The sequence below is a fragment of the Nicotiana sylvestris genome, chromosome 3 (assembly GCF_000393655.2).
Source record: "Nicotiana sylvestris chromosome 3, ASM39365v2, whole genome shotgun sequence".
Taxonomy (NCBI): Eukaryota; Viridiplantae; Streptophyta; class Magnoliopsida; order Solanales; family Solanaceae; genus Nicotiana; species Nicotiana sylvestris.
Window position 1 is genome coordinate 39998779 of NC_091059.1, and position 144179 is coordinate 40142957.

The following is a 144179-nucleotide window of genomic DNA, read 5'->3' on the forward strand; positions in this document are numbered from 1 at the left end:
CTAGTAAACCGGGACTATCCCATGGTAATCCAGTGAATCCTCCTATTTCCTCCAAAAGAGGAGTCATTTCTATATTGCCAAAACAGAATACAACCCTTTCTCCGTCCCAGAACATAGTAGCAGCCTTGATCAGCATGTTGTTTGGCTGGATGTCCAATAAGGAAAGTAAATTTTCAAGAACCCTTTTTACGTGATTTTTGTCGCTTGGCGAAAGGTGTTTCCACCAATCCAATAATAACGGTGGTATACTTCGGACCATGCCGAACCTGGGGACTTCATGCATCATTTTCTGCAAAAAAATACACAGAGTTAGACCCTTGCCCCCTCCGAATTCGACTACTTACACATTAACGATTAGCATGTCGACATTTATCTCTCCAAACAATGCATATATCGTGGTTGCGACCGTTGGGATTATGGAAATCCCAGTGGAATTTGGACAAGGTTTTCCTTAGAGGGTTGCTAAGCGGACAACATATTAACCCAGGCTAGGTTTGATCATGATGCATGTACAATTATTATCAGAGTAAGGTTTTTATAGAAGTCTAGACTGGTACCCTCAAGCGGTCAACTTGAGAGTGAAAGGCACGGAACCGTCGACTACACCGCTGATCGACTAGTTTTACCACAAATAAACCTTTCCAAATTTTAAAGGGTGTTTTTAGGAAGAGCGCGTACACTCATCAAGTGTCTCTATGGTATTAATTTTGCACGAGTGGAATATGATATTTAGCATGTACTTATACAAAAGAAAATAACATGTTGTCAAGTATTTGCACGATGAATAACGATAAAATGTGATATTTAATAATTGTAAAGACATTTAAGAAAGAAGAACAAGGAGACAAGTTGGTTTCCATAGTAAAAAGTGATAAAACAGGTAAGTAAAATCGTAAATGAATGAAGATAAGGAAATAAATTCACATAGAGTAGGAGGGGGAAGGGGTGTGCAAGTATTAACGGAATAATAAAGACATGCTTAAAGACCGATTCACAAACAAGTTCGTTATGGTAAGAGTCTAAAGATTTCCCCAGCAGAGTCGCCATGCTATCGTGCCCCTTTTTTCTCGCGAAATAGGGTTTCGACATTTCTGGGGCAACTCTTTTTTGAGAGGGTAGGGAATTGGAGTTGAAAGAGTCGCCACCTAACGGATTAAGGTGCAATAGGGAACCTAGAGCAGATAACTCATGTTACCAGTTTACATCACTAGAGATCGAGTAAGGGCTTGAAATTACCTTGAGGGGAAGGTGTTAGGCACCCCTCGAGATCCACAATGGTGGGTCCTGACTGAACTTAAATTATGAATTAGTCTGATAAAGAAGTGAGAGGAATATTTAATAGGGATAGGGGGTCGTAAATGTTTTAGTCTAAATTTTTTAATAGGACTTGTAAGTATAAAAAAAATATGGGCTCATGTTAACCTCCGCACATAAAATAGCAAATGCACGCAACTAATTAGCTGGTTTTATTAATCTGCAGAATCCTATAGACAGGATATCTACGTGAGAAAATAGGCGAGCAATGTTATATAGAAGCAACTTCATTAAGGCGGGTATTAGGACCTATTATTTGCCTACTGAATATCGTCTGGATACTTCAGACAGTAGTGCATCATGCTTACAGAATCCAAAATTGTTATTAAGTCCTATGGGCATATTGTCTAAGTAATGAAAGTGGCGATTATATATTCATAACCCATTAGTAGAATTCTATAGGCATGATTTCTAATATCGAACTGACTTAGATCCTATAGGCATGAACTCTAGGATTGAAACTGATTTCAATCCTATAGACATGGTATCTATTTCTGAATTGATTTAAATCCTATAGGCATGATTGTCACACCTTCTTTTTACACTACCCGAAGGTAGTACAAGGGAGTTTTTCCACTTTAAGTGACATTATTTGAAATGGAATTAATTATTCATTTTTATTTAGAGTCGCCACTTGGGATGATTTGTTTTTGGTGTCTCAAGTCACCGGTTTATTTTGAATCACAAATCGAGGAAAATTTCGACTTTCCTTTTGAAGTCTGCGAACCAGAAATTCTGAATAAGGAATTCTATTAACCCGAGGGAAGGTGTTAGGCACCCCCGGATTCCGTGGTTCTAGCACGGTCACTTAAACTCTCATAATTGGGCTATTATCTGATTTTAATATATGTTTTAGCCTATGATGTAATTTTAAACTATTAACCGCTTTTAATTAATTTTAAGAAGATTTCAACGTCATCTAAAATGCGTCTTTGGACCACGCCACATGAAATGCACCCACAGTCCGAGACACATTTTATTTAACGTTGTTGAGATTTGGATTTGGGTCACAAGAAATTCACACCCGAGTTTAGGAAGGATATTTTTAAAATAGCGCGCCTAAAGCAGCTACGCACTTTTAAGTTTGCGAGGGCCATAAAAATTCAACTAAATGGCACGCCTCGATTTCTAAGGATAAAAATAGTAATTAAGTGAGGGCCCTGCATTTTTGAGATTTTATTTGGCGCGACGCACCTCAATTCCAATTTTTAAAGGAAATTCAAACTAAGCTTTAAAGGGCCATAAGCTGTTTGTGTTATCTAATATGGCGCTCCCCAAATACACTTTAAGAGTCTAATTAATCAAGGAATCTTAAAAGAATTATCACTACTTTTCAAATTAAATATTTGAACCATTTTTAAGCCCATGTACCAATATTAGAAGGGATAAGTGAATGGCAGAATGGTCTTGGATTAACAGAATTAAGTAAAACACTGAGCTCAGATAACTGACCCTACATATCAAGGAACACGACTTGTCTTAAATCCAGGCCCAATGTGAGCCCAAATTTTTGGAGAGTTGAGCATCAACAGGTGTAGGGCTCGAGATCGAGTCTTCAGGCACGCAAAACATTAGAATATTGAAATGCAGATATGAGCCCAACATGGCTTTTAATAACACAACCATTTGACAATCATGAGTACTTGAATCTTCTGCAAACTCAAGGAGGAATTATGCGAAATTTTAGACTTAATAGAGCCTGTTTTCTATACATGCAAGAATAGATAGCATTTCATGAGATGGTCGAGTAAGTGAATCTGGATTCAAATCATTGACTCATATTCCACATGTTTGCAAATAATCAAGGTAGCTCTATGTATGGCTCAAATCTTAAGGTGATAAACTAAAACATTTTCTTGTCCAAAAGTACTGTAACACTAACTACCACCTTAAAATTGGAATCACATAGTAGAAGAGATAAAACCCACACCATTTGACACAACCTACTACACAACTTAATCATCAAAAGTTTCCTTAATCATTCAAAATCAGATTCAAAAGATAAGAGTTCAATAATTAAAACTAACATCTAGCCATACCATCCTTGACAACACATTGAATCCCATATTAATACAGACTGAACTACATCTTTTTGAGGGAATACTGTCAGCAGTAGAACAAATGATATGCATCAAAATAAATCAGAATAACAGGGATTCAGGGAAAAGAAAAAGAAATGAGACTAAATTATGATCAAATAAGTTAGTGCTAGGCTTCAAACTTCTATTTTCCATTTCATTCTTCAACTTGATCATCACATTAGATAGGATTCAGGAACATGTTCCTGATTACAACAAAACAAAAACCAAAAATCAAGCTTTGGGTCAGGAGGAAACAACAGCAACAGAACAGAGCCCCAGATTCGAGCAATAAAACATAAAAACCAAACATCAACACTTAACCCAAGCTTTTAAAGATCCAGAACTCAATCCATTTCAACTCAAATGCAAGACTTTGTTCATTTTTAGTAATGTTTACTAAGCAATGATGATCAGAAGCTGAAAGCAAGTGAGATTTGAGCGATTTTTAAATAAAGAAAAATGCAGAACCTTCAGTGTTATATCAGAATTTTTACTCAAATACTCAGTCGTTTCCGCCCAGTGTTTTTAATCTCTTCCCCCCCTTGCTAAAGAATAAACTATGCCTTTATAGGAAAACCTTAGGGCAGCAGAATAGAGACTCAGTATTGCACATTAGTCCTTTCAAAATTTTCATTTTTGCTGCTGTACCCTTAGTTTAAAAATCAGTTTTTCACATAAGCCCCAATCCCCAGCTTCTAGGAAGCTTCCTATTCAGTTAAAAGAGATTCTCCTACCTAGAATTCCTAAACTACCTCTTAGGATCCCTATTTTTACCTTAGGAAACCAAATGGGTCAAATTGACCCAATAGCTCAACCAGACCTGGGCTCAGATCCGACCCAAGAAACCAAACAAACCCCTTGAGGTGAAGTCTAAACTAGCCTCAAAGCCTAAGCAGCAAAGATAAACTAAATCGAATCAGTAACAAACAGAAGGAAAATACTTAAAGGATTTCGAAAACTAAAACCTACACTAATTGACTGATTAATACGGAATTGACTAAGCTAACCAATTGAAATAAACATAATTAAACTAAACTACGATACTAAAATAACAAGGCAAAGTTAGAAGTTTAAACCTAAAACTAAACAAGTGAACAAACAAAATCAAGCACAACTTTTAAAGATTGAAAAGAAAAACTAACAAATGAACGGAAATAAATACGACCAAACAAATTAACCTAAAGGAAAGACCTAGGCTCAAAACTAATCACAATTTCAGTCCGAAGACAGACCAACCAGAATACACGGAGAAGAAAAGAAGCAGAATAAGAGGTGAAACAACAAGAACGGACAAAAAGGATGAAGAAAAACTCACCGATCAAGCTTGAAATCGAGACTGATATTCTGATTTATCCCCCAAATAATGTCAATCGCTTGTTCTTTGTCAAGAACAAGCGAACAACATTATTTTGTGATAAAAACAACCTTGAATACTCAGGAAAACTGGAGAAATAGCCTTGCATGTATAGATTTGGTTTTGGGCCTTTAGGGCTCCAACTCCGATTCACGATTCGAAAGGGAGTAGGGCGATTCGAAGGAAACAGAGTAGAGATTGGGGAAGAAGAGTTAATGGGGGTCCTATGGTGTTAATTTGGGCTGGTTTGGGGGTGGCGCCGCCGGGCATATACGGTGGAAAAACGGGGCGGCGCTTTAGGATTTTTTGTGGTCTTTGAAGAAAGGCGAAGTGAGAAAGATGATTAGAGGGGGTGGGGGCAATATATTCGGACAGTTATATAATAACCAAGACCCCAGTTCCAGACTGTTAGATCAAAAGAGATCAACGGTCCTGATCAAAGGTTATTAAAATGGGGTCGTTTGGTCCCGGTGGGGTTTGGACCGGGTTGGGGTGGATCTGGGCTTGGGTTGACGGGTATTTGGCCGGGTTTCAGGGAATTCAATTTGGGCTTGGGGAGTTCTAAATGATTTGGCCCAAAAGATCTCTTTACTCCTTTTTCCTTTTATTTCAAAAATCTTTTTCTCTTTTTTTTTTTCAAAATTAAAAATAAAACCTAAATTAATTCTTAATACAAATTATCCTACTAAATTAAATTAGTTAACTCTTAATAACAATTACCACAAATAATTAAATACCAAATTAAAAGAAAAACTACCAAAATTCGAAACTCAAAATTAAAAATGCAAAAATTAGTTATTTTTCGTGATTTTTTCCATTTTTGTAAAACACTAATTTACTAATTAATCTAAAAATATAAAATTAAATTCTAAATGCATTGCGTGATATTTTTTGGTATTTTTCATGATTCAAATAAAACTTAAACGTGCACAAAATGCAAACAATTAAATAAAATTTTACAAAAATGGCAAATAATTAACAAAAAATCTATTTTCTTGGGACTTTATAGGAGTATTTCATATAGGAAAAAAATCACGTGATCACAGCTGCCCCTCTTTGCTCGGAGACACGAAGAGTTTTCGGACAAAGATAAAATGAGCAATTATGAGGGATTTTTGCCCGTTTGACACTCCATAAGAAGCATTTTTGAAAAGAGTTTGATCAAACTTTGCTTCAAAGGTTGCCTACATATCCTTGTCTATAAAGGAATCAGGTCAGTGTAGTTCTTGAAGTTTTGATAGCTGGGAATACCGAGACACTGCGATTTCACTATTGATGCTGCTGCTACTGCTTGCTGACCTCCTTATTACTCCAAAAGGAAAATCAAAAGTTAAGCTAGCTAAACCTATCAACTACGAGTTACAAGATTCCTATATATAAATCTCTTGAAGCTTGATCTTGAATCTTGGCTGGTTCTTGCTGTGAACTCCGATCTGAATCTTGATGCTCGTCAGCTGTAGGTACTGGTTCTTTCTTCAACTTTGGATCAAGGCGGGACATGCGAAGCTTGTGATTTCCATCATATCTTGAGCAGTCCGCACCCTTCTCCGTTTCAACCTTTGAGTTCACTTCTTTATTTTTTGTTCTTTTTCTTCTTTTCTTTGTTCTGGATTGAGACTCATTCTTTTGGTCATCTCGAACCCTGTGCCTCGAGGTAAAACCTGTCAGACACCAAAACAAACAAACGAACGAAATTTTTCTGCCCCAGTTTTACTAGGAAAATTTCGTGAGTTATTTGTAACTAAAATTTAAACTATATATATATATATATATATATATATATATTTTGAAAGCGATAAAATAAGGATTGTGTGTCTTTAGGAGGAAAGATTAGGGAATGGAGCCCTATATCTAAAATTCTCAACTAGGGGATGGAGGCCCTATGTTGGCAAAGAAAGGCGACTAGGAACTGGAGGCCCTATGTCTAAAAATTCTCAACTCAGGGATTGAAGCCCTAATGTTGGCAAAAAGGCGACTAGGGAATGGAGACCCTATGTCTAAAATCTCAACTCAGGGATTGGATCCCTAATGTTGGCAAAAGGCGACTAGAGAATGGAGGCCCTTTGTCTAAAAATCTCAACTTAGGGATTGGAGCCCTAATGTTGGCAAAAAGGCGACTACGGAATGGAGGCCCTATGTCTAAAATCTAAACTCAGGGATTGGAGCCCTAATGTTGGCAAAAAGGCGACTAGGGAATGGAGGCCATATGTCTAAAATCTCAACTCAGGGATTGGAGCCCTAATGTTGGCAAAGAAAAGGCGACTAGGGAATGGATGCCCTATGTCTAAAATCTCAACTCAGGGATTAGAGCCCTAATGTTGGAAAAAAGGCGACTAGGGAATGGAAGCCCTATGTCTAAAATCTCAACTCAGGGATTAGAGCCCTAATGTTGGCAAAAGGCGACTAGGGAATGGAGGCCCTATGTCTAAAATCTCAACTTAGGGATTGGAGCCCTAATGTTGCCAAAAGACGACTAGGGAATGGAGGACCTATGTCTAAATGTCAACTCAGGGATTGGAGCCCTAACGTTGGCAAAAACGACTAGGGAATGGAGGCCCTTTGTCTAAAATCTCAACTCAAGGATTGAAGCCCTAATGTTAGCAAAAAGGCGACTAGGGAATGGAGGCCCTATGTCTAAAAATCTCAACTCAGGGATTGGAGCCCTAATGTTAGCAACAAGGCGACTAGGGCATGGAGGCCCTATGTCTAATATCTCAACTCAGGGATTGGAGCCCTAATGTTGGCAAAGAAAAGGCGACTAGGGAATGAAGGCCCTATGTCTGAAATCTCAACTCAGGGATTGGAGCCCTAATGTTGGCAAACAAGGCGACTAGGGAATGGATGCCCTATGTCTAAAATCTCAACTAAGGGATTGGAGCCCTAATGTTGGTAAAGAAAGCCGACTAGGGAATGGAGGCCCTATGTCTAAAAGTCTCAACTTAGGGAGTGGATCCCTAATGTTGGTAAAGTAAGGCGACTAGGGAATGGAAGCCCTATGTCAAAAAATCTCAACTTAGGGATTGGAGCCCTAATGTTGGCAAAGAAAAGGCGGCTAGGGAATGGAGGCCCTATGTCTAAAAATCTCAACTCAGGGATTGGAGCCCTGATGTTGGCAAAAAGGCGACTAGGTAATGGAGGCACTATGTCTAAAAATCTCAACTCAGGGATTGAAGCCCTAATGTTGGCAAAAAGGAGACTAGGGAATGGAGGCCATATGTCTAAAATCTCAACTCATGGATTGGAGCCCCAATGTTGGCAAAGAAAAAGCGACTAGGGAATGAAGGCCCTATGTCTAAAATCTCAACTCAAGGATTGGAGCCCTAATGTTGGCAAACAAGGCGACTAGGGAATGGAGGTCCTATGTCTAAAATCTCAACTAAGGGATTGGAGCCCTAATGTTGGTAAAGAAAGGCGACTAGGGAATGGAGGCCCTATGTCTAAAAGTCTCATCTTAGGGATTGGAGCCCTAATGTTGGTAAAGAAAGGCGACTAGGGAATGGAAACCCTATGTCATAAAATCTCAACTTAGGGATTAGAGCCCTAATGTTGGCAAAGAAAAGGCGACTAGGGAATGGATGCCCTATGTCTCAAAATCTCAACTCAGGGATTGGAGCCCTGATGTTGGCAAAAAGGCGACTAGGGAATGGAGGGCCTATATCTAAAAATCTCAACTTAGGGATTGGAGCCCTAATGTTGGCAAAAAGGCGACTAGGGAATGGAGGCCCTATGTCTAAAATCTCAACTCAGGGATTGGAGCCCTAATGTTGGCAAAGAAAAGGTGACTAGGGAATGGAGGCCCTATGTCTAAAATCTCAACTCAGGGATTTGAGCCCTAATGTTGGCAAAAAGGCGACTAGGGAATGAAGGCCCTATGTCTAAAAATCTCAACTCAGGGTTTCGATCCCTAATGTTGGCAAAAAGGAGACTAGGGATGGAGGCCATATGTCTAAAATCTCAACTTAGGGATTGGAGCCCTGATATTGGCAAAAAGGCGATTAGGGAATGGAGGCCCTATGTCTAAAAATCTCAACTCAGGAATTAGAGCCCTAATGTTGGCAAAGAAAAGGCGACTAGGGAATAGAGGCCCTATGTCTAAAATCTCAACTCAGGGATTGGAGCCCTAATGGAGCTCTAATGTTGGCAAAAAAAGCAACTAGGGAATGGAGGCCCTATGTCTAAAATCTGAATTCAGGGATTGGAGTCCTAATGTTGGCGAAAGCGTAAAAGATTGAGGTTGGGAATCCTAAGCTATCATTTTTTTGAATTTTCTTCTTTTTTCTCTTTTCCATTTCATTTTTAATAAAAAATGCAGGAAAAATTTTGGAGGAGACTTCCCTCTTGGGTTGATTATTGCTGCAAAGCTGTTTCTAGCTCTTGCGCATCTCTTTTTCTTTCTTTTTTTTGGCTGCACCTGCTTCTTGCACGTTTGCTTTGGATTGCGCCTGTTTTAATTTTTCAATCAAAGAACAATTGTTAGTTTGAAATAGTGGTTGATTTTGTGGCCTTGATTGTCTCGATCACTCGATCTCGACCTGAACCTTTGTTGAGAACCTCTGTTGCTTGGTGGTTTTCTGAAGATTGATCTATCTTTCAAATCGAGGGACTCAACTTTTAAGATTTCATGACGGCTTACCCACGTGGGGCTTTGACCCTTTCACTTTATTCTGCCTTTAGGCTTTTGCCTTTGGCTTTCTTTTCCTTTTCAATAACTTTGATTTTAGAGCATCAGCCATCATGGCCAGCCGGGATCGACTTGATGCACCCGCTGAGGCTGGGTACTTTTCTTTAGCTTTAGGCAAAACCCTGTAAATCCAATCTTGCCACCTTTTCTTTGTATTAGTTTTGAAAACAGATTTAGACCGAAATGGATTCATGGAAAAGTAAACAAAGGACAAGAAAATGAGTTTAAGGAGAAGTGTCCCTTTCGGGGAGGAAGGACGGACTTATCTGGGGTGTATGTAGACTTCAATAGACATGACATGTTTCTTGGACTGGATGCCCGATACGCATAACTATCCCAACTTCTCATAAACCCATTGCGACCCATGTTTCAAAACCGAGGAACCTTGCCAGGACTCTTTCAATATCAATGGTGGTGAGGGCTTTCTTCTTTTCGATCAACGGCGCCCTTTACGGGTTTTTGCCAATCAACCTCTCTCATTTCTCTTATTACCATCGCCTTCTAGTGCTCTTTTACGAGTTTTCACAAACAAGACTCTCTCATTTTCAATTTCTCTACTCACCATCGCCTTACGGTGCCTATAGGTTTTCACCAATAAGACTCTCTCATTTTATTTCTCTCATCTTGATTGCATCGAATCCAAACAACTGCGTTCTTTGTTTTTGAAAACCTTTCACCGATTGATCGGAAGGACTTTGAACAAGGTTTGGGTAAAAAGAATCTGGACGGAATTACAACTTTGAAACCGTTCCGGTGGACTCATTGCCGAACCATTATAACATCTACCCTAGTTTCACTTGTGGGGGAAATTGGATTTTTATTTTGGTGTGACTGAACCCCAGAGAGAGGCTGCCTATGTATCCTTTTGGAATCAAATCGAACATAGTTCAGGAAGCTTTGTTTTTTGTTTTCGAGTTCCAAAGAGGGTAATGAAAGAAAAGTAACCGGCTCAAAGGGTTGGCAAAAGGATTGGAGTGTTTGGGGTAGTGAGAATGAAAGGCTTCGTCATCCTAATCGGATAGTGCTATTGCTACAGAAGGACTAGACATAGTACCTTTTGACCGCGTCCACGTTCACAGCTGCCTCGGGGTCGTTTCCTTCGATATCTCCCAGATATAACGCTCCTCTTGGTAATATATTTTGGATAATGTATGGGACTTTCCAGTTAGGAGCAAATTTCCCTTTTGCTTCCTGATGATGAGGAAGAATACGCCTTAAAACAAGTTGTCCCACTTCAAAATTTCTGGGCCGTACTTTTTTGTTGTAGGCACGGGCCATTCTTTGTTGGTACAACTGCTCGTGGCAGACTGCGGCTATTCGCTTTTCATCAATCAGGGTTAACTGTTTCAAACGGGCTTTGACCCACTCACTATCTTCAATTTCAGCTTTAACAATGACCCGAAGAGAAGGGATTTCAACTTTTGCGGGTATTACGGCTTCAGTGCTGTAAACCAAAAGATACGGGATTGCTCCGACCGATGTGCGCACAGTAGTGCGATACCCTAATAATGCAAATGGAAACTTTTCATGCCACTTCCTGGAACTTTGAATCATCTTTATCAAAATCATTTTGATGTTCTTATTTGCTGCTTCAACGACACCGTTGGCTTTGGGACGATAAGGGGTAGAGTTCTGATGTGTTATCTTGAACTGTTCGCATATCTCCCTCATCAAATGACTATTCAAATTTGCAGTATTATCCGTAATGATAGTTGCAGGAATACCAAAACGACATATGAGGTTAGAGTGCACGAAGTCTACCACAGCTTTCTTGGTGACAGATTTGAGAGTAATTGCTTCAACACACTTCGTGAAATAGTCGATGGTGACCAATATAAATTTATGCCCATTTGAGGCTTTTGGCTCGATTGGCCTAATGACATTCATGCCCCAGGCAACGAATGGCCAAGGTGCTAACATGGGATGCAGTTCTATGGGCGATGCATAAATCAAATCCCCGTGTACCTGACACTGATGACACTTTCGAACAAAGCTAAAACAGTCTTTTTCCATGGTCACCCAATAATAGCCCGCTCGGAGGATTTTCTTTGCCAAAACATACCCGTTCATGTGGGGTCCGCACACTCTTGCGTGTACTTCGTACATGATTCTTCCGGATTCTTCGGCGTCAACACATCTTAACAAGTTGAGGTCCGGGGTCCTTTTGTACAAAACATCACCACTCAAAAAGAAACCACTTGCATGCCGTCTAATGGTTCTCTTTTGGTCTCCACTGGCTTGCTCGGGGTATTCTTTGGTTTTCAAAAATCTTTTGATGTCATGATACCATGGCTGAATATTTGGTTCTGCCTCAACCGTATTATAGTAGCCATGGCTTTTCCTGATTTGGATTTCCAAGGGATCAAGGTGGGCATTGCCTGGGTATGGCAGCATCGAGGCCAAAATAGCAAGCGCATCGGCCTGTTCGTTATGGCAATGAGGGATGTACCTGAACTCTATTGACTTGAATTGCTTGCCAAGATCTTCCACATGTTGCCTATAAGGAATAAGCTTGACATCTTGGGTTTGCCATTCTCCTTAAGCTTGTCGGATAATCAGATTCGTGTCTCCCATGATTAACAACTCTTCGACATCTTGGTCGATTGCCATGTTCATACCCATAATACAGGCTTCATACTCAGCGGTGTTGTTTGTGCAGAAAAATCGAAGCCGGGCTATGGCTGGATAATGCTGGCCGGTAGGTGAGATCAAGATTGCCTTAATTCCAACACCTTTTGCGTTTACCGCCCCATCAAAGAACATTTTCCAAGCATTAGTGTCTTCGAATATTGCCTCAACTGAATTTACCTCTTCATCCGGGAAGTAAGTGTTCAAAGGTTGGTATTCATCATTGACCGGATTTTCAGCCAAATGATCTGCTAACGCCAGGGCTTTCACTGCAGTGCGAGTGACATAGACTATGTTAAATACCGTTAGCAGGATCTGCCATTTCACTAACCTCCCAGTGGGCATTGGCTTCTGGAATATGTATTTTAAAGGATCCAACCTAGTTACGAGGTAAGTGGTGTAGGCTTGCAAATAATGCCTCAGCTTTTGAGCGACCCAAGTTAAAGCGCAACAAGTTCTTTCCAGTAAAGTGTACTTGGCTTCATAACTGGTAAACTTCTTGCTCAAATAGTAAATGACCTGCTCTCTCTTTCCGGTCACATCATGTTTCCCAAGGACACAGTCGAAAGAATTTTCCAAGACTGTCAGATACAGGAATAGAGGCCTTCCTGGCTCAGGTGGGACCAACACTGGCAGATTCGACAGATATTCCTTTATTTTATCGAAAGCTTCTTGGCACTCATTTGTCCATTTGATCGCCGCATCTTTCTTTAACAACTTGAATATGGGTTCACACGTGGAGTTCAACTGGGCAATGAACCGACTGATGTAATTCAATCTACCCAACAAACTCATAACATCCTTCTTGGTTTTCGGAGGAGGATAATCCCGAATGGACTTTATCTTTGTTGGTTCTAACTGAATGCCCCTTTGGCTGAAACCCAAGAGTTTGCCAGATGGGACTCCAAATGCGCACTTGGAAGGGTTTAGCTTCAAATCATATTTGCGTAGCCGCTCAAGGAATTTTCTCAAGTCCCGAACATGGTTATCCTGAGTTTTGGACTTGATGATCACATCATCCACATACATTCTTGGTGCATCATATCATGAAAAATGGCAGTCATGGCCCTCATGTAAGTTGCCTCAGCGTTCTTCAGACCAAATGGCATGACGCTGTAATAGTATGTTCCCCAGGGTGTGGTAAAAGCTATCTTTCCTGCATCTTCTTCATCCATCAACACCTGGTGATATCCTGCGTAACAATCCAAGAAGGATTGTATCTCATGTTTGGCGTAGTTATCAACAAGGATGTGGATGTTCGGCAAAGGGAAATTATCTTTGGGGCTTGCTTTGTTTAAATATCTATAATCCACACACACTCGGGTTTTTCCGTCTTTCTTTGGCACTAGGACTATATTGGCCAACCATGTAGTGTACCGAACCACCCGGATCACCCATGCTTTCAACTGCTTTGTGACCTCTTCTTTGATCTTGTCACTGATATTAGTTTTAAACTTTCTTTGCTTTTGCTGGACAGGGGAACAATCGGGGTATGTTGGCAATTTATGAACTACCAAATCAACACTTAGTCCTGACATGTCGTCATATGACCAAGCAAACACATCTTTGAACTCAAACAGGAGTTAGATTAATGCGTCCTGGGTTTTTCTATATGTGTGAATGCTTATCTTGGTTTCCTTGATTTCTTCAGAACTACCCAAATTAACCGGCTCGGTATCATTTAAGTTTGTCTTAGGTTTATTCTCAAATTGTTCCAATTCTCGACTTATTTCCTTAAAAGCCTCTTTTTCATCGTATTCCGGTTCTTGGTTCATTTTTTCACAGTTAGACAGCGTGTTTGGATCTAGGCATGAAGTCCGCAAGCATGTCATGTTATTTAAAGCCGCATTATTAGAACTGAAAGAAGAAATAAAAGAGAAATATAACCAAATCAGAAAGGATAAAGAAAGATGGACGATGAAATATTGATTTCATTTCATTGAATTTGAAGATAACAGGGTTTACCTGGGAAATTAAAAGATAGGAAACTAAAGAAAACATCCGAGTTACACCCTGGAATAACTCGTGATGCACAAAAAGTGGCAAGATAGGTCTACCGGGACTCCCGCCTGATTGGGAGTGGCGTAGCCTTCCAGTGCTGTAATTTGGCAGTAGGTCCCATATACAGCACCTCAGCGGTGCTTGAGCCTTCCCCTGGTTGAACCATGTGGGCTTCATACAATATCTTCCTCATGGCCCCACAGATTTCTTCAATTTCTCCGACCTTAAAGGCCTTATCTTCCTCTTCCTCATTGTATTTTGGCTTGACATATGTTCTGTACAGATGCGACACCGGCTGAGGCAAGACCCAACAATTATTCTTTCTATCATCTGCCCATCTTACATCAGCTGGAGTAGGTCGGAAGCCTACCCCAAAGAACTTTTCACTGGCAGTCAGGGTGATAAGTTCAGCTATTCCTTGCAACGATTTTCCAAGCCCTTTCCCAGGTTTGTAGCCGTGCCTGATCATTTCTTTGGCCACCATGATTGATGCGTTAGAAAGGAAGGGTTGAGGGCAAGGTTTTCCTTCTTTGCACTGATCAGCGACCACGATTTCAAAGGCCTGATAAACTATGTGCTCACTCCTTTCTCTTGCTTCAAGACACGGGACTGATGGGTCCCGATAAATTGATTGCTCATCTTCCCCGTGGACCATAATCTCTTGATCCTCGTGCTCGAACTTCACCATCTGGTGAAGAGTAGAGGGTACAACCCCCGCTGCATGGATCCACGACCTCCCCAAAAGAATGTTGTAGGATGTGTCCATGTCCAGAACTTGGAAGGTTACTTCAAAGTCTACTGGGCCGATGGTCAGAATCAGATCAATCTCTCCAATTGTGTCCCTTTTGATACCATCGAAGGCACGTACACAGACGTTGATGGGTCGAATTCTTTCGGTGCTGATCTCTATACGCTACAGAGTTGAGAGTGGGCAAATGTCTACCTCGGAGCCTCCGTCCAACATAACCCTTTTCACGTAGTACCCTTCGCTTTTGACTGTCAGGTGCAGAGCATTGTTATGTGCGGCCCCTTCTGGGGGCAAGTCATTTTTGTTGAAGGAGATCTGGTTGATTGTGAAAAATCTTTCGGCCATTCTCTCCAACTGCTCTACAGAAGTCCTAACAAGCATATATGCTTCGTTAAGGGTCTTGATCAGTACCTTTTGATGTTCGGTGGAGTTCATTAATAGAGATAACAAGAAGACTTGGGTGGGAGATTTTCAAAGCTGGTCGATCACCTCATAATCCGCCATTTTCATATTTTAAAAGAAGGCCTCCGCTTCTTCAGCACTCACGGGCTTCTTAAATGGGAAGCGCTTTCTAGTGGCATTGTTCACCTCTTCCAAATTGAAATACTTTTCAGCCGGGTTATTTTCTTGAACTTCCCCCGAGATTTCTTTGCCTTTGTAAGTTACCACTGATTTGTTGTAGTTCTAGGGCACAACGAAGGATCCGTCATGGGCTTTTGTGGTGCGCAGCCAATAACCACGGGCTCACTCACCCTTGGTGGATTAATTGGCCCCCGCATCACATAAGCTCCCTTGGGCAGATACATTTGGGTTGTCTTATTCAACTCGAATCTCTTGGGAGGACTCAAAGTCATCTGCTTTTCTTTGCGGCCTCTAGGGACATAGAGGACAACATCTTTGGGAGGCGTTGCCCCAGTTTCAATTTCAACTTTCTTCTCTGACTTTGGAGGGGTGGTTTTGTTCTTTTTCTCCCCTTTGTCTTGCTTCGGGGCAGCCTTTGGTTTCTTTTCTACATCAGCGATGACAATGATGGCCTTCAATGCTGGGTCAAATTCCTTGTCCTCACAAATCATTCTGATTACCGGCCCGTTGTTGTGGGCCGGCAGTGGGTTGTTAGTCACATTGGGAATATCTTCATCCCTTAGCACTATCTTCCTTTGTTATATCAAGTTCTTCATGACTCTCTTCAGAGTCCAGCAATCATCCATGTTGTGCCCTTCTGCCCCTGAGTGATAGGCACATTGGGTACCAACTCTATAAGCGAGTAATGCTGGGTTTTGCCTGGTTTGGGGAACAGGCTGTAGCAGACCAATTTGAACAAGCTTTGGTAACAGGCTGGAGTAAGGTTCCCAATTAGTGTAAAATTTGGCCTCTTGGGCGGTTCACGAGGGTGGAAATTGTTTTGTGGAGGCTGGGGGTTGTAGTGGTTTTGGTAAGGAGGCTTGTTTCTAAAAATGGAGCTTGGTTCCTGTTGGCTTGTTGTTGTGGCCGGACATAAGGTTGAGCATTCAAGACCATATATGGCTGAGGAGCATAGGCTACGTCTTGGTGGGGGTAATAGTGCTGCGGGGTCCTTTCTGAGAAAAGAGATCTGGGAGTATGGTGTTTTCTTGCACCCGACGCTGCCATGGATGTTTCTTCCTTTTTCTTGCCCTTCGCTATTCCTCCAGACCCACCCTGAATGGCTTGGGAGGTAGCTCTGATGGCGGATTGGCTCAAGATTCGCCCCGTTTTCTACCCGTTTTCAACTATTTCGCCAATTTTGATGGCTTCGGCGAACGGCTTACCCATTGAGGAAATCATATTTTGAAAATAATCAGCATCTTGGGCTTGTAGGAAGACCGTGACCATTTGAATTTCATCCATTGAAGGCTTTACCCCGGAGGCTTGCTCACGCCATTTGACAGCGTACTCTCGCAAGCTTTCCGAAGACTTCTTCTTTAGATTTTTCAATGAGTCCCTATCAGGGGCAATATCAATGTTGTACTGAAACTACCTGACGAAGTCCCAAGCAAGGTCATCCTAGATATGCCAACAGGAAATATCTTGATCCATATACCATTCAGACGCGATTCTGGCCAAACTCTCTCCAAAGTAGGCCATGAGGAGCTCCTCTTTTGCACCCGCTCCCCGCAACTGGTTGCAATATCTTTTGAGGTGGGCAATGGGATCTCCGTTCCAGTCATATTTCTCAAACTTCGGGGTTTTAAACCCCAATGGTAGATGCACGTGAGGGAACATACATAAGTCGGCATAGGATACATTTTTTTGTCCACTCAAACCCTGTATGTTGCCTACATCCGGTAAGAATTAAACTGGCGTAGTTCGGACAAATTTGTCGAAAAATAAAACCAACTTTTTTTTGAAAACAAGATTTTCTTTTCCTCTTTTTTTTCTTCAAAATTTCGGCAGTGTTTCAGTACCTTTTGGACATTGTTTTTTTTTTGAAAACAAGTAATTATCTCTCTTAGCCCTTACATACTTTTTTTCCCCAACTTTTCTCCTATTATTCATAAGCCGGTCAACATGCAAATTCGAAGCAAATAAATGCACAAATAGCAAGTAGGATGCATCAGGATGGTCTTTTCATTTCGGGTACACCTGTCCTAGACAGACCCAAACCCTGTGTTGAGTCTCCAAAGTCAAATGCACGTGATGCAAACAAACGTTCCTACTAGGGATCCGATATGAGGTTTTGTTATACTAGGTTTAAAAGGCTGGGTGTATTATTCTAGACCTCGCTTACCCGAGCGGACAACTCGAGCCGAGGGGGTTGCAGCGTACCGGGAATACAGAAGCTTCACCGGCTTTACAACTTGTCCGAACCTCATTCTAAAATGGGATAAGAATCTAGACAAAAGAGAAGTCACACGAAGTGCACCCTTCTCCATGATTTAGAAGACTTAGAGAGAGGAAGGATTTTGTAGCAGTTTATATACAATTCACAAAATATCAAAGCGGTAAAAGCATTTAGCACATTAGGCTCAAACATGTACAAAAATCAGATAATAGATAAAGCCGACTACAACAGCTATTCTAAGCTTGAATTCTTAAACCCTGAACTGAAGTTCTGGGTTTCGATCCCCAGCGGAGTCGCCAGAGCTGTCACACCTCTTTTTTAGACTACCCGAAGGTAGTACAAAGGAGTTTTTCCACTTTAAGTGACATTATTCGAAATGGGATTAATTATTTATTTTTATTCAAAGTCGCCACTTGGGATGATTTGTTTTTTGTGTCCCAAGTTACCGGTTTATTTTGAATCCCAAATCGAGGAAAATTTCAACTTTCTTTTTGAAGTCTGCGAATCAGAAATTCTAAATAAGGAATTCTGTTAACCCGAGGGAAAATGTTAGGCACCTCCGGATTCCGTGGTTCTAGCACGGTCGCTTAAACTATCATAATTGGCCTATTATCTGATTTTAATACATGTTTTAGCCTATGGTGTAATTTTAAACTATTAACCGCTTTAAATTAATTTTAAGAAGATTTCAACATCATCTAAAATGCGTCTTTGGACCACGCCACATGAAATGCACCCACAGTCCGAGACACATTTTATTTAACGTTGTTGAGATTTGGATTTGGGTCACAAGAAATTCACACCCGAGTTTAGGAAGGATATTTTTAAAATAGCGCGCCTAAAGCAGCTACGCACTTTTAAGTTTGCGAGGGCCATAAAAATTCAACTAAATGGCATGCCTCGATTTCTAAGGATAAAAATAGTAATTAAGCGAGTGCCCTGCATTTTTGAGATTTTATTTGGTGTGGCGCACCTCAATTCTAATTTTTAAAGGAAATTCAAACTAAACTTTAAAGGGCCACAAGCTGTTTGTGTTATCTAATATGGCGTGCCCCAAATCCACTTTAAGAGTCTAATTAATCAAGGAATCTTAAAAGAATTATCACTACTTTTCAGACTAAATGTTTGAACCATTTTTAAGCCCATGTACCAACATTAGAAGGGATAAGTGAATGGCAGAATGGTCTTGGATTAATAGCAATTAAATAAAACATTAGGCTAAGATAACTGGCCCTATATATCAAGGAACACGACTTGTCTTAAATCCAGGCCCAATGTGAGCCCAAATCTTTGGAGAGTTGAGCATCAGCAGGTGCAGGGCTCGAGATAGAGTCTCCAGGCACGCAAAACATTAGAATATTGAAATGCAGATATGAGCCCAACATGGTTTTTAATAACACAATCATTTAACAATCATGATTACTTGAATCTTCAGCAAACTCAAGGAGGAATTATGCGAAATTTTAGACTTAATAGAGCCTGTTTTCTATACATGCAAGAACAGATCACATTTCATGAGATGGTCGAGTAAGTGAATCTGGATTCAAACCATAGACTCATATTCCACATGTTTGCAAATAATCAAGGTGGCTCTATGTATGGCTCAAACCTTAAGATGATAAACTAAAATATTTTCTTGTCCAAAAGTACTGTAACACTAACTACCACCTTAAAACCTGGAATCACATAGCAGAAGAGATAAAACCCACACCATTTGACACAACCTACTATACAACTTAATCATCAAATGTTTCCTTAATCATTCAAAATCAGATTCAAAAGATAAGAGTTCAATAATTAAAACTAACATCTAGCCATACCATCCTTGACAACACATTGAATCCCATATTTTTACAGACCGAACTACATCTTTTTGAGGGAATACTGTCAGCAGTAGAATAAATGATATACATCAAAATAAATCAAAATAATAGGGATTCAGGGAAAAGAAAAAGAAATGAGACTAAATTATGACCAAATAAGTTAGTGCTAGGCTTCAAACATCTATTTTTCATTTCATTCTTCAACTTGATCATCACATTAGATAAGATTCAGGAACATGTACCTGATTACAACAAAACAAAAACCAAAAATCAAGCTTTGGGTCAGGAGGAAACAGTACCAGCAGAACAGAGCCCCGAATTCGAGCAATAAAATAACAACACTTAACCCAAGCTTTTAAAGATCCAGAACTCAATCCATTTCAACCCAAATGCAAGACTTTCTTCATTTTTAGTAATGTTAATAAGCAATGAAGATCAGAAGCTGAAACCAAGTGAGATTTGAGCAATTTTTAAACAACGAAAAATGCAGAACCTTCAGTGTTATATCAGAATTTTTACTCAAATACTCAGCCGTTTTCTTTTTCAGTGTTTTTAATCTCTTCCCCCCCCCCTTGCTAAAGAAGAAACTATGCCTTTATAGGCAAACCTTAGGGCAGCAGAATAGAGACTCAATATTGCACATTAGTCCTTTCAAAATTTTCATTTTTGCTGCTGTACCCTTAGTTTAAAAATCAGTTTTTCACATAAGCCCCAATCCCCAGCTTCTAGGAAGCTTCCTATTTAGTTAAAAGAGATTCTCCTACCTAGAATTCCTAAACTACCTCTTAGGATCCCTGTTTTTACCTTAGGAAACTAAATGGGTCAAATTGACCCAATAGCTCAACCAGACCTGGGCTCAGATTCGACCAAAGAAACCAAACAAACCCCTTGAGGTGAAGTCTAAACTGGCCTCAAAGCCAAGCAACAAAGATAAACTAAATCGAATCAGTAACAAATAGATGGAAAATACTTAAAGGATTTCGAAAACTAAAATATACACTAATTGACTGATTAATACGGAATTGACTAAGCTAACCAATTGAAATAAACATAATTAAAATAAACTACGATACTAAAATATCAAGGCAAAGTCAGAAGTTTAAACCTAAAACTAAACGAGTGAACAAACAAAATCAAGCGCAACTTTTAAAGATTGAAAAGAAAAACTAACAAATGAACGGAAATAAATACGACCAAACAAATTAACCTAAAGGAAAGACCTAGGCTTGAAGCTAATCACAATTTTAGTCAGAAGACAAGCCAACCAGAATACACGGAGAAGAAAAGAAGCAGAATAAGAGGTGAAACAACAAGAATGGACAAAAAAGATGAAGAAAAACTCACCGATCAAGCTTGAAATCGAGACTAATATTCTGATTTAACCCCCAAATATTGTCAATCGCTTGTTGTTTGTCAAGAACAAGCGAACAACATTATTTTGTGATAAAACCAACCTTGAATACTCAGGAAAACTGGAGAAATAGCCTTGCATGTATAGATTTGGTTTTGGGCCTTTAGGGCTCCAACTTCGATTCACGATTCGAAAGGGAGTAGGGTGATTCAAAGGAAACAGAGTAGAGATTGGGGAAGAAGAGTTAATAGGGGTCTTATGGTGTTAATTTGGGCTGGTTTGGGGGTGGCGCCGCCGGGCAGATACGGTGGAAAAACGGGGCGGCGCTTTAGGATTTTTGTGGTCTCTAAAGAAAGGCGAAGTGAGAGAGACGATTAGATGGGGAGGGGATATATTCAGATAGTTATATAATAACCAAGACCCCAGTTCTGGACCGTTAGATCAAAAGAGATCAACGGTCTTGATAAAAAAGGTTATTAAAACGAGGTCGCTTGGTCCCGGTAGGGTTTGGATCGGGTTGAGGCGGATCTGGGCTTGGGTTGACGGGTATTTGACCGGGTTTCAGGGAATTCAATTTGGGCTTGGGGAGTTCTAAATGATTTGGCCCAAAATCTGATCTCTTTACTCCTTTTTCTTTTTATTTCAAAAATCTTTTTCTCTTTTTTTTTTCAAAATTAAAAATAAAACCTAGATTAATTGCTAATACAAATTATCCTACTAAATTAAATTAGTTAACTCTAAATAAAAATTACCACAAATACTTAAATACTAAATTAAAAGGAAAACTACCAAAAGTCGAAACTTAAAATTAAAAATATAAAAATTAGTTATTTGTCGTGATTTTTTCCATTTTTGTAAAACACTAATTTATTATTTAATCTAAAAATATAAAATTAAATCCTAAATGCAATGCGTGATATTTTTTTGGTATTTTTCATGATTCAAATAAAACTTAAACGTGCACAAAATGCAAACAATTAAATAAAATTTTACAAAAATTCCTAAAATGGCAAATAATTAACAAAATCTATTTTTTTGGGACTTTATAGGAGTATTTCGTATAGGGCTAAAAAATCACGTGCTCATAATGATTTCTAGATTTGAAACCAGTTTTAGTCCTGCAGACATGGTATCTATTGAGCAGTAATACTGGCAGAAATGGCACATTGCCAGAAAGGAAAAATAGTTAGATCAACATTGAGATCCTATAGGCATGATTGCTAACATATGTATGTTGGACAAGTTAATACAACATATAGGCAGGATTTCTAATGCAATTTAATTTCCTATAGGCATGATTTCTAATATGCAAGCATAATACTCACCCCAGGTGGGAACCTCCACTTCTGATGGTAATCCACTTCCAACCAAGAGGTTTTGAGTTCGAGTCTACCCAAGAGCAAGGTGGGAAGTTCTTGGAGGGAAGGATGCCGAGGGTCTATTTGGAAACAGCCTCTCTACCCCAGGGTAGGGGTAAGGTCTGCGTACATACTACTCTCCCCAGACCCCACTAAATGGGATTATACTGGGTTGTTGTTGTTGTTGTTGTTGTTGTTGTTGTTGTTGTTGTTGTTGTAAGCATAATACTCACCCAATTTCAACAGAGATGAGATAAAACTGGATTAACAGAGCAAATGAAACCCTATAGGCAGGATTTCTACCCGGTTGCCCAAAGAGAATAAAGACCCTTCCCAATTTTACTATATACCCCAGAATCTGTTTGTTACAAACTTATTACAGGCCCTACATAATAGTAGTAAGATAAACTAAAAGGATCCTTCATTAAGCCCAATTGAACCTGGGAACCAGGCATTTATACCAATCAACTTTGAGGCTCATTTCATAGGTACAACATAGCCAAAACGGTTTGATTTCAGAAGAAACAAGGTTTAGAATCCAGAATTACATTCAGAAAATAGCAAAGTTTGCAAAGTACATAGTTTCAAACAGGTTAATTCAGAAGGGAGACCTGATTACACTAAGGGAGCATGCTGACATCCAAGACAACCATTGTTTAATTACAGAAGTAACTTAGGCAAAGCAATCAGATCATCACATGAAAAATTTGGACATTAAGCTAACTTATAAGAGGATTCATATTATTCAAAATAGCTAATCTTAAACTAATAGTATTAACCACATTAGAAGAGAGTCATAGGAGCATAAAAAGTAGAATCATGCTAAAAGTAAGGTTCAAGACTTGTTCAAGTAACACTGATTATGAAAAACATAAAGAATAAAATGACAAGGGATTAGCTACAACAAGTAGATATGCTACAACAGTTAAGTTCCAAAATCACTTGGCCTTAGCTTTCAGCCGGCCAAGACCAGAAACAATGAGCACAAAATCAGAGTATAAGAACTAAGTTTTAGTGAGAGTATGAGAGTTCGAGTCTGTCCTCTAAGGGAAGAAGGGAGGGGTTTAAATAGCATTAGACTAAGGTCCATATATATGTATCAATCAAACAAAGAAGGCTACCAATTAATAAAGAATTAAAACTCCGAATATTATTTAAGATAAGCCAACAATAATAGTACATAGATGCATGAAATATGCAATCACGGTAATTTAGGAAATCAAACAAGTCTGAAAATCAAAGACTCTTAGGTAACAATTAAAGGTAAGAGCCATAGAGAGATAGACAAAATCATCAAGGAAGTGAGGAATCGGAACCCTAATTTTAGGGTAAGTAAAATAGTCAGAAATAACCAAAGGAATAATACAGATACACATAGATACATGAGAGCATTGAAGATAAAATACTCAGAACTAAGGAATCATAACAGATTAGAAAAGATCTGAGCCCTAATTCTGGGCGAGTAGAATCATAATAGCATGCACATAGACATGTATACAGAACATTTGAGAATATATTCAACCAAAAATAGAACCAGAACGGATCTTAAAAGATATGAGCCCTAATTTTAGGGCCAATGAGATTAGTCAAAAAACTTTAACGAAAATCACTAAAAAATACACATAGACGGATATCAAAGAAGGTACTTAACAGAAAATAGAACCATAATAGATCTTTGAAAATATTTGGGCCCTAATTTTAGGGCGAGTAAATTAGGCAGAAAACTTTGGACGAAAAATCGCAAAAACATTCATAGATAGACATGCGGAAATATAAAAAAGATTTTTAACAAAAAATAAGAACAAAATCTCAACAGATCTTAAAAGATCTAAACCCTAGCTTTAGGGTAAATAAAAAATAAAGAGAAATCTCAAAGATTCATGCCATAAAGAGATGGAGAATGAACATAGATGGAAAGGAGCAAAGATCTAAACCGAATTTAGTTCACAATAGGAGAGATCTACTTGCCATGTTAGGCAAGCAATTATGTAACACCATAAATAAGTATCTAGTAGCAAGAAGGCTCAACAAGGTTAGGGAATTATTGATTGATTCCATTTTGGGTCGGAATCGGAGAGAGTAACAGGTGACGACGCTAGGGTTTGACAGGAGGAAGGATGAGAGATGAGAGCATATGAGGGCTTTGGGTTTGGGATTATGAGGGTTAGGCTTTGGGATATGTAAATTAAGAGGGGATGAGGTGATATGAGCCGTTGATCTTCAGAGATCAACAATTGTGATTTAAAAAGGGATTGGGTCGGGGTTCTATACGGGTATGGGTATGGGTATTTGATGTGGGATGGTGTATTAGGTAGTATAGGTAATTGGGCTAGGTCCGAAATTGGGGTTTTAGGGGACTATATTTGAAATACCCAAATTTAAAAATAAATAATTTATTAAAAATAATTAATAAATAACAAAAATATCACTTGTGCATGAAAATGATTTAAAATTATTACTTAACATTATAAAAATATAAAAAGTCATTTTTGTGTAAATAATGTAATTATGCATATATATACGCTATTCTTGAAAAATATGCAATTTTAGCCTAAGGATGCAAAATAAGCATATATAAAAATATTTAAAGCTTAATATGGATATAAATGATGAAAAAATTAAATAATAAATTATTATAAAATTATTTGTGATGCAATAAATAATTATTTATATAAAAATACATGAATAACTTGATTAAAATCCTTTAAAAATTATGAAAAAAATACTTGGTGATTCTCATGCACTATTTTGAAGGTATATATGTGTATTTGAGAGATATGAAGGAAAAATTGGATATCAACAAGTGCCAATCTGTGTACCTCGAAAAAATGTGAGTAATAATTAAATGTGATTTGTGGTTTTAAAGATGTGTGATTTATTTCAATACTAGTAAATATACAAGTAATATTAGGTTTAAGTAAGAAGAATTGATAAACTAAACCAGTGCTGTTAGAGTAATGGGGACCTCAAGCTCGATTATCTTGGGGGCCTCAAGGTGAGTTAAGAGCAATAAAGTATGAACAGTAAAGTAAAAACAATAAAGCTGAAGAACAATTGTAGAGCGCAGTAAACGAGAAAAGCAGAGTAGAATGTTCTATTGCAGTAAATGAGATTCCCTTTACAAATGATTGGGGTCCCTTTTATATAGGAGGGGAAACCCTAATATGGTACATTTCCAATTATGGTAAAAAGTTCTATTGGTATAGCTATATAACAACCTAGTACAGACTCATACTATTTCGTACAAATCTTATCGCTTAATTTATGCCCTGATCCACGTGTCCCTGAGAAATTTTCGCTCTTTCTTGAGTGTCATCGAAATTATACTGTCCTCAAGGCAGATCACGATGGGTGTCCGATTTGCTTCTCGAGGTGCGCATATCCTGGCTAGGCTCGATTCTTACTTCGAGCTTCCGAAGTCGAGCTCGGGGTGTGATCAAGTCTTCTAAATCGAGCTCTCTGATTTAGACCGTATATAGTAAGTACAAATATCCACACGTATCATTAGCAAAAATAAATAAAAATTGGTTTAACTCTAAAATAAAAAGTGGATATACAACATTAGGTACTAGTCAGGTCTACTATCATTCAAAAAATAAAAAATACTCCCCTTGTTTTACAAACTTTTCTTATTACTCTGTTTCAAAAAGAATGATATATTTTTATATTTGAAAATAATTTAACTCAAAACTTTTTATTGTACCCTTTTTACCTTTATTCAAAAACTTTTTTGGCCACACAAATATCATGACCTCACAAAGCCTTTACCCTTAAGTTTTTTTGGGTCAAGAGGATACTATATTATAATACTGATTTAAACTTGTTCTTACATTGGGCTGTTGAAGAGTTGCGCCCATTGTACCAAACAGTGAGTAGTCTAAAGCTACATTTACAATATTACAAATGTTATTGTTTCTTTCAAAAATAGTTCCTAGGGTATCTGCCATAATGCTTCATTGACAAATACCGGAGGAACTACTAAAAAGTTGATTCCTTTACCCAACTGCTTCCCTTCTTCTGTTGCCAACTTGCCCGCCACTCTATTTGCGTATTTGAATGTGTGATTTACTGGTGGATGACTCAGCGCTGCTAGAAGAGAACTACATTCACAAATCAAGGGATCATATATCAAATAACATTTATTTATGCATTGTATTACTTCTATCGAGTCTATAGTGACCTCCAAGGGCACTAGATTGTTTGATGATGCCATTTTCAAACCCTGCAAAAAAGTTGTTAGCTCATAATGGAGGGTATTTGAACACTTGACTTTCTCTATGTATCCTGTTACCCTATCTCCATTGTTGTTTTTAATTACTCCTCCTATTCCCCCTTTTTCCTTTTGATTTTAAGCACCATCAGTATTTATCTTGTAACAACCCCTATCTGGGGGTGCCATTTAATAGAGATAATAGTACTATGCGTGGGGGTTTTTCCTCCTATTGCTATGTGCAAGAATTATGTAGCCTTGTTAATGGCCACCTTAAAAGGGACATGATCCTTCCTATGGTTGAAACTAATGGTGTTCCTGGTCAACCAAATTTTCCATAGGCAGAAAGGGATTAGGTGGCTCCACTTAAGAAAGTCATTGAAGGGCTGGTGTTTAACCATGTTAAAGCTGTACACCCAGTTAGCTTGGCTAGTGACAATGTTTGGGATTTTGAGATTGGAGAGGCTTTGTTCAACTAGCTTCTGCCAACATTGGGTAGCATTGTCACATTTGAAGAGCATGTGGTCTATAGTTTCGTCCTCCTTGTTATAGAAGAAGCACATAGGATTTAGGTTCATACCCCGTGAGTGGAGGTATTGAGTTGTGGGAAGCCTGGCATGGGTTACTCGCCAAAGGAAAAATTTAATTTTGTTGGAGAGTTTTTGGCCCCATGTGCAGTTGAAGTCTTTAATCGGGTTTTGGACCTGATGATGGGTCAGCCTTCCAATGAGAGTACATGCTATTTTGGTTGAGAAGAGGCCACTATCAGTCAGGTTCTAGACCATCTTATCCAGATTAGCAGAGTTGGGATTAACAAAGATAGACTTTATAATAGACACAACATCCTTAGGTAGGTAAAAGGAGATATTATTGATGTCCTAATGGCCCTCATTGTAGTAAGTGCCTACCTTCAAAGTCTCCTCCCCTTGGTTGAGGGGAGAGCTAATAAATCTTCTAAAGGGCTCCATTCCAGGGATCCATCTGTCACCATAAAAGTTGATTCTAAACCCCTTATGAACTACCCATCTAGTGGCCTTACTACATATTTGCCAGCCATTTTTAACTTTTGCCAAGTCCTAGAGGCAATATGATTAGAAGGGTTCCTGCTAGTACAGTGCTTCTGGAATAGTACTCTGGCCCACATGTTATTTGTATTGTTTTACATCCTCCATACTAGGCCAGTGTGGGGGGCAATGTTTCTATTTTTAGATGTTTGCACACCCAACCCCCTCTTCCTTAGGCTTTGTAATAGTTTTCACCCAACTATGTGCATTTTTTTTAGCTACAGTGGTACCTCATATCAAGTTCCTCCGAATTCTATCAATTTGGTTGCACCTAAGATGAGAGCTTTATGTATTGCATAACATGGACGGAAATGCACCCAAGGAAGGATTTAGCTAGTATGGTTCTTCCAGCCATATTTAGGAACTGGGTTTTCCAGCCTGCCAGCTTAGTTTCTATACTATCGATTATAAACTGGTAGTCTCTATTTGGTGGGTCTTTTGTGGAAGATGGAAAAACCCAGGTGCTTAAAAAAGATAGGCTGGGCTTAATTGTCAAAATCCTGGCAAGCCTATCTACTTCATCCTTGTTACAGTTTGTAGAGAAAATAACTTTAGATTTGTGGTTATTAAACTTTGGCTAGATTTACAACTAAACTTCTGGAGAGTTTCTATGATGGTATTGCAATTCTTGGTGTTTTCTCTAGCAAAAAGAGAAAGGTCATCAGCAAAGCAAAGATGGGAGAACTTTGGCCCAGTTTTGTTGATTTTAATATGGAACCATTTCCCATTTTACAGTTTAGCATCAATGTTTCTGGAGAGTCTATCCATACAGATTATGAAGATGTAGAGAGATATAAAATCTCTCCATCTAATGCCTATACTAGGTTTGAAATACTCAGTCCTACTCCTATTGATAAACACTTAGATAGAAGAAGTGAAAATACAGGACATAATTGGCTTAGTGGTACTACTAGGAAACTAAAGGAAAGTAATGTGTCTCTGATGAAGGACCATTCTAACCTATCAAAGGCCTTTTCTAGGTCAATTTTTAGGATCGTGTTGGCATTTCTGCCTTTCATTTTCTTAAAGTGTCTAATGTATTCTTTCACAATAATGGCATTGTCACAGACCCTCCTGTTTGATAGGAAACTAGCTTGGCTAGGTCCTATGATAGAGGGCAACATAGGTTTCGTTATGTTAATAATGATTTTAGTAATCAGTTTGTACATTGTATTGAAAACACAATTGGCCTAAAGTTTTTCAACACAATAACATTTGGCCATTTGGGGATTAGGCACAAGTGGGTGGTGTTGACCTCAGGTTTCATTTCAAGTTTGTAGAATACCTGCTTACAGTAGTACTTTATTTTTCCCTCAAGAACTGACCAATACTTTTGGTAGAACATTGGGTGGAGGCCATCAGGACCAGGAACATTGGAGGGTTCGAATGAGAATAGAGTAGTCTTTATCTCCCTATTCCTCAGAGGGGCACTGAGAATGTTTTGATCTATATGGGAAAAGGTGTCAGAGACATGGGGGTAGTAACTCTACCCTTGATGGAGGATTGGTGATCAGTGGTGAACATGGATGAGTAGAATTGGAAAATGGTATCTTCAATTCCTTTAGGGTCATCTACCCATTCCCCTGCCTCATTTTGTAGGGCTAGAATCATATTCCTTCTTCGCTTATTGAGAGTGTAGGTGTGAAGGAATTTAGTGTTGGCATCCCCCCCCCCATAAGCCAGATTATCCTAGACTTAGTTTTCCAGAATTCCTCTTCACTTCTCTGTATGGATGAATAGTCTTCCTGGAGATGGCCTCCTAATTGCTGGAGATAAGGGCTGAAGGGGTAGGCAATGGAATTTTGGATACCTCCTAGTCTAACTAGCAGATGCTTCTTCTTGTGGAAGATGCTACCAAAGACAATCTTTTTTCCAGAGATAACTTGGTGTTGGAACTTGGTAGTTCCCTCTAGGAGGCTACAGTTTCCCTTATAGTCGTGCTGTACCACATTAGCGAGGGAGGGGTGGCCGCACCACATGAGTTCAAATCTAAAAGGTTTAATGGGGTTGGTATGCCTAATGTAATGACCCGATTGGTTGTTTTGCCTTCTAGAACCCCGTTCCCCTAAATAATACTTCTAGTACTTGCTTTTACTGATTTATGACTTGCGGGGATGGTTGGTTCGGGATTTGAAAGAGTTTGGGTTGAAACTGAAACACTTGGTTCCTTAAGGTTGGCTTAAAAGTCCAGGTTTCACTTCGTCAATATTTTGAGTAGACCTCAGAATCAGGATTTGACATTTTCAATAGGTTTATATGATAATTTTGAACTTGGGCGTATGCCCGGATTGGATTTTGGATGAATCGGGAGTGTTTTGGCACCTAATATTGAAAGTTGGTTCTTGAATGTTTTAGAAGTTCTTTAAATTTGGTTTAGAACGGGGTTTATTAACATCGAGGTCCAAATGGAATTCCAAAATTGGGAATAGTTTCATAATGTCATTTGAGGCTTGCACGTAAAATTTGGTGTCATTCCGAGTAGTACAAGTACGTTTCGATGCATTAGAAGTAAATTGAAGAACTAGAAGTTCATAAGTTTGATTCAATTGGTTTTAGGGTGTAATTCTTAGTTTTAATATTGTTTTGGGCATTCCGAGGGTTTGATCGAGTCCGTTTTATGATTCTAAACTTGTCGGTATGTTGGGGCGGGGCCCCGAGGGCCCCGAGCATCAATCGGACGAGGCTTGAACTAAGTTGAAAATTTGAGAAAGAGCTGAAGCCTAGTTGCTGTCATAACCGCATCTGCAGTTGGCCTACCGTAGGTGCGAGCTCGCATGTGCGGTTAGAGCATCGTAGATGCAGCCTAAGGAGAGGAGCCCAGGTTCTGCCGATGCAGCTCCTCTTCCGTAGAAGCGAAACCGAAGGAGCGGTCACCTGTCCGCAGGTGCGGACTCAGCTGGCCCAGCCCATTTCCGCAGAAGCGGACAATTGTCCGCAGAAGAGGGACCGCAGATGCGGTCAATGCACCGCAGGTGAAGAAATCGTTGAAGGCAGTGGCCTTCATTTAATACGGGAGTTAGTCATTTTTGGCTCATTTCACTCCATTGTTGGGCAATTTTAGAGCTTCTTGAGAGGGGTTTTTCACCAAGCTTTCGGAGGTAAGTAAATCCTACTATATGTGAGTTAAGTACTTAGATTTTGGATAGATTAACACGTAAAGATTAGTGAAAATTATGGGATTAGAGGAGAACGTAAGGTTTGGCAAGAATGAGATTTTTACCATGAAATTGACCATGAAACTTAGTGATAATCGTATATTTATGTTCCTTAAGTCATGGGTAACAATTTCCTTCGAAAGTTTCTGGTATCCGGGCACGTCAGTCCGGGAATGAAGTTTAGGAATCTTGCATTTAGGGTAGAGAAGTAACTTTAATAGTTATAATATGAACTCTTGAGCATATATTGATTAGTTTTTACCCCATGTGAATAGTTTTAGATCGTTCGCCTCCGATTTGAGGGTTTGAGCGCATTCTTGAGTTTGGAAGTAAACTTTGGGACAAGTTAAGTCTCTTTTCTAACCATGTAAGAGGAAAATTTCCCCATAGGTGAATCTAACTAAAATGTGGGTATTTGTGGGGGCTTCTTATGCACGAAGTGACGAGAGTCTGTACGTAGCTACTATTCCTATTATGTTCGGGTAGTTTAGGTTTACACCATGCTTTGCGAATACCGTTATTTGATGATACTTGCTATTTGTATTAAATGATACTGAGTTGAGAATTTCTAAGGATTTTAAAGCTTCAAATTGAATTGCCTTCTTCTTTAAAGAAGAATCTAAGAAAAGAATTTGATTTAAATGATTGAATTATATTTGACCGCGTCGCATGGATGATTCGCGAGCGGGGTGAATAGATGCATCTATGGTTCGCGCTGTTCGACTCTCTGACAATGCACATTTTATTATGATGTTGGATCGGGCCGTACGACCTCGACATTACTTGCGCATGCTACTTGTTTGGAATTTTCTATGATTTGGACTGCTTTAATGCCTTGAAATTTAAATTGTTAATTGATATGACAAAAAATGAAATTATATTATGAAAGAACTTGTCACTTCCTGTTATTAACTGTCGATATTATTTATGACATCCATGCTTAGCATAACTCTTAAATTATATTATTGTTGGCCCTAGTAAATGTCAAGTCGACCCCTCGTCACTACTTTTTCGAGGTTAGACTGGATACTTACTGGGTACATTTTGTTTATGTACTCATACTACGCATCTGTACTTAATTGTACAGGATCTGAGGCAGGTGCATCTAGCTACCCATCGAGTGCGCATTCCTGATACTTGACCGAGATTTCACGGTGAGCTACCCCTTTTGAGCCGTTCTACAGCATGCCAGAGTCTCTCTTTTGTTTATTACTCTCTATTCTATTTCCAGCAGTAGGATAGTTATATTTTTTGTACATTCTACTAGTTGCCCTCGTACTTGTGACACTAGATCCTGTCATACACATTAGTAGACTATTATTTTTGGGTTGTAAAAATTATATTCATGATTTCCTCTAGTGGTTTTTGCATTGGTTTCCTTGTAATTTCATTAAGCACTAAATGCTTAAATTTTAAGTAAAATTTGTGATTGGAAATTCTTAAATAAAAATGGAAATCACTAGGTTATTCACAGTTGACTTGTCTGGCGGTGGATGCTGGACGCTATCACGACTTGACATGGAATTAGGTCGTAACAACATGGTATCAGAGCACTAGGTTCACGTAAGTCTCACAAGTTATGGGCAAACCTGGTAAAGTCTTGTGGATCGGTACTAAGACGTATATACTTATCTTCAAGAGGCTATAGGGTGTTAGGAAACTACTCTTTATTCATCTTCTATCGTGTAGTTGATAGAATACTAAATTTCCTTCTTCTATTCTCTCAAGATTGTGAGGACGCGCACGGTGGACATTGCAGACCTAGGGGGACCTGCTCCTCCCATTGCTAAAGGTCGAGGCAGAGGCCGGGGGAGGGCACCGGCCTATGGTAGGGGACGAGGGCATCCCAGAACTGCCCTAATAGCACCACCGATGGATCCAGCAGGGGATCCCATTATTGAGGAGCAGGGCGAGGTGCCCACACTTGAGTCTGCCCCAACAGATTTCATGATAGCGCTAGAATTTCAGGAGGTCATGGGCTGTATGTGTGGTTCATGGATTCTATGACCCAGGCTAGTTTATTTCCAGTAGACCCAACCACATCTCAGGCGGCATGGGGGACACAGACCCCTACTACATAGGCTTCTGGGCATGCAACCGTTGTTTATTAGTCTCCAGGCACACTACCCGTGGATGGGGCCCAACCAGTTACAGCAGTGGCACCTGAGCCCAAACCAGCTGCGGACGACGATCCACAAAAGTTGTTAGACAGATGGACTAGGCTGCAACCTCCTATATTTGGAGGTGAGCATCATGAGGATGCTCCGGATTTCATTGATAGGTGCAGGGACAGACTGCACAACATGAGGATATTGGAGTCCCATGGGGTTGACTTCACTACTTTTTAGCTAGAGGGCAGGGCCTGTAGATTGTGGTAGTCTTATGTTCTTTGCAGGCCAGCGGGTTCCCCTCCCATTACTTGGGGCTAGTTCACACAACGTTTCTTAAATAGGTACATTCCACCCTCCAAGAGGGAAGAGTTGCGGTATCATTTTGAGCAGCTTGAGTAGGGTCAGATGTTAGTGACCGCATATGAGGCGAGGTTTTCTGAGTTGTCTCACCATTCACTCATGATACTTCCTACTGACACAGAGAGAGTGCAGAGATTTGTTGCGGGGTTACACTCCGGTATTAGGGCCAATATGGCCCAATAGGTTGAGATGAGGACTTTTTATCAGCTGGTAGTAGAGATTGCTCGGAGGATTGAGGGCTCCCGTCAGAGGGGTAGAGAGCAGATACAGCAGAACAAGAGGACCCGTTTCTTTGGAGAGTTTAGAGGTGCCCCTGCTAGGGGTAGAGGTCAGTTTGGGAGGGGCTAGCCTAGCAGGCCCCCATATTCAGCAGCACCGCCACCTCCTCAAGGTGCTCCAGTGAGGCCTTATTTTAGTGCGATGCCGAAGAGTTCTTATCGCCCACCAACTATTCAGGGTTCCTCTGGCGGGTATTTTGGTCATCAGGGTTCTTCTAGTGCTTATTTCAGCGCCATGCCAGAGCGTTCATACCGCCCACCAACTGTTCAGGGTCCTTCTAGTATGTATTTAGGCCATCAGGGTTAGACTTAGAGGCAACCGTCTATGGTACCGAGAGGTTGTTACGAGTGTGGAGATCCGAGTCACATGAAGAGGACATGCCCCAGACTTCGGGGCAAGGCAGTACAACAGGGTCAACAATCCTTGATTTTAGCTCCACCAGCCCCGCCAGCTATCCGGCCGCCTAGAGGCGGAGGGCAGGCATGTAGAGTTCATCCTAGAGGTGGAAGACAGACAGATGGAGGCCAGCCAACTGGTGCTTCAACTAGATTATATGCTTTTCTGGCCAGACCAGATGCAGTGGCCTCAGATGCCGTGATCATAAGTATTATTTCTGTTTGCGGTAGGGATGCTTCAATATTATTTGATCCAGGGTCTACCTATTCATATGTGTCATCTCTGTTTGCTCATTTCCTGGATATCCCTCGTGAGTCTTTGGGTACTCCTGTTTATTTGTTCACTCATGTGGAAACTCTATGATTGTGGATTGTTTCTACCAGGCTTGTGTGGTTACATTCTATGGTTACGAGACCAGAGTGGACCTTCTATTACTTGACATGATCGACTTTGAAGTCATCCTAGGCATGGATTAGTTATCTCCATATCACGCCATCCTTGATTGTCATGCCAAGACTGTTACTTTAGTGATGCTAGAGTTGCCGAGGTTGGAGTGGAAGGGTTCCTCCGTTAGTACATCTAGTCGGGTTATCTCTTTTCTGAAGGCTCGACATATGGTCGAGAAGGGTTGTTTGGCTTATCTAGCTTATGTTTGGGACACCACCGTAGAGTCTACGACGATTGATTCAGTACCAGTATTCTGGGAGTTTGCCGATGTGTCCCCTTTCTGACCTTCCAGGCATGCTGCCAAATCGTAATATTGATTTCTGTATTGATTTGGCTCCAGGTACCCAGCCTATATCTATCCCACCGTATCGTATGGCTCCAAAAGAGTTGTAGGAGCAGAAGGAACAACTTGAAGAGTTACTAGCAAAGGGGTTTGTCAGACCAAGCATATGACCTTGGGGTGCACCAGTATTATTTATGAAGAAAAAAGATAGGACTATGCGGATGTGCATTGATTACCGCCAGTTGAACCAAGTTACCATCAAGAAAAAGTACTTGTTTCTGCATATCGATGATTTGCTTGACCAGTTGCATGGTGCTAGGGTGTTTTCTAAGATTACTTAAGATCGGGGTACCATCACTTGAAGATTCAGGATTTAGATGTTCTGAGGATTGCCTTCCGTACTAGATATGGCCATTATGAGTTTCTGGTGATGTCTTTCGGCTTGACTCGTGCCCCAGTGACATTTATGGATTTGATGAACTGGATGTTCAAACCTTATATTGATTCTTTTATTATTGTCTTCATTGATGACATCTTGATTTACTCACGCAGCCTGGGGGAGCACGAGCAACATTTGAGAGTGGTGCTTCCGACATTGAGGAAATAAAAACTATATGCTAAGTTATCCAAGTGTGAGTTTTGGCTAGAGTCTGTGGCATTCTTGGGGTATGTTGTATCAGGAGAGGGTATTAAGGTGGATCCCAAGAAAATTGAGGAAGTTCAAAGTTGGTCATGTCCCACTTTGGTGACTGAGATCAGGAGTTTCCTGGGGCTAGCAGGTTATTACCGCCGATTTGTGTAGGGATTTTCATCCATTGCAGCACCTTTGACTAAATTGACCCAGAAGTGTGCTCCTGTTTGTTGGTCCGATGATTGTGAGGCGAGTTTCAGAAGTTCAAGACAGCTTTGACTACAACACCGATTCTAGTGTTGTCTTCTGGTTCGGGGATGTATACTGTGTATTGCGATGATTCACGCATTGGTTTGGGTTATATATTGATACAGGAGGTGCGAGTTATTGCATATACTTCACGTCAGTTGAAGATTTATGAGAAGAATTACCCTGTGCATGATCTAGAGTTAGCAACGATTGTTCATCCTCTTAGTATATAGAGGCATTATCTGTATGGGGTGTCATGTTAGGTTTATACTGATCATCGCAGCTTACAACATTTGTTCAAGCAGAGGGATCTCAATTTGAGGCAATGTAGATGGCTTGAGTTACTGAAGGATTATGACATCACCATTCTTTATCATCCGGGCAAGGCAAATATGGTCGCAGATGCCTTAAGCAGGAAGACAGAGAGTATGGGTAGCTTGGCATTCATTTCAGCAGAGAAGAGGCCACTAGCTTTGGACATTCAGTCCTTGGCTAACAGACTCATGAGGTTGGACATTTTAGAGCCCAGCTGAGTTATTGCATGTGTTGTTGCCTAGCCTTCATTATTGGGGCAGATTAAGGCTCGGTAGTTTGATGATCCGCATTTGGTAGTCCTCAGATAGACGGTTCTACAGGGTGGTACCAAGGAGGTTTCTATTGGCGAGGATGGTGTTCTGTGTCTCCAGGGTCGCCTATGTGTTCCAAATGTCGATGGATTGAGGGAGAGGATTTTTAGAGGTCGCACACAGTTGTAGGTATTCTATTCATCTAGGTGCTACAAAGATGTATCGTGACCTGAGACAACATTATTGGCGGCGACGAATGAAGAAAGACATAGTGGAGTATGTAGCGAGGTGCCTAAATTGCCAATAGGTCAAATGTGAGCACTAGAGGCCAGGCGGCCTACTTCAGCAGATGACTATACCTGAGTGAAAATGGGAGCACATTACTATGGACTCTGTAGTTGGGTTATCGCGTACTTTGCAGAAGTTTGATGCAGTTTAGGTTATTGTCAATAGGTTGACCAAGTTGAGACACTTCATTCCAGTTGTGACTACCTTTGCCTTAGAGAGGTTGGCCCAGGTTTATATTCGGGAGATAGTCCGGTTACACAGTGTGCCTATTTCCATCATATCAGATAGGGCCCTCAGTTCACTTCACATTTCTAGAGAGCTATATAGAGTGAGTTAGGGACCCGTGTAGAGATCAGCACATTGTTTCATCCTCAGACCGACGGACAGTCGAAACAGACATTTTAGATATTGGAGGACATGCTGAAAGCATGTGTGATTGACTTTGGAGGACAGTGGGATCAGTTCTTGCCTTTGGCCGAGCTTACATACAATAACATTTATCAGTCCAGCATCGAGATGACTCCATTTGAGGCTTTATATGGTCGGCGATGTCGTTCTCCTATTGGGTGGTTTGAGCCTAGTGAGCCTAAGTTGTACGGTACCGATTTGGTGAAAGATGCATTGGAAAAGGTAAAGTTGATTAAGGAGAGACTTCGCACAACATAGTTCAGACAAAAGAGTTACACGGATCAGAAGGCGCGTGATGTATCATTTATGGTTGGAGAGAAGGTTCTCTTGTAGGTGTCGCCGATGAAGGGTATTTTGAGATTCGAGAAGAAGGGCAAGTTAAGGCTCAGGTTTATAGGCCCATGTGAGGTGTTGGGACGAGTTGGGGAGGTTGCGTATGAGCTTGCATTACCCCCAGCCTATCAGGAGTTCATCCAGTTTTTCACGTGTCTATGCTGCGGAGGTGTCACGCTGACTTGTCTCATGTGTTAGACTTTAGTACTATTCAGCTAGATGAGAGTTTGGGTTATGAGGAGCAGCCAATTGCTATTGTTGATAGACATGATCGCCAGTTTAGATCCAAGAGGATTTCTATAATAAAGATTCAGTGGAGGGGCCAACCAGACTGGAGGCGACCTGGGAGTCCGAGAAGGACATGCAGAGCAGATATCCACACTTGTTTAGCACTTCAGGTATGAATCTAAACCCATTCTAGGATGAACGTTTATTTAAGAGGTGGAGAATGTAATGACCCAACTGGTCTTTTGCCTTCTAGAACCCCGTTCCTTTGAATAAGACTTCCCGTACATGCTTTTACTAATTTATGACCTGCGGGAATGGTTGGTTCGGGATTTGGAAGAGTTTGGGTTGAAATTAGAACACTTGGTTCCTTAAGGTTGTCTTAAAAGGTCAAGTTTGACTTCGCTCAACATTTTGAGTAAATGACCTCAGAATCAGGATTTGACGGTTCTAATAGATTTGTATGATGATTTTGGACTTGGGCGTATGACCGGATTGGGTTTTGGATGATCCGGGAGCATTTCAATGCCTAATAGTGAAAGATGGTTCTTGAATGTTTTAGAAGTTCTTTAAATTTGGTTTAGAACGGGTTTTGGTTACATCAAGGTCCAAACGGAATTCCGAGACCGAGAATAGTTCCATAATGTCATTTAAGACTTGCACGCAAAATTTGGTGTCATTCTGAGTAGTACACGTACGTTTCGGTGCAATGGAAGTAAATTGAAGAAGTTGAAGTTCATAAGTTTGATTCAATTGGTTTTAGGGTATGATTCTTAGTTTTAATGTTCTTTCGGGCGTTCTGAGGGTTCAAACGAGTCTGTTTTTTGATTCCAAACTTGTCGGTATGTTAGGTCGGGGCCCCGGGGGCCTCCAAAGTCAATCAGACGACGCTTGAACTAAGTTTAAAATTTGAGAAAGAGATGAAGCTCCAGTTGCTGTCATAACCGCACCTGCGGTTGGACAGCCGCAGGTGTGAGCTCGCAAGTGCAGTTACAACATCGCAGATGCGGCCTAAGGAAAGGAGCCCAGGTTCCGCAGAGGCGGCTCCTCTTCCGCAGAAGCGAAATCACAAAAGCGGTCACCTATCCGCAGGTGCGGCCCCAACTGGCCCAACCCATTTCCACAGAAGCAGAAAATTGTTTACAGGAGAGGGATTGCAGATGCAGTCAATGCACCGCAAGTGCGGAAATCGCTAAAGGCAGTGCCTTCATTTAATACGGGAATTAGTCATTTTTGGCTCATTTCACTCCATTGTTGGGCGATTTTAGAGCTTCTTGAGAGGAGATTTTCACTAAGCTTTTGGAGGTAAGTAATTCCTACTACATGTGAGTTAAATACTTAAATTTTGGGTAGATTAACATGTAAAGATTAGTGAAAATCATGGGATTAGAAGAAAACCTAGGGTTTGCCAAGAATGAGATTTTTACCACGAAATTGATCATGAAACTTAGTGATAATTGTATATTTATGTTCCTTAAGTCATGGGTAACAACTTCCTTCAAATATTTTCAGAATCCGAGCGCGTGGGCAATGAATTTGAGGAATCTTGCATTTAGGATTGAAAAGCTACTTTAATAGTTAGAATATGAACTCTTGAGCATATATTGATTAGTTTTTAACCCATTTGAATAGTTTTGGATGGTTCGGCTCCGATTTGAGGGTTTTAGTGCATTCTTGATTTTGGAAGTAAGCTTTGGGACAAGGTAAGTCTCTTTCTAACCTTGTAAGTGGGAAATTTACTTATAGGTGAATCTAATTAAAATGTGGGTATTTGTGGGGGCTACGTACACACGAAGTGACGAGAGTCTGTACGTAGCTACTATTCCTGTTATGTTCGGGTAGTTTAGGTTTATACCATGCTTTGTAAATACCGTTATTTGATGATACTTGCTCTTTGTATTAAATGATATTGTGTTGAGAATTTCTAAGGATTTTAAAGCTTCAAATTGAATTGCCTTCTTCTTTAAAGAAAAGAATTTAAGAAAAGAATTTGATTTAAATGATTGAATTATATTTGACCGCATCGCATGTATGATTCGCGAGCGGGGTGGATAGATGCATCTATGGTTCATGTCGTTCGACCCTGCGTTAGTGCATATTTTATTATTATGTTGGATCGGGCCGTACGACCTCGGCATTACTTGCGCATGCTACTTGCTTGGAACGTTCTGTGATTTGGACTGCTTTAATGCCTTGAAATGTAAATTGTTAATTGATATGACGAAAATTGAAATTATATTATGAAAGAACTTGTCACTTCCTGTTATTAACTGTCAGTTTATTCATGACACCCATGCTTAGCACAACACTTAAATTATATTATTGTTGGCCCTAGTAAGTGCAAAGTCGACCCCTCGTCACTACTTCATCGAGTTTAGACTAGATACTTACTGGGTACATATTGTTTATGTACTGATACTACGCTTCTGTACTTAATTGTACAAGATCTGAGGCAGGTGCATCTAGCTACCCATCCGGCGAGTATTCCTGATACTTGACCGAGATTTCACGGTGAGCTGCCCCCTTCTGAGCCGTTAAGTAGCATGCCGAGGTCTCCTTTTTGTTTATTACTGTCTACTTTATTTTAGACAGTAGGATAGTTATATTTTTTGTACATTCTAGTAGTTGCCCTCGTACTTGTGACATTAGATCCTGGCACACACATTAGTGGACTATTATTTTTGGGTTGTAAAAATTATATTCATGATTTCATCTAGTGGTTGTTGCATTGATTGCGTTGTAATTTCCTTAAGTACTAAATGCTTAAATTTAAGTAAAATTAGTGGTTGTAAATTCTTAAGTAAAAATGGAAATCACTAGGTTGTTCATAGTTGGCTTGTCTAGCGGCGGATACTGGACGCCATTACGACCTGACATAGAATTGGGTCATGACACCTAAATTAAATACTAATGAGTATAGGGCAGTGATCAGATTGGGTCCTAGGGAGGTGACTAATTGTGCTTGAGGGGAATTCTTGGATCCATTCCTCATTAGCAAAACACATGTATAGTCTTTCTAAGATTAACCTACTCCTATTCCTATATCTCATATTACTCCAGGTGTATTTGCTACCTTTGAAGACAAGGTCAATCACCTTATACTGATTGATACAATGCCAAAAAAGCTTTGCCCTTGGAGCAGAGATACATTTCCCCCCATATTTGTCTCTAGCTCTCAGGACTTTATTGAAGCCCCCTACCAGCCAGCTTCCCTGATAGTTGTCAGGTATAGTTCTGAGTTGCTGCTAGAGGTTTCTTCTAAGAGCATAAGTGTTACTAGCATAAACATCAGTAAAAATCTAGGAATTGGACGAGGGGATTACCTTAACCATGACATTAATGCCCTGGGATGTGATGGAGACTTCATATATTTTGAGTAGATCATCCTTCCACATGATGACAATGTCCCCAGACATGCCAATAGCCGGACGTTGGATCTGCCCAGAGAAACCCAACTCCTGAATCAGGTGCTTATGCTCGGTCATCCTAGTTTCTAGGAGGACTAGCATAGCTGGCTTGTGCATCTTGACCACCTCAACACAGTGCCTCCTAAGCTAACTATTATTGGCACCCCTAGCATTCCACATGATGAAATTCATTAACAACTTGGGGTTTGGCAGGAACTTCCTTTTCAGGCATTTGGCCTTCCCTTTTGCAGGGTTGGCCTTAAGGTTCTCTTGTACAGGGCTAGTCTGTTTGATCTCTTGGATCAAAACTGGGTTTAGCTTTACCGTTGAGTCTCCTGAGTTTGGGTTTTAAGCTAACTTAGGCTTACCCCGCACACTCTCATGTGCTTTGGGCATAGTGAGATAAACGTTTCTCCCCTGGACCTCTGAACTCTATTAACTTTTCTTGTAGGAGCATTGCCTTTATTTTTGGTACTCCCAGCTTTGCAATCAGTGCCTCCAGCTCTGTGTTGGGGGCTTGTAGGTGTTTGTGGACCTATTCTAATCTTTCCATCTAGTTCCTTAGATGGTGGTGTCTTGGTCCATGCTGGAATCCATTCGGAGAAAGGGGGCTTGCAATCTCCTCCCCTAGTGCCACTAGGGGGAAGAAAGGCAAGGAGTGGTTGATCTGGTCCATCAAAGCACTCAGTTGTTTGTTATCATTATTTATTGGTTGAGTGATACCTGTTCTTGTACAAAGGTGGTCAACCACAGTTGATGCTTATAGTTCAACATTGCATGGTTGAAGCATGGAGTGGATACTATGGCTAGGAAGTGTGGGTTCTAGATTACTATAGTGATTGGTAGTGACCCTATTGAGAGGGTCAATTGAAAAGCTGCTCCCTGCAATGCCATTTCCATCTAAGAGGTGGGGAGATGGTTTGGTGGCAGTGGGGCTACGGTCATCATTAGAGGCATTGATTCCTCCTCTGGTTTCATATCTGGGGGGGGTAGTAGTTTGCATGTTGTTCTGGTTCTAGCTGTTTTCCATCGGAGTGGAGTGGTGTGGAAGAGTAATGTATAATAAAAAGCATTTCTGTATTAGTTCATAAGCCTTCAACTGCCTTAGTTGGGTTTTGTTCACAAGATTTCCCCACCACTACAAATATTTTGGAGGCGCTGGGGACTGCCAGGTCAATAGGAGAGTCAAGGTGGGAGGGGAGAGATAAGTGAGGGCTCTTAGCGGGTAGCTCTCTCAGAGAGAGGAGCAATCTTTCCCCTTCCTCAACTCTAAGGCTATCGCCTATGGATTTGACCCCCTTCGTGGACCCTATGAAATGATCCTTAGAGAAGGTGGTAGGTATCATTTTTGGGGTTAGTAGCAGGTAAGTCTAACTTACCTTTAAGATTTTAAGATCACAAGCTTCAAAAGTTTTTTTACCCTTTAAAAGGAGATTTCACATTGGATAAAATTGTAATTAAAATTTCTTTCCTAATATTTAGGACTTTTAAATCACTAAAAATTTTGCATATTAAATTTTTTACTTATTTAACAACTATTGTGTAAGAAGTCCTAATATTAAGGACTTCAAAATCAATTACAATTTTACCTTTTTTACTTAAATTTTCAAATCAAAATTAAAATAAAATCCAAATGCTCCTTAACACGTATTTCCTGATACGAAATTTTTAGACCAAGCTATAAACATATAAAACGGTTGGTCAAAATAAAAATAAAAGGAGGAAAAGGGAATCCTGTCTTTCTTAATTATTGAATAAGTTTACTCTTCTTTTTTTGCCTCAATGTAGTGAAGTTACACAAATGTAAAATTTTATAGAAAAAAGGTAGCAAAAGATAGGTGTGTCAATGGTTCGGTTTGGCAGGTTATTTTCTAAAATTGATACCATACCAATTTTTTGGTTATTCCGTTTCTTATAACCAAAAATAGACTTTTTAAAACCGTCTCAATCATCTCGGTTTCTCTTAGGTATTGGTGCAGTTCGGTTAATTTTTCGTTGGTTTTTTAAAAAACATAATGCAAGAGTCGCTAGTCAAAGTTGAAATGCAATTAATGTATACTTGCATAGGATTTTGGCTAAACTCTCTAGACATTTTTGCTATTTTAAAAGTGAAAATCAAAAGAATATGAAAGATGTCCAGAATAGAGATTCATCACTGTATAAGGTAAAATCGGTATATATTAAATGTTCATATGATAGCATGACACGTGGAACTGGAGGCAGATGGAAGATAAAGAGAGTAAAAACCAGGTTCGAGGACAACAACTTCAGTTGGCACCAGGAAGGCCCCGAATGGAACACAGTCAACGGAAGCAAATGAATGTTTGCACTAGATGACATTTAATGAAGAATATTCCTCAGTGTTAAATAATACAACCATTGCAGAGAATTTTGGAGTCATGGCATGCCGCTACATATTCATCAATGATTCCCATTATTGTCATTTAAGAGGGGATTGATCCTACTACCTTCTTCCCTAGGTATAACTATTAATAGTGGATTCAACAACTATTGTAAGAGACGAAAATTATGACAACCTTATGCTATACACTATTCCCAAGCTGAATAATACTTTATTTTCTGTCTAACGTTACTATTATTGCTGACTTCGGAAGCCTTGCTCTCGAAACCAAGTTGTCTGCTATTTTATCTCGATTTCAACGCTAAGTCTTGTATTTAATTTAATTTATTTATTATTTTGGGATCAAATCGATTCGCTTGTCTATAAATCACACTATAAATTTAACTGTACCATTTTACAAGTAAAGAGTTTGGCACTTACCGTGGGGCTTAAACAATTGCATAATTGAGTTTATCCCTTCATATATTACTAACCTATTTGATTCTTTGTTTCATAGCAAAAATCGGGGAAAAATGGAAATTAATGATGTCAACATCACATATAACGTTGGGGCGCAAGAGAATCTGGCTTAACATGAGGATTCGATCAGTGACACCAGCAACGAGGAGGACGTAGCAACTCCAGTCTATGGCGGGCGATATCGCCGACACGTATGGGAGGCAACTCCTGATGATGCTGAAGATGAGCACATTGCGGAAACGGTGAGGATCTTGAGAGAACAACAAAAGGCCATCATAGGCCATCTCTCACGACTAGACTAGGCCATGACAGAACTAACGTAAGCATTGTCGGGTGCTTCCAAAAATGTTAATGGAAGAGGCCCAGTTCCTTCTGGTGCTCCCGCAAATCAAACAACACAAAGGGTTGATAACAACATCCCGAGGGATGAGGTCATCTTCGATGGGGCCAAGGGAATCGACAGTAGATTTGGTAACAACTACAGTAATGATCCCTTCAAAACCGAGCTCCTGTGAATTATGAGGGAAATAAATGCTCGTATGGACCAAATTTTTGGCGTACCACAAGTGCTGAAGGGACCGAAATCAAAGAAATACACTTAGTTGCCGCTCAAACCGAGCATAGTACCAGAATTAATTTCGAAGCGGTTCAAAATGCCAGATGTATCAAAATATGATGGGACTTCGGACCCTCAAGAGCGCATCACCACCTATATAGCGGCGATGAAAGGAAATGACTTGGTTGAACATGAGATTGAGTCGGTCCTGTTGAAGAAGTTCGGAGAAATCCTCACGATGGGGGCCATGACATGATACGCACTCTTAGCCGAACACTTAATAGATTCCTTTGGGATGCTTGTAGACTCTTTCATCAAGGCCCATGCCGGGGCCATGAAGGTCAAGGCCCGGAGGGCGGATATATTCAGAATTTCACAAGGAGAGTCCGAGTTGTTGCGTGAGTTTGTGACTAAGTTTCAAAAAGAAAGGATGCTGCTACCGGCCGTGCCCAATGAATGGGCAGTTGAGGCATTTACTAATGGGTTGAACCCGAGGAGCCCCGATGCTTCCTAAAAATTGAAAGAAAGCCTGCTATAGTTCCAGGCAAATACGTGATCGGATGTCCACAATAGTTACGAACCAAAGATAAGAATAAAAGATGATTAGCTTGGGTTCTCGGCATCAACTAAGGGTAGGGATTGAGAAAAGAACATGGATAAATTGAAGGATGATTTTGATGCAGATCAGTGATCTTCTAAGGGCCATTTTTGCCGTACAAAAGGGCTGAAGGACGTGGCAAAAGATTCCAGTGGGCGGATAGGTTTGCTCCCAATAGAAGAACTGACTGCGACTGGAATAACATGTCATTGAAAGTGTTTACCGTGAAAATGGTAACAACAATTAAATTTATAAATGGGATTCTAAAAATACGTGATCTATTCTCGAGCTAGATGTTAGAGCAATTGATGCTAGGAATGTGAAGTTTAATGATGAAATGCAAGCTAAAACGAGGCAGTAATCAAACCAAGGGTCCTGTTGCCCGAATGTAGGATTGGTCGATGGGGACCTCGGGGTCGGTGTTCTGGTCGAGCTCGAGCTATCGGGACGATCGAAAATGGGATAACAGTTAAGATATGATTAAATAAATCTCTTTACGGCCAATATCAAGTGATAAAGTGAAGAACAAGTAAGAAAGTGATAAATATTAAAGCGGCCTTGGGCTAGTGAGAACGAGCAAGTTAGAAAGAAGAGAGAGAGAGATATTATTTCACTTGTGGAGAAATGGAGCAACATCATCCCTCTACAAGGTAATGCGAGTTCCCTTTTTATAGGGGGAACTCGGCTATAGTACAACATGCATTAATTGTTAAGTATGGAGATGGGGCGGCTAGATGCGACATTTTGGCGTAGGCCCTGGATAGGTCGGCTTTGATAGACCTATCTGCATGCCTTGGGAGCTTCCCCCTTTTGTTCTGACTTTGATTTCCATCTTCTCAGAATCGGGCCTCGATGAGCCCCGAGGTAGGGAACTCGGTCGTGGCTTCCCGTCCTTAGTGTCTCGAGGCGTTCTTCCGAAATGACTTGATAGTGAGAAATCAAGTCCTCTGATTTCGCCACGTACAGCAAGACAAAGAGGTATCACGTTCCCGAGATTCCACCTATCCCAGGTTGTCGGAGTATAAGTTCAATGTCAGCATAGTGGAGCTGGCATCGACAATGAGAAACATCAAGGAAGCATGGTTCCCGAGGCCAATAAGGCCCGATTCCAGCCAAAGGGATTCTAATTTATAGTGTGAATATTATGGGACTATTGGCCACTGCACTAGGGACTGCCAACATATGCACGAGGATGTAGCAACAATGTTGAAAAATGGCCATCTAAGAGAATTATTAAGCGACCGAGCAAAGAACAATTATGGTCGCAGCCTAGATAACGCAGACCCCTCTAAGGCAGGAGAAGACCCTCGCTAACTAACCATCAACATGATTTTTGGGAAGAACAAGATCATTGGTGTGACCTTTTTGGAAGCAAAAGAGACAAATGTATCAGTCATTCATAGCAAGAGACTCTGGGAAGTCACCGAGGATGACATCACCTAAATAGAAGAGGATGACGATGGACTTCTACTGCCGCACAATGATGCCCTGGTAATTTCCATTAATATTTTATATTTTAATATTAAATATGTGTTTTGGTTTCCCTAGGAAGTTCAGCCAACATCATTCAATCGAGAGTGCTGGAACAAGCCAAGCTAACTTGAAGCATCATTCCAACAACAAAACTCCTCGTCGAGTTCAACTTAGCAAGTGTGACAAGACGAGGAGAGATCTTGCTGCCCACGAACACCGAAGGGGTCATGAAGACTACCTTATTTGAAGTAGTAGATGGAAACATGGTCTACAACATAATTCTTAGCAGACCATGGCTATACGAGATAAAAGTCGTACCATCAACATACTACCAACTTCTAAAATTCGCAACTCCAAAGGGAATCAAACAAATAAGAGAAGATCAACCGGCGTCAAGGGAGAAGAACGCGGTCTTAATTTCAAGCAGTAAAGGAAAGAAACATGAGACGTAGCAAATTATAGGAACCAACGTCTGCTCCCGAACCAAATGAAGATGAAAAAGGGGATGAGCCGTTGGAATCCCACCAGTACCAAGATATTTCCAGGTACTAGAAGAAATGGAGACCAAGTCAATGACGGAAGAACTCGAATAAGTGGCATTGTTCGAGAAGTTCCTAGAGAAAGTTTAACTTGGGGACAAGATTAAACCACACACTCAATTTATGATTTATTGAATTTCTTAAGACTATCGTTGATTGTTTTGCATTGTCGCACGCGGATATGATTGGTATCTCGCTAGAGGTGGCTGTGCACAATCTAAGCCTGGACCCAAGCATTCTGCCGGTAAGAAAAAAGAAGCGTTTAATTTTCGACGTTAGAAACATGTTTGTTAAAGAAGAAATAACTCGATTACTCGACATCGGTTCAATCCGGGAGGTAAAGTATCCCGATTGGCTAGCTAACATAGTAGTAGTTTTGAAAAAGAATAATAAGTTTCATATGTGCATAGATTATAAGGATTTGAATAAGGTGTTCCCAAAAGTCTTGTTCCCACTGCCAAAAATTAATCAAATAATTGATGCAAAGGCCGGACATGAGTGTATGAGTTTCCTCGATTATTATTCCACGTACAACCAAATTAAGATGAACCTAGAGGATCAGGAAAAAAACTTCGTTCATAATGAACTTTGGCACATATTACTACAATGTGATGCCCTTCGGGCTTAAAAATGCTTGAGCCACTTATTAGAGGCTCGTGAATAAAATGTTTGAAAAGAAAATAAGGAAAACAATGGAAGTGTGCATAGATGATATGCTGGTTAAGTCTTCGAATGCAGGTGACCATTTGAAACACCTCCATGAAACCTTTGTTATCCTAATAAAGCACACCATGAAGCTTCACCCCAAAAAGTATGCATTCGGAGTTAGCTTCGGTAAATGTTTGGGATTTCTGGTGTCACAAAGGGGGATCGAAGTCAATCTTGAAAAGATTAAAGCCATGGAGTACATTCCAGACCAGTTGACAAATATGAATGAATTCCAAGACTAATCGGAAGACTGGCCGCTCTAAGCAAGTTCCTTTCCCGGTCTTCGAAAAAATGCCATCACTTATTCTCACTTCTGAAGAAGAAGAGAAGAAGAAGAACTTCAAACGAACTCCAAAATTCCAATAGGATATAAAAGACCTAAAACGATATATATCAAACCCTCCATTACTATTAAAACAGGAGGAAGAAGAATAATTGCTAGTATACCTAGCAGTCTAGAAGGTAGTTGTAAGTGTCGTTCTAGTCCGAGAGGACTAAGATATGCAATCTGCTATCTATTATGTTAGAAAATTTTTATCGGGAGTGAAAACTCATTATCCGCACCCCGAAAAACTAGCCTTAGTTATTGTAGTCGTCGCTGCAAAGATTAGGCTTTATTTTTAGTGTCATCTAATAGTAGCGGTGACAACTTTTCCCCTGTGGAAATTCCTTCACAAACCTAAGTTGTAAGGCTGACTGGCCAAATGGCAGTTGAGATTAGTGAATTTGATATTGAATATAAGCCCAGGATTGCTATCAAATCATAAGTTTTTGCCGACTTCGTAGCTGATTTTAGTCATGGGCTACTGCCTTTGTCCACAAAAGAAGTGGTGATGGTGTCAGAAATGATATTAGGAGTTTGGACCTTGTCCGCGGATGGAGTTTCCAATATGAAAGGGACCAGGCTCGGGGTGGTCTTAATCAAGCCCTCGGGAGAAGTCCTGAGGCAGGCCATAAATACTATTCCCTTGACTAATAATGAAGCCGAGTATGAGGTTTTGATTGTAGGACTTGAACTGGTGCGGGGACTATACTCCAAGGTCATTGAAATTAAATATGATTCCTAACTAGTTGTAAATCAAGTATATAGGATCTTCGACACCAAAGAGGAGCATATGCTGCAATATGTGGTTAAGTTCAATCTTTGCTCGCACGGTTTAGGGAATGGTCGATTGACCATATCCCATGAGGAAAATGCAGAAGCGGATGCATTGGCCAATTTGGGATCGTCCACAAAAATGAAGGGTTTAGATTCCGGTACCGTCGTTCAGCTCATGTATTCGGTACTGGATGTGGACGGTTATTATAAAGTAAATACAATCAGCCTAGTCTGGGACTGGAGGAATGAGATCATCAACTACCTTGAGCACGGCAAGCTGCCCAAAAACCCGAAGGCATCCCCAGCACTCCACACTGTCACACCTCCCTTTTTACCTACACTCCCGGAAGGGTGTAAAGGAGTTTTTCCAATTAAAGGACAATCGAAATAGGATCATATTATTAAAAGATTTAGAGTCACCACTTGGGAGATTTATGGTGTCCCAAGTCACCGGTTTAAAATCCCGAATCGATGAAAGGTTGACTCTGTAATACAGTCCGCGAACCAAAAATCCGGGTAAGGAATTCTGTTAATTCGGGAGAAGGTGTTAGGCATTCCCAAGTTCCGTGGTTCTAGCACGGTCGCTCAACTATCATATTTGTATTAACTATCTAATTTTAAACAATTATGAACCTATGTGCAAATTTTAACTTTTAACCGCTTTTAATTAATTTTAAAGAAGATTGAACTTCGTTTAAAACGTGCCTTTGGATCGCGCCATATGAAATGCACCCGCAATCCTAAACACATTTTAGTCAACGTTTTAAGATTTGGATTTGGGTCACATAAATGCGCACCGGAGTTTAGGAAAGTAATTATTAGAATAACATGCCTAAAGCGACTACACGTTTGCAACTTTGCGAGGGCCATGAAAAGTTTGCTAAATGGCATGCCTCGATTTATAGAGGATTAAAGTTAATTAAGCGAGGGCCACGCATTTTGAGATTTTGTTTGGCATGGCACACCCCGATTTATTCTAGCCCCAAAAGGTTTCTAAACTAACTCATGAGGGCCATAAACTATTTACATTATCTAATATGGCGCACCTCAAATCAAGGAGAGCTTAATTAACTTCAACAAAATATAATTCGGAACCTTTGTTTGCGCAAATGCCACTACGAAGAAAATCGAGCTCACAGATCGAATCCCGCCCTAGAGAATAGACGGGCGAAAATGGCAGTCTAAGTTACTTGGAACATTTCATTCAATTGGGCTAATGTTAGGCCAAGTCATGGGGATCAAACAATTTGGTACAAAAGTTAATTAATCCCAAATCAATCGAAACTATCTGAAACAAAGGTTGAAGTAACATTTTTTCTTACTCTTGGATTTTTACTATATGGACATAAACTGATTAGACAGAATTCTGGATGCTAATTTCTCACAATTCAGGCCAAATCTGTTGTGGAAAAGTGAATCCAGCAACAACAATTAAACACGTTGCTGAGTTCAAAACATAAGCCCAGATAACATTGACACACTGTTCTTCTTTGCACATAGCCCAGAATCCAAGGCTTAGTGAACTCAAACCTTGTAAAATCAAGGCTGAAGATCAAGACTCAATATCGAGTCTAATCCAATCAACAAGCTACCATTTGCAACAACAATAAACCTGTTAACCCTCATCCCTACACAGTAATTGGGACACAAAGCAGTTTCAAAGGCTACTAAAAACACATGCTCGACTTCAGCTACCCAAATATTCATGTTTGAATTCAATTCTAAGATAAATTCGCAAACAAACTTGAACTTAAACTCACTTAACTCTTGTGAGCACAAGATTTTTTCCGTATATGAATTACTCCCATAAATTCAAAAAAAAAAAATTCTTTCAGTGTTCGCAATATTGTGGATTTTCGGGACATGTTCTGTTATTTGCATTTTTGTGTCTGCATTTTAGTTAATGAAAAATACAAAAAAATATGTTGCATTTGCATTTAGAGTTTAACTTTGCATTTTCTTAAAAATTAATTAGTCATTTAATTGTTTTATAAAAATGGAAAAATCAAAAGAAAAAAAGTAACTTATTTTGCATTTTTAAGTGATTAGCTTCAAATTTGGGTAATCTTTCTTTTAATTTGGTATCTAATTATTTGTGGTAATATTTATTTAAAGTTAATTTATTTATTTTACTTTGTAGGATAATTTTATCAAGAATTAATTTAGATTTTGAAGTTTTAATTTTGAAAACAAAAGAAAAGAGAAAAGGAAAAGAATTTTGGACAATTTGTGAAAGAGACTAGAAATTTGGCCAATTTTGGTCTAAAAAGACTCAGCCCAAACAAATTCCTCACCCCTTACCCGGCCCAAAACCACCCTGACCCGGTCCAGTCTTCCCCTTTATCAAAACGACCCTGTTTCACTTGGGGTGGATCTGAGCCGTCGAGTTTAATTAATCTAACGGCTCAGAAGCTAGGGTGGTTTGATATATAAATGTCCGAATAACCCTACCCCCCCTCTGAACTCCTTTCTGCTCATCACCTTCATCAGAAAACACCCCCGAAACCCTAGCTAGCCTCCCCCAAATCCTCCACTGCCGGTGGCGGCGTCACCGCAAACCGCCACCAAACTTACACTCCAAGACCTCCTTCATCTCCTCTTCTCAAATCCCTAACCTGTGTTCTTCGAATCCCACTGGTTCATCTCGAATCTTAAATCGAAGACTAGACCAAAAACATAACTTTTCCCAAATGACCCCAGATTAACACCACATAGCCACTACGACCCCCTCATGCCGAATCCTCATTCCGTTTCCCTCGAATCTTGCCGGAGCTTCTCGAATCTTAGATCTGAGTTCGAGCCTTGAAAGTTCAAAAGCCATTTTTCTATCGGACCTGGTGCATGCATGGTCATAAGGGTTGTTCTTCGAGTTTTGAAGTCTGGATTCAAACGATCGGCGTTAATTTTGTTAGGCCCTGTGTCTCCGATAGATTTCGAGTCTGAATCGGTAGGTTCCCTTCTCCTCTTTTGTCTGTTCTTTCTTTTGCTATTTTATTTTCCTCTCCTTCCCTTTTCTTTGGTTTAATTTTCTTCTACTAGTCTGGTTGAAACTCGACCAATCCTCCGGGTTTAAACTATCTTCTGTTAGTTGTTTTTCTTTTTCGTCTTTCTTTGTGAAAGTTGTTCTCTGCTTCCTTAGTTGTGTTATCAGCCCGTTTAAAGTTCTGACTTCATATCTCATTTAGTCACCTAGTTAATTTAATTAGGTTTATTTTGATGACTTGGTTAATTTCTTGTTTATTTATGTAATAATCAGTTGATTAGTGTAGGTTTTAATTCTCGAAATCATTCAAATGTTTGCCCTTTGTTTGTTGACTGATTTGATTTAGTTCGTCTTGTTGTTTGGGCTTTGAAGCCAGTGCAGATCTCACCCCAATAGGGGTTGATTTAGGTCATTGGGTCGGAATTGAGCCCAAATGTTGGTTTAAATATCGGGTCAATCTGACCGATATGGGTTCCTAGAGTAAATAATCAGGGTTCGAAAGGTAGTCTAGGGAATTGGCCTAAGGAATCTTGAGTGTAACTGAATGGGAAGCTTCCAGGAAGCTGGGGGTAGGGATTAAAGTGAATTTCTCGAATTTAAGCTAGGGACACCTAAGCAAAAAATAAAATTCAAAAGGGGGCAAAGTGCAAGCTAAGTATGCCCTAGTAGCTTGCTTATAAAGGCATCCTAGCTTGCCTTTCAAGGCAGACAAAAAGAGAGATTTTTGAAGAGCTGGAAATCTGAAAATACCAAAACTGCAAAATTTTTACTACTTTCATAAACTTCAAGGAAAAATACTGTTTCATTGAAGTTTCTCCTGAGGTTTTCCTTTCTAAAACAATTCCTGATTACTCAAGGATTAAAAATGAGTTGAAGTTTGTTTGGTATTCAAGTTTTTGGTTAAATTGTTGCTGAAATCAATGTTCTATTGAATTTACACTGATTCTATGGGTTCAATTTCTCGGATCTGGGGTCTGTGTTACTGCTGGTGCTGACTGTTGGTGTTTACCTTGTTGGCTTCTCATTTTCTTCTTTGTTTCATTCTCCAGGTATCCTCCTTAGCTTATGAGTGAAGAATAACTGTTGAACATGTAAATCAAGTGAAGTTCTGTTTAAATGAAGGTTGCATTTGAGTCTGCTTTCCCTGTTCCTCTTATTGTTTGAATATCCCGCAATTAGTTTTAAATTACAGATGTTAGTTAGTTTTATTTGCTGAATTCGTGTATGTAAGAGTAGTCTGCAATAGTGTCACACCTCCTTTTTGCGCGCCCTGCCCTGAAGGGTATAAATGCGCGAGGGAGTTTTTCCAATTTAAGTGACAATATTCGAAATGGGATTATTCATTAAATTCAGAGTCGCCACTTGGGAAAGGTTTGGCTTTTGGTGTCCCAAGTCACCGGTTTATCTTGAATCCCAAACCAAGGAAAATTTTCGACTTTTCCAAATGAAGTCTGCGAACCAGAAATTCTAAGTAAGGAATTCTGTTGACCCGAGGGAAGGTGTTAGGCACCCTCGGATCCCGTGGTTCTAGCACGGTCGCTTAAATTGTTAGAATGACTAAATATCTAATTTAAATACATGTTGTAACTTAGTGCTTTTATCAAGTTTAAACCGCTTTTATTATTATCATTTATTTTTATAGAGTTGCAACGTTGTGAAAATGCATCTCAAACCACGTCGCAATCAATGCACCCGTGATCGTCGACATATTTTGACTCCGTTGAGATTTGGATTCGGGTCACATCAATGTGCACCCGAGTTTAAGAATGTAATTTAATTAAGCCGCGCCTAAAGAGCCTAACGCGTTATTATCTTTGGGGAAGGAGTGAACTTTTCTAGACAGTCCATCCCAAAACTTATGTGTTTATAATGATCAATTGTTGAGGGCCTCGCGATGTGTATCTTTATTTGACGAGGCTCGTCTCATTACCTTTAAAAAGGATATCCTAAAGTGATTACATTTCTATTACATTTGTCTCTAAAAAATAAAAGAGAAAGATACCAAACTTACTTGTTTAAGCAACTACATACTAAATCTTTACTACGTTTGACGAATTCGAATTTTGTTTGATTACCTGATTGGTTGTTTATGAGGTGAGAATTACCTCATGCCTTGTATTCAAGGAGTGAATACGCTTGTTAATTTGCTAAGGGAGATTGCAAGCAAACTAATAACATATACTAAATTTACATTAAACGACCTTCAAGTTTGAATTTTAAAACTAGCTTATTTGGGCTTGATAAATAAAATCGGCTGTTTATTAGGGAAACTACTACTAATTGAACTCAAAAATACCTATTAGTTTTCCTCAAAAGTCATCGCATTATTTTGAAACAGTGAATCTATATCGAAACCCATATCGAACCTATATAGGAACAAGTAATCTAATAAGAGGGTTGGCATACATGGCCACCCTGTTAACGTAACATCACATGAGAATTAGCTTGGGGTACATTTATCTTGAAATCAAATGGGACCAAATATAACAGATTTGACAGTTCAGAGGTCTAGACAAAAATACATACAGATGCTTGCCTTGATTCTATGTTATACTGTCATAACTAAATCGAAACCTAATGGTTATACACATTGAAAATACGTCTGATCTAACAAACAATACTATCTAATATGTCAATCAGGATGTGTTTAATTCATACAGAGCAATTGCAGTTGGAACTAACTTAAACAAATACAGGCCAACTACCATTCAACCTATTTTGAACACAAGTATTGTGAAGTAAACAAACGTTCATTTCTTTATTTTTGCTTCAAACTTCAAACTTTCAACAAACATGGTTTCGAAAGTGTGTACCTGGAAGTTCTTACAGAAGAAGAAGAGAAGTCAGTAGAGTAACAATGGCAATAGAAATAGTAGTAGTAACAACTGGTAATAGCAGAACAAGCTTGAATGCAAGAATGACAACTACAGCCGATAGGAAAGGTAGCCAAATGACAGCAGCACACAATGGAGTAGAATCAGAACTCCAGGCAGACCAAAACCAATAATAAACCAATGAAAACACTCAACCAATAGACTCAATTGGAACTTCAAAGAATCAGAATTGATTGAAAAGGCTGAAAACAAATGAAGCCCAAACAACAATAGGAAAAAACAGTTTATGATTTTTCTGTCTGTTTTTCTCTCTTGTGTGTGTCTATATATATCTAACAATCAAATCTCCAAAAATCTGAGTTCAGTCTAAAAATCTGTCTGCCTTTTTCTTTTTCAAAATTCAGTCCTCAAAATCAATCTCAGTCCCCAACTAATGGAAGTTCTTCTCCCTTTTATAGCTTAACATCAGGCTATTCACAGCCTGTTAAAACACATCAGAACCCCTTATCTTTTTTGCTGTTTTTCCATTCAACATTTTAAAATATGAAACATTCCCATGAGATTCCTGACAGCCCTTTTAATTGGCTTATTAAACTAAAAGCAGACATGGGCAGCAGGAATATAACCTGACAGCACATGCTGTCAAGTTATTCTTCATCTTAACAAAGGCCTTTATGCACATGTTGTGCACAAGTGCACATGCCCCCCAATTCAGACTGCAGTTATAGACCAAGACCCTTAAATTTCTGATTCAAGTATAACAACTATAAGTAGTTAAACTCAATTCCTAATTTGATTTAAGTAGGATTTCAACAGAAAACCCAATCAAATTATTATCATTCAAAGCTTTGAACTCATTGACGATGTGTATCGACTCGACTATACTAATTACAACATATACAATCGAAAGCCATGATCAGAACTCTAACAGTATCAACCTACAATTCAAATTGTACTGACTAAGCAAAAGTTGTACTGGTGAAATCAATTAATCAGTCAATTTCAAAGTTCAATTGATTGCACAGCTCATACACATATACACATTATCAGTGAATAGAAGACAGACTCGATCAAACACAGAGGTGGACAACAACAGTTGATAAAATTTAAAAGACACAAATTAAACAAAACATTTGGCCATACGAACAGACCTTTAACAACACATGTACTGAATCGAGGAAAGAAAAACACACCTACCTTAAAGTCCTTGAAAAAAATCAGAAAACCAGCTCGTGTTTGAAATGAACCTTCTTGGGGTTGAACGGACTTTAATCGAAGTGTTCTCAACTGAGAACACTTCGATTAAGGTCCATTAGACCCTAATCACTTTAGCTCAAACGGACACAGACCAGGCTTGGGGTTTCTGGGGTTCATAGATGGTAGATTTGGGATTTGGGTTTCCATGGTTAGATTCGGACCAAACCAAGCATGGTTTGGTCACGAGGGAGGTTCGGGGACTGTCTGGTGTGAAGCTGGGGTACATCGGTGTAAGTCGAGGTTCTGCTCGAATCTTCAAATGAAGATTCGAGACGATGGGGGAAGGGTCGAGATCAATGGTTTGCAGATCTATGTTCAGGGTGTCAAGGTGGTCCTAGGGTGTTAAGGTGGGGGTCACCGGCGTCCATTCCGCTGGGTTTTTTAGTAGAAGATAAAAGGGAATCTCGTGGAAACTTACCTTTCGAGTGGATTCCTTATTGCCAAACTGTTTCTTGTACTCATGTACCTTCTTCGTTGGGTGACACCTGCTTCTTGCACGGTTTTCTTGGATTATACCTGTTTCAACTTCTTAAACAAAGAACAATTGTTAGTTCGGAAATGGCGGTTGGTTCGGTGAACTTGATTGTTCCCATTGCTTTGTTGCGTCCTTATTTCTGTTGAGAAATCCTGCCATTGATTGGATTCAAATGGCAAAACCCTTTTGGACTGCTCAGGCTTGTATTTCAAAATTCCGTGATGATTTGCCTTGTAATGCTCCCCTTTTTGTGTCCCGTTTTGCTTGGGGATTCTCAACGGGGATTTTATTGGGGATACTCTGTGGGAATTTGTACAAAGGGAAGCTCTGTGGGGGAATATTTACAAAGTGGATTCTTTGTGTGGATTTTTGTACAACGGGAACATGCTGGGGATTTGTTTCAAAGCGGACTTTCCAGGATTTGTTGGGGTAAGCTCGCTGGGGAATTTTTACAAAGGGACTCGCTGGGGATTTGCTGGGGAAATCCTCTTTTTATTATTATTATTATTATTAACAAAGGGAAGACCTTGTGGGGATCTGTACAAGAGAGAAAATCTGTGTGGATTTCGTTGGGGCAGACTCTTTGGGGAATATTTACGCAGTAGATTCTTTGTGCGGATTTGTACAAAGGGAAACCCTGTGGGGATTTGTACGAGGCGGACTTGCTGGGGAAATTTCTCTCTTTCCTCTTTACTTCGAACGCAGTCAAACATCATGATTCATCAGGTTTGGACAAACGTGCCAACGAAACGAGGTGTTTTCCTTCATGAAACGGAATTCCGTGAAACCAAACCTGCCACCTGTCCTTTCCGGTATATCTGGAACTTGGGGTTAAACATGAAAGGGATTCGAAGAAAAACAAAGAAAGGAGAAAGCAAATTTCAGAAAAGGAGTGTCCCTTTCGGGACGAGAAAGACTTATCTGAGGAAGACAATGCTGGCTTTAAATGGACATGACATGCTCTTTGGACTGGACGCCTGACCTTCAATGAACTTGCATTTCCCCGAACCAAAACAGATCTGTGATCCCAAACCGGTGGAACTTTGCCGAGACCTCCTTAGGTGGAGTCATTCTTTCGGCCAACAGCGCCCTTTGCGGGTTTTCGCTGGCTGACCTCTCTCATTTCTCTTCCTGTCATCGCTTGATAGCACTCTTTGCGAGTTTTTACTAAACAAGCTCTCTCATTTTGGTTTCTCTACTCCCGTCGCCTCGCGGTGCCCGAAGGTTTTCACCGACGAGACTCTCTCATTTTATCTCTCTCAATTTAGAGTGTGCCGGCCTCCATTCGTGACGCTTCTTAGCTTCCCGCTATCTTTGGTAATTGATCTGAAGGCTTGTGCTTGGTAAAGAGAGGTAGATGATACTAACTTCTAAACCGCTTGACGTGCCCCGGTTTCAATTTCAGGGTAAATGGGATTTTATTGGTGGTGTGACTGAACCTTAGGGAGAGGCTGCCTACGTATCCTTTCGGAATCAAGTCAAACGTAGTTCAGGCCTCGATCAATGTTTTGTTTTGTTTGTTTTTGTTTAATTCTTTTTCCTTTTTTTTTTCTTTTTTTTTATTTTTTTATTTTTGTAACCGGCTCAAAGTCGTGTAGAGAGAGTTGATAGTGGGAACAAAACCTTCAGCATTTCAAATGTGTCAGGACCGCTGGGACGTCACTCAGACATAGTATCTTTTGATCGCGTCTGCATTTACTGCTGTTTCGGGATCATTTCCTTCAATGTCACCTAGGTACAATGCTCCTCTCGGCAATATTTTCCTGATGATGTATGGGCCTTTCCAATTTGGAGCAAATTTCCCTTTTGCTTCCTGGTAATGTGGCAGAATACGCCTCAGTACCAGCTGACCTACTTCGAAATTCCTGGGTCGGACTTTCTTGTTGTAACCGCGGGCCATTCTTCGTTGGTACAACTGTCCGTGACAAACCGCGGCCATTCGTTTTTCATCAATCAAAGTCAACTGCTCCAATCGAGTCTTAACCCATTCGCTGTCCTCGATTTCTGCTTCAACAATGGTTCGAAGCGAAGGGATTTCTACTTCTGCTGGTATCACAGCCTCGGTCCCATAAACCAAAAGATAAGGAGTTGCTCCTACTGACGTGCGTACCGTAGTGCGATATCCCAACAATGCAAATGGTAACTGCTCATGCCACTGTCGGGAACTTTGGATCGTTTTCCTCAAAATCTTCTTGATGTTTTTGTTTGCCGCTTCTACAGCGCCATTGGCCTTTGGCCGATAAGGAGTAGAATTCCTATGCGTTATTTTGAATTGCTCGCATACATCTCCCATCAAGTGACTGTTCAAGTTTGCTGCGTTATCTGTAATGATAGTCGCAGGAATACCGAAACGACAGATAAGATTTGAGTGTACAAAATCCACTACAGCTTTTTTAGTGACCGACTTGAGAGTGACAGCCTCTACCCATTTTGTGAAGTAGTCGATGGCAACCAGTATAAATCTGTGTCCATTTGAAGCCTTTGGCTCGATTGGTCCAATGACGTCCATGCCCCAGGCGACAAATGGCCAAGGTGCAGACATGGGATGCAGTTCCGTGGGAGGTGCATGAATCAAATCACCGTGCACCTGACACTGATGACACTTCCGAACGAAGCTAAAACAGTCCTTTTCCATGGTCATCTAGTAATAACCTGCTCGAAGGATTTTCTTCGCTAAGACATACCCGTTCATGTGAGGTCCGCACACACCTGCGTGTACTTCGTGCATGATCTTTCTCGCCTCCTCGGCGTTGACACATCTTAGTAGGTTGAGGTCCGTGGTCCTCTTATACAACAATTCACCGCTCAGAAAGAAACCACTTGCATGCCGCCTAATGGTTCTCTTTTGATCTCCAGTAGCATGCTCGGGGTATTCTTGCGTCTTCAGGAACCTCTTGATGTCATGGTACCAAGGCTGCGTATTTGATCCCGCCTCGATTACATTGCAGTAACCGTGTCTTTCCCTGATTTGGATTTCCAAAGGATCGATGTGGGCGTTGCCCGGGTAGGGTAGCATTGAAGCCAGAGTAGCAAGTGCAACCGCCAGTTCATTGTGATACCTTGGGATATACCTGAACTCTATTGATTTAAAACGCTTGCCGAGGTCCTCCACGTGTTGTCGGTAAGGGATAAGTTTGACATCCCGAGTTTCCCATTCACCTTGGGCTTGCCGGATAATCAGGTCAGAATCTCCCATAATCAGTAAGTCTTCGACATCCTGATCGATCGCCATATGCATGCCCATAATGCAGGCTTCATACTCAGCCGTATTGTTTGTGCAAAAGAAACGCAGTCTAGCTGTGGCGGGATAATGCTGACCAGAAGGCGAAATCAAAATTGCCCCGATCCCTACACCTTTGGCATTCACGGCTCCATCAAAGAACATCTTCCAAACATGAGCGTCCTCCGAGACCACTTCTACGGTGTTTACTTCTTCATCTGGAAAGTAGGTACTCAATGGCTGGTATTCCTCATCGACTGGATTTTCGGCCAAGTGATCTGCTAGCGCCTGGGCTTTCATTGCCGTGCAAGTAACATAGACTATGTCAAATTCAGTAAGCAAGATTTGCCACTTAGCCAGTCTTCCAGTAGGCATTGGTTTCTGAAATATATACTTCAAAGGATCCAACCTGCTTATGAGGAAGGTAGTGTGAGCTTGAAGATAATGTCTCAGTTTTTGAGCAACCCATGTTAAAGCGCAACACGTTCTTTCCAATAGAGTATACTTGGCCTCGTAGCCGGTGAATTTCTTGCTCAAGTAGTAGATCGCTTGTTCTTTCTTTCCGGTTATGTCATGTTGCCCGAGGACGCAACCGAAAGAGTTTTCCAAGACTATCAGATACAAGAACAGAGGTCTCCCTGGCTCTGGAGGGACCAAAACTGGGGGATTCGAAAGATATTCTTTGACTTTATCAAAGGCTTCTTGACACTCAGCCGTCCATTTTATCGCCGTATCTTTCCTTAACAGCTTGAATATGGGCTCACACGTGCTTGTCAGCTGGGCAATAAATCGACTGATATAGTTTAATCTGCCCAACAGACTCATCACGTCTTTCTTCGTTCTTGGGGGAGGTAGATCCCTGATAGATTTTATCTTTGTTGGATCTAATTCGATACCTCTCCTGCTCACTATTTAGCCCAAAAGCTTGCCCGATGAAACTCCGAAAGCACATTTGGCTGGGTTCAGCTTCAAGTCATACTTCCTCAGTCTCTCGAAGAACTTCCTCAAGTCTTGGATGTGATTATCCTGCGTCCTGGACTTGACTATCACGTCTTCCACGTACACCTCTATTTCCTGATGCATTATGTCATGAAAAATGACAGTCATGGCCCTCATGTAAGTAGCCCCAGCATTCTTCAAACCAAATGGCATGACCCGATAACAGTAGGTGCCCCAAGGCGTGGTGAAGGCAGTTTTCTCGGCGTCCTCTTCATCCATCAATACCTGATGATACCCAGCGTAACAATCTACGAAAGACTGTATCTCGTGTTTGGCGCAATTATCAACGAGGATGTGGATGTTGGGCAGTGGGAAATTATCTTTGGGACTTGCTCTATTCAAATCTCGGTAATCTACACATACCCGAGTTTTCCCGTCCTTTTTCGGTACTGGAACCACATTTGCCAACCATGTTGTATACTGGACTACCCGAATCACTCCCGTTTTCAGTTGTTTGGTGATCTCCTCTTTAATCTTGTCACTGACCTCAGTTTTGAACTTTCGTTGCTTTTGTTGAACTGGAGGACAATCAGGATGAATTGGCAATTTATGAACCACTAGATCAACACCTAATCCCGGCATGTCATCGTATGACCAAGCAAATACGTCTTTAAATTCAAAAAGAAGTTGAATTATCGCATCTCGCGTTTTCTTGTCCGTGTGAATGCTTATTTTGGTCTCCCGGATTTCTTCAGGAGTTCCTAAATTAACCGGTTCGGTGTCATTCAGATTTGGCTTAGGTTTATTCTCAAAATGTTCCAACTCTCGGTTTATTTCCCTAAAAGCTTCTTCTTCATCATATTCTGGTTCTGGGTTCATTAATTCACAGTTAAATAGCTCGTTGTGATCTGGGCGTGAAGTCCGCAAGCATGTCATATTTAAAGCCGCATTATTATAACTGAAAGGAAAGATAAAAGGAAAAATAACAAAAATCAGAACAAAAGAAAAAATGGGAAAGCAATGATGATTTTTTTTTATTTTCTTTGGGAAGTTGGAAGACAACAATGTTTACAACTTAGGAATTCAAAACAATAATTGAAAGGAAGAAAACGTTCAAGTTATGTCCTGGAGATAACTTGTGACACAGGAAAGGTGGCAGGACAGGTCTACCCGGACTTCCATCTAGTCGGGAATGGCGTGGCCTCCCAGTTTCGAAGTTTTGCGTTCGGCCCCACGTACAGTATCTCAGCAGTGCTTGTGCCTTCACCTGGTTGAACCATGTGAGTCTCGTAGAGCATTTCTCTCATTGCCCCACATATCTCCTCGATTTCCTCAGCCGTGAAGATCTCATCGTCTTCTTCTTCGGTGTACCTTGGCCTGATGAAAGTTTCATATAAATCCGGCAATGGTTGAGGTAATTTCCAACCCTCATTTTTCCTTTTCTTTGCCCACTCTTCATCTCCTGGAGTGGGTTTGAAACCTAGTCCAAAAGGTTTCTTGGTGGTCGGCAAGCTGATGGGTTCTGTTATTCCCTGCAGTGTTCGTCCAAGCCCTTTCCCTGGCCTAAATCCGTGCCGGATCATCTCTTTGGCCACCATAACCGAGGCGTTAGACAAGAAAGGCTGGGGGCAAGGTATTCCCTCTTCATGCTGCTCTGCTAGTACAATCTCGAAAGCTTGATAGACCGTGTGTTCACTCCCTTCTCTTGGCTCAAGATATGGGATGGATGGGTCCCGATAAATAACATGTTCGTCTTCTCCATGGACCACGATCTCTCAGTTTTCGTACTCAAACTTCACCATCTGGTGAAGAGTGGAAGGCACAGCTCCTGCCGCATGGATCCAAGGTCTGCCGAGGAGAAAATTGTAGGATGTATCTATGTCGAGCACCTGGAAGGTTACTTCAAACTCGACTGGTCCTATGACCAACAACAGGTCTATCTCCCCCATGGTATCTCTCTTGATGTCGTCGAAAGCCCTTACGCAGACATTATTTGGTCAGATTCTTCCGGTCCCAATTTCCATTCTTTGTAGTATGGAGAGCGGGCAAATGTAAACACCTGAACCTCCATCCAACATCACCCTCTTGACATAGTAGTCCTTGCATTTAACTGTTAGATGCAGGGTTTGTTGTGAGCTTCTCCTTCTGGAGGTAAGTCATTCTTGCTGAAAGAGATTTGGTTAACGACGAAGAACCTTTCTGTCATCCGTTCCAGTTGTTCAACTGAGGTTTCAACTGGCACGTATGCTTCATTCAGGGTTTTCAGTAAGATCTTTTGATGCTCGGCCGACCTCATCAACAATGATAGCATGGACACTTGCTCGGGGCACTTGCGCAATTGATCTATCACTTCGTAATCCGGCATTTTCATTTGTTGGAAGAACACTTCCGCTTCTTCAACGCTTACAGGCTTCTTTGGTGGGAAGCGTCTTCGTGTGGCGTTGTTCAGCTCTTGGGCATTTGAATACCTTCCAATGAAAGTATTTTCGGGAAGTTCCCTCGTGACTTCTTTACCTTTGGACGTTACCAACGTCTTCTGATAGTTCCACGGTACTGTGGACGGGTTTGTCATCGGCTTTTGTGGCACGCGTCCGATAACCACTGGCTCATTCAGCCGAGGTGGTTGAATCGTCCCCCGGACCACATAGGCCCCTTTTGGTACGTACATAGGTTTTGCCTTTTTGACCTTGAAGCTCTGCGGCTTCTCTGCTCGACCTCGTGGGATGTAAAGAACTCCATCCTTTACCGGTACCGCTTTCTTCTCCACCTTCTTTTCGGATTCGTACTTTACAGTACCGGCCTTTTCCCCTTTTTCTGATTCCTGGGCTGTTTCAGGCTTTTTCCCCGCGTCAACAATGGTGATTATAGCTTTCAAAGCAGCGTCAAATTCTTTGTCTTCGCAAGTCATTCCGATCAGCGGCCCATTATTATGAGCAGGTAATGGATTGTTAGTCACATTTGGGACCTCCTCGTCTCTTAGCACTATTTTCCATTGCTCTATTAAATTCTCGACCACTGTTTTCAACGACCAGCAGTCATTTATATCGTTCCCTTCCGCTTCTGAATGATAGGCGCACCTGACACCGGCTTTGTAAGAAGGTGACGCCGGGTTGTGCCTTGTTTGAGGGACTGGCTGCAGGAAACCCAACTGGACTAGCTTTGGGAACAAAGTAGAGTATGGTTCACCGATGGGCATGAAAGTCCGCCTTCTAGGTGGCTCCTGAGGGCGGAAGTTATTTTGCGGAGGTTGTGGGTTATAGTGGTTGCGGTAAGGAGGCTGATTTCTGGGATGTGGAGCTTGGCCTCGGTTGGCTTGTTGCGGCGGCTGGACATAAGGCTGGGCGTTCATGACCATATAGGGTTGATGAGCATATGCCAGATTTGAGTGGGGGTAGTAGTGTTGTGGGGTTCTTTCCGGAAAACGGGGCCGGGGATTACGATATTCCCTTGCTTCTGAGGCTGCCATGGTCGTTTCTTCCTTTTTCTTCCCTCTTGCCATTCCTCCGGACCCGCTTTGGACGGCTTGGGAGGTCTCCCTTATGGCTGCTTGACTCAAAATCCTACCCGTCTTCAGACCATTCTCCACCATCTCTCCAATCTTACTCGCTTCTGCGAACGGTTTTCCCATGGCTGACATCATGTTTTGGAAATAGTCAGACTCTTGAGCCTGGAGAAAAGTAGTGACCATTTCCACCTCATCCATGGGAGGCTTCACCCTCGAAGCTTGTTCGCGCCACTTAATGGCATATTCTCTGAAGCTTTCTGAAGGTTTCTTCTTCAAATTCGTCAGAGAATTTCGGTTTGGTGCAATGTCGATGTTATACTGGAATTGTTTCACAAAATCTCTGGCGAGATCATCCCATATATGCCATCGGGACATTTCCTGGTCCATATACTATTCCGAGGCTATCCCTACTAGACTTTCCCCAAAATATGCCTTTAGCAGTTCCTCTTTTCTGCCGGCTCCCCGCAATTGGTTGCAATATTTCTTAAGATGTGCAATGGGGTCACCGTGTCCATCGTACTTCTCAAACTTTGGGGTCTTGAAAACCACTGGTAGGTGCACGTGAGGGAACATGCATAGGTCGGCGTAAGAGACGCTTTTCTGTCCGCTCAAACCTTGCATGTTCTTCAAACTTTGTTCAAGGCTTCTCATTCTTTTGGCCATCTCATTTTGTTCAGCAATTCTGGGGTTCTGATCCTGCCCAGGTGCAAGATCGCACTGAGGCTGTAGAGGGTTAGTGCTGGTGGCGAACCTATTTGGTTCCATTGAGAAAGATGGGGCTTGGAATGTAAACGAGGACGAGTCAAAAGTCGACTTGTATGCAGCAGGTTGTGCCGTGATCGGGCAAGGTGGTGTAGCAAAGATGTTTGTGTTTACATCCGATGTTGACACTCGGGGATAAGACTCAGATGGCGATCCAGCAGAGAAGGCCGAAATGGCTGGGTATCCAAATGGGGTAGCAGGATAGCTTATGGGGACATTAGAAGTCCCACTTGTCCTGGAGAATAACTCAGGGAATCCAGGGACGATGCTTGGCGGCTCTTTCCCATTATTCCAGTCATCAAGCATTTCCAGCATGCGGAGCCGCAAGATTCTATTTTCCTCCGCAGTTGCGGATTCGAGCGTGAGGATGGCCGAGATAGAACTTTCCTCGGAAATAGGGATTGTTGGCAACGAAATCTCTGAAGACATTTCTATACTTCCTTTTGACCTTGTGAAGTAAGTGTGAGCACTGCCTCCTGTCTTAACAATAGGTAATTGAACACTCCCTTTCGATCTCGTGAAATATGTGTGCGAGGCCAGACTTTCACCAAACCAACCACCTTTCCAAAAACCTGGAAGGAACTCAACGACAAACGAATGGTTAATTCGAATCAAATAACAGATAGGCAATCTCACGTTAGGGCATGATGCACCTATATAGTTAAATGGATTCCTACATGTTTGCGACAAAAGCATGTGTCATTCCAGCATTCTTTTAGGCTTTCCTTTTATTATTTTCCTCTTTTTTTTTTTTGTTCAAACTTTTTTTTTTTCAATTTTTCTTTTTGGTTAAACCGCGACCGGATCCGATGAGGATTGCCTACGTATCACGATGCCACGTGAATCAGATCATTACATAGTTCAAAAACACAAACGAGCGTAAAAGAAGCAACCTTTTTATTGTTGAAACGGTCTATTACAAACTACATTTTGCAAAAGAAAGAGCAAACTTTGAAAATAAACCTAGACTCAAATAGACTAAAACAAACTAATGGGAAAAACAGGCAGAAGGTGCTTGACTTATGAGCACATTATGGTTTTGAACATTGGTGCCCGCGGGGCATCATTCGGCCTCGCCGCGGTCCTAGGTGTGAGATCCCTCTCAAGCTGCTCCAGCTCATGCATGGTCTGCTTGACATAACTCATCACTGCCGAGAGGACGGTAACAATGGTCATGTTCTCACATCGTAGACATCGTCTGGTGATGGCATGGGCAATGGCCTTGATCCTATCTCTGGTTTGCTTCTTCTCTATGAGTAGGCATTTTATCTGATCGCTACACATCTTGAATACCTGAGCATCCTGTATATGATGATTCTTCAGTCGCCGTACTTCTAACTTCATCTGGGCTAACAAGTCGTACCAGTATCTGCTCTCAATTTGGAAATCCTTGGCCTGATTAGCTGCTTTGATCTCAAGTGTAGCCATCTCTCTCTTTATTTTAACAACAGTTTTCTCGTGGTCGCCTTTCAATCGATTCAAGTATCGCCGATGCTTATCTGCTCTTGTATCCCATTGTGCCTTGAGCTCTGCTCTGACGTTTTTAGATTTCTCTAATCTCTCTTGCCATTCCCTGACTTCACTTTTAGCCTCTTTATCAACAGCTCGTCCGATCAATTCCTTGGTTGTTTATCAATGTCCATCCTCATCCGTTTGACCTGGGCCCTGAGCATCTCGTTTTCCTGAGTCAACCCGTTTCGTTCCCCCAGATCGGTAGCGATTTGCATGTTGTGCTCATATTTCAAGCTTTCCACCTGTTGCTTCAACCTGCTGATTTCGATATGATAGCCTTTTTCTTTTGCCAACCAATCCCACTGCCTTTTCGATGGCTCAGCGAATTTCAGGATGTGGGGTCTCTTAGCCGGCCTTTCATGGTCGAGTTCCCTTCTGTACCATGCAAGGTAACCCGGCGCCACCTCACTTTTGGCCCGATCCCGCACGCAAGTATCAGATTTCAAATATTGACACTCACTCCAAATCTGGCGAATTTTTGCTTTTGGAAACTGTTCGTCAGGACTTATCTCAATTGTTTGAGTGCTAAGATCTTCCTTATGTGGTACTGTCTGGCATCTTCCGAGCTGTCTCAAAACTCGGCAAGGCGCGTAAGGTTGAATGCTCTTAAGTCCCATCAGTAAAAAATGAGTTCTAGTTGCTGGCATATGTATGACCTCATCAACAGGCAACCATCCCAGTGTCCACTGTATTTGGCTGGCAGTAAGAGCTTGAAAAAACGAGGTCCATGCCATGACTCCTTTGGGCAAACCGATCTCTTTGGTTCTCGTGTAAAATTCTTCTATGCAAGTCTTTTCTGGGGAACCATGGCCCAAAATCTCGGAACGATGGCAGAGATGCTCAGTCATCCACATTTGTAGAAGCAAGTTGCAACCTTCGAAGAAATTTCCCCCAGCTTTGCAAGCTGTAAGAGCTCGAAAAATATCAGATACCACCATTGGCGCGAGAGTACTGTCATTTTGCATGACTAAAGTGCTGACGACCCCGGATATCTTCAGATCAATGTTTCCGTCTTTCCTCGGAAATACTAGAAGACCTAGGAACATCATCATGAAAGCTACCCGTCTGTGCTTGTCCCACTTCTGACGAATACCTTTGCTGCACAGCTTGTTGATTGGATTGTTGAATCCTCCTTCATGACCGTACCTATCATATATGAAGCATGGAGTACAAAACCCGACAGCCAAATCCGGGTTGTGGACCGTCCTGTGTATCTTTAGTGAATCTAAGAACCGATGCACTGTGACGACCCTTGGGGCGACCAGGTATTTATGCTTTAATGGAAGTTCAGCATTTCCGATGTACCCAGCCATTTCTTCCAGAGTCGGGGTGAGTTCAAAATTGGAGAAATGGAAAACATTGTGCGCCGGGTCCCAGTAGGTGACCAAAGCTCTTATGATATCCCCTCGAGGCAGGATTTCCAGTAAACCCGTGAGACCTTTCAGATATTTCTTGACCTCGTCCTTGTCCTTCAACACCTAGATCATTCCACCATAGCCGCAACTTGACAGGGATTTTAGTCATTATCGAAAAGTGTTCATTTTGCATTGTGCTCATCCTGCACATTTATTTAGGGTGATTATTAAAAAAACCTTTATTAGACTCAAAAATTAAAAATTATCATAGATTTTTTTTAAGGAAATATTTGGACCATTAGTCTAAATTTATAAAACAGGTACTACGAAAGAAACAACATTTTTTTTGAATTATGAATTTTCCATAAATACCCCTTTTTTTTTTAAAAAGAAATTTTTTATATGTTTTTTTTATATAAATCAAACTAGAAGACAAATTTCGTTTTTATTCTTCTTTTTTTTTAGAAAAATTCCGGCGAGGTTTTGACACTATTTGGACATTGGTTTTATTTTTCCAAAAATAAGTAATTATCTCCCTACGCTGCTATTTTTTCCTTTTAGAAACCGGTCAGCATGCGGAACTGAAGCAAATAAATGCGCAAAACAAATAGGATGCAGCAGGATGGTCTTTTCATTTCAGGTTGCCTGTCCTAGACGGACCCAACCCCTGTGTTGAGCCCCCTAAGTCAAATGCAACATGATGCAAATAAGCGTTCCCACTAGGGATCCGACATGAAGTTTCGTTATACTAGGTTTATAACCTGGGTATTTGTTCTAGACTGTGTACCCGAGCGGACAACTCGAGTCGAGGAGGGGGCTACGTACCGGGGACCCGCGAGATCGTCCGGCTTTGTAACTTGTCCGACCTCTTTCTTATTTCAGGTATCGACACTAACAGAATAGGGAGTCTCGACCAGCGAGCTTCTCCCCGGAGGTAAGAAGAGAAGGGTTTCGGCACAGTTTATATACAGTTCAGATAATATCAAAGCGGTAAAAGACAACATTTAGCACGTTATGCAAAAACATGTAATAAAGATCAGATAATAAAGCCAAATATAACAATTATTCTAAGCTCGAATTCTTGAACCCTGAACCAATGGTTCTGGGTTATATTATCCCCAGCAGAGTCGCTAGAGCTGTCACACCTCCTTTTTGCGCGCCCCGCCCCGAAGGGTATAAATGCGCGAGGGAGTTTTTCCAATTTAAGTGACAATATTCGAAATGAGATTATTTATTAAATTCAGAGTCGCCACTTGGGAAAGGTTAGGCTTTTGGTATCCCAAGTCATCGATTTATCTTGAATCCCAAATCAAGGAAAATTTTCGACTTTTCCAAATGAAGTCTGCGAACCAGAAATTATAAGTAAGGAATTCTGTTGACCCGAGGGAAGGTGTTACGCACCCTCGGATCCCGTGGTTCTAGCACGGTCGCTTAAATTGTTAGAATGGCTAAATATCTGATTTAAATACATGTTGTAACTTAGTGCTTTTATCAAGTTTAAACCGCTTTTATTATTATTATTTATTTTTATAGAGTTGCAACGTTGTGAAAATGCATCTCAAACCACGTCGCAATCAATGCACCCGTGATCGTCGACACATTTTCACTCCGTTGAGATTTGGATTCGGGTCACATCAATGTGCACCCGAGTTTAAGAATCTAATTTAATTAAGCCGCGCCTAAAGAGCCTAACGCGTTATTATCTTTGGGGAAGGAGTGAACTTTTCTAGACAGTCCATCCCAAAACTTATGTGTTTATTATGATCAATTGTTGAGGGCCCCGCGATGTGTATCTTTATTTGACGAGGCTCGTCTCATTACCTTTAAAAAGGATATCCTAAAGTGACTACATTTCTATTACATTTGTCTCTAAAAAATAAAAGAGAAAGATACCAAACTTACTTGTTTAAGCAACTACATACTAAATCTTTATTATGTTTGACGAATCCGAATTTTGTTTGATTACCTGATTGGTTGTTTATGAGGTGAGAATTACCTCATGTCTTGTCTTCAAGGAGTGAATACGCTTGTTAATTTGCTAAGGGAGATTGCAAGCAAACTAATAACATATACTAAATTTACATTAAACGACCTTCAAGTTTGAATTTTAAAACTAGCTTATTTGGGCTTGATAAATGAAATCGGTTGTTTATTAGGGAAACTACTACTAATTGAACTCAAAAATGCCTATTAGTTTTCCTCAAAAGTAATCGCATTATTTTGAAACAGTGAATCTATATCGAAACCCATATCGAACCTATATAGGAACAAGTAATCTAACAAGAGGGTTGGCATACATGGCCACCCTGTTAACGTAACACCACATGAGAATTAGCTTGGGGTACATTTATCTTGAAATCAAATGGGACCAAATATAACAGATTTGACAGTTCAGAGGTCTAGACAAAAATACATACAGATGCTTGCCATGATTCTATGTTATACTGTCATAACTAAATCGAAACCTAATGGTTATACACATTGAAAATACGTCTGATCTAACAAACAATACTATCTAATATGTTAATCAGGATGTGTTTAATTCATACAGAGCAATTGCAGTTAGAACTAACTTAAACAAATACAGGCCAACTACCATTCAACCTATTTTGAACACAAGTATTGTGAAGTAAACAAACGTTCATTTCTTTATTTCTGCTTCAAACTTCAAACTTTCAACAAACATGGTTTCGAAAGTGTGTACCTGGAAGTGCTTACAGAAGAAGAAGAGAAGTCAGTAGAGTAACAATGGCAATAGAAACAGCAGCAGTAACAACTGGTAACAGCAGAACAGGCTTGAATGCAAGAATGCAACTATAGCCGATAGGAAAGGTAGCCAAATGACAGCAGCACACAATGGAGTAGAATCAGAACTCCAGGCAGACCAAAACCAATAATAAACCAATGAAAACACTCAACCAATAGACTCAATTGGAACTTCAAAGAATCAGAATTGATTGAAAAGGCTGAAAACAAATGAAGCCCAAACAACAATAGGAAGAAACAGTTTATGATTTTTCTGTCTATTTTTCTCTCTTGTGTGTGTCTGTATATATCTAACAATCAAATCTCCAAAAATCTGAGTTCAGTCTAAAAATCTGTCTGCCTTTTTCTTTTTCAAAATTCAGTCCTCAAAATCAATCTCAGTCCCCAACTAATGGAAGTTCTTCTCCCTTTTATAGCTTAACATCAGGCTATTCACAGCCTGTTAAAACACATCAGAACCCCTTATCTTTTTTGCTATTTTTCCATTCAACATTTTAAAATATGAAACATTCCCATAAGATTCCTGACAGCCCTTTTAATTGGCTTATTAAACTAAAAGCAGACATGGGCAGCAGGAATATAACCTGCCAGCACATGCTGTCAAGTTAATCTTCATCTTAACAAAGGCCTTTATGCACATGTTGTGCACAAGTGCACATGCCCCCCAATTCAGACTGCAGTTATAGACCAAGACCCTTAAATTTCTGATTCAAGTACAACAACTATAAGTAGTTAAACTCAATTCCTAATTTGATTTAAGTAGGATTTCAACAGAAAACCCAATCAAATTATTATCATTCAAAGCTTTGAACTTATTGACGATGTGTATCGACTCGACTATACTAATTACAACATATACAATCGAAAGCCATGATCAGAACTCTAACAGTATCAACCTACAATTCAAATTGTACTGACTAAGCAAAAGTTGTACTGGTGAAATCAATTAATCAGTCAATTTCAAAGTTCAATTGATTGCACAGCTCATACACATATACACATTATCAGTGAATAGAAGACAGACTCGATCAAACACAGAGGTGGACAACAACAGTTGATAAAATTTAAAAGACACAAATTAAACAAAACATTTGGCCATACGAACAGACCTTTAACAACACATGTACTGAATCGAGGAAACAAAAACACACCTACCTTAAAGTCCTTGAAAAAAATCAGAAAACCAGCTCGTGTTTGAAATGAACCTTCTTGGGGTTGAACGGACTTTAATCGAAGTGTTCTCAATTGAGAACACTTCGATTAAGGTTCATTAGACCCTAATCACTTTAGCTCAAACGGACACAGACCAGGCTTGGGGTTTCTGGGGTTCATAGATGGTAGATTTGGGATTTGGGTTTCCATGGTTAGATTCGGACCAAACCAAGCATGGTTTGGTCACCAGGGAGGTTCGGGGACTGTCTGGTGTGAAGCTGGGGTACATCGATGTAAGTCGAGGTTTTTCTCGAATCTTCAAATGAAGATTCGAGACGATGGGGGAATGTTCGAGATCAATGGTTTGCAGATCTATGTTCAGGGTGTCAAGGTGGTCCTAGGGTGTTAAGGTGGGGGTCACCGGCGTCCATGCCGCCGGGTTTTTGGTGAGGGGAAAGGGGGCGGCTCTAGGGTTCCGGGGTTGGGTCTGTTGGAAGGGATGAGGACGAAGGAGGGGTATTTGGATAGGCGCGGGGTGAAGGGGGAAGGGTTTATATATGGGGTAGATGGTTGGGTCTTGGCCGTTAGATCACTCGAGATCAACAACCTGGATCTAAATATTAATCCAAACGGTGCCGTTTGGTTTAGTACTAGGGTCGGGTTGGTCCGGGTAGAATGGGTCGGGTTTGTTCGTGGGTATGGGGAATGCGATCTTGGCCGTTGATCATTCTGAGATCAACAGCCCAGATCAGACCATATCAAAACGACGTCGTTTGGACGCTCTTGAGGTCAGCTGGTCTGGACCGGGGCAAGCACATGCTTTGGGCTCGATTTGGGCCTCGGATTTTAAATGGGAACAAGCCCAAACCTGATTTCAGGTCAATTTTGCACTCTTTTTCTTTTATTTTTCATTTTTAAAACAAAACCTAATTAAACAAAATTAAACTCCATTAATTAAACACTTAATACAATTATTCACGCATATTAAAATGTTAAAAGTAGGTAAAATTAAACAAGGCAACAATCAGGACAAAATGCATATTTTATGATTTTCCATTTAATAACCGGATTACGGTTCAAACTACGCATGACACACATTTTTTGTATTTTGTTTTAATAAAAATAAAATGGGCAAAAATCATAAATAATTAACAACATACCACGTAAAAATCCAAAAATTGTACAGCAAGACCAATTGCTATTATTTTTGTTTCTTTTGGAGTGATTGTCGCGTAAAACAAAAATCACGTGCTCACAAATAGTAACCTATACTTGTATTGATAAATATACTGTGGACTCTATCTATTTAGTCATCTTTAGTGAATTTGGATAAAGGCTTGGGTAAAAGATCTTTTAAGGCCTTGTGTTAGGATTCAGTGCACTGCTTTAGGTTGAAGGTTTTTGTTTAAGTTTATACTGAAGAACGATGGTATTTTAGCTTTGATAAGCTGTTTGAATGCATTGAATTTTTGAATGGTGGCTTGTATGTGTATTAATTTACCCAGATTCTGCCCTGTCAACATGTCCTTTTTGAAGCCCAGATTCACATTCGTGTTTTTTTAAGTTATGTTAGAAGTTGAATTTAGCTTGCTTACTTAATATTGAGTTATGATGTTATCTAGTCATATCAGGTCAGCATAACTAAAATTAGAAATTAAGGAGATCGTTGTGTTTGATCTCTTAAAAGCAGAAGTTCATAGTGCTAAATTAATTTCAATGCCCATAGTTTGGTATCAATTGATCGGTAATTTGAACTGGCCTAATAATTTGGAAGTTGATTTTTTTTATGTTAAATTGGTTTGGGCTCGTAGGGACTCGATCCTGAGTCCATACTTCTTAGTTGCCGCGTTTCAGATTGGGCCTGTTTTGTGGGGAATCATTTTGAAACTATCAGTGGTTTTGGCAGCACTGGAGTCCGTGATAATTTGATTGGGCTCGCTGGGCCCAAGCTTGAAAGCAGCCGTGAACGGGATTTCTGAGTCAGATTTTATTCGAACGAGCATAAGTTTCTCAGATTTTCTTTAGTTAATTAATTGGGCTTTTCAAAAATAGATTGGAAATGTGCTATATTAGGTAATACAAATAGCTTATGGCCCTCCAAACTTTAGTTTGAATTCTCTTTTAAAAATTGGAATTGAGGTGCACCATGCCGGATAAAACCTTAAGATACACGACCCTCTATTAATTCGTGTGATGTAGATGTAAACAACAAATGTTTGTAGTTTTCTTTAGGCCCATTTAATATACCACCGGGATTGTGTATACGTTCGCGTAACATAATTACGATTTTAAAAAGACTAATTCGGAGTATGTGTTCGCGCAACTTCGACTAAATTTTCTTAATAATGATAAAGTGTCATTAATTGTGGACACGTTCGCGTGACACAATTTTTTTTGACACGCCCAAACAAACGGGTACACGTACGCGTGACTTATTTCAAGATGTTTTCTTAATTAAAAGAGGTAAAAGCACATAGATTCTAAAACAAGTAATTAGACATTTTAATAAGCCAAGTATGATCAAAGCTACCGTGCTAGAACCACGGAACTCGGGAATGCCTAACACCTTCTCCCGGGTTAACATAATTCCTTACCCGGATTTCTGTGTTCGCAGACCGTAAATAGAGTTAACTTTCCTCGATTCGGGATTTAAACCGTTGACTTGGGACACCATAAATTATCCCAAGTGGCGACTCTGAATTTTAGATAATTAGTACCGTTTCGATTGTCCTTTAATTGGAAAACAACTCCCTTATATACCTCTTTACGGGGTGTAGGTAAAAAGGAGGTGTGACAGCTCTGACGACTCTGCTAGGGATAAGAACCCAGAATCTTTGGTTCAGGGTTCAAGAATTCGAGCTTGTTAATGATTCTTTTACTTGGCTTCATTTATTGTTAATATTACTGTATTCTGTGAATCTCTTGTGCTAAACGTTATTTATTTATCGCTTTATTATTGTTTGAATTGCATATAAATGTTTTCTTACGCCACCTCTCTGAGTCTTCTGAAAATGGTGCAGATGTTCGCGTGGCCCACTTTTTCTCTAGAAATTATACCAAATAGAATGAGGCTGGGCAAGCGATAAGGCCGGGTAGACTTCAGTACTCCCGGTACGTCGCCCCCTCTTTGGCCCTAGTGGTCCACTCGGGTACCCAAGTCTAGACCAAAACCCCAAGAGTTAAACCTAGAAAAACACAGCTTCATGCCGGATCCCTAATAGGACCATTTGTTTGCATCATGTGCATTTGACTTAGGGGACTCAATACAGGGGTTGGGTCCGTCTAGGATAGACATGCCCGAAACAACAGACCATCCTGATGCATTCTATGTGCTATGTGTACATTTATTTGTTTGGGCTTGCATGATGACCGGCTAGGGAAAATAAAGCAAAAAGAAAAACCAAGATTGATGTAGGGAAGGAAATAAAGCCCGATTCTAAAGAAAACCCCGGTATTTGAAAAATGTCCCGAAGCTCTGCCAAAATTTTTCAGAAAAGAAAGAGTCAAACACTGTGTTCTACCAAATGTGTCAAAACTAACCAAACTACGCATGTCTGATTCTCACCGGATGTGGGATACGTAGGCAACCTACATAAGGTTCGGCCTTTATTTTTGAAAAAACGAAAGAAAAACAAGAAAAAGAAAGTCGGTGGTTGAGTGAATGCAGTCTGGATTCTGGGTCAAAATAAGCCGATCCAGCTTCGGCAATGTCTTAAACCGTTCTTGCCAAGATAGCCTCAGAGTATTTTTCAGTTGTCGAAAGGCTATTTTCGTAAAAGAATGGATAAGTTTGTAAAGGGTCATAAAATAATCCTCCCCGGCCTCAAAATTCATGTGAAATTGGGAAGGGGCCGCATTTGCAAAAAATAGTCACTTGGCTAAAATTGGCATATAGGGGAAGAAATCATGGTCCTTTGATTTGTTTTTTTTCTTTTCTTCTTTTCTTTTCTCTTTTTTTTTTCTTTTTCAGAAACCAAAGGGTCCACTCAAGTCAACCCTAACCTTCCACAGGAACATAATGAATACCATCCAGGATCCGCCAGAAGTGGTCAAGGAACATGCTCAGTTGCACTTGCGTATGTGGTGGAATGATCTAGATGAAGATGGTCAGAAATGGGTGAAAAAGCAATTGGGTGCTCTTATAAACATTTTTTAGATCAAATCATGGGAAGATCTGATCAAGGCTTTGGTAACTTTCAGGGATCCTGTCCACAATGTCTTTCGTTTCTCGGATTTTGAGATCACCCCTACTTTGGAGGAGATAGCCGGGTACATTGAATTTGGACGGGATTTGAGGAAGCAACAACTTATATTTCCAAGGGCTCCATCGGTACACAAGTTCTTTGACCTCCTGAATATCAGTAAATAGACAAATAAAGAACGTGTGAGCAATGGGTGTTGTGCTTTCCATTTCTTATACTTCAGGTTCGGGCACTCTATTGGTTTTGAAACGCATGAAAAGGGTCTGAGCAACAAACAAGACAAGGGCCTTTGGCAAATTCATCGCCGGTTCGCATTTATTGTGGCATTCTTGGGGATCATGGTTTTTTCCAAATGAGAAAGGGACGGTGGATATTCGTATGGATAGAATTGCACAAATCCTCACTACCAAGGAAGATCATACACTTGCCTCGTTGGTGCTGGCAGATATTTATCGAACATTGACTTTATGCAAAGCAGGGGCTCAATTTTTTGAAGGTTGCAGCATCCTTCTGCAAATGTGGTTGATCGAGCACCTTCGCCATCATCCTAGATTCATGAGTTATGGTTCGAGCCCGAATAACTTCATCACTAGTTACGAGGAGAGGGTAAAAGATTACAACGCACCAGAAGGGTTTGAAGCATGGGTCTCTCACTTGAAAGTTCTTAACGCAGGTAAGGTCGAGTGGGCTATAGGATGGCTCCCGAGGACAGAAGTCATCTATTTGACTGCTACCAAAGGCTACCTGAGGTTAATGGTCATAAGGAGTATTCAGCCGTATGCACCGCAGAGGGTCTTGAGGCAATTGGGAAGGTATCAGATTGTGCCTGAAGATAAACATCTAAGCACCTAGGTCATATAGTTACATCCAGAAGCTGCATTGCCTGAGGCTGTAGTTCAGCAGGATTGGAATAGTTGTCGGTATCTAAAAAATGGCACCCAGGTACCAGACATCGCCAAGGGGGAAGTAGATCCAAATTATGTCGCTTGGTTTGAGAAAATGTCTTATAACGAGCCAGAACCCGAGACGTCCGCCAAAAGGCCTCATGTTCAAGCCTTTGATGATAAAATTTAGGAGAGGTTAGCCTGGGGGGAGAAGGAAAGGGAATATAAGGCCACCATCCATGATCTACGAGAAGAGTTGAGAAATGTCACCTTCAATAATGATTTACAGTCACAAGGGCCGAAGGTGAGAGGAGAAGATTGGTGCGAGAAAATGAAACTCTCAAACCTCAGGTTCGACAGTTGAAAATTGAAGCCGAGAACCCAGGCCGAAGCAGGAAAGATGAAAGGCTCATTTATAACCTTACTCAAAAGGTACGTGACTATGAAGATGACCTGCAGAAAGCTGAGTCTGAACTAGCAAAAGCACAGGCAAGGTTGACTAAAAGCGCCGAAAGGCGTGCAGCTTTCGTTCAACACATGAAAGAAAGATATGTAAAAGGGGTCACAGGTTGGGAAAAGGCAATTGGCAACCTCGAGGGTGAAATGGCTAAACAAGCCAAAAATTTTAAGGCTGAAAGAGAACATTGTTACGCCTTAATGGCACGGCTAGAAAGAGACTTGCAAAAACTCCAAGAGTAGAACCAGGTAGCCGAACAGACTTTAGAAGCCAGAACCGAACAAATTGGGCGTTTGTTGCAAGAAAAGGGCGTCATAAGAGAGCGAGTCAAAAGGGTCGCCAACTACATCGCGATGAAGTGTAGTAGCTGTGAGGATATGACTAGATCTATGTTCTTCGCTACTATGATGATTTTTGTTCGCCGGGTAATGGAAGATCTCTACCACCTCCAAGAGGATTTAGCGAGTCGGCCCGCAGCGAGGCCAAATGATGCCCCGCGGGTCCCAGGGGCAATTGAGGCACTGATGTATTCGTGATTTCTTGAGTCTGTATTTTCTTTCCGTTAAGATTTGCCAGTTTGCCTTGGAGTCTGTATTTCTTTTATTAGAGTAGGTGGGTTGTTTGTTTTTCGAGTCTGTATTTCGTCTTTCATCAGAGTTTGTTAGTTTTTGTTAAATCCTATTATGAAAAATTTGAAAATTCCAAAAATGTTTTATTATTTTTATCTCCAAGAACTACGCTTGGTCTGATTCATGCGGGTCATGATATATAGGCAATCTACATAGGATTCGACCGTAACCAAATAAAAAAGAGAGAAAGAAAATAAGAGGAAAAACAAGAGAGTAAAGGTGGAAGTTTGCAATTGAAAGTAAGAAAAGGCCGGGATGATGCATGCAACCGATAAAATACATAATAGAGACGGTTAACTATTTAGGTGCATTCATGCCCAATGTGCGGTTACCAATCTGTTAAAGCCTAATCGCTTACAAGGTTGTTGTTTGATGTATTGAGTCTCAGGCAGGTGGTTAGTTGATTGGCATTCTGGCAACTCACTCATACAACACCCGATCAAAAGACAGTCTGAATATTGCCAACCAAGAACCAGAGACAAGTATTGTTGACCCGTCAAAAGAGGTGGAAGAAATAGATGTTAATGCAATGAAGGAAGAGATGTATAAGTTAAAGCAGCAAATGGCTGAAATGTACCAAGCCTGGGCCAAGGGGCATCCACCACCGGTTTATCCCGCCAACCCTGATAATATCCCACCATCGGTCCAACCTCTGGAGCCCCGCACTATGAACTCATCTCCAGCCTTTCCCCTCTACCAACAATGCTATGGCACCATTTCCCATACTTCTCAAGCTCAACCACCCAAACAAGTCCCATACCCTCCCCCACCAATTACACATGTTTTTGTGGCACCTCCACCTGCTACATTACACCGATCTTCTAGTGAACCTCTATTCCAAACTCATGACAACCAGTACTATCCCCCTAAACCCACCTTCAAAGTTCCAGAACCGTATTCTTACACTCCTCATCTTGATCTCCCGGTAGAGACCGAGAAGCCACCCAAAAGTCCCGAGCATGAAGAGATGATCAGAAATATCAAAAGCTTAGATCAATCGTTCCGAGATATGAGGGGGTTGGGAGGTCAAGTAAGTGTGGCCTAAAAAGATTTATGTTTGTTCCCAGATGTTCTGTTACCAACAGGGTTCAAAATGCCCAAGTTTGATCTGTACGACGGGCATGGTGACCCAGTAGCACACTTAAGAGGATTTTGTAGCAAGATGAGAGGAGCAGGTGGAAGAGATGAGTTGCTTTCGGGTTTATTGCTCTAAGATGTTCCCAATGTCAGTTCTGTTTAAGCAAACAAGAAGGAATTTCAAAGCTCACTACCATCTTCAAGGTTGCAAAGCACAATGCGGCTAGAGCATACCAAAGATAGCATGATGTAAAGTGGGATAAAGTTGCCAACAAAAGTTCCATCGGCAAAATAATTTGGTAATTTCATGGGAGATGCAGAGGTTCCGCTAAAAGGGTTAGAGATGTGAAACAACGGTTCGGGGATAGAACACTCGGGACATTCAAGTTATGGGTTTTTGAAAGTCAGTCGGAAAGTCAAGGGTTCAGGGCCAACTCAGAGAAGCCAGTCAAAACAAAACAATGCAGCGGAGAGACCTTCAGCAAGAATGTTATCAACTAACCACCATATTTTTAAAACTGACAAAATTTTCTTTGATTAAAACAGGGGCAGGAAATTTCGATTGTTTTAGAGAAACCTTCCGTGGAGAAAGGCAGTCACCAAACATGTTTTATTTTTGATTTTCAGGACCCTCCTGGAAAATGGGACCTAATTGAAATGTGCAAAAATAGCATAATTTAGCATAAATGCATCTCAAAGGAATATAAGTCGGCGTAGAAGTTTGCATGTTCGAGATAGGATTCAATTAGGATTTCTAAGGACCCTCCTGGATAATGGGACTTATCTTTAATGTTTTGGTTAGATAGCAACATTTAGCGTAAATCCTGTTGTAGGGTAGTATAATCCAGCTATAAAAGCTGTCATTCTTAAGATAAAATTTGACCTTGGATTTTCAGGACCCTCCTAGATAATGGGGAGTAGTTTAAGACCTTCTTAGATAACAAGATGTAGCAGAAGTCATGCCTTTAAAAGATATAGTGTAGATTTGAATTTGTCATTTAGTTAAGAGCTATCAGGGCCTTCCTAGATAATGGGATGCAGCTTTAAGACCTTCTTAGACAACAAGATTCAGTGGGACCCTCCTAGATAATGGGATTTGGCTTTCAAATTCATAGAGATATTTGGTAACACGATTCAATTAATACTCACAGATGCGCCCAGCACCAAACTGGGGCAGAAGTTTTCTTTGTTTGTGTCTATTTTGTGGAAATCAGGAGCCCACCTGGAAATCAAGGGAATACATTTCAAGTCAGCAGTTAGGCGCCCACCTGGAAAACAAAGGAATACATTTCAAGTCAGCAGTCAGGAGCCCGCCTGGAGAGCAGGGAATACATTCAAGTTTAGCAATCAGGAGCCCGCCTGGAGAGCAGGGAATACGTTTCAAGTCGAAGTCAGCAGCCCGCCTGGATAACATGGGAATACATTCACATTTTGGAATCAGGAGCCTGCCTGGATAGCATGGGAATATATTCACGTTTCGAAGTCAGGAGCCCGCCTGGATAGCATGGGAATACATTCATGTCTTGGAGTCAGAACATGGGAATACATTCACGTTTTGGAATCAGGAGCTCACCTGGGTAGCATGGGAATACATTCACGTTTCGAAGTCAGGAGCCCGCCTGGATAGCATGGGAATACATTCACGTCTTGGAGTCAGAACATGAGAATACATATCAAGTTCAACAGTCAGGCATCCACCTGGAGAGCAAGGAAAAACATCTCAGGATAAAATTCGACTTTAGCAGTCAGGCGTCCACCTGAAGAAAAGGGAAGACATCTCAGGTTACAATTCGAGGAGGCAACAAAGGGATTTCACCGAGAGAATATAAGTCAACAAGGCAACAAGAAACACAAGAGCAAGTTTGAAGATATAGATAGGATTTTGTAAAGCGTAAATCATAGTCTAGTCTAGCTTCTTTTATCCTTTGGCATGGTGTAATAAGGGGGTTCAGTAAGCAGTAGTAGCAACAGCAACAATAGTGAAATCACAGCTTCATGATAGTCCCAGCTACCAAACATTCCTGAACTACACTAACCTGATTCCTTTTTAGCCAAGGATATGTAGGCAACCTCGGAAGCAGGGTGCGGTCAAATCTTTCAAAAATGCTTCCTACGGTGTATTTAAACGAGCAAAAATCGCTCGTATACGCTCACTCTATCTTTGCACGAAAACTCTTCGTGTTTCCGCGCAAAGAGGGGCAGCTGTGAGCACGTGATTTTTTCCGTATATGAATTACTCTCATAAATTCAAAACAAAATAATTTCTTTCAGTGTTCGCAATATTGTGGATTTTCGGGACATGTTCTATTATTTGCATTTTTGTGTGTGCATTTTAGTTAATGAAAAATACAAAACAATATTTTTCATTTGCATTTAGAGTATAACTTTGCATTTTCTTAAAAATTAATTAGTCATTTAATTGTTTTATAAAAATGGAAAAATCAAAAGAAAAAAAAAAGTAACTTATTTTGCATTTTTAATTGATTAGCTTCAAATTTGGGTAGTCTTTCTTTTAATTTGGTATCTAATTATTTGTGGTAATATTTATTTAAAGTTAATTTATTTATTTTACTTTGTAGGATAATTTTATCAAGAATTAATTTAGATTTTGAAGATTTAATTTTGAAAACAAAAGAAAAGAGAAAAGGAAAAGAATTTTGGATAATTTGTGAAAGAGACTAGAAATTGGGCCAATTTTTGTCTAAAAAGACTCAGCCCAAATGGATTCCTCACCCCTTACCCGGCCCAAAACCACCCTGACCCGGTCCAGTCTTCCCCTTTATCAAAACGACCCCGTTTCACTTGGGGTGGATATGAGCTGTCGAGGTTAATTAATCTAACGGCTCAAAAGCTAGGGTCGTTTGATATATAAATGTCTGAATAGCCCTACCCCCCCCCTCTAAACTCCTTTCTGCTCATCATCTTCATCAGAAAACACCCCCGAAACCCTAGCTAGCCTCCACCAAATCCTCCACCGCCGGTGGCAGCGCCACCGCAAACCGCCACCAAACTTACACCCCAAGACCTCCTTCATCTCCTCTTCCCAAATCCCTAACATGTGTTCTTCGAATCCCACTGGTTCGTCTCGAATCTTAAATCGAAGACTATACCAAAAACATAACTTTTCCCAAATGACCCCAGATTAACACCACATAGCCACTACGACCCCCTCATGCCGAATCCTCATTCCGTTTCCCTCGAATCTTGCCGGAGTTTCTCGAATCTTAGATCTGTGTTCGAGCCTTGAAAGTTCAAAAGCCATTTTTCTATCGGACCTGGTGCATGCATGGTCATATGGGTTGTTCTTCGAGTTTTGAAGTCTGGATTCAAACGATCGGCGTTAATTTTGTTAGGCCCTGTGTCTCCGATAGATTTCGAGTCTGAATCGGTAGGTTCCCTTCTCCTCTTTTGTCTATTCTTTCTTTTGCTATTTTATTTTCCTCTCCTTCCCTTTTCTTTGGTTTAATTTTATTCTACTAGTCTGGTTGAAACTCGACCAATCCTCCGGGTTTAAACTATCTTCTGTTAGTTATTTTTCTTTTTCGTCTTTCTTTGTGAAAGTTGTTCTCTGCTTCCTTAGTTGTGTTATCAGCCCATTTAAAGTTCTGACTTCATATCTCGTTTAGTCACCTAGTTAATTTAATTAGGGTTATTTTGATGACTTGGTTAATTTCTTGTTTATTTGTGTAATAATCAGTTGATTAGTGTAGGTTTTAATTCTCGAAACCATTCAAATATTTGCCCTTTGTTTGTTGACTGATTTGATTTAGTTCGTCTTGTTGTTTGGGCTTTGAAGCCATTGCAGACCTCATCCCAAGGGGGGTTGATTTAGGTCATTGGGTCGGAATTGAGCCCAAATGTTGGTGTAAATATCGGGTCAATCTGACCGATATGGGTTCCTAGAGTAAATAATCAGGGTTCGAGGAGTAGTCTAGGGAATTGACCTAAGGAATCTTAAGTGTAACTGAATGGGAAGCTTCCAGGAAGCTGGGGGTAGGGATTAAAGTGAATTTCTGGAATTTAAGCTAGGGACACCTCAGCAAAAAACAAAATTCAAAAGGGGGCAAAGTGCAAGCTAAGTATGCCCTAGTAGCTTGCCTATAAAGGCATCCTAGCTTGACTTTCAAGGCAGACAAAAAGAGAGATTTTTGAAGAGCTGGAAATCTGAAAATACCAAAAACTACAAATATTTTACTACTTTCATAAACTTCAAGGAAAAATACTGTTTCATTGAAGTTTCTGCTGAGGTTTTCCTTTCCAAAACAATTCATGATTACTCAAGGATTAAAAATGAGTTGAAGATTGTTTGGTATTCAAGTTTTGGGCTAAACTGTTGCTGAAATCAATGTTCTATTGAATTTACACTGATTCTATGGGTTCAATTTCTCGGATCTGGGGTCTGTGTTACTGCTGGTGCTGACTGTTGGTGTTTACCTTGCTAGCTTCTCATTTTCTTCTTTGTTTCATTCTCCAGGTATCCTCCTTAGCTTATGAGTGAAGAATAACTGTTCAACATGTAAATCAAGTGAAGTTATGTTTAAATGAAGGCTCCATTTGAGTCTGCTTTCCCTGTTCCTCTTATTGTTTCAATATCCCGCAGTTAGTTTTAAATTACAGATATTAGTTAGTTTTTTTTGCTGAATTCGTGTATGTGAAAGTAGTCTGCAATAGTAACTTATACTTGTATTGATAAATGAACTGTGGACTCTATCTATTTAGTCTTCTTTAGTGAATTTGGATAAAGGCTGGGGTAAAAGATCTTTTAAGGCCTTGTGTTAGGATTCAGTGCACTGCTTTGGGTTGAAGGTTTTTGTTTAAGTTTATACTGAAGAACGATGGTATTTTAGCTTTGATAAGCTGTTTGAATGCATTGAATTGTTGAATGGTGGCTTGTATGTGTATTAATTTACCAAGATTCTGCCCTGTCGACATGTCCGTTTTGAAGCCCAGTTTCAGATTCGTGTTTTTTTTAAAGTTATGTTAGAGGTTGAATTTAGCTTGCTTACTTATATTGAGTTATGATGTTATCTAGTCATACCAAGTCATCATAACTAAAATTAGAAGTTAAGCAGATCGTTGTGTTTGATCTCTTAAAACCAGAAGTTAATAGTGTTAAATCAATTTCAATGTCCATAGTTTGGTATCAATTGATCGGTAACTTGAACTGGCCTAATAATTTGGAAGCTGATTTGTTTTATGTTAAATTGGTTTGGGCTCGTAGGGACTCGATCATGAGTCCATACTTCCCAGTTGCCGCGTTTCAGATTGGGCCTGTTTTGTGGGGAATTATTTTGAAACTATCAGTGGTTTTGGCAGCACTGGAGTCCCCGATAATTTGATTGGGCTCACTGGGCCCAAGCTTGAAAGAAGCCGTGAACGGGATTTCTGAGTCAGATTTTATTCGAACGAGCATAAGTTCCTCAAATTTTCTTTAGTTAATTAATTGGGCTTTTCAAAAATAGATTGGAAATGTGCTATATTAGGTAATACAAATAGCTTATGGCCCTCCAAAGTTTAGTTTGAATTCTCTTTTAAAAATTGGAATTGAGGTGCACCATGCCGGATAAAACCTTAAGATACACGACCCTCTATTAATTCTTGTGATTTAGATGTAAACAACAAATGTTTGTAGTTTGCTTTAGGCCCATTTAATATACCACCGTGATTGTGTATACATTCGCGTAACATAATTACGATTTTAAAAAGACTAATTCGGAGTATGCGTTCGCGCAACTTCGACTAAATTTTCTTAATAATGATAAAGTGTCATTAATTGTGGACACGTTCGCGTGACATGATTTTCTTTGACACACCCAAACAAATGGGTACACGTACGCGTGACTTGTTTCAAGATTTTTTCTTAATTAAAAGAGGAAAAAGCACATAGGTTCTAAAACGAGTAATTAGAAATTTTAATAAGCCAAGTATGATCAAAGCGACCGTGCTAGAACCACAGAACTCGGGAATTCCTAACACCTTCTCCCGGGTTAACAAAATTCCTTACCCAGATTTATGTGTTCGCAGACCATAAATAGAGTCAACTTTCCTCGATTCGGGATTTAAACCGGTGACTTGGGACACCATAAATTATTCCAAGTGGCGACTCTGAATTTTAGATAATTAATCCCGTTTTGATTGTCCTTTAATTGGAAAAAAAACTCACTTATATACCTCTTTACGGGGTGTAGGTAAAAAGGAGGTGTGACAACTCTTTCTCAATATTGATAGTAACGAAATCTAGGAAATTAGCACCATTCACTTGAATCAAAAGAAGAAGAAAAATCAACACCGCAAACTCTTAAAGAGCACAGGTTCATTTTTACAACATACCAATGACATAAGATAATCGAGCTACCATTCATAATACAGAGTCTATTACAGAACATGTAAAGACATAGAAGAAGCCAATGAAAGGAAATTCAACAACTTGTATTTAGTCAGGCTTCAGCTCGAAGTACATGTTCCTAATCACTTGTTGACAATGGTTTGGAAGATACCTGGTAACAAGCAACAAAACAAAAGGAGAAATTGAGTTGAAATCAAAACAGAAACAGCAGAAATCGACAACAGCAACAACACAACCCAATTTCAGCAAATGAAACCAGAAAAATTGATTTAAAATCCAATGGAACAGTAACCAGGCAACAGAACTCAACCCAGAACTTTTAAAAACCAGATTTAAACCATTTTTATCTTAGAGAGTCAGAAAATATTTCAGTATTTGAAAAATTTCAAAGACCAAAACTGGGAATTCAATGGAACAATGTTTTCTTTGATTTTCAATCGACTCTGATTTTCTGTATTTTTCTATCTATATTCTTTTTTTCCCTTGAGAGTCAAGTTAGGATGTCTTTATAGGTAAGGCACTAGGGCGGCCTCAAAGAGTTCAAAGTTCCACTTAAAATCTTCTGAAATTTTCATTTTAGCTTAGAAATCCCTAGCGTAAACTCCAGAATTTCAAAATAGCTCCCACCCCAGCTTCTAGGAAGCTTCCTAGTTCAGTTATATAAGATTCCCCTACCTATATTCCCCAATTTACCCCCTAAGCATCCTGTTTTTACTTCAGACAACCTGGCCAAAACATGGGCCAAGTTGACCCAGGTTCATTTAGTGAGTCTGAGTCTACCAATCATGGGCTAGACCTTTTCTTTTGAGCCCAATTTGACTCGAGGTTTCAAAGAAGAACTCAAAGAAAGAGAGAAAAAAACAATACAAGGGGGAAGGGGACTAAACCGAGTCACAGACTCTTTGTCCTAAAAACTTTAGGGGCCCAAGTAGCACGGGCAAACCAATTAAACTAATCTTCAAGTTCAGAAACACTAATTAACTTAAGACGAAAAACATGCAAAAGAATTGGAATATCGGAGAAACAAAGAAGAAAAGAGAAATAAAAATCAAAACATGCACAAAAGGAACATAGGAAGATGGTAAAGAACTCACATGAAAATCAAACTCAGAAGTTGAAAACAAATAACCCGGCCCGTAAGAAATGCGAGAACTTCGAATCTTCAGAATTTCCCGGTCAAGTTTGACATTAATCATGTGTTCTTGTCAAGAACACATGAATAACGTCGAACTAGACCCAAATCACACTGAGATCTTAAATTTGAGTTGGTTTGAAATTTTAGGGCTTGAACTAGATTCAAGATTCGACGAGCTAGGCTACGATTTGAGGGAAACCAATCAGGTATTTGGAATGAGGGGGGCTTGGTGGTCATGGGGTGTTATTCTGGCGGTGAACAGAGGTGGCGCCACAGGGCTAAAGCGGCGGGAATATGAGGACGGTGCTAGGGTTTCTTAGGGTGGTCTATGAGAGAAGTGAGGGAGATAAGAGACGGGGTTTGGGGGGGGGGGTAGTGAGATTAGGAAACTTAAATATTAAGCCCTCCCCACTTCCCCATCGTTGGATTAGAACAACTCGACGGCCCAGATCTTTCTTTCATGGAACGACGTCTCGTCGTTTAGGTTTGGGGGGGACCGGGCATTAGGGGCAGGTTTTGGGCTGGGTTTCGGGGGAAATGTTTGGGCTTGGGGGGAAATTCAATTGATAAGCCCAATTCACAACCCTTTTCTCTTTTTTTCAATTTCTAATTTTCTTCTTTTTTTTTTGCAAAATTAAAAGAAAATAAAAATAAACCTAAACTAAATTCCAAACCATATTATCCTATCAAACTAAATTAACTAACTCTAAATAATAATTACTACAACTAATTAAAAACCAAATTCAAGGAAAAAAATTACTGAAAATCGAGATTAAATTAAAAAGCGCAAAATAAACTATTTTTTGTGATTTTTCCCGTTTTTATAAAAAACTAATTTGTTAATTAATCCTAAAATGTAGAATTAAATCCTAAATGCAAATGCAACATATTTTTTGTATTTTTCACTAATTAAAATGCAAACAATTAACAGAAAATGCCACGAAAATCCACAAAGTTGCAAACACTGAAAGAAATTATTGTGTTTTGAATTTATGGGAGTAATTCATATAGGGCAAAAATCACGTGCTCACAACTGCCCTCTTTGCCCGAAAACATGAAGAGTTTTCGTACAAAGATAAAGTGAGCGGATACGAGTGATTTTTGCCCGTTTGAATACTCCGTGGGAAGCATTTTTGAAAAATTTGACCGCAGCCTACTTCTGAGGCTGCCTACATATCCTTGGCTAAAAAGGAATCAGGTCAGTGTAGTTCAGGAAGTTTTGGTAGCTGGGACTCCTAATTGAATCTTATCTCGAACATGCAAACTTCTAAACCTGCTTATATTCCTTTGGGATACATTTATGCTAGATTACGCTATTTCTGAACTTTACGCTAGGTCCCATTTTCCAGGAGGGTCTTGAAAATAAAAATCAAACCTATTTGGTGACCGCCTTTCTCTACGGAGGGTTTCTCCGAAACAACCGAAATTTTTTGCCCCTATTTTAATCAAAGAAAAATTTTGTTAGTTTAAAATGTGGTAATTAATTGATGGCATTCTTGCTAAAGGTCTCTTCGCTGCATTATTTGTTTTGACTGGTTTCCCCATACTGGCCCTGAACCGCTTAACTTTCCGACTGACTTTCAAACCTCCATGACTTTGGATGACCCGAGTGTTCTATACCCGAACCGTTGTTTCACACCTCTGACCCCTTTAACTGAACCCATGTATCTCCCATGAAATTACTAAATCATTTTACCGATGGAACTTTTGCTGGCACTTTATCCCACTTTACATCATGCTATCTATGCTCTGGCCATACTGTGCTTTGCAATCTTGAAGCTGGTAGTGAGCTTTGAAATTCCTTCTTATTTGCTTAAACAGAACAGACATCGGGAACATCTTAGAGAAATAAACCCAAAAGAAATGAAATGCAATGACTTTCAGAGTTAAGGATAAGAAAATCCAAAACTGGAAGACTATCTGAAGAGGAAAAGGAAAAGAGACTTATCTCAGTGGAGCAACTGGCACCCATGATCATGACATGCATTTCAGATTAATCGGCCCAATTTGTCCAACCAATCAACTTTCAGTTGCCATACTTTGTTGCCCCGGAATTTCCATAACCTGATTTCTTCACCCAAATCCTGACCTTGTTCATCCTGTGGTGCCTTGAAAGATTTTCACCAGCATACCTCCCTCATTCATTCATTTGTCAACTCACTTTCGCCTTAAGGTGCCCGTGAGGGTTTTCACCAATAAGACTCTCTCATTTTTATTTCTCTATGCTCTGTTGCCTTACGGTTCCCATGAGGGTTTTCACCAATAAGACTCTCTCATTTTTATCTCTCTCAACTCTCGTCGCCTTATGGTGCCCATGAGGGTTTTCACCAATAAGACTCTCTCATTTTTGATTTCTTTTCCCTGTTTGGACAGGAGTGTTGCCCCTTATATGAATCACCTCTACCTGCTCGACTTGGAATTTCTCGAAGACTGATCGGAAGGTCTTTCTTTGGACCGTAATGTGGACTTTTGGACGAGATTATAAAGAAAGGGTGTAGAAGGCTCAAAACAATTCGAATGGGTTCAAAAATTACAACTTTCGAAATCAGATTTCTTACAACAACAACAACTTCTGCCCTAGTTTCCTGTTTGGGGACTTTTGGATTTTTATTTTGATGGGACCGAACTGTGAGGCTGCCTACTATCCTTAAAAGGAATCAGGTCGAACATAGTTCATGTCATAGAAATTACTTTGTTGTTGTGATTTTCTCTTTTCTCTTTCTTTTTTTTCTCTTTTTGCTTTCTTTTTCTCTTTTGTTGTTTTTCTTCTTCTTTTTCTCTCTTTTTTTTTCTTCTTTATTTTTCTTTCTCTTTTTCTTCTTCCTTTACTCATCTTTCATGCTTGTGTTTCTGATATTCGCTACTGATTCCGAAAGAGGGGTGTGAAAGAAAATAAATAAGGCTCAAAGGGGGTAACAAAGGATAAAGTGTTTTAGATAGCAGAACAAAATGCTTTCGTCATTCCAAATCTTCAAAGATATGCCAAGTACAAACAATAAATTAACCAAAGAGAATCATACATAGTATCTTTTGACGAAGTCAGAGTTGATAGCCATTTCTACACACTTGCCTTCTATATCTGTCAAATATAATGCACTATTGGACAACACTCTAGTTACAATGAACGGCCCCTGCCAGTTTGGGGCAAACTTGCCTTTTGCTTCAACCTGATGTGGAAGGATACGTCTTAACACTTGCTGACCTACTTCAAACTTCCGTGGACGCACCTTCTTATTATATGCTCTTGCCATTCTTTGTTGATATAGTTGGCCATGACACACTGCTGCCAATCTTTTCTCGTCGATCAAACTCAATTGTTCTAAGAGGGTTTTGACCCACTCATCATCATCGACCTCAGCCTTCGCGACAATTCAAAGGGATGGAATTTTGGGTATCACTGCTTCGGTGCCATACACCAACAAATAAGGAGTCACCCCCACTGAAGTACGGATAGTAGTGTGATAACCCAGCAATGCAAACGGCAACTTTTCTTGCCACTGCCTAGAACCCTCCACCATTTTTCGAAGTATCTTATTTATGTTCTTGTTAGCTGCCTCGACTGCTCCATTAGCCTTGGGACAATATGGGGTGGAATTGCGATGCACAATCTTAAACTGTTGACATACCTCTTTCATCAAATGACTGTTGAGATTAGCACCGTTACCTGTGATGATTACCTTCGGTATCCCAAATCGGCAAATGATATTTGCGTGCACAAAATAAACCACCGCCTTCTTGGTTACAGCCTTGAATGTTTTAGCCTCAACCCACTTGGTGAAATAATCAATGGCCACCAGAATAAACCTGTGCCCGTTGGACGTTGCTGGCTCGATTGGTCCAATGACATCCATTCCCCAAGAAACAAAAGGCCATGGTGCAGACATTGTATGAAATTCAGATGATGGAGAATGAATCAAATCTCCATACACTTGGCACTGATGACATTTACGCACGAAACTGATACAATCTCGCTCCATAGTGAGCCAATAATAACCTGCTCGAAGAATCTTCTTTGCCAACACATACCCACTCATATGTGGTCCGCAGACTCCAGAATGCACTTCGGTCATAATAGCTTTAGCTTGCCTAGCATCTATGCATCTCAGCAGTCCAAGATCTGGAGTCCTTTTGGAAAGAACTCCTTCGCTGAAGAAAAAACCGCTTGCCAACCGCCTAATTATTCTCTTTTGATCACCTGTGGCTTGTACCGGATACACTCCCATCCTGATGTACTCCTTGATATCGTGAAACCAAGGCTCCCCATCGAGCTCTTCTTCCACCTCATTACAATAAGCATGCTGATCATGGACTTGAATATGCAAAGGGTCCACATAACCCTTATCTGGGTGATGTAACATTGACGCCAGAGTAGCCAAAGCATCAGCGACATCATTATGAATCCTCGGAATATGCCTGAACTCTATTGATTGGAACCGCTGATAAAGATCATGTAACATTGTCGATACAGTATGAGTTTAGATCCCGAGTTTCCCACTCTCCTTGAATCTGATGCACCAGAAGGTCCGAGTCACCCACGACCAAGACTTCCTGGATACCCATATCCACAACCATCCTCAAACCCAAAATGTATGCCTCGTACTCAGCCATGTTATTAGTACAGTAGAACCGAAGCTGAGCCGTAACAGGGTAGTGATGCCCTGTTTTATAAACAAGTACCGCTCCTATCCTAACGCCTTTCATGTTAGCAACCCCATCAAAGAAACGTTTCCATCAAAGAAACGTTTCCATCCTGGCCTTTCAATCTGTTCCAACTCATCAATGTGCATTACCTCTTCATCAGGGAAGTAAGTCTTCAAAGGTTCATATTCTTCATCCACAGGATTCTCAGCCAAATGGTCGGCCAACGCTTGTGCTTACATCGCAGTCCAAGTCACGTAGACAATGTTAAATTCTGTGAGCAAAATCTGCCACTTTGCGAGCCTTCCCGTGGGCATAGGCTTCTGGAAGATATACTTCAACGGATCCAAGCGAGAGATGAGGTAAGTAGTATAAGATGACAAATAATGTTTCAGCTTCTGAGCTACCCAAGTTAGGGCGCAACACGTCCTCTCAAGAGGAGTGTACTTAACCTCGTACGATGTGAACTTCTTACTGAGATAATATATGGCCTGCTCCTTCCTGCCGGTGATGTCATACTGTCCCAACACACATCTAAATGAATTGTCCAAGACCATCAAATACAGAATCAAAGGTCTCCTTGGTTCTGGCGGGACCAACACAGGTGGGTTTGACAATTACTCCTTTATCTTATCAAACACTTCCTGACATTCATTTGTCCACTTGACCGCAGCATCTTTCTTTAACAGTTTGAAGATAGGCTCGCAAGTTGTCGTGAGCTGAGCAATAAACCTGCTGATGTAATTCAATCTCCCCAACAGACTCATCACCTCAGTCTTGTTCTTTGGGGGTGGAAATTCCTGGATAGCTTTGATCTTTGACGGGTCTAATTCAATTCCTCTGCGGCTACCTATGAATCCCAACAATTTTCCAAACGGAACACCGAACGCGCATTTTGCAGGATTAAGCTTGAGATTGTATCTGTGAAGCCTTTGGAAAAACTTTCTCAGATCTCTGACATGGTCAGACTGCTTTCTAGACTTTATAATCACATCATCCACATAAACCTCGATATCCCTGTGTATCATGTCATGGAATATGGTCGTCATTTCCCTCATGTAGGTTGCCCCAGCATTTTTCAAACCAAATGGCATAACTCGATAGCAGTACGTTCCCTATGGCGTGATGAACGCCGTCTTTTCTGCGTCCTCCTCATCCATTAAGATCTGATGGTAGCCCGCATAACAATCCACAAAAGAACCAATCTTATGTTTGGCACAATTATCGATTAATATATGGATGTTCGGCAATGGGAGGTTATCCTTGTGACTTGCCTTGTTCAGATCTCGATAATCAACACACACACCCTGGTATTGCCATCCTTCTTCGGCACAGGTACAACATTGGCTAACCAGGTGGGATACCGGGTGAGCCGAATAACTTTGGCCTCAAACTGTTTGGTGACCTCTTCCTTAATCTTCACACTCATATCAGTTTTAAATTTCCTCAGCTTCTGCTTGACAGGAGCGAACGCTGGGTCAGTGGGCAATATGTGAACCACCAAGTCAGTGCTTAGACCTGGCATGTCGTCATAGTACCATGCAAAAATATCTTTGAATTCAAACAATGCTTTGATTATCTCCTCCCTCATTTGTGGTTCCAGATGAACACTTATCTTAGTTTCTCGAATATTATCTTGGTCCCCTAAATTGACTGCTTATGTATTACTCAGGTTAGGCTTGGGTTTTTCTTCAAAATGTCTTAGTTCTTTACTAATTTCTTCAAAGGCTTTATCCTTATCATATTCCGATTCAACATCACATTCTATTTCTTGAATTATTATTTCAGAATTAGATTGGCTTTTAAGACTGGGCCGGAGATTCCTCATGCATGTCATATCATTGAAGCTAGAATAAAAAGAACTGTACAAGGAAGAAAAGAAAAACAAAAATAAAACTATCAGGAAGGGAGAAGAAAGGAAATTGCATTTCATTGAAATTAAATATAACAAGGTTTATACATCCAAACGGATGGAACATAGAATATGAATTACAACCCCGGAATAATCCAGATAAACTGAAAGAAAATCAAAGCAAACTACCAAAACTCCTTCCTGGTGGGGAGAGGAGTATCTTCCCAATTGTTAATCTTTGCACTGGGCCCAACAAATTGCACATCCGCCTTGCTAGAACCCTCTCCAACTTCCACCATGTTCACTTTGCCGAATATCCTCTCGAACTTTTCCATCAAATCATGATCCATATCAACCACCGAACTGGGAACCATCATCACCGGGCGCTTTCTGGTACCAGGCCTGACAAATGATCTGGAAAGACCTGGGACTGGCTTTGGAAGGGCCCATGCTCTCTGTTTCATTTTTCTGGCTCTCCTCACGTCTGCGATTGTGGTCTTGAACCCCAGACCAAATGTATCCAAATTTTTAGGAAGAGAAACCGGCTGTACGATACCTTGCAGGGATGCACCCAAACCCTTGCCCAGTATAAAATCATTTTTCAACATTTCAACGGCTACCATGACTGATGCAGCAGCTACCCTAGGAGTTGGAACGCACTTCCATTCTAGAATTTTCTCTATCGGTACTGTGTCAAAAACTTGATAAACCCATGGCCCCTTGTCGTCTTCAACCTCTATGAGCGGAACAATGGCATCATTGGGAACACATAAATTATCTTCGCCGTGGACAACAATTTTCTATCGATCCCATTCAAACTTGACCATTTGATGTAGAGTAGACGGGACTGCTTTGGCAGCATGAATCCAGGGTCGTCCTAATAGTAGATTGTAAGAAACAGCCACATCGAGCACCTGGAATTCCATAGTAAATTCAACTGGCCCTATTGTAAGCTCAAGCACTATGTCCCCGACTGAATCTTTCCCTCCACCGTTGAATCCCCGAACGCAGATACTATTCTTGTGAATTCTTCCATCATCCACCTTCAACTTGCTCAAAGTGTAGAGGGTGCAAATGTTCGCACTGGAACCATTGTCAACCAATACCCGAGTAACCACGGAATCTTCACATTTTACCATCAGATAGAGGTCTCTATTATGCTCAATACCCTCCACGGGCAATTCATCATCAGAAAAAGTGACTCTGTTTACCTCAAATATCTTGTTAGCTATCTTTTCCAGGTGGTTTACTGAGATTTTTTCAGGAACGTGGGCCTCATTCAAGATCTTCATCAAAGCCCGACGGTGCTCGTCTAAGTGGATCAATAATGACAATAACGAGATCTGAGCCAGTGTCTTCCTTAACTGCTCCACAATGGAATAGTCCTGCATTTTCATCTTTCTCAAGAATTCCTCTACTTCTTCTTCGGTCACAACTTTCTTCACCAACACTGGGTTATCTTTGGAGATCTTAGCTTTTCTCAACTCTTCGGGGGCAAAGCATCTCCCCGATCGAGTCAAACCATGGGTCTCACACACTTCTTATTTAACTTCTTTCCCCTTGTAAGTCACTGTCACTCGTTCATAATTCCATGGGACTACCTTGTTGTTGACTATCGATAATTGAGTTACCGGTTTGATAATGACAGGATCTGTGCAGGCACCTTTCACAATTACCACAGGCTTGTTTGTCACTCCTGGCACAACCAATTTCGCTCTTTCATGTTTCCCTGCAATGTTACTTGAGGACCCCTTCTTGACCCCCACAGATGGTTCATTATTTGCCCCGTTCAACTTGATCACAGACTTCTCACTTGTTGACTTTTCAAATTGCTTGGCTTCACTAGCCCGAATCATCATGACAGTTTGCGAAGGTTTCTTAGGCTCCCCTCCCTTATGCATTATCTCAATCATATTTATCTCATGATGGGCCGGCAATGGGTTTTGGTTGATATTAGGTGCCTCCGGAGTCTGGACCTCAATCGGATTAGTATCAATGAGCTCTTGAATAGCTGTTTTGAATTTCTAGCATTTCTCTATGTCATGCCCCGGGGCCTCTAAACAATACTCACAACTCACCGAGCGGTCAAGATTTCTAGGAAGGGGATTTGGCAGTTTAGCCTCGATCGGACTTAACATACCCAACTGTCTCAATCTATGGAAGAGACTAGTATATGATTCTCCCAATAGAGTGAAAGTCTTCTGCTTCTGCAATCTCTCATTCTTAAAGGCTTGATTTGGCCGAAAACCTGTTCCAAGGGGATTTTTGTAGGCTTTTGAGGGTGGATAGGTATTTTGTGGAGCTGGGTATGGATTTGGTGGAGCTGGAGCACACCATTGTGCGTGAGCAGGAGGTTGGGTATAGGTTTGTGTGTGATGGACGGAAAAATGGGGATCTGGCGGTGGGTAGTAGTGTTGTGGTGGGATATATGGAGTATGGGGGTAAGTTTGATGATAGGGTCGAGGCTGGTTGTAGTAACGTGAATGGGCCCCTAGACCCGACCCAAGCTCCCGACTTGATTGTTGCAACATCATCTTTTTTCTTCTTCCCGAGTAAACCCCCAATACCGTTTTGAATGGCCTAGGTAGTCGCTTTGATTGCGTAATAACTCATGTTCTTGTTGGACTTGAGTCCCTCCTCAACCATGCCTCCCATTTTTACAACCTCATTAAAGGACTTACCCACTGCTGACACCAAGTGACCAAAATAAGTGGGCTCCAAATCCTGTAAGAAATAATCAACCATTTCACTTTCTTTCATCGGAGGGTCAACCCTCGTTGCTTGCTCCCTCCAACTAAATCCATATTCCCTGAAACTTTCACCGGGCTTTTTCTCAATCTTTTTCAATGACAGACGGTCTCGGATAATTTCAAGATTGTACTGAAAATGGAAGGCGAAGGCTTGGGCCAAATCGTCCCATGTGTACCGCCTATTGTGATCTTGTCTACTATACCATTCTAATGCCGATCCACTCAGACTTTGGCTGAAATATGCCATCAGTAATTCATCTCTTCCGCCTGCCCCTCTCATCTTGATACAAAATCCTCTTAAGTGTTCTACTGGGTCATCATGCCCATCATACAGATCAAACTTGGGCATCTTGAACCCTGTTGGTAACTGAACATCCGGAAGCAGACATAAATCTTTATAGGCCACACTTACTTGACTTCCCAGCCCCCTCATATCTCTGAACGATTGTTCTAAGCTTTTGACCTTTCTGATCATCTCCTCATGCTCGAGAATTTTGGGTGGCTTCTCGATCTCCGCCGGGAGATCAAGATGAGGGGTGTAAGAATATGGTCCTGAACTTTGAAGGTGGGTTCAGGGGGATAATACTGGTTGTCGTGAGTTTGGAACAGAGGTTCACTGGAAGATCGGTGTAATGCAGCAGGTGGAGGTGCCACAAATATGGGAGTGACTGGTGGAGGAGGGTATGGGACTTGTTTGGGTGGTGGAGCTTGAGAAGTATGGGAAGTGGTGCCATAGCATTGTTGGTAGAGGGGAAAGGCTGGAGATGAGTTCACAGTGAGAGGCTCCTGAGGTTGGGCCGATGGTGGGATATACACAGGGTTAGCGGGATAAACCGGTGCTGGATGACCCTTTGCCCAGGCCTGGTACATTTCAGCCATTTGCTGCTTTTACTTATACATTTCTTCCTTCATCGCATTAACATCCAATTCTTCCGCCTCTTTTGACAGATCAACAATACTTGTCTCCGGTTCTTGGTTGGCCATGTTCAGCTTGTCTTTCGATCGGGTGTTGTAGAAGTGAGTTGCCAGAATGCCAGTCAACTAACCACCTGCCTGAACTCAGTATATCAAAAACAACCTTGTTAGTGATTAGGGCCTTAACAGATTGGTAACCGCACATTTTGGGGAATGAATGCACCTAAGTAGTTAACCGTTTCTATTATGCATTTGATCGGATGCTTGCGTCATCCCGGCTTTTTTTTCTTTTTTTCTTTTCGTGTTTTCACTCTTGCCCTTGCTTTCTCTTTGTTTTTATCCTCTCATTTCCCTCTTGTTTTGCTTCTTTCTCTTGATTTTCTTATTCTTCTCTCTTTTCTTTTCTTTTTTCTCTCTTGTTTTTCTTCTCTCTTTTTCGTTTTATTCTTTTTCTTTTGGTTATGGTCAAATCCTATGGAGATTGCCTACGTATCATGACCCCGCATGAATCAGACCGAGCGTAGTTCTGGAAGTAAATAATAAAACATTTTGAGATTTTCAATTTTCATAAAAAGCAAATGCTTTGATTACAAAGACTCAAAACTAACAGACTCCATAGGAAACTGACGAAATACGGACTCCTATAATATTCCAACAAAGAAAATACAGACTCGAAAACAATTGACAGACTCCAGCAGAAAGAAAAATATAGACTCAAAACAACTGACAGACTCTAACGGAAAAGAAAATACAGACTCAAATTAAAAATCATGAATACATTAATGCTCCTGGTGCCCGCGGGACATCATTCGGTCTCGCCGCGGGCCTATATGCAAGATCCCTTTGAAGTCGGTCCAAGTCACTCATTATCTGTTTAACAAATGTCATCACTGCCGCGAAGAAAGTGGTGCGAGTCATATCCTCACAGACATGGCACTTCATAACAATGTAATCGGCGATGTTTCTAATTCTCTCTCTTTTGACACCTTTTTAGTGTAACAAACGCCCGATCTGCTGGGCCCTGGCTTCCAAAGTTTGCTCAGCCACATGATTCTGCTCCTGAAGTTGTCGCAAATCTATTTCTAATTGTGCCAATGCTGTATAACAATGTTCCCTTTCAACCTTGAAGTCTTTTGCTTGTTTGATCATTTTGTTTTCCGTGGTGATGACCCTTTTCTTTAATCCCGCGACCTCATTGTCGTGCCTAATTTTCTTTGGCTAGTTTTTTCTTTTCACCTTCGTCTGTCGCTGATTGCAAGCTATTCTTGAATTGAAGTTCTTTGACTTGTTTTTCCAACCTTCCTATTATGGCCCTGTACTCATTCTCCTTAGCCAACCAAACTCATTGTTCTTGTGACGCCTCGACAAATTCCTGAAGATGGAGTCTTTTGGCCGGCTTCCCAAACTCAATTTCTCTCTTATACCAAGCAACGTACCCTGGTGAAACCTCACCTTTGGATCGATCATGTACACAGGTATTGGCTGTTAAGTATTGACATTCGCTCCAAATTTAGCGGACTGCTGCTTCATGAAACTGATCGTTAAGTTCGATCTTGACTACTTGGGCACTAAGATCTTCATCTCTCGGAACTATCTGGCATCTCCCCAGCTGCCTCAAAACTCGATATGGCGCATAAGGCTGGATACTCCTAAATCCCATCAAGAGGAAATGAGGCCCGGTGGCTGGCATATATATGACCTCATCCACAGGAAGCCATCCAAATGTCCACTCTATTTGGTTTGCAGTGACGGAACGGAGGCACGCTACCCACTCTATGACCCCCTATGGCAAGTTGATCCCGTCAACCCTCGTGTAAAATTCTTCTATGCACGTTTTCTTTGTCGACCCATAACTCATAAATTGAGGACGATGGCATAAGTGTTCGATCATCCATATAAGCAACAACACGTTGCACCCCTCGAAAAAGTCTCCTCCGGCTTTGCAGGCTGTGAGAGCGCGGAAGATTTCAGCTACTATCATGGGTGAGAGGGTGTTGTTGTCCTGAGTGAGTAAAGTTCTGACAACCCCGGCTACTCGTATGTCAATATTCCCATCTTTCCAAGGAAACACCAAAAGTCCCAAAAAGACCACCATAAATGAAAAACATTTGTGTTCTTCCCAGTTAAGGCAGTTTCCTTTGCTGTAAATTTTGTTTTCTGGCTTGTTGAACCCTCCTATATGACCATATTTCTTGTATATAAACTGCAAAGTACAAAACCCAGCTGCCAAGTCTGGGTTGTGGACCCCCCTGCTTATTTTCAAAGAGTCTAGGAACCTGTGTACGGCTACGGCCCTTGCAGCAATCAGGTACTGGTGTCTCAGAGGGACTTTGGGACCCCCAATATATCCGGCTATTTCATCCAATGTTGCGGTAAGTTCAAAATCTGAGAAGTGAAATACGTTGTGGGCCGGGTCCCAGAATGTAACCAACGCCTTTATGATGTCTCCCCTAGGATTAATCTTCAGCAACCCAGTGAGGCGTCCCAGGTATATATTGACCGTGTCTTGTCCCGATTTACCCAAATCATCTCACCACATATGCAATTCCAAAGGGATCTTGTTCAAGAATTTTATTGGCAAATTCTGACTCGTGCTTATTCTGCACATTTATTAGGGTGGTTAAGAAAAAAATCACGATTTAATTGACTCAAAAACAAAGCTGACACTTTTCAGATTTTTTTTATTTCAAAAGTAAAAACCCAGCTTTGCAAATATGGCCTTTCAGCATTTCCAGGGAAAGATTTTAAGGTTGTGCTCGCTAACCGGCTAAAAATTTGAAAAGGACCGAAGGCAGCTGTTTTTTGCAAAAACAACCTTCCGGCGTCCTTTTGGGGATATTCGGCTATTTTTGACAAGAATGGCATCACCCTACTTATTTTTTAAATAAAAGTAAATAAAATAAGATTTTTGTTCTTTTCGGGCTAATTTGCAAAAGGAAAGTTGGACCCGATGGGGGTTGTTTACGTATCTCACATCCGGTGAGAATAAAACTGGCGTAGTTCGGGCAAATTTGTCAAAATAAAACCAACTATTTTTCCTTTCTAAAATACAAAGATTTTCCTTTTTTTTTTATTTTCTTTGAAAACTACAAAATTCTTTTTTTTTTAAAATTTTGGCAGAGTTTTGGTATGTTTTGGGACATTGGTTTTTCAGAACAAGCACTTATCCCTCTCAACCATCTAAGTTTTCCTTGTAAGCCGGTCAACATGCAAATCCGAAGTAAATGAATGCGCAAGTAGCAAGTAAGATGCATCATAATGGTCTTTACATTTCGGGTACACCTGTCCTAGACAGACCCAACCCCTGTGTTGAGTCTCCAAAGTCAAATGCACATGATGCAAACAAACGTGCCTACTAGGGATCCGACATGAGGCTGAGTTATTCTAAGTTCAAAAACCTAGGTATGTGTACTAGATTGTGTACCCGAGCGGACAACTCGAGCCGAGGAGAGGGCTACGTACCGGGAACCAAAAGGCCATCCGGCTTAGTAACTTGTCCGAGCCTCTTTATTATTTCAAGGTATGACACTAACAGAATAGGGAGTCTCGACCAGCGAGCACATCCCCGAAGATGAGAAGGGAAGTGTTTCGTAGCAGTTTATATACAGTTCAGATAATATCAAAGCGGTAAAAGCACCATTTAGCACATTAGGCCCAAAACATGTAATAAAATCAGCTAATGGATAAAACCAAATATGACAATTCATCTAAGATCGAATTCTGAACCCTGAACCAAAGATTCGAGGATCGTTCCCTAGCGGAGTTGCCATAGCTGTCACACCTCCCTTTTTACCTACACTCACGGAAGGGTGTAAAGGAGTTTTTCCAATTAAAGGACAATCGAAACGGGATCATATTATTAAAAGATTCAGAGTCGCCACTTCGGAGATTTATGGTGTCCCAAGTCACCGGTTTAAAATCCCGAATCGAGGAAAGGTTGACTCTGTAATACAGTCCGCGAACCAAAAATTTAGGTAAGGAATTCTGTTAATCCGGGAGAAGGTGTTAGGCATTCCCGAGTTTCGTTGTTCTAGCACGGTCGTTGAACTGTCATATTTGGATTAACTATCTGATTTTAAACAATTATGAACCTATGTGCAAATTTTAACTTTTAACCGCTTTTAATTAATTTTAAAGAAGATTGAACGTCGTTTAAAACGTGCCTTTGGATCGCGCCACATGAAATGCACCCGCAATCCTAAACACATTTTAGTCATCGTTTTAAGATTTGGATTTGGGTCACATAAATGCGCACCCGAGTTTAGGAAAGTAATTATTAGAATAACGCGCCTAAAGTGACTACGCGTTTGCAACTTTGCGAGGGCCATGAAAAGTTTGCTAAATGGAATGCCTCGATTTCTAGAGTATTAAAGTTAATTAAGCGAGGGCCACGCATTTTGAGATTTTGTTTGGCATGGCACACCCCGATTTATTCTAGCCCCAAAAGGTTTCTAAACTAACTCATGAGGGCCATAAACTATTTACATTATCTAATATGGCGCGCCTCAAATCAAGGAGAGCTTAATTAACTTCAACAAAATATAATTTGGAACCTTTGTTTGCACAAATGCCACTACGAAGAAAATCGGGCTCACAGATTGAATCCCGCCCCAGAGAATAGACGGGCGAAAAGGGCAGTCTAAGTTACTTGGAACCTTTCATTCAATTGGGCTAACGTTAGGCCCAATCATGGGGATCAAACAATTTGGTACAAAAGTTAATTAATCCCAAATCAATCGAAACTATCTGAAACAAAGCTTGAAGTAACATTTTTTCTTACTCTTGGATTTTAACTATATGGACATGAACTGATTAGATAGAATTCTGGACACTAATTTCTCACAATTCAGACCAAATCTGCTGTGGAACAGTGAATCCAGCAACAATAATTAAACATGTTGCTGGGCTCCAAACATAATCTCAGATAGCATTGGCACACTGTTCTTCTTTGCACATAGCCCAGAATCCAAGGCTTAGTGAACTCAAACCTTGTAAAATCAAGGCTGAAGATCAAGACTCGATATCGAGTCTATTCCAATCAACAAACTACCATTTGCAACAACAATAAACCTGCTAACCCTCATCCCTACACAGTAATTGGGACACAAAGCAGTTTCAAAGGCTACTAAAAACACATGCTCGACTTCATCTACCCAAATATTCATGTTTGAATTCAATTCTAAGCTAAATTCGCAAACAAACTTGAACTTAAACTAACTTAACTCTTTCTCAATATTGACAGTAACGAAATCTAGGAAATTAGCACCATTCACTTGAATCAAAAGAAGAAGAAAAATCAACACCCCAAACTCTTAAAGAGCACAGGTTCATTTTTACAGCATACCAATGATATAAGATAATCGAGCTATCATGCATAATACAGAGTCTATTACAAAACATTTAAAGACATAGAAGAAACCAATGAAAGGAAATTCAACAACTTGTATTTAGTCAGGCTTCAGCTCGAAGTACATGTTCCTAATCACTTGTTGACAATGGTTTGGAAGATATCTGATAACAAGCAGCAAAACAAAAGGAGAAACTGAGTTGAAATCAGAACAGAAACACTAGAAATCGACAACAACAACAACACAACCCAATTTCAGCAAATGAAACCATAAAAATTGATTTAAAATCCAATGGAACAGTAACCAGGCAACAGAACTCAACCTAGAACTTTCAAAAACCAGATTTAAACCATTTTTATCTCAGAGAGTCAGAAAATGTTTCAGTATTTGAAAAATTTCAAAGACCAAAACTGGGAATTCAATGGAACAATGTTTTCTTTGATTTTCAATCGACTCTGATTTTCTGTATTTTTCTATCTATATTTTTTTTTCCTTGAGAGTCAAGTTAGGATGCCTTTATAGGTAAGGCACTAGGGCAGCCTCAAAGAGTTTAAAGTTGCACTTAAAACCTTCTGAAATTTTCATTTTAGCTTAGAAATCCCTAGTGTAAACCTCAGAATTTCAAAATAGCCCCCACCCCAGCTTCTAGGAAGCTTCCTAGTCCAGTTATATAAGATTCCCCTACCTATATTCCCCAATTTACCCCCTAAGCATCCTGTTTTTACTTCAGACAACCTGGCCAAAACATGGGCCAAGTTGACCCGGGTTCATTTAGTGGGTCTGAGTCTACCAATCATGGGCTAGACCTTTTCTTTTGAGCCCAATTTGACTCGAGGTTTCATAGAAGAACTCGAAGAAAGAGAGAAAAAAATAATACAAGGGGGAAGGGGACTAAACCGAATCACAGACTCTTTGTCCTAAAAACTTTAGGGGCCCAAGTAGCACGGGCAAACCAATTAAACTAATCTTCAAGTTCAGAAACACTAAGTAACTTAAGACGAAAAATATGCAAAAGAATTGGAATATTGGAGAAACAAAGAAGAAAAGAGAAATAAAAATCAAAACATGCACAATAGGAACATAGGAAGATGGTAAAGAACTCACATAAAAATCAAACTCAGAAGTTGAAAACAAATAACCCACCCCGTAAGAAATGCGAGAACTTCAAATCTTCAGAATTTCCCGGTCAAGTTTGACATTAATCATGTGTTCTTGTCAAGAACACATGAATAACATCGAATTAGACCCAAATCCCACTGAGATCTTGAATTTGAGTTGGTTTGGAATTTTAGGGCTTGAACTAGATTCAAGATTCGACGAGCTGGGCTACGATTTGAGGGAAACCAATCAGGGATTTGGAATGAGGGGGGCTTGGTGGTCATGGAGTGTTATTCTGGCGGTGAATAGAGGCGGCGCCGCCGGGCTAAAGCGGCGGGAATATGAGGGCGAAGCTAGGGTTTCTTAGGGTGGTCTGTGAGAGGAGTGAGGGAGATGAGAGACGGGGTTTGGGGGGTAGTGAGATTAGGACACTTAAATATTAAGCCCTCCCCACTTCCCCGTCGTTGTATTAGAATAACTCGACGGCCCAGATCTTTCTTTCACGGAACGACGTCGTTTAGGTTTGGGGGGGGGGACCGGGCATTAGGGGCAGGTTTTGTGCCGGGTTTCGGGGGAAATGTTTGGGCTTGGGGGGATATTCAATTGATAAGCCCAATTCACAACCCTTTTCTCTTTTTTTCAATTTCAAATTTTCTTCTTCTTTTTTTTTCCAAAATTAAAAAAAATTAAAAATAAAGCCTAAACTAAATCCCAAACCAAATTATCCTATCAAACTAAATTAACTAACTCTAAATAATAATTACTACAACTAATTAAAAACCAAATTCAAGGAAACAAATTACTGAAAATCGAGATTAAAATTAAAAGGCGCAAAATAAACTATATTTTTGTGATTTTTCCCATTTTTATAAAACAACTAATTTGTTAATTAATCCTAAAATGTAGAATTAAATCCTAAATGCAAATGCAACATATTTTCTGTATTTTTCACTAATTAAAATGCACAAACAAAATGCAAACAATTAACAGAAAATGCCACGAAAATCCACAAAATTGCAAACACTGAAAGAAATTATTTTGTTTTGAATTTATGGGAGTAATTAATATAGGAAAAAAATCACGTGCTCACACACACCAAAGCAGCTCGTTACAGCTTCTAGGGAGGACCTCTATACAAAAGGTCATTACAAGGCCCGTTGGCCCGATGTTTTGGAGCCTCTAAGGCTAATTACGTCATGAGAGAGGTTCACGAAGTAATTTGTGAAAATCATTCAAGTGCAAATTTGTTGGTGTTAAAATTAGCTAGGGCAGGATACTACTGGCCTTGGATGGAACAAGACGCTAAAGCATAAGTTCATAAATGCGACAAATGTCAATGCAAGTGCACCAACTAGCAGAACTGCTGCATTTGGTACTATCCCCATGGCCACTCATAAAATGGGGGATGGATATATTCGGGTTGATGCCACCAGCTCTCGGGAAGGTAAGATTTTCTTTAATTTTAACTGATTACTTCACTAAATGGGTTGAAGTAGGCCCTTAATAGAAATTGGCGAATGCGAAGTGGTCGATTTCCTCTGGAAAAACATAATTTGCTGATTCGGAATACCAAACAAGATTACCTACGACAACGGGCCACAGTTCATAGGCTTAAAGCTCGCAAAATTCTTTGAAAACATAAAAATTAAAGGAATCACATCTTCGCCATACCATCCGAGTGCAAATGGGCAGGCAAAATCAACCAATAAGGTGATTATTCTAAATCTCAAAAAGAGGTTGGAATCAACCAAAATCAAGTGGCCCGAAGAGTAACCGGGACTTTATGTGCATACCGGACAACGGCTAAATCTAGCATGAAAGAGACACCTTTCTCTATCGTATACGGTGCAAAAGCTCTGATATTGGTGGAAGTAGGAAAACCGACCTTGTGATACTTTCGGGCAGACAAAGAAACAAACAATGAAGCATTGCTGGTCAAATTGGAGCTGCTTGACGAACGAAGGAACTTGGCACACATAAGAATGGTTGCCCAAAAATAAAGAATGGAAAGGTACTATAATCAGAGGGTCAATCTCTGTTATTTTAAAGTGGGAGACTTAGTTTTGATGAAAGTGACTCAAAATACCCGGGAGCTCAATGTAAGAAAGTTGGGCCCAACATGGGAAGGCCCCTACCAAGTTTTAGCAGTCATCGAAAAGGGATCATACAAACTATAAAACCAAGATGGAGTCAAATTACCGAGCAATGGAATGTGACTCACCTCAAAAGGTATTACTATTGCTGGACACCGCTTGTACTGAAAGTATGTGCTGCACTATTTTTCCCTTTGCCCAGTTTTTGTCCCAAATATATTTTTCTGGCAAGGTTTTTAATGAGGCAGCAACACAAAGCATACTACAAAGAAAACGTCATCATTAGAGATAAGACCTTTAAATGAAAAGGCATGGAAACAACAAACCACTACAGGATGATTAAATAGTCTTTGGCTCGATAGCAAATTCCTATTGGGAAGCAAAACTTGCCATCGTATCAAAGGCTATTCAACCATTCACAAGTTCTCTTTCCTACAAGCCACTAGGGTTTGGTTAGATAATTTTTTGCTTGATAGCAAAGTTCCTAATGGGAAATAAAGCTTGCTATCGAACAAAAGATTATCCAACCATTCACTAATGGAATCCTCAAAGGATCTCAAAGTTTTCCAGTGTTCAAATTTGCATTCTTCACATTTGAACACTCGGGGTGGGGTAATAGTATGAGAATACGATAGCTTAATTGCCATGAAAATCAAGACTACGAGGCTCAAGAATAAAAATGTTGCATCGGGACCGGGGACTGTACAACTAGCCTCGTAGAAACAAGTTGTACTAATTAGCCACATGCGGTGGCAATTTTTTTCTTTCAGCAAAACGAATGCTTATATACTTTTGAAGATAAAAGGAACAAAATAAAGTCCTTTTATTTTTATCTTGTTTCTTGTCCAAATGATGAATTGATTTGATCATTTGAAAGTAACCAAGTACTTCTAATACTAGTGCCAATATGGATAGGAGACGTCCTCTTCAAGAGCTTCGTAAACAAACCCTCATAGTAAATGGTTGGTTTCAGAAGAGTTTATGCTCAGAACCCAAATGCTATCGGGAAAAAGTGCACCTGAAGCCCTGCATAATTTGACACAAAAAGAATAAACTTTGCACGATGCTTAAACAAAAAGCACTTTTATTTATTAAACATGCCAAGCAAAACAAGTACAAAAATACAAAAGGAAAACAACAAAGGAAAAGAAAGCAAAAAGCTAAACTACATCGCCACCAGAACTCGGGGGAAAAGAAGCATCAGCGCCTGTGGGTGAAGTAGGTGGATCTGTCATCGGCTCAGGATCTTGGCCTTCATCGTTATTCTCTTCAAGTTACTCCTTACATCCTTAGAATTCAGAACTAGAACCAAAAGAGTCAGTTGTATCATGCTGATGCGCGAGGCATCCTCGAGCGGTTAACTCCGGCTATCGAGCCTTGGCAATCTCATCGTCAATATCAATAACGCCCGTTTTGGCCTCTTCCAAGGTTTTCCTCCTCCTATTACACATAGAATGTATTTTTTGATGATAAGGGAATTTGCTCGACGCTGAAGTTCTAATTTAAGCTTATCAACCTCGGTCAGAAAGCCATCCAACTCGGACCTTGTGGTGCTAAGGCAAAGATCAAGATCACGGATAGTGGTTATATGAACTCTATTATGTTCCATGATCCTCTTTTACCTATCCTTTATCTTGGCACGCTTCTCTTCGACAATAGTAACCTCTTCAGCTTTGGAGTTCATGGCTGCCTCCAAGTTATTCACTATCTCAACGGAGGCAGATTCGCGCTCGGAAGCAGCGAGCACATCGTCTTGCACCTCAACCCATTTAGACTTAGCTTCTTGAAATAGTATATTTATCTGATAGGCTTCTTGGCTGAGGGAAATAACTTATTGTTCACTTTGTTGCAAACTAAGCCTCTAATTCACTTGCCTCAGCAGCTTTTGCTTCTAGCACCGGGAGGCGAGCAACAATTTGGCCCCTCTCGGTCAACAACTGAACTCGCTTGGACTTGAATCTTTATTTGTCAAGGATCAATTTTTGAAAGCCCTCAGAAGTGAGGAAGTTGACCTGTAAAGCAAATATCAAATTTAGAAACTCTGTCATAACAAGCCAAGAAGAATTAAGTAGTAAAAAACGACAGGTACAATATCGTTGTTGCATTGTGCATGGCATTATTTATCATACACTTTCCCGAAATAGAGTGTATTTTCTTCTTATGTTTCTTTAAAGCCAGCGGCTTCAGATCATTGGTGAGTTCCACCGGTCTGGACAGTAGATGGCACTCCAAATTCATGTGGTCTAGGGACTGGGGAGGAGGGAGACCCTATTCTCTGGTGTCTGCATCCGGTGAGAGTTATGTAACAGTTGCTGGTGATGAAGGTATGGCCTGCGTAGAAGGATATTAAGTTGATGGTTTTGTAAGTTGGGAAGCAGCTGCAGTAGAGGCAGTGCTATTTGTTGGTTCCTCACGAATCAAAGGTGAAAGAGGCCCGGTACTCAGTCTCATAGTACCGGGAGCAACAATTGGGACCGAAAAGGGACAATTGGCATTCTCCACTAAGTCAAATTCTCTCGAGAGTGCTCGGGAATCATCCTCGGTTGGGGTTATAAGCTCTTCAAACTGAGCATTCTATTGAGCTGATGAAGGTCGTCATCTTCTTTGTAGGGAAGCCCCTTCATCATTGGCTTCCCCATCATCGTCAATAACCATAGTGGCTGTGGCTGGCTCGATTTTACGGCTTTCATTGCTTTCTTATTCTTACCCTCGACCGTGGAAGAAAGTTGCCTTTTTAGTTGCTTGTTCTCTGGCTGGGGACTCCGAGAGGAATCACTTGCACCGTAAGTAGACCTGAGGGCACCTGTTCGGGTGAGAGCCTCCTGCAACAACCTTGCAGCCTCTGTGGGATCAACCAAAACATCCTTCTCAGGGAAAGAGATAGAACCCTGAGGGAGACCTAAATCAAACAAAAATGTAGGGTTAACTAGTTTTCTTATGTTCAAAGATGACGAAGGCAGAGTCAGTTTACCATGGTTATTGGCCTTCCATCCATATTTTGTGGTCAATTCCTTCCACTGATGGGTTTCGGACGTAGTGATGTCCAGAATATTTTGAACCTCACCGATTCAAGCCTTCAACCGTTGGAGGTGTCCACTGAGTTGCTGAAATAATGAATGAATGAAGGTTAACAATGACATAAAACAACCTATATCTTTGGAGAAAAAAGATAAGTTGTAAACTTACATGGACGCATCCAGGATTTGGGGAGAGACGGAGTTGTAGCCTAGATAATGTCCCTGGAGGAAATAACAACAAACCACTCCATTCACTTGCGATCGCTGTCGTCATCCATGATGGTGAGCAAAGCATGATGGCCATGCTTGCTGAAATTTATTACTCCTCCACGAAAATCTTGGGGGAGTAGAGATTCATCATATGAGCTAAGGTGAGGTTCTCTTTCGTTTCCTGGCACATCCGCCACAGGTCACCATATGACACACCAAAGGGCCCACCTGTGCTAAACAAACCAAGTATCGATGGCACATCCCCAAAATCATGGGGTCAATTCCCTCTATCAAAGGAAATGGACCCAAAGTGAAGGGATACGTGAAAATATACGTAAAAACCTTGTTAGTGAAGGTCAGTCGCTCCACCAAATCGGGAGCAATGATGTTTAGGTTATGGCAATCACAGTCCTCCTTCACATAAGGAATGCTGTAAAGGCGTATAGAATAAGGGAATTTTCCAACAGCCCAAGTGCGAGGGTTTGAAGTAGGGAACTTCTCTTCAAAGTCCTTGGCTATGTTGAGATGTTTGGGGATGATGGTGCTCATCGTAGGAGAGTCATCGTCAACATCGACCTATTTGTCTTTGCTCCATTTGGGTCCCCACCAAAGAGAAGACCGAAGTTCTTGAAAGAATTAGTGAAAAGAAGCCATAATCAACAGAAGGAGATAAGAGTTTTTTAAAGAAGGTTAAAGAAATATGAAAGCAGAAAAGACTCGAATGCAAAGAAGTTGAGAGAGTCTATGAAACTGTTAAGTGCAAAAGAAGAAAAGTAAGGCATTTAAGTAAAGGAATATGTGGCTAAAATCATGGCAATGATTACTTCGAGAAACAACAAAAATATTTCTAAATCGTGGAGTATTACATGTTTGGAGTATTAAATGTGAGGAGAGCAGGGGACTATCTATATAGGGTAAAATCGGTTTATATAAAATATTTGTATGATAGCATGAAATATGGAAGATGATGCAAGTAGAAACCAGGTCCGAGGACAACAACTTCAGTTAGCACCAGGAAGATCTTGAACGGAACACGATCAACGAAAGCAAATGAATGTTTGTCACCAGATGACATTTAATGAAGAATATTTGTCACTGTTAAATAACATGGCCTTTGCAGAGAATTTTGGCATTCATGGTCTGTCGTTACAAATTCATCAATGACCCCCCATTATTTTTATTTAAGAGGGGCTTGATCCTAGGACCTGGTTCCCTAGGTATAGCTATAAATAGTGGCTTCAACAACCATTGTAAGACACGAAAATTCTGACAAACTTATGCTATACTCTATTCCCAAGCTGAATAATACTTTATTTTCTGTCTAGCGTTACTATTATTGCTACCTTTAGAAGCCTTACTCCCGGAACTAAGTTGTCTAATATTTTATCTCGATTTCGACACTACGTCTTGCATTTTATTTAATTTATTTATTATTCTGGGATCAAATAGATTCGCTTGTCTATAAACCATGCTATAAATTCAACTGTACCATTTTACAGGTAAACAATGACACTATTCTATGGTAGTGTAAAACAAATATATAAATCATACGAGTGGAAAGATACTAATCAAGTTGGGACTCAAGAATAGAGTTTATTAGAATATTAGTATCCAACAAGAGAAATCTATATCATACGAGAGAAAATATATCCAATGCCGTGTGGCTTGCTATTGAAGATCTCTGGAATACCTAGTGGCTTGTTATTCAAGATGTTGGATCTAATTTAGTTTCGATATGAGCAGTAGAATAGATATGTAAGTTGGGACTTTGGATATTAGTTATTTGGTCATTTTTAGCCATTTCGATAATCCCAGGACCCAAGAAAATAACTCAGTGCTTTGTTAGTTTTAAACTTAGTATATAAAATATATTTTTCATATATAAATTTAGTCGGTATAGTTTGGTATTTTTTCGATTTATTTTTATAAAGTTAAAACCTATCATATTATTCGGTATAGTTGTAAGTTTATATAAAAGCGTACGATTTTATTAAAAGAAACTTAATAATCGATTTGGTACAGTTCGGTTTCATATGTTTAATCGGTTTTAAAGATCCATTGACACCCCTAGCAAAAGAGTATATATTAAACACTTGCATTTAATCTAAAATAGTGTTACTCCTTTTGTCCTATTGTAGGAAAGAAAGTCAAAGTAAAAATTAGATTTTCTCTTTTTTTAATTTTAAATAACAAATCATTGTAGCAACCCTACTTTATTTATATTGTGTTGGATGATGTTTTTGGATGAGCTCAAGTTCTAATTTTTCCAATTACTGCTTCCTTTCAGAAATTCTCTTTATTTGTAAACTGAATTTCGTCTACATCTATATTCATTTGTAACAAAAGTATAAAAAAATAAACAAAAGAATATTTAAAGCAGGTAAATATTTTAAAATTTTAGACATGATAAGTTTCACCTTGATAGCTTATTGTATGTAAAACTTTTGTGTAATTTGAAGTGTATCCAAGTTCCTACACGTATTTGTAGGTTGCCACTTTATTATTATTTTAGAGCAAAATTAGGATTTTGCTTCTGCATTCTCATGGCTAGGATATAGTATTTTTTATATTATTGTTGTTGTCACGATTCAAATTTTTCTCCGTTGGATGTCGTGATGACATCTAGTCTTAGGGATTAGGTAAGCCTAATATTAGCTGGAATAACAATAATATTTAACCAACGTCTAACAATTTCAAAATAGAAATCTCTATACATAGTTACAATCCCAAAACCAGTAGTACAAGTCATAAGCTCTACGGAATTTGCTAGAAAACATGTAAATACAATTGTTTCGAAATAAGGATAAACAGTGTAAATACAAAATCAGAAGATGACTCCGAAGCCTGCGAACGCAGCAGTAGGCTTACCTTGAGTCTCCACAGCAAGAATCTGCACAGCTATCTAACGATTAGCTGACTTCGAAATCCTTGATTTGAACAAATATTGTCCAGAAGTGTAGTATGAGTGGACCACAACAGTACCCAGTAAGTATCAAGACTAACCCTAGTGGTGTAGTGACGAGGGACAGTTAAGACACCTACTGTACTAGATAACATGGACAAGTATAAGTGTAGAAACAACAGAGTACGATATCTATATAAAGACTACGCATAATGACAAAATAAAAAGGTAATTGCAGTAAGAAAAGGAAAGCAACAAGTAACATGGAAATACCACGATAATGACACAGTAGAATGAGCAAAACACAATTTAAATCTGGTGATCACAGATAAAGGAAAGGCAAGTATCGGCTCAACAAAGACGATCGCTTTCATACCAGGTTTTAGCTAATAATGTCCACAAGGTACCAAACCTCAGAATGTTCACAATTTAGGGGTCTTAATTTCAGAAATCTAAACATTTGGCATCCTGTACCTCTGTACAAATTTATAACCGCACTAACGACTCACGTGCCAATAGAGCCATTCTCACATAGAAAGCAAGTAAACAAGGGTGTGCATCAATACTCAAGGTAGGAGTGATTAACTACGTGCATGCTTGTGCAAATATTCTAACATTGTTCATGCCAGCTAGTAAGTATAGGAAAAATGGCAAGTACGTAGAATATTTCTCCACAAATTTCCACAAGATAAAACTCACACAGGTAGGTGCGCCACTACACAAATATCAGCAATAAGAATGTCCCTAGGCCATAACAAGTCATCACAAATCAATCCCTGAAATAACCCACCTTGTCTTGCCACGTGTGTAATAATAAAGTAAATGCCCGTCTTGTCTCGCCACACGTGCATAATAATATTTCCACTTTGTCTCACCACATTGCCCAATCACACAGATATAGTCCTCCTTGTCACCCCACATGTTCATAATCAATAGTAACAATAGCACGGCAGAAACCTCGTTCAACACAACCCCAACCGCACTGCAGAAACCTCATGCATCATAATAACAACCGCATGACAGAAACCTCGTGTACCATAACACTGAGTACCACAACCACAATGACAATAACATAAGAGTACGACAAGTAAATCAATTCAAGAGCTTTCGATCACAAAGAAACGGTAAAACTAGTTCACAAGGAATAACCACAATAGAGAATACTAGTCATAACCTGAATAGCTCAACAAGGGAGAAAATAATATGTAACAATGATCCCACAAAGTACAGTTAAACAACATGGGAGATAACACGAGCCAATAATTCCTAATAAGGATAAGTCAACTAAGATATAGGATATCTAAACTTCTTTTAAGGTTGAGCAATTACGAAAGAGATACAACAATTCAAATAAGGGTAAATAACAAAAGATAATCAAAGCGTCAATTAAGGATGAACGATTTCAGAAGAGGTAATTATACTTTCAATTAAGGAGAAGCGATAAGGGAGGGATATCATGGCAATAGAAGAGGCAACAACTTCAGTTAAGTCACATAGGAGTCAAATAGGCAATAAGAGTGGATCATGAAGCAATTAATTCTAATTAAAATACGCAGAGATAAAAACTAGTAAATAAGAACTCAATCGTAGCAAAAAAACTTCATATCTAGTGAACATAAAGACCTAAGAGCCCTAAAAGGTCAACTTTCCACAAATAAGCCCGAGCACATACTCGTCACCTTGCGTATAAGGACTTTACAAGATGCAATTAGCATAAAAGACTCAAATTCTAAAGGTAGTTCCCTCACACGAAGTTAGGCAAGATACTTACCTCAAAACAGACAGACAGATACTCTGAAATGAACTTCTCGGGTGAAATAACCTCCGGCAGCTCAATACTAGGCAAAATAACTTCAAAGCATAAATAAAACTCATAAGAAACTATTCAGGATTATAAAGCATAAATCTTTATTAAAAACTAAAAATCAACCCAAATGTCGACCCCCGGACCCGCACCTCGGAACCCAACAAATTTATCAAAATCCGAACACCCATTCTGATACGAGTTTAACCATACTAAAATTATCAAATTCCGATACCATTTGGTCCTTCAAATCATCATTTTATATTTTGAAAGTTTTTTTCAAAATCCCCATTTTTTCAACCCAAAACACTAATTAATCGATAAAAATAAAGATAAAATCATGGAATATAATAAATTCTAGGTGAAAAACACTTACCCAATAAATTTGTTTGAAAACCCCATAAAGATTCACTCAACATCGAGATCTAGAACTCCAAAAATGTTTAAAATGGCTAACCCTTGCAAGAGAGTACTATATATTCTGCCCAGGCATTAATGCATCGCGATCGCGGAACAACACACGTGATCGCAAAGAAGAAAATGAAAGTTGCCCAGACGACCCTACACGAACGCGAGAAAAGGGTCGCGAATACGAAGAATAAGAACAGGAACCTACGCGAGCGCACAAGGGGACACGCGTGCCTAGTTTCTACTATGCGAACGCGAGAAGGCAGCTGCGAATACGAAGAAGGGAAATGCAGAAGTACGCGCTCGTAGACAGAAGTATGCAAACGCGAAGAGGAAATATTTCATCCTCCAAAATGACAATACACGAACGAGGATACATGGACGCGAACGTGATGAAGGAAACTAGACGACAGAAAACAACAGTCCAAAAATAGAAGGAAATGGCTCGTAGCCTATCTGAAACACACACGAGGTCTGGGACACCATCCAAACTCACCAACAAGTTCCATAACCTAACACGGACTCTCTCGAGGTCTTAAATCACATCAAACAATGACTAAAATATGAATCGCACCATGAATCGAACTTATGAACTTTCAATCTTCCAACTTTATAAAACTCGCACCGAAACCTGTCAAACCAACTCAGAATGATACAAATGTTTGCAGGCAAGTCCCAAATGACACAACGGAGCTGCTCCAACTCTCAGAATCGCATTTCGACTTCGATATCACCAAAGTCAACTATTGGTCAAACCTCTCCTCCTTCCAAACTTCAACTTTTCCAACTTTCGCCGAAATGCTTCAAATTACCCTGCGGACCTCCAAGTCCAAATCCGGACGCACGCCTAAGTCCAAAATCTCCATACAAAGCTATTGAAATCATTCAAAACTCATTCCCGAGTTGTTTACACCAAAATTCAAATTCTGGTTAACTCTTACTACTTAAGCTTCCAAAACTAAAATCCTTCTTCCAATTTGATTCTGAATCATTCGGTAACTGAGCTCGACCATGCAAGCAATTCATAACATATAATACGAAGCTTCTCAAGACCTTATGCCACCGAACGGGACGTAAATTCTCAAAACGATCGGCCGGGTTGTTATATCCTCCCCTTGTGAAACAAACATTCGTCCTCGAACGGGCCAGGAATCACCTCGAAGTCATCAAATCACTAAATGCACACATCCATCATACACCCGTGGGTGACCCCACGTCACCCCAATCCACATAAGCATGACGACACCATATCAACCATAATTTACTCCTCCTATCAGTACCAATAAGCCTTAGAGTCAAAATTCTCACCTTCTGTTCATCTCCAAAAGACCCGATTCTTTCATTCACACCCGGTATTAGTCTCAACCAGCTGCAACAACTTATGCCTACACCCAGAAGGTACGACCACACAACACGACACTCCACATATAGGCCCATAATGACATTTCCGATCACAATAGCTGCCCAATATCAACTCCAGCATAGGTAATTAACCTTATATCTGTTATAGCCCTGATTCAAACCTCCACTATGCTGATAATGATGAAAGGAACACAAAGAATTCATAACTATACACTCGAATCAACAAGTAACATCTAACGCCACCGAGCAAACACCCCACAAGCTAAAGCTCAAGAAGCACATAACGAAAATGATTGAATATGTAAGGGGAAACACATAAGAGAACTATCAAACAAGCACGACAGACACAACTCTCTATCGATACCATCATACAAATCAATTTAACAAGGAAGAATCAAAGTATATGAACAAATCACAAGGATCTCATCTTGATATAACTCCTACCGTGGCACGTAGCCCGGCTCAAATATATCAAATCACATGAAATCGCGAAGGTCTCACCCTCAACTCTGAATCACAAGTAGAATACACATTATACAAATCGAACCCTTCCACTAACTCAATTACACAAATAAAATCACAACACTTACTGGCTCCCACACCGGTGGAGCATCTAAATCACAAATCGTAACCCAATTACTCAGGAATCACATCAAAACCTACCATAATGGATAACAAGAATTTACTTCTAGTCTCGTAACTCTCAATAATGATTAAAAATAAATGATACACATGGGATACCACTTATAGAATATCCCAATAGGGGCAAACACATAAAATAAATACTAAGTCATTAACTCACCTATAGGTGGAGCAACAAATAGGGGAACTCACCCCGATAAGTAGAACTGAAACAAAATACGAATTGTGCTCCTCTATAACAAACCAAAAGCATACTTGTATGACATCATCTGGCACATCAGCCTCAAGCCTACTATATGAAACACATCAATGGGTCGGGCCTCCCCCTCTTGGATGCCCTCTACTCGCTTAAATACCCCACTGTGACACACATATCCGGAGTTTAGGACAATCTTTGACCATGTCGCTAGTATCTCCATACTCAAAATAACCCCTCTGCTGACGTGGTTGTAGGAACTGTGCGGTACGTGTACTTTGAGACCCATGAGTACTTGATGCACCGTGCGAGGCCTGAAGTGTAAACTAAACTGGCTGACCTACAAAACCTCTACCATGCCGCACCCTGCCTCCGAAATAAGGTGACCAGTGGATCTGTCCTGTCCTCTTTCTCCTGACCTCGCTTGCCCTCTCTCTCCTGGGCCCGCCTGCCCTCTCTCTCTTGGCCTTGCCTACCCTCTCTCTCCTGGTCCCACATGCCCTCTATTGGGCGAGCGATTCCTACCACCTGCTGAAATGAAACATCCTCCAACTCCCGAGCCATGATGAACCGAATATCATGCATGAGCCCCTTAATGAACCTGCATACTCACTTCCTCACTATAGCGACTAAGGCAGGTGCATGTCTAGCCAAATCACTGAATCTAATGGCATACTCTACTATTGATATAGTACCCTAGCGCAGCTGCTCAAACTTCACGTGTCATGCATCCCGAAGGGACTGAGGTACAAACTCTCTTAGGAATATCTCTGAAAATTGAACCCATGTAAGTGAAGTTGCATCAGCCGGGCTACCCAACTCGTATGCCCGCCACCACTAATAAACTGCTCTCTTAAGCTGGAACGTAGTAAAAACAACCCCACTCGTCTCTACAATACCCATAGTGTGGAGAATTGGATGACACTCCTCTAGAAAAACTTGAGCATCCTCTGAAGCCAAACCACTAGAAGTAGGAGGGACATATTTCTTGAACCTTGCAAGTCTACACTGCTCTTTCTTAGATATTGCTGCCCTGACCATGGGATAAATTGGTACCACAGGCTGTGTCGCCATAACACCTGGAACCTGACTAATGTGAACTCGCTACTCTGGAGTGTGGGCTGTGGGAGTCTGAGTTCCTCCCACAAAGAAGTAGTTGGTGCAACCAAATCACCCCCGCCTAAGCCAATGTATCAAACATACTCAGGAACTGTGCTAAAGTCTCCTGAAGTCCAGGGGTAACAACATGCGCCTCTAGTACCTGCCCCCAACTGGAGCTAATATCGGCTCCTCAACTGCTGCTCTGGTAGGTGCTCTAGCTACGGCACGTGCTCCTTGTCAGCCTCTGCCTCTATCTCTAGCGACACCTGCTCCTGGAGCAGCGTCATCGATAACTGCAGTTTGTGTCCTCACCTCTGTGAGAGAATAGAATGAGAAAAACATAAACCCCGAGATCAATAAACTAGCACGATAGGAATGAAAGAAGTGAAACTGTCCTAATAGTCTCATTGCCTCTAGAAGATAAGTACAGACGTCTCTGTACTGATTGCAAGACTCTACTAAACTCGTTTACGACTCGTAGTACCTATGAACGTAGAGTTCTGATACCAACTTGTCACGACCAAACTTTCCCTCCGTTGGGTGTCATGATGGAACCTAGTGTCAGGGAATAGGTAAGCTTAACATTAACTGGAATAACAACATTATTTAACCAATATCTAACAATTTCAAAATAAAAATCTCAATACATATTTACAATCCCAAAATCGGTAGTACAAGTCATAAGCTCTACAGAGTTTGCTAGAAAACCTCTAAATACAGCTGTTTCGAAATAAGGATAAACAATGTAAATACAAAATCAGAAGGTGACTTCAAAACCTGCAAACACAGTAGTAGGTTTACCTTGAGTCCCTACAATAATAATTCGCACAGCTATCTAACGATCACCTGACTTCGAAATACCTGGATCTGCACAAAAATTGTGCAGAAGTATAGTGTTTACCGTGAAAATGGTAACAACAATTAGATTTATAAATGGGATTCTAAAAATATGTGATCTATTTTTATGCTAGTTGTTTAGAGAAGTTGATACTGAAAGTATGAAGTTTAATGAAGAAATACGAGCTAAAGCGGGGCAGCAATCAAATCGAGGGGTTTGCGGCCCGAGCCTCGGAATGGTCGATGAAAGACCTCGAGGTCGATATCTAGCTCGATCTTGAGCTATTGGGGGTAGTCGGGATTGGGATAATAGTTAATGTATGATCAAACAAGGCTCTTTATGGCCAATATCAAGCAATAAATGAAGAACAAGTATGAAACTAATAAATGCTAAGAGTGGCCTCGAGCTAGTAAGAACGTGCAAGTTAGAGAGAAGAAAAAAAGAGATATTATTGATCTTGTGGAGAATAGTTGGAGCAACATTAGCCCCTTATAAAGTATTATGGGTTCCCTTTATATAGGGGGGAGAGGAATAGGGTTATAGTACAACATACATTAATTGTAAAGTATGGAGATGAGATGGATAGATGTGACGCTTCGACATAGGCTCTGGATAGGCTGGCTTTGTCAGACTGAGCCGCGTGCCTTGGGAGTTTCCCCATTCGTTCTAGCCTCGGTCTTCATCTTCCTTGAGTCAGGCCTCAACGAGCCCTGAGGGAGGGGACTCGGTCGTAACTCCACGTCCTCGGGGTCTCTAGGTGCTCTTCTGAAGTGGCTTGATAGTGAGAAATTAAGTCCTCTAATTTCGCCGCATACATATAGTCTCCACATTTCCTAGAACAAAGCGATGGGAAATGATTCTGACACCTAACTCCACTAGCTTCTCATGGTGACTTCATACCAATGATTCAACCTATGGCGTGAGCTTTTACGGCAACTGGGATGTCCCATGAACTCGTGTATTTGACATCATTCAATGCACTATCGATTCCCGTTTTCCAAGATGAATGTACCACCATCGATTCAATTCTTTGATAGCATAGTAATTGCGTCCGCCGGTCAATCTTCCAAAGCCTCGATGACCGTGTCGTTAGCCCCTATAAATAGGGGTGTTTTGACGTTGTTTTTCTATACAAGTACCTTCATTAGCTCATTTGCCCATTTCTCCTTATCATCTTCCTCTATCCTTGAACATTATGTTTGGGGCTCGTGGCCTCAAGGTCGTTTGGCAGAACTCCTATAGGCTGTATTGTGGCCTCTTGCTGAAGCTTTCCTTTGTCGAGCATGACCATGTCGTCTTGTTGCTGCTGTGGTTGTTGTTACGTCTGTTTTTGCTGTTGTCGTTGGCCCGAGATGATGACAGACGAGGAATCAGTTCTCCCCTTTTGTAGACAATCATTCGGATTATGCACCACTGCTCACTCTCCTACCTAGGCCTCGTGTGGCACTTTATCCTTTGGGTTTTTCCTTTCACAAGGGATAAAATGGCACTACCAGCCATCGAGGCTGGGGCCCACCGAATCTTCAACCTTTGGCTTTGGCAAGCCATGTCTATTTTCTCTGCCTCCTCTGCGTCCCCTCCTTTTCCTCTTCTTCATCTTTTCCCTCGGCAAGGTCCTTCCGCGGGGTCGAGCTGGAAACCTAGAGGAGATGGTGGTTGAAGGAATTGCATTCGAGGATGCGAGCTCAAGGAGGCGGAACTCGAGGATGCTGATACTGGAGATGGACCTTTGAGGATGGACCGGGTTCTCGGGTTTTATCCCATGTACATCCATCTGCTTCTCTGTTTTTGTGTAGAGATCATTTGTAGGTTTTTGTAATTTTATGTAAGGACCCTTCGAAGGCTGTTGTACATGAATATACATGAATATAAAGGTACTTCCTTGATTCCTGTTCTTGATGCTTGCCCTACTATTGTATGTTCATATGCGCTTTGAGGTTTTGAATGTTTTCCTTTGTTGTTGACCATTGATATCTAACTTAGATGTGAGCGTTCTTTCCGATCCTCTGCCGATTGACATGGCTCTTTTCTGAGCCCATCATCGTACCTTGAACCAAGCCTAAATCGGTCTGATAGACTCGAGTCGTCGGGCCCTTCGAGTTGCATGGAGATAGTACGCTAAGTTTTGGAGTTTTTGAGAGTGGTATCCTGAGCGAAGGTCAGCTTCGGGTACCTGGGGGTCTACTTTGAACTTGATGTAGATAGCCTTTTAAAGTGTAGTGGATAGACTTCCATCGTGGAGTTGCCTATATTTAGGATATGCCTTGAGCCCTCCTTGAGCGTAAGTGCTTACTTTTCTTTTTAGAAAGGAAAACCACAAGATCGGGCACCACATCGGGGCTGGAGATGATGTATTTGGCTCCTTGAAGCCTAACTTCTCGTCGATGGAGGTCTTGGGGGTGGGGTACCACCTTGGGATTTGTACCGAGGTTGTTGGCCTCCCAGGGCTTACTTTGGATAGGCAAATCGTTGTTGTTTCCCACATATACATGGGGTGGCTTTTGCCTCTTTGAAAGATCTCATAATTTTAGATAGTTATCCTTCCACCTTGGCATAGGGTCCTTCATTTTTTCAGGTGAAAAAAGTGTTGGCACCCGTCTGTGCTGTAGTATGTCAATTCTACTATAGCCATGGCAGCTACTTCGGGGCCGGCACGGCAGGGAGGGGAGAGTTCCACTCCGAGTGTTCAAGATTCGCAGGAGTTCACTGTAAAGACTGTGTCTTTGATAAGAGAGGAACATATAGATATGGTGAGGAGATACTGCGGATGGGGCGGGGGGATAACGCTGTAGGTGCTTTCCCCGGATGAGAGTATTACGGATTCTGCTGATGGATTCTTGAACGTATACCTATATCCTTTCACATTAGGCCCCTTTGATAGGGTCGTGCTTGATTTCTGCTTGAAGTATCGGGTTACTTTGGTGCAGATACATCCGTCGTGATGGCGAGTGGTGCTGATGATGAGGTTCTTTGCAGAAAAGGCTAGGCTTGAATCACGCTTAGCCACCTCGTCAGGTTGTACTAGCCCTTTCATTATCGAGGCATATTAACCTTGCAGTGTCGTTCATCCATGCCCTTTTGTTGTCGATGATGAGGAAAATGAGGATCAAGAGTGGGTTAGTAGATTCGTCTGGGTTCGGACGGCTGCCATTATCCCCGTGGAGCTCATGCCATTTCCCGAGGGATGGAATTACGCGCGTGAGTGGAGTGTCTCGTGCTTCCTTAGATTTGCTTATAGCGAAAACTAGCTGAGTAATTGTGTCTCTTTCCCTTTTGCAGCAACTCCATAGACGCCGGGCAAAGTTCTCGATCTTCCCGGCTGGGTCCGAAGGATGGAGACCCATTCGACTTGCGATGAGCGTAGGTGGCGAGCTGTGTCTCATGACAAACGGGAAGCGAAATACCAGGGTATGTGCGTACGCTTCCCTTTCATTGGACTTCATATATTTGAGATGATATTTTCCTCTTTCTTTTGTACCGGCTTTATCGTTGTAGGTATCGGGTGGTTCCTTGGGGCGAGGTTGTACTCCTCCGGAAAGGGGAAGGGGTGGTCAGCCTCCAAGCTAAGGGACGATTGAGATAAAAGGGATTTGCACCTGCAGTGCGGTGGAGCCTTTAATTGGGCTAAATGGGCCCGTATCTTCGAGGAGGGGACATCGCCCGAGCCTGCTGTTCTAGGAGAATTTGGTTCCGGAACGGTAGTTCCTCCGAGTGGATATGCTTTGACCGAGATCGGTTCTTTCAGGACCGAAGGGGCTGGACCAACAGGAGTGTGCTCGGCCTTCGAGGAAGTCCGACGACTTCACTTCATGGTGAGTTTCGTTGTAGTCCTTCTGTATTTCGCCATAATCCTTTTTTTATCGATTTTTTCTTTTACAGGACTTTGATAGGCTCAAGTCTGAGCTGCTACATCATGGGGCTAGGCTTTGGAAAACTATAGATGAGGGTAAGTCCCTTAGGCTCCTTAGCAAGGAGAAGGAGGTTGAGTTGATGCACTAGCGATATAAGGCGTATCAGAGCTCGAATTACGAGAGCTATTTGATGGAGCAGGTAACCTTCCGTAATATGTGTTTCGCCCTTTTGACCCTTAAGGTTAATCTTTTTGCCTATCTTAGCTGCAGAAAAAGACGAAGTCTTTGGAGTACCTTAGGGGCGAAGCCGACCGGGTCAGGAATGCTTGTGGCGAACTGAGGGCTCAGGTGCAGGCTCAAGCTTTGGAGGAGAGGGGCACCTTGGCCAAGGTTCCCGCCTTCCAGGCCCAACTTTTCTTGGCTCGTGACAATTCTTCAGTTCAAGTGAATATGATCGGGAAGCTCGAGTCCGATCCATCGAAGGTACGGGATGAGATAATCGATGCCCCGGCTAAAGCAGCATTAAGTCGGACCAAGGCTGATTAGGAGATGGCAATTCATTTGAAGGATGCTACTGATGCCCAAGCCAAGTTGGAGCGGGCCCTTGATCGTGAGAAGAGGATCAAGGAATATATTGTTGCAGATCCCAGAGAGAGGTACTTGAAGAGATCGACGCTAGGGGCTTCGTTCTCTTGGGGAGTTGGCTCGAGCAAGGGTGGATTAGCGCGATGCTCGATCACTTTTTGCTGACGTCACGGAGAGCGAATCCGGGGCTGGTAAGTTGTATCCTTCTGGAACGGAGCGTAGATTTTGCCACTTTTCCATTTTGTATTTGACATTCGTAGAGCATGTTTGTAGATGGAGAGCGCGCTTTTTGCGTATGTAAATAAGAGAAAACTTGAAGCTTTATCTCTTTTGTATATTTTTCTGCATTGCTTTCGACCAAGCGGGCTGGTTTCAGTGTCTGGCGGGAGCCCCGTGGATCCGGAGCTCACTAGACAGGCCTAGAGGCTCTCAAGTGCGATCTTTGATGTGCGTAGGCGTTAGAGCTTTCATGCTTTGCCCAGCTGTTTTGTGTTTAGTCTCCCAGTCAGGCTTTGACTTGAGCTTACCTGACCTTCATTCTCATGTGCCCGCACGGGCGGATGATGATGGTTTTTATTCCCCGCCCTTGGCATTTGTACTTTAACTATTTTGGGTTCAGTCTCCGAGTCATGTTACGACTCGAGCTTTAATTGACCCTCAAGTTTTTTCATGCCTGCATGAGCGGATAGCCATGGCTCTTGTGCCTCGGGTTGGAGCGACCTTTTAAGTGTGTGGCCCGGAGGTTCGTTTGTCTGGCAACAATGGCTCTTACGCTTTTGCCCATGGGCATATTTTAGTTAACTATTTTGGATCTGGTCTCCGAATCGGGTTACGACTCGAGCTCATTTTAAGCCTCAAGTTTTCAATTTTCAAGCTGGCGACAGTGGCTCTTACGCTATTTAGTCATTGCGACCTTTAGTGTGCGGCCCAGAGTCTCGTTTGGCTGGCGACAATGGCTCTTACGCTTTTGCCCGTGGGCATATTGTAGGCTTTGTTTTCCTCTTGTTAAGATTTTTTTGAAATAATTTTGCCTGACCCGTCATCAGTTTGGGAAGAACCTTGATTTCAAGTCGTTAGCGGCGCTGTTCGAGCACCTCGGAAGGTTTAGCTCATAGGCTGAGTGGCTCGAAGCCTTGTGATTTGGAGCTGACATGGTCGAAGCTTGTTTGCCTGTTGAGGGAAGCATATTTTAACCGGTTCTTTTCGAAGTAGATTTGAAGTAAAGGCCTGCAATTTTGTTAGCGACGGTCGGGCGTCCCTAAGTTGCATTAATTTGGCTGGTGCAGCCGTTTTGATCGTAGTCATGTGTTCGGACGGAGCCATTTTTGACCCCAGTGATAGCTTAGGCGTCTACACTGAGGGTATGCCCTTTCGGTATTCTTACAAATGCGACGTATAGCCTAAACTTCGGGATTCAGTTTTATGCTTGTAGTAAGGTCTTACAAAATTGTCATGCATGTTGAGGTCTTACAGATTGTCATGCCTGTTGAGGTCTTATAGTTTTTCATGCATGTTGAGGTCTTACAGTGTTTGTTGCTTTGTAAAATAGAACTGGCTAGATCGACTCTGCCCGCTCGGGGTCTTACAGCCTCGGGTTTTCCAGTATATGGCGATTGACAACAGTCTCCGAGTCATCGAGTTTGCTTAGGATCGAAGGTCGTTACTCGTGAGCTTGGAGTTACCTTGTTGGGGCCTTATGAGCCTGGAGTTACGACCCTGGGGTCGTGCGGGTGCCAAATTGTTGACGCTAAGTCTCCGAGTATTTTCGGATGCCTTCGGCGGAGGGACCCCTGCTGCGAGCATGCTGAAATTTTCTTTTTTTGAAGTACGAGATTCTGAAAGATATTATTTTATTGCTTGGCATAAATACATGTCGTTTCGTTGTTGTGAGCTCGGCCCGCACGGGCGCGGCTCCTTGGACTGTTTGGTCTGGTATATGATTCCCTATTGAAACTTAGTCTGTTGTTCCCTGGTCCTTCCGAGCGGACGACGCCTTCAAGAGGGGGGTGGCCTTCATCGTTTGATTGCAAGAGAAAGCCTGTGATTTTGTCGTATCCTCCTAGACGGGTACGTTGCTCTACTAAGAACATTGCTGGCGAGACCCTCTTCGGGGCGGAAGGCCGGCTGAGGGGAAAGAGTGCGATAGGTTCCATTAAGGCCTCAGAATCTTCGAGTAGAGTTAGCAGTTCTGAATGCCATGCCGGGTTTCTGCATAAAGGTTATTGAAAAATAACGATTGAGGGAGGTAGTTTTTCTTTACCGCAGGATGTGCAAGCGATGTTCTGAGGTTTGATATGTTCCTGGTATTTCAGGGTGAGGACTCTAGTACAGCCCTCCGCCGTGTTTAATTGGGCTTGGTGGAAGATGTGGTTCACTTACCCTTTGGCTCTTTCGAGAGCGGAGATATTGGTGCCAGTAACGCGTTATGTGATGTGGACTTTCTCCTCGCTGTGTGTCGTTCCCCGTACATGGTTTCAATCTCGTCCTTCGTTGGAGGTTTCATTCTTTTAACGAAGTAGGGACAGCACTATCTTCGGGCGGTGTGCCCGTGGTCGTCTGAATAAGACGTTTGTGCCTTGTGCCTCCTTTGATGATATGGAACTTGGCGTTCCAGACCGGGCCAGTCACGCTGTGCTGAGAGAATGGTCTTTCTCCTTATCGTAGCGATTGCCATTTGGAATTTGCCAAGGATTCGAGAGGTGGTTGTTGTTTTGACCCGACAGTCTGAAACTCCCTATCAACCTTGGTTCGACAACGTTGATATGTTGATCGAACCACCTGAATTCATGAGCATATGTTTTATTTGAAATGGATCAAATGAGGAAGAAGGTTGCCAATGCGTCAGTGTGAGGCCGAGAGAAGGTTTCAGTGTCTTTTTTGCTGAATGTGAGGTCGTCCTCGGGAATGTATCCCCGGATCCGTTTCCCTTTGGTGACGAGCATTTTTACTCTAACTTTTATGTGTCCTTGTAGGGTGTCACCGCTCCTCCACTATCATGGCAATACGTCGCGGCTCATTTGCTTCGCTCTTCTTGGCTGCCTTCCTCACGCGGAACTAAACTCGAGCCTGATTGCTCCACAGTTCTCAGCGGTGATTTTTATTTGGTAGCACGGCTGTTTTCCTCCTGATATGGTGGCCATTTTCGGCTCCGTGGTCGTACGCATTATACAGTTCACACACCAAGCTGTGATTCCCTGAGAGGGATTTTACTGAATTGGTTCGAGCCATTTGACATCCCAAGTTTCGCTTATGGTGAACACGATGTTTGGTATATCGATGTTGAAATTGTACTCTGATGGGCGAGGCACCCTCGCTGGCCCTGTGTCCCCATTGAATTTGGCTCTATTAATGATTCCTCGAGGATATCGTCCTCGATCCATTCTCCGATCGTTGCAAGGTAGGTTGCATCTCGGGGCGTTCCTCCTATCTACGGCGTACGGGCGATACCTTTCTCTGTTTGGCATAGGTTTTTCTGCCAGGAGCCTACTTGGGTATACTAAGCCCGAGGGGCTTCTGGGGTGGTCATCCACGACCCTGATTTGCGACTAATGTCGGGTACGGGCATCCGAACATATCTTTGTGGGGTACCCGATCAAGTTTTGTTTGAAATGCCCTGAAATCGTCGTGCTTGGTTTGTTTAGGCTTTGAGTGAAGGCTTGTATCTCCCAGTCATCTGAGACTGGGGGTAATCCTGTTTGTTCCATCAGGGAATGAGGTGCAAATTCCCGTAGCATTTTATTCTCCCTTTGTTCGGCCCTGGATGGGTCGGGCTTTTTCGTTGTTGCTTCGATGGCATCGGCGTGCGCCTTTATGGAGGAATCCGCCGGTATGGTAAGTGGGTTTATGGTATTGGGAGATAGGTTATGACACCTCATCATGGTCCTTTTTGGGAGTGTTTCCCCGAACCCCTTCAATAAGACAGACTCGATATTATCATCTTTTGGGTCGTTGCCTTTTTCCGCGCATGCATGAGCAGTGATGTGTCCGTTGGGATCTGGGGTCCCGTTGTAATTAGGGAGTTCTGGCATTCTGAACTTCTTTGAAATGGGATCCGGGGCCGCTTCCTCGGGCAACAGCCGTTGCACAAACTTCCTCAAATCTACACCTTTCAGCACCAGGGGCGAGCCCGGGATTTGGTTGACCCTAGAGTTGTAGGTCTCGACCTTCTTATCGTTGGTTGCTATCATTTTCTCACCTCATTTGATCCTTTTGGTGAGATCCCCAAGCATCTTTGCTATGGCAGGGTCGGCTACCGATCCGTTATTGCTCGATCTCTTGGGTACTTGTTCGGCGGGGGGAGCTATTTCCGGCGCTGCTATGCTGTGAGTCTTCGGATGACTTTATAACTGAGCGATGGCCAACTGTTGTGCCTGCAACATTTCAAAAATAATATGAAGACTAACTTCTTGTTCTTCCCGGGCTAGGGTTTTTTGGGTTTCCTGTCGGTCGCTATGCCATATGCTCCTGTCAGTGTATGAGGTTTCGTTAACTTGTTGTGCATCTTGTGAATCCGCGTATGTTAGAATCGGTCCGGGCATGTTATCGGGATCCTATGGTGGCGTTTCGGCAGCCAGAACAGCCACGCCGTTTTCCCCGTAGTTTTCGAGGTTGTCGTTCTCGAAAGATACCTTGTGTTTGTGTAATGAAACTAGTAAGAAAATAATCACTATTATTTTTAGCCCCGCGGTGGGCACCAAACTGTTTACCGTGAAAATTGTAACAACAATTAGATTTGTAAATGGGATTCTAAAAATACGTGATCTATTTTTATGCTAGTTATTTAGAGAAGTTGATGCTAAAAGTATAAATTTAACGAAGAAATACGAGCTAAAGCAGGGCAGCAATCAAACCAAGGGGTTTGCAGCCCGAGACTCGGAATGGTCGATGAAGGACCTCGAGGTCGATATCTGGCTCGATCTTGAGCTATTGGGGGTAGTCGGGATTGGGATAATAGTTAATGTATGATCAAACAAGGCTCTTTATGGCCAATATCAAGCAATAAATGAAGAAGTATGAAACTAATAAATGCTAAGAGTGGCCTCGGCCTAGTAAGAACAAGCAAGTTAGAGAGAAGAAAGAGAGAGAGATATTATTGATCTTGTAGAGAATAGTTGGAGAAACATCAGCTCCTTACAAAGTATTGTGGGTTCCCTTTATATAGGGGAGAATCCGGTTATAGTACAACATACATTAATTGTAAAGTATGGAGATGTGACGGCTAGATATGACGCTTCGACATAGGCTCTGGATATTCCGGCTTTGTCAGACTGAGCCGCATGCCTTGGGAGTTTCCCCATTCTCTCTAGCCTCGGTCTTTATCTTATTTGAGTCGGGCCTCGACGAGCCCCGAGGGAGGGGACTCGGTCGCAACTCCACGTCCTCAGGGTCTCGAGGTACTCTTCCGAAGTGCTTGATAGCGAGAAATGAAGTCCTCTGATTTCGCCACATACACATATTATGAGTATACCACAACAGTACCAAGTAAGTATCAAGACTAACCCTAGTGGAGTAATGATGAGGGACAGTCAAGACACCAACTAGACTAGATAAACTAGACAAGTATAAGTATAGAAACAACAGAGTACAATATCTATATAAAGACTATGCATAATGACAAAATAAAAAGGTAATTGCAGTAAGAAAAGGAAAGAAACAACTAACAGCGGAACACCGTAATAATGACATAGTAGAATGAGCGGAACACAATTTAAATCTGGTGATCACAGATAAAGGAAAGGCAAGTAGCGGATCAACAAAGACGACCGCTTTCACACCAGGTTTTAGCCAATAACCTTTACTAGGTACCGAACCTCAGATTGTTCACAATTCACGGGTCCCAATTCCGGAACTCTAAACATTTGGCTTCCTCTGACTCATTACAAATTTATAACCTCACTGATGACTCACGTGCCAATAGAGCCATTCTCACATAGAAAGCAAGTAAATAAGGGTGTGCATCAATACTCAACAATATCAAGATCCATCCTCTTAACCGGTAGGAGTGATTAACTACGGTATGCTTGGGCAAGTGTTCTGATATAGTTCATGCCAGCTAGTAAGTATAGGGAAAATGGACATCACGCAGAATATTTCTCCATAATTTTCCACAAGATAAAACTCACATAGGTAGGTGTGCCACTACACAAATGTCAATAACAAGAAAGCCCTCAGGCCATCACAAGTCATCATAAATCAATCCCTCACATAGCTCACCTTATCTTGCCACGTGTGCAATAATAAAGTAAATTCTCATCTTGTCTCGCCACACGCGCATAATAATATTCCCACCTTATCTAGCCACATGTGTAATCACATATATATAGCCTGCCTTATCACTCTACATGTTCATAATCAATTGTAACAATAGCACGACAGAAACCTCGTACAATAAAATTGTTACGACCTAAACCGATAGGCCACGACGGGAACCATGTACCTTACTCAACCGAATACTAATATAACATATCTTTCATATTATTCTATCATAGGTAAATGAACCGGAGTAAAGCATGAGGGAATACAAACTTATACATATGAAGTACGGGCCTATAAGGCCGGCATGATTCTTTATATACTCGAAACATAGGCTGACAAGGCCATACAAGTATCCGTATACATGACATTTGTCTACAAGCCTCAAGGAATACATAATATCATAAAGGTCGGGACAGGATCCCGCCATACCAATCAATACATGTACTAATCATACTGACCAAAGAAGCAACTCCGGAGCAAATGGAGCGCACCAACACCTTCCGCTGAGCTTGTAGCCTACTTGGAGGACTCTCCACCTGTCTATCAGGACCTACGGGCATGAAACACATCGTCCCCAGGCAAAAGGGACGTCAGTATAAATAATGTACCGAGTATGTAAGGAATGAAAATTAATAATAAATAGAGAAGAGAGAAACGTGGAGTAAAAGACTTGACATGTAAGTATGAACAACTTTATGAATCTTCTAATATTTAAAATATCACACATATGCGTATAAAAGTCATACCATGCATGGGTATATGCATTCATAATATCATCAAGCCTCTGAGGGCATCCCATCATATCATCTCGACCATTATGGGCAAATCATCAACGTATACCAGCTGATCAAGTGGTGGTGCGTATATAATGTCATAACCTTTCATATATACATATAATATATATATATATATATATATATATATATATATATATATGCGTGCATAATGTCATCTGGTCATGGGTCATTGTGCATGTATAAATGCATTAAATGCATATGAAATACGTTAATAAAATCTCTCGGTACGTCATAAGACCATTATGCCTCTAATTAATATCATGAAATAAACTTTACCAATTTACATATTTTTGAGACCCATGAAAAGATGATAGAATAATATGATACATGGGAGAATAAGAATATACACATCTCTAGCATTTATACGAATAGAGTAATTTATGAAAGTTCTGTATTTGCTCGTTTCTCTTGTGTCGTATAGATCATGCCAAAAAGAAAGTAGGGATAGTCTTAATATACCTGAGTCAATTTTCTTATAAATCTCTTTAACACACGTCAATTGCGACAACGCGTAACAGTGGATTGAAGTAGGGAAAAATCCATATGATATTCTCAAGAAAAATTGCACTTTCATTTTGAATTGTTCAAGCCTGGCGTTGCTTTGATATATGCCGATGCATATGAAATGATCCAAATAATACCGTACACAATTGGTACGCAGGCTTGCATTCAAGTGTGCCTTGAGAACCGGGCTAATTTCAATGTTGATAATATACGGATTGCAAAGCTCTTAGGTGGAGGTGTGCATAATTCCACTATAATTAGAGGCATGGTTTTGAAACGTGATGTTGTTGGGAGCATAAAGAAGATAGAGAAGGCAAAGGTATGAGGTTCCTTTTAAGAGTCATAAGACTCTTAAGTTATAGATTTTTTTATACATGGGTGTGGGCCCACTTTCATATGATTATGCTCTAAAATTCTCTTAGTATGCCACCTTGAAATGTGACATATGAGTCACTTAATTGATTTTCATATGGCTGCCACGTTAGGGGGCCAAATCCTGTCTAATAATTATCTACTCAATCCTTTAATTAATTTGTTAACCCCCGTTAATCAATAAATATTCAATTACTCACATAATTAAGAATTATATTAAATTACTTATACTACCACTCACTTTTAACACACCTTATACACTTTACTATTATGGTCATGTGGTACCTTGTATGGTACTAATCCATAAATACCAGGTATTTAGCTCGGCCCGTATTTTATCCCAAAATGTCAAACTTCGACGAAATTCACTTTTTCGATTTGCTTGCCCTCTCACCTTCACGGATTTACTCATTACATATTTAAAATAGCATAAAATGATTATAATCTTAATGTAACCTCATTCCTGAACTTATGTCGATTAATTTACGACAAAACTTTAACGTACGAAAAAATGTGGAATGTAATATCTCATTCCATCAATTTACTTATGACGTACTTTAACGTACAAAAATATGGGGAGTAACATCATTCCTCCTTTGGAATATTCGTCCTCAAATGTTGACTGATGCAATTATCATTATCATATCTTATAGTCCTTGCGAATATTTTAGTACTCTCCTTTCCATCTTAGGCAGTTGTTCTGTGAATAAATCCAAAGCGTAGGGTATTCCTACATGTAGGTCTCTTTCTTACACCCCGGCCTGTGATCGGGATTATTCCAATCTCGTAACTCTAGCTACCTTCTGTCATGCAGCCTGTATGACTTTTTCCTTGTAAGTACGCCTATGTGACTCTACTTTCCTTTTTCATCCAGCTTTTAGCCAACCTCTAGGCCTCACTTGGTAAACATATATAGAGCTTGATAAGATGTCCCTCTGGGCATCTATGGGCATATCGATTCTTCGTTCGGTACTTTGTTGAATTTACGAATATTGCTACACCTTATTTTTTTTATCCATCTGTTTGAATTTACTGCACCTAGGTAGTTCATACTATACCATAACTCTTACCTTGATTTATCCTTACTGAGGTCTGCTACCAACTCCCGATTTCTTTCGTTGCTTATCCCATATGTATAAATCCAAGTTCTTTAATGCTCCCTCATTACTGTTTATCTTAAGAATGACGGCCTAATCTTATCTCATACTTTATGACTTTTGTCCATCCATTGTTGATTCACGTCAATATTAATTTATAATTTACCACTGATAACTTGGAACTTCTTACATAATCACTAGGGCTCACGTGGCATTGAGGAACATTTGAAGTGATTTTCTTGACCCACCCGGTGATGATACTATACTTTCATAACTGTATTTCCTAGCTTCCCAATGTGATTCACCTTGCGTGAGTAAATTAATCCCGTATAATTTATGGATCCCTTTCTTCAAACCATTGCTCAATCGAAGGCCCAAACATCATCCTTTATCTACCACAATTACACCCTTATTTTATTGTTAGGGAAACATTCCATCTCTTTTAAATGCTACTTATGATGAGTAACTCCTTTGAGTTCATTCAGGCTATATTGAGCTTTCTATAATGTCGAGAATTCATCAGATCTCTTGTTTTTACGAGCTTAATCCTGAGAACTTATCCATTTCTCATCACCTTCTCATTCACCCTTTCTTGTCCTTATTCTTGTCTTCTTAAAACCTTGTTGATTTACCATACTTTAGCTTGTGTCCTACATATATCTATTTATACTACTCGTAACCTTCTTTCAACTTGCTTGCATCATAGATTTTCTTGTGTCATTATGGAACATCAAGCGAGACATCACATCGTCTCTAACTCTTCTTTACTCTCTTAATTAGCCTTCTCGATACCTAGAAACCATAGGCTGGAAGACATGCCACTGACGATGCCGCTATCATTCCTAGATACTGAATCCTCGCGCTTCTAGCCTTCTATCTAAAGTATGGACTATTCACACCCTCCCACATTTGAGTATCTTGTATGTTGTTCCCCTTTACCTTTCATGCCTTAAAATCTTGCATCGTATCTTCTATCTCTTTCATGACCTACCCTCAATATAGGTATAATTAACGTTCACAACTTGAAGCTCTATTATAATACTTGCACCTCCGGGCATACACAATTCGGTGGGAGCTTCATACTGACTTCTTATGAGGCTAGTACTTCTTCTAACTGTCTTTATCATAGAGCCATTATAGAATATTGTTGTTGTAATATCTCCCTCGCACCTTTGATATTAAGAGTAATTCTGCAATATTCTCAATCACGATTTCTATAATTCCTAGGTCCAATAACCGAATTCCCGATTTACTTCGTTGATGTAACTCTTTAGTTTCCTCCTTCTTCTGATCGGCCTTTATGTCGGCTTAAATTATCTCCCGCTCTAGGGTTCATGGTATTATTTATTTTGTTTAGCCGTTTATGGGCGTTGAGGAATATGTATGATACAATCCTTTAAAAATTTAATCCTTCATTTATGACCTGGTCTCAACTCTTTCTTTTAATATATATACCAGAATCTTCTACTGCTGTATATGCTGCATGTATAAAACTCTGAACCCTTAAGTGCGTTCATAACGTAACCAACTCTGGATCATTGATCGAATAATTTCTTTCGTTCCATGTTAGATTTCTTTCAAGGTAAGCTATTACTTTCATAGTCTTTCTGCCCCCATAATGCGTCCACACTTAGCTTATCTTAGTGCTCACACATGCCAGAGTTTTCGTGCAACTTATATGATCTCGAATATTACTTTTAATTTTACTTCTCGTTGATTAGCCATGTTAGGTGCCACTTTCCTTTGGAGTGCTTCCAATGTTGTTGTGAGACTGTTGTTACATGACCATTTCCTCTTTAGGTCGCGTGCTTTAGTTGAAGCCTTCTTCCTTATTTCCTTAACAAGTCATTCATTGTGTTACTTAGGGGGTGGATATCCTCTGACTCTTGTAAGGCTGCGAGTTTATCATATTGTATGAGTGACGGAACTTTTGATGTTCTTACTTGCCTATAATTACCCGTAGTTACTTATCTCACACCCTTATGCTTGTAGGGTTACTCCTGAATTAATATTTTGAATGTCTTCACCGTGGCGCTTTCTTTTATTTCCGTAACACTCATACGGTACCTTTTTAACTTTCCCAACTCCTATATGGATATTTTTCAAGGATCACAATGTCATAATTGTGAGGTTGAATTCCACATATCAGGGTTCCCAATGTTTATCTTGCACGATCTGTTGATTTTTCTGTATTATCTTGTTTATCCATAACTAGGCTCTTCTTGAATCAACTACTAATTGCTTGTTGGCCCATCCTCATATCCATATTTCATGTAATCGTTCTTGGGTTATTTCCTTTGTCTTAACTTACCTCACGTACTGGCTCCTTATTTATCAATAACATCCGGGCAGGAACCCTTACTTCTTTTTCTTGACGTTGTGCTTACATAATGTTCTAGAATCATAGCATATCTATAACATTTGAATAAATGCAATCTCATCCCTTTCTCATTTTTATCGCATTCTTCCTTTATCATTCCATAATCCCCCCTTTAGGGGAGTGTAAGAGTTGGAGCTACGACGACCTGCCTATAGATATTTTTCCTCTTCATTTTTGGCGTCCTTTCACATCATCAATGACCCGGACTCACCTTGCTGTAATCCTTATTTATCAAGCATAACAAAATTCCTTACTCGCGATGATGGCACTTAGTGTAACTTGCATATACAGTCCCTTAAGCTTAACTTTGCTCAGATTTCTTGCTTTAGGGAAGCGTCTTCCTGAGTGACCATTCTCTGAATTCATCATGGATCTTCTTCTGTTGTCCAGTGTATTATCGGCGGAACATAATCTGAAATCCTCATGATGCTGACTATTACCAAATCACTCAGTCCCAAATTCATTTTTAATTTATCTTATTCACCAGTCCATACTGATTTCTATTACTCTAGGGTCTAACTTTTTCTTCTGTTAATCACGTTAGAGTTGCAACTTATTTCTTGAAATGACGATGTGAATATATGAACTATACTCTTTTGTTATCATAAGTCCCATAATCTCTCGTCTCTTTCTTCATTTGACTATAGATTCTGTAACACTTTGCTATTGTCATCCATGTATCACGTCTCACGTCTCACTCATAATTCTTCCTTATCTCTCTTCCCATTACTTTGCTAATATTCCTATCTATCCCTTTCTTGTGAAAACGTCAACAAGACATTCTTTCGCTTTTATCTCTTCTTGCTTCATTCATCGGCTCTTCGGGTTTCTACGTCCTCTCTCTACTAGGGACGAGAGTCACACTAAGGTAATATTTATCCCTTCCAGGATTTCAGTGCCTATCTTCGGATTTTTTTTACCATTCTAGTATTCATATCTAATCATAATATTCTAGAGTTCATCACCTGGGTGTCTCACAAGAAGATCTATTAGCAAATTTGTAATATCCTCAGAAAATGTCAACTAACACAAACAATCCATTCACCATTTTGTCTTACTCTAACCCCAGTCGGATCGTGATATTATGTCCTTCTCTTAAACCATATTTGTTAGTTTCCATAAAGCATAACTTAGATTGGTGTGACCAATTATACATACCGCTATTACTATTGAAGGTAAGTCAAATTACTTATATCTCTCTTCCTGAATGGTAAATAAGGATAACCTTCATTAGCTGGGTACCTCGTATCCTCTTTCACCTTGCTTCCTTTACTCATTGAAACTTGCATTTACCTTCTGAATCTCTCATTGTCTTTCACCATAGAGGTGGATAGATATTCTTGCCTTATGGTTCCTTTTTCAGAAGCTCACCGGGTTCTTCTAACTCAACTCTTTCACAACCGCATCCAATCCCTTACCAACCATCTTTCTAAATGTAGGAATCGACGTACTATGAACAAGGTCGAGTTTAGGAAATTGTGTTCTTACAACTGAGCTCTACCACATGATCTAGAATAAGAAGAAAGAGTGACAGTCTTAAATGCCATGTAGCCTCCTGCTCATATGTGTAGTTCACAACACACCCATAAACAAGACTCTACTAAACACAACTTGTAAACTAAGACAGAACTGCTCTGATACCACTTTTGTTACGACCCAAACCAATAGGCCGTGATGGGCACCCGGTACCTTACTCAACCAAGTACTAATATAACATATCTTTCATATCATTTTATCATAGGTAAATGAAACGGAGTAAAGCATGAGGTAATACAAACTTATACATATGAAGTACAAGCCTATAAGGCCGGTATGATTCTTTATATACTCGAAACATAGGCCGACAAGGCCATACAAGTATCTGTATACATGACATTTGTCTACAAGCCTCTAAGAATACATAATATCATAAAGGTCGGGATAAGGTCCCGCCATACCAATCAATATATGTACTAATCATACTGACGAAAGAAGAAACTCCGTAGCAAATGGAGCATAGCAACACCTTCCGCTGAGCTGATAGCCTACTTGGAAGAATCTCAACCTATCTATCAGGACCTGCGAGCATGAAACGCAGCGTCCCCAGACAAAAGGGATGCCGGTACAAATAATGTACCGAGTATGTAATGAATAAAAATTAGTAATAAATAGACATGAGAGAAACATGGAGTAAAAGACTTGACATGTAAGTCTGAACAACTTTATGAATCATCTAATATTTAAAATGTCATGCATATGCGTATGAAAGTCATACCATGCATGGGCATATGTGTTCATAACATCATCAAGCCTCTGAGGGCATCCCATCATATCATCTCGGCCACTGTGGGCAAATCATCAGTGTATATCAGCTGATCAGGTGGTGGTGCGTATAAAATGCCATAAGCTTTCTCATATCCCATATATATATATATATATATATATATATATATATATATATATATATATATATATATATATATATATATATATATACGCGTATGTAACGCCATCTGGTCATGGGTCAATGTACATGTATAAATGCATTAAATGCATATGAAATACGTTAATAAAATCTCTCGGTACGTCATAAGACCATTATGCCTCTGATTAATATCATGAAATAAACTTTACCAACTTACATATTTTTTAGACCAATGAACAGATGATAGAATAATATGACACATGGAAAAATAAGAATATACACATCTCTAGCATTTATACGAATAGAGTAATTTATGAAAGTTGTGCATTTGCTCATTTCGCTTATGTCGTATAAATCATGCCAAAAAGAAAGAAAAGATAGCCTTAACATACCTGAGTCGATTCTTTTGATAATCCCTCTAATACACTTCAATTGCAACAATGTGTAACGGTGGATTGAAGTAAGAAAACATTCATATGATATTCTTAAGAAAGATTGCATTGTACTCCGTTATAATTGCAAAATCTCACTTTCATTTTGAATTGTTGATGTTACACCCCGCAATATTACAATGATGTTACCCTCTACAGTATTATGTTACGATGATGTTACACCATGCAGTATTACATTATGGTGATGTTACGCTTTGCAGTATTAAGTTACGACGATGTTTCACCCTGTAGTATTGTACATTGAATTTGTCGTAAGGTAATTGACATCAGTCCAAGTAAAAGATTATTTGGAGATTATAAGGATTATTCCGTTTCACAAGTGATGAGTAAAATTGTGAAGGTGAAAGGGGAAGCAAGTCAAAGAAAATTAATTTTCGTCAAAGTTTGGCATTTTGGGATAAAATATGGCCCGAGCTAAAATACCCAGTATTTATGGACTAGTACCATACAAGGTACCACATGACTATGATAGTAAGGTGTATAAGATATGTGAAAAGTGAGTAGTATTTTAAGAAAGTGGAAATAATTCTCAATTATATGGGTAATTAGTTGATTATCTGGTAACAGAATATTACCTAGTTAACTAATAAGTGGATAATTTTTTGGATAAGCCTTATAAAAATACTAACGTAGTAGCAAGCCACTCTTTGCCCAAATGACTCTTGACCAATTTTAGTTAGGTGGCAACTTAGCATATTAAGTACAAGACACAACATACCTTGTTTACACGTGAAATGTTCCTTGGAATTTGGTTTCTTTAGTAGTAGCATAACTTGGAAAATAAACCAGCCATATTATGGCATAACTTGGAGATTTAGTGGTAAGATAACTTGGTTTGGATGATGAGTCTTGCCACTTTATAATTAGACCAGCAAGTTGGACGCTAAGTTTGCTAATGGATGGAGATCAATAGCTCGTTTGAAACTTCATAATGCGATAAAGCGTAAAATTTGTGATTTTAAGGGAGTATGGTGCAATCTTTCCGAAAAATATTATATGAATTTTTCCCTTCTCCAGGTATGTTAAGTCTATCCCTTCTTTCTTTTGGCATGATCCATACGATACGAACGAAATGCGCAAATTTACAAATTCCATAAATGACTCTATTCATAGAAATATTAGAGATATCTATATTCTTGAGTTTCCATGTGCCATAATATTTTATCATATGTTCATGGGTCTCAGAAAAATATGAAAGTTGAAAAGAGTTTACTTTATGATATTACTCAAAGGCAAAATGGTCTTATGACATTCTGAAAGTTTTTATTAACGTACTTTTTATGCATTGCATTCATGTAAATTGACCCATGACCAAATGGCATTATATACACATATATATGTATATATATATATATATATATATATGTAATTATATACATATATATATATATATATATATATATATATATATGTATATGTATATATATGTATATGTATATATATATATATATATATATATATATATATATGTATATGGGATATGGGAAAGGTTATGGCATTATATACGCATCACCACGTGATAAACTGGTATACGTTAATGATTTTGCCCACAGTGTCCAAGATGATATGATGGGATGCCTTCAGAGGCTGATGATATTATGAAACATGTACCTATGCACGACATGACATTCATACGCATATGCATGATACTATAATTATTTTGTGATTTACAAAGTTATTCAGACTTACAGGTTAAGCCATGCACTCTATATTTCTTCCATGTATCTTATGTATTTATTTATGAGCTTTACATACTCGGTACATTATTCGTACTGACGTCCCTTTTTCTTGGGGACGTTGTGTTTCATGCCCGCGTGTCTAGATAGACAGGTCGAGAGCCCTCCAAGTAGGCTATCAGCTCAGCGGAAAATGTTGGTGCTCTCCATTTGCTTCGGAGTTGTATGTTTGGTTAGTATAATTTAGACGTATATTATTTGGTATGGCGGGACTCTGTCCCGACCTTTATGACATTTATGTACTCTTAGAGGCTTTTAGACATATGTCGTGTATGTGAAAAATTGTACGGCCTTGACGGCCTATGTTTTGAGTTATAAAGGATCATGTCGGCCTATTAGGCCTGTATATCGTGTGTATATGATGATGTAATAAGAAAGATATGTTACGTTGGTACTCGGTTGAGTAGGGTACCGGGTGCCCATCACGACCCATCGGTTTGGGTCATGACAAAAGTGTATGATGATGTAATAAGAATGATACGTTACGTTGGTACTTAGTTGAGTAAGGTACCGATTACCCATCGCGGCCCATCCGTTTGGGTCGTGACAGTTCAAACCTGGCATTGCTTTGATATACGCTGATGCATATGAAATGATCCAAATAATACCGTACACAATTGGTACGCAGGCTTGCATTCATGTGTGCCTTGAGAACCAGGCTAATTTCAATGTTGATAATGTATGGATTGCAAAGCTCTTGGGTGGAGGTGTGCATAATTCCACTATAATTAGAGCCATGGTTTTGAAACGTGATGCTGCTGGGAGCATAAAGAAGACAGATAAGGCAAAGGTATGAGGTTCATTTTTAAGAGTCATAAAACTTTAAGTTATAGATTTTCTTATACATGGGTGTGGCCCCACTTTCATAATGACTAAGCTCCAAAATTCTCTTAGTATGCCACCTTGAAATGTGACATATGTGTCACTTAATTGATCTTCATATGGCTGCCACGTTAGGGGGCAAATCTTGTCCAATAATTATCCACTCATTCTTTAATTAATTTGTTAATCCTCATTAACCAATAATTACTCAATTACTCACATAATTAAGAATTATCTTAAATTACTTATAATACCACTCAATTTTAACACACCTTATACACCTTACTATCATTGCCATGTGGTACCTTGTATGGTATTGATCCATAAATACCGGATATTTTAGCTCGGGCCGTATTTTATCTAAAAATATCAATGTTCGACGAAATTCACTTTTTTCGATTTGCTTACCCTCTTACCTTCACGGATTTACTCATTACCTGTTTGAAATTGCATAAAATGCTTATAATCTTAAAGTAATCTCATTCTCCAACTTACGTCGATTAACTTATGACGAAACTTAAACGTACGAAAAAATGCGGGATATAATATCTCATTCCATCAATTTACTTATGGCGTACTTTAACGTACGAAAACATGGGGTATAAATAAAATCCCAACCGCATGATAGAAATCTCGTGCATCACAATAACAACCACACTGCAGAAACCTCGTGCACCACAACACTGAGTTCCACAACCACAATGACAATAACACAAGAGTACGACAAGTAAATCAATTCAAAAGCTTTCGATCACAAAGAAACGTTAAAACTAGTTCACAAGGAATAACCATAATAAAGAATACTAGTCATAACAAGAATAGCTCAACAAGGGAGAAAATAATATGTACCAATGATCCCACAAAGTACAGTTAAATAACATGGGAGATAACACGAGCCAATAATTCCTAATAAGGATAAGTCAACTAAGATATAGGATATCTAAACTTCTTTTAAGGTTGAGTAATTACGAAAGAGATACAACAATTCAAATAAGGGTAAATAGCGAAAGATAATAAAAACCTTAATTAAGGATGAACGACTTCAGGAGGGGTAATTATACTTTCAATTAAGGAGAAGCGACTAGGGAGGGATATCATGGCAATAAAAGAGGCAATAACTTCAGTTAAGTTACATAGCAGTTAAATAGGCAATAAGAGTGGATCATGAAGCAACTAATTCCAATTAAAACACGTAGAGGTGAAAACTAGTAAATAAGAACTCAATCATAGCAAAAAAAACTTCATATCTAGTGTACATAAAGACCTAAGAGCCCTAAAAGGTCAACTTTCCACAAATAAGCCCGAGCACGTACTCGTCACCTCCCGTACACAGACTTTACAACATACAATTAGTATAGAAAACTCAAATCCTAACGAGTAGTTCCCCCACACGAAGTTAGGCAAGATACTTACCTCAAACAGACAGACTGATACTCTAAAATAAACTTCTCGGGTAAAATAACCTTTGGACGGCTCAAATCTAGCCAAAATAACTTCAAAGCATAAATAAAACTCATAAGAAATTATTTAGGATCATAAAGACTCATTTTTTATCAAAAACTAAAAATCAACCCAAAAGTCGCCTTCCAGGCCCGCACCTCGGAACCTGACAAATTTCACAAAATACGAACAACCATTCCGATACGAGTTCAACCATACTAAAACTATCAAATTCCGACACCATTTGGTTCATCAAATCATCATTTTACATTTGAAAGTTTTCATCAAAATTCCCATTTTTCTTCAACCCAAAACACTAATTAAATGATAAAAATAAAGATAAAATCATGGAATATAACAAAATCTAGGTGAAGAACACTCTAAAAATGTTGAAAATGGCTAACCCTCGGAATAGAGTACTATATATTCCACCCAGGAATTAATGCGTCGCGATCACGGAACAACACATATGATCACGAAGAAGAAAATGAAAGCTGCCCAGACAACCCTACGCGAATGCGAGCAAAGGGCCGTGAATGCGAAGAATAAGAACAGGAACCTACACGAATACACAAGGGGACACGTGAACGCTTAGGGTAAATGATCACCAGTGCCTAGTTTCTACTACGTGAACACGATAAGACAGCTGCGAACGCGAAGAAGGGAAATGCAGAAGTACGCGATCACGGAAAGAAGTATGCGAACACGAAGAGGAAATATTTCATCCTCCGCAATTATACTACGCGAATGTGGATACACTGTAACGACTCGACCGGTCATTTTGAGCTCTAGCACATCGTTCGGCAGTTTGAGGCCATGCGCAGCTTCACTTCAGGTATTATGACTTGTACGCGTGGTCGGAATTGAATTTCGGAAAGTTTGGAATTGATTTGGAAAGAAAATTCTCATTTCGGAAGCTTTAAGTTGAAAATTGAGTAAGGTTTGATTTCTGAGTAAAGGACCTCAGAATCAGGATTTGAAGGTTCCAATAGGTTTGTATGATGATATAGGACTTAGATGTATGTCCAGATCGGGTTTTGGATGACCCGGAGCGTTTCGACGCCTATTGTGGAATTTAGCATTTTTGGAAGAATTTCATAAATCTGGGTTGAAGTGTATTTCAATGTTATCGATGTCCGTCTGGGATTCTGAGTCTAGAAATAACTCTGTATGGTGATTCTGGTATTGGGAGCGCGATCGGAAGTGGATTCGGAGGTCCATAGGTCATTTTGGAGTCGTTTGGCTAAAGTTAGAAATTTGAATGTTTTTTGAGAAGTTTGACCGGAAGTGGACCTTTTGATATTAGGGTCGGATTCTGATTCCGAAAGTTGGAGTAGGTCTGTAATATTGAATATGACTTTTCTGCAAAATTTGAGGTCAATTGGATGTGATTTGATAAGTTTCGACATCGAATGAAGAAGTTTGAAGTTCTAAAGTTCATCAAGTTTGAAATGGAGTGTGATTCATGATTTTAGTGTTGTTTGATGTGATTTGAGGCCTTGAGCAGGTCCGCGTTATGTTATGGGACTGGTTGGTGTGATTGGACGGGTCCCGGGTGCCTCCGGTGGATTCCAAGTGGTTAACGGAATGAATTGGAGTTGGGAGGAAGAGCTGAAGCATGTTGTCATCTGGTGTAACCGCACCTGCAAGGTCTTGGCCGCAGGTGTGAAGCCGCAAAAACGGCCAAAGGAGCGCAAATGCGGTTGAGAAAGGAGGCAAAATTTAGAGGGAAAGCAGTATTTGAGGCTTGAGTTTGGGCGTGGAATCCGAGGTAAGTGTTTGGTCTAACCTTGACTTGAGGGAATAGGCATCTCCAACTTATTTGCTATGTAAAATTCCATGTGTATGGCGTATAGGTGTGGTGACGAGTACCTATGTGCCACCAAAATTACCATGTTTAAATGTTTCCCTTCCCTGTTTCCTATTGGAATACCCGTTGTCTTAATTGCTACCTACTTATAGGTGTTTCCATGCCTAAATTGTTGCTTGCTCATAAATGCTTCCATGCCTTAATTGCTACTTGCTCATAAATGCTTCCATGTCTAATTGCTTCATATTAATCGTTGCTCTCCTTATTGAAGTATTCAATTGTTTCCTGGTTTCGTTTTATTATTCTGTTGGTCTTTATTGGTTTATGGGTGCCTCGTAGTGCACCTTGGTTGATCTCACTGAGAGGTTTACACTGGTGAAATTGTTTAATCGTAGTGATATTCTATTGCGTGAATTGAGGTATAAGTACATTGGAGGATTTGGCTTAATCTGTAAATACTTGTCTTTATTTTTGTGATTGGTGTTGATTTTTATATTGGGATCGGGTTGAACGCAGCAACAAGGAGTAATAAGGGTGGACAGGTGGGATCGAGTTGCGTGCCGCAACAGGAGGAATAAGGGTGATATGTGTTGAGGAGTAATAAGGGTGGACAAGTGGGATCGAGTTGCACGCCGCAACAAGAAGGAATAAAGGTGAATATTGATTCTGTTGTTGTGTATATGATGGGATCGGGATGCATGCCGCATCAGTTGTTGTTATGTGTTCATTATCTATTGAGGTCTGTTATTGTGATACTGGAACACCCTTAAGGATTGGTTATAACTAAAATTTAGTGGAACAGTTGGGTTCCGGATATACTTAATGCTAGTTATTGCTTTAATACACATCGTATTTCCTTTTGTTTAGTATAAACTGTTGCAGGTTGTATATGTTGTATGCCCCGCCGTTGCTTCGTCACTACTTCATAGAGGTTAGGCTCGGCACTTACCAGTACATGGGATCAGTTGTACTAATACTGTACTCTGCACTTTTTGTGTAGATTTTGGAGCTAGTGGCTGATCGTGAGGCTGGTTGCTATCACTGCGCACCGGAGACCCAAGGTAGTCCTGCAGGCGTCCGCAGGCCCTGGCGTCCCCTTATATCTCATTTTATTTTCTGTTCTATCTACTTCAGACAGATGTAAACTTTTCGTGCAGACCGTTACTTGTAGTAATCTTAGACAGTTCGTGAGTTGTGACACTAGTTCTGGGTGGATGTTACTTTGGTTTTCGTTATTGTATAAAGTTAAATCTTTAAATTGCTTTCTTCCGCAATTATATCTGCTGTTTTTTTTATATTTTTAAGTAATAAATATTTGAAAGATAAAAGAAAAAGGTAGAATATCCTGAAACATTGGTTTGCCTAGCGGGTACAATGTTAGGAGCCATCACAGTCCCGACGGTGGGAAATTCGGGTCATGACATCTTGCCACAGAAATGGGATCGCACCTGCAGGAGGAGAAACACCGAAGCGGAGTGAGGGAGTCTGGCGAAGAACCGCAGGTGCGATAGTGGGGCCTCACCTGCGGAACCGCATAAGCGGTCAAGTGACCGCAGGTGCGAAAAGGCTGGAGGCAGTGTGTTCTTTTAAAAATGGGATTTGGCCCATTTTCCTTCATTTTCTCTTGGTTTGAGCGATTCTTGGAGGGTTTTAAGAGGGGATTTTCATCATCAATGGAAAAGTAAGTCATCCCCACGTATTATGAGTTAAATATATTGATTATGTATATGTTTTAACATGGAAATTAGTAGAAACTTGGGGTTCGAGGAAAAAACCTAGAAAATTGGTATTCTTGGATTTTGACCACGATTTTGGATATGCAATTGAGAGTAAATTATATATTTAAGTTCGTAAGGTTGTGGGCAAACTTTATCTAAGAAAAATTTCGAAATTCGGGCATGTGGGCTCAATGGCGATTTTGTCAACCTTTTGATTCGGGTTTGAAATTGTTATAAATTGGATTATTATGAGTAATCAAACATATATTAATGGGTTTACATAATTATTGGCTAGTTTTGGAGCCTCGTGCATCGATTTGAGTCTTCGGAAGGGCGTGGAATGTCGGTTATGGAACTTCAGAGCGAGGTAAGTCTCCTTTCTAACCTTATAAGAGGGAATTGTCCCTATATGTGAATTAACTGGATATGCGCTTCTATTTGTGAGGTCTACATTCGCACGAGGTGACGAGAGTCCGTGCGTAGCTACTATTATGCTTAAGTCCGGGTAGTCTAGGACCCAAAAATATGTTTTACTTGCAATTTTTGAAATCTTGTTGTCAATTTAAAATGCTTAAAACATATCGAGCGTGTAAATGAATTTCTAAAAGACTATACATCGTTTCTTAAATTTTTAAAGAGAAATTTTCTTTTCTTGAATAATTGCTCCTTGATGAGTTCTTGATTGACTGTTTGAATGTGTATATCTATTGTGGAAAGGGCCGAACTCCTCGGTAGATTTAAATAGATGCATCTATGGTTCGCTTCATTCGACCCTCTAGCAGTGGACAATTTAAATATTATTAGACCGGGTCGTACGAACTCGGCATGATTTGCGCATGCTTGTATAGTTTGCCTTGAGATTCATAGATGTTGATATTTATTCTCTCTGGTCTAAGATAAGTGTATAAATGATGAAAATGAATTTAAAAATTTCCTATAAACGAAAG